The 120055-nt window shown below is 48.2% G+C and overlaps 1 protein-coding gene across 2 annotated transcripts; it reads left to right on the forward strand.

The window, feature by feature from the left end:
* The first annotated feature begins 44218 nt into the window (after positions 1-44218).
* PLEKHG2 (pleckstrin homology and RhoGEF domain containing G2) lies at positions 44219-119356 on the forward strand. Of its 2 annotated transcripts, none has more exons than XM_081921892.1 (18): positions 44219-44688; positions 64359-64432; positions 65134-65561; positions 77761-77861; positions 84093-84159; positions 87201-87247; positions 88695-88845; positions 92284-92415; positions 94733-94915; positions 96511-96603; positions 97654-97740; positions 100202-100235; positions 101166-101267; positions 102492-102593; positions 103910-103926; positions 109724-109987; positions 111498-112929; positions 116989-119356. In XM_081921892.1, the coding sequence occupies exons 2-18, from the start codon at positions 64384-64386 to the stop codon at positions 119028-119030; spliced, it is 5331 nt and encodes a 1776-aa protein (XP_081778018.1). In that variant the 5' UTR covers positions 44219-44688; positions 64359-64383; the 3' UTR covers positions 119031-119356. The 2 variants fall into 2 exon arrangements, with proteins under 2 accessions (XP_081778018.1, XP_081778019.1); XM_081921893.1 differs by having other exon boundaries at positions 65137-65561.
* Positions 119357-120055: the final 699 nt, after the last annotated feature.

Raw genomic sequence — 120055 nt, forward strand, 5'->3', positions numbered from 1 at the left:
TTTGGACCTGCCACTCATTTATCGTAGGTGTTTGGTCACTTTTCCAGTTTCTTAAAATTAAGATCCTGGCTACTACTGCTGTGTACATAAAAAGTGGTCTCATTTCTTTTTTGATTTCTGGTGACATTATTCCCAGGAGGAAGGTTTCAGGTTTTTTCTTAAATGAAAACTGAAATAGTTTCTTAAATTCCTTATAGATGTTATTCCGAAATTCTTTAATGGCTGTGCATTATCAAAACAAATCGAAATCGTGAAAAATAAAGATTAAAAAAAAAACCCCAAAAAAAGACAAAACAGAAAACCGAAAAAGAAAAAAACACAAAACACACATTTTTCCAATACACAGAATCATTTCAGGAGTACAAACCATATTTTAAATAATCTGTACGCAAAATTCCTAGAAAGAATTGACTTCCGTCTTTAAACTTTTCTACTTTCCCCATTCTTTCTGATCCTCTATACCGGTTTGTGTCCCTTATTTATATCCTTTTGACTTCCATCTACCTCTTTCGCGGTATCTATATTTCTCTTGGTTTTTTGTAGTCTGTATTCAATGGTTGAGCGCAAAATATGGTCTGAAGCTCAACATAAAAAAAACGAAGATCATGGCCACTGGTCCCATCACCTCCTGGCAAATAGAAGGAGAAGAAAGGAAGGTAGTGAGAGATTTTACTTTCTTGGGCTCCATGATCACTGCAAATGGTGACAGCAGCCACAAAATTAAAAGACGCCTGCTTCTTGGGAGGAAAGCATTGACAAACCTAGACAGCATCTTGAGAAGTAGAGACATCACCTTGCCAACAAAGGTCTATATAGTTAAAGCCATGGTTTTCCCAGTAGTGATGTATGGAAGTGAGAGCTGGACCATAAAGAAGGCTGATCGCTGAAGAATTGATGCTTTTGAATTCTGCTGCTGGAGGAGACTCTTGAGAGTCCCATGGACTGCAAGAAGATCCAACCTCTCCATTCTGAAGGAAATCAGCCCTGAGTGCTCACTGGAAGGACAGATCCTGAAGTTGAGGCTCCAAGACTTTGGCCACCTCATGAGAAGAGAAGACTCTCTGGAAAAGACCCTGATGTTGGGAAAGATGGAGGGCGCAAGGAGAAGGGGACGACAGAGGATGAGATGGTGGGACACTGTTCTCGAAGCTACGAATATGAGTTTGACCAAACTGCGGGAGGCAGTGGAAGACAGGAGTGCCTGGCGTGCTCTGGTCCAGGGGGTCACGAAGAGGCGGACACGACTAAACAACTAGACAACAACAAATTCAATGGTTATGATAAATGAACTTTCCCTTATGTCTGCGAACTGGGATTTCTTTAAAAATTATCTGATGAAACAGGGTTCCAACAAGAACGCTTGGTTGTGCCTTGATTAAGTTCACCGACGTAAGGGGAAAATTTTCCCTGCTTCTTTGATCTTTCCCTCCAAAATTAAGCAACGAGGACAGGGCGGAATCCTAATCTCTGCAATACAGATTAGTATAATCCCTGCAATATTGTATTTGGAATTGCACAACTCACCTGTGCTAATAAGTTGTTTGATCAGGGCTTCTCAAACCTGGTACGCTTGACTTTTGTTTGCATAGAGATGGGTTTTTAACGTCTTAATTAGCTGTGGCCTATTCACATTTATGTCCTTTTAAATGTGTGGTTTTTTTGAGGAGCGTATTATTTTTGTTTTGTTCTTGTTCCTCTAATCCTGACACATTTTGTGCTCGGCTGCTCCCTAAAATATCCCTGGTTTGCTCCTTTCTATACCGTATGTTTTGCTCTATAAGACTCACTTTTCCCCTCCTAAAAAGTAAGGGGAAATGTGTCTGCGTCTTATGGAGTGAATGCGGGCTGCGCAGCTATCCCAGAAGCCAGAACAGCAAGAGGGATTGCTGCTTTCACTGTGCAGCGATCCCTCTTGCTGTTCTGGCTTCTGAGCTTCAGAATATTTTTTTTCTTGCTTTCCTCCTCCAAAAACTAGGTGCGTCTTGTGGTCTGGTGCGTCTTATAGAGCGAAAAATACGGTATATAGGGTGCCGACATTCTGCATGAACTGGTTGCATGCAAACATATGCAAATGGCTTGAGATACCTGTGCATAGCTGTCAATTTACAGATTTGAAAACAAGGGACCAGCAGCCTCGAAAATAAGGGATCAGCAGCCAAAATAAGGGATTTTCAGAGCACAGGTATGTTCAACTTCTGAGCCCCTCCGAGCCAAAGGCAGAAAGCCCAGCCAGCAGCCAAACGAAGCCTCAAGCGGTGGTTCCCACAGCGCAGCAACCCGGCAAAGGGGACGCAGCAAGGAAAACCACCGTCACCTCTCCGCTGGGAAGCGCTGAGCAAAGGCGAGTCCCCAGGCAACGCGGCCGATTTGATCGGCACAAGGCATGCAAGCTCCACCCCCCGGTCGTTCTTAGACTCCTTATTGGGCGAGCAACGCAGCCAAGCAACACAGTTGGAGCCTCCCTCCTCCCTGGCCGGCAGGGAGGGAGGGAGAGGAGCTGCTTCCTTGGAAACCCGGGAAATTTAAGGGACATCATCAATAAGGGACAGCAGCGGGACACGGCGCTGGGATAAGGGAGTTTCCCGCCAAATAAGGGACGGTTGACAGCTATGTGCCTGTGAGGTCCATAAATAACCATCTAGCATATATTCAACACAAAAAACAGCAACAATTTGTTGTTGACAAAAGACAGCTGGACATAGAAAGGGCTTCATTGCCTTCAGTAGATTAGGGCCTCATCAAACCTAAATCCGGTCCGGCGGGGTGAGGTGGGCTGGATTTCAAATCTGATCTCTCCAAGGTCCTATTCCAGTGGTATCCAAACTTTTTTCAAAGAGGGCCAGATTTGATGAAGTGAAGGGCCGTGAGGGCCGAACAAAGGGCCAAACAAAGTTGTTGACTTTACCAGACCTTCTTTAGGATTGAAAGTTGTTGTTGAGTTTTTTTAGGGTTGAAGCTGTTGAGCTTTTTTTTAGAATTAAGGTTGTCGAGGGTTTTTTTAGGACTATACCCTAGGAAGTAAACTGCCACAGGGGCCAGATTAAATCGACCAGAGGGCCGGATTAGGCCCCCGAAAGGGACTTTGCACATGCCTAGTCGAACACCCTAACCACTATGTCACACTGCCTCTTTGAAGATTCCCTCCCCCTCACTTCTTCCTTTAGGTCTGTTTATGCCTCTTGAGGCTGAGTGAAGAGCGTCCTTGCAGGTAACATTTATTCAAGGTGCTGCCAACAGGGAAATGTTCTGGTCTGAACCTTCAAGGAGCGTCAAGTTCGGACGGAGAGGGGCGAAAGTGTTTGCTTGTGAACAGGCCAGACTGAAGTATGATCCCCACCCTGCTCATGAGATGGAAAAGGGTTGAGTAACCCTTTCAAGAGAACATGGGCTCAGCTTTCTCAAGATCACGGGGTAAAAAACAAGTTATTGCCTAATACCCTTTATTTCATTTTTAAAACTCGGCGACTTTTGCAGTTCCGTCCGATTGTAAAATACAGTGGTACCTTGGTTCACAAACTTAATCCGTTCCAGAATTCTGATCCAGAACCAAAGCGTTCCAAAACCAAGGTGCACTTTCCTCTAGAAAGTAATGCAAAGTGGATTAATCCGTTCCAGGCTTTTAAAAACAACCTCTAAAAGAGCAATTTAACATGGATTTTAGTATCTAACGAGACCATTGATCCATTAAATGAAAGCAATAAACAATGTACTCCAGTCACACAATCAATCAATCAATCAATCAATCGGTAGCTGAACCGGGTTCCACACAGTCACAAAAACAAAAAAAGCTGCAAAACCAAAAACGCAAAATGAAGAGCAAAAACAGACAGACCTCAGCGTTAACAATCAAATCAGAAGTGTAACGCTCAAAACAGAGCACATTCGGCTTCCGAAAAAGGTTTGCAAACCAGAAGACTTACTTCCGGGTTTGCAGTGTTTGAGCACCAAGGCGTTTGAGAACCAAGGGACCACTGTAAACCAGTAAACACCTCAAAGCGGTTTACAAAACAAGAGCTGTGGCTGGCATCCGTCTGTCTCAAGAGAAAATGGAGTGTGCCTCCGGGGGTGACGTTAAAGCGCTGTGTTAGCATAAGGTTACCAATTTTTTTTCCAGTGAATCCTGGGACACAATAAATGAATGAATGAATGTTGTTTAGTTGTGTCCGACTCTTCGTGACCCCCTGGACCAGAGCACGCCAGGCACTCCTGTCTTCCACTGCCTCCTGCAGTTTGGTCAAACTCATGTTCATAGCTTTGAGAACACTGTCCCACCATCTCGCCCTCTGTCGTCCCCTTCTCCTTGTGCCCTCCATCTTTCCCAACATCAGGGTCTTTTCCAGGGACATACATACATACATACTACACGTTTGGGACGTTGATGCTGCAGCGATGGCAGTGGCAGAAGGGCAGCCACCGCCTTGACCTCAACCGCCATGTTTCCCCTTCCTCCGAGGCTTCTATCTCCTTTCTCCATGAGCCTGGGCAGCCCGAATTGTTGGTTCTTCAGTGGTGGTGGTGGGTGTAATAAAAAAAAATTATGGTCTTATATATATAATGAATATTCATAAATGTACCAACCAAGCGCCTACATAGATGTGTGGACCACATGTCTGGAGCAGCACAGGAAGACCGCCCTGAAAACCATTTTGACTCCCAAACTGACCAAATGTTTTCTCTGCAAGGAGGGAGGGGGTGAGGGAACCTTCCCATTGTCTCAGGGATTGGGTAATCACCATCTCAAAGGAATGGCCAGACTACCAGGAAAGGCAAGCAGATATGGCATTATCAGATAACCTGGCAGATAGGAAAAATAACAACATTCAAATTTCTGCTGTAGACCACCTTTTCTGTGATGTAGGCATCTGGGGGGTGGTCTTAGGTTACACCCCCTTCTGTGATGTATGTATGATGCATGGAGGGGTGGTCTTGAACTCCAGGGCAGGGAATTTAAAATGTCTATATAAGGACGGGCACACCTGGGTTCTGGGTCCTCCTCCTTTCCTGTGTGTGAGGGGAGCACCCTGTTGCAAAGGGAATAGGGTGAGCCTGTGACCTGGCTCAGGAACTAAGTATTTGTAATTGTAAAGACTGGCCAGGCTCCCCAGGGTATCCAATCAAGTGAGCATTAAGAGGTAACCTGCCAGACAGGAGGTAAACAAGGCACTCAGATTTCTGTTGTAGAGCGCCTCTTCTGTGATGTAGGTGTGATGTATCTGGGGTGGTGGTCTTGAGCTACACCCCTTCTGTGATGTATGTATGATGTTTCTGGAGGTGGTCTTGGACTCCAGGACGGCCAATTTAAAATGTCTATACAAGGATGGACACACCTTGGTTCTGGCTTCCTCCTCCTTTCCTGCGTGTGAGGGGAGCACCCTGTTGTAACAGATCAATAAAGATCAGGTTTACTAGCCGCTTTGCTTCTCAATATTCTCTGGTTGGCCTCTGTTATTTTCTCCGACCGATAGAGAACCTACAAAGGACTCTATAAGGGCTCTTGCATACCCCATAAGGGAAGAAGGGCAAATTTTGTTTACAACATGGTGATACGGAAGGGCGGGGGCATGTCTTCTTCACCTTCTTCTTCGCTACAATATATCCATTTATTTCCAATTGTCAATGTCAAAAGGGACTAAAATCTATAAAATTCATAGAAAATCAACGTGCCAATTTGCTCAATTTCTCTAGGACTCCATGACATCTCCCCTGTCCTCCATAATCCCTCAAGCAAGGTGTCAAGACCCTAAGCCTGTCAAATCACTCTGCCAAGCCTTTCCTCCAGGCAATGCCAGTACATGGACCACTGTCTTCTCATCACTGGTACTCAGGATGTGCTTATCTGCGCATATCTCCAGCTCTGCATATTCCCCCCTCCATATGTTAATTCTGTGTAACCCAACCTCCTCTTAATGTATTCATGATGTAACTGGGATGTGTATTCTGGGGCATGGAGGGAAGTTTCAAAAGTTCATGTCACCCCTTTCTCGGGGTTCAATCTCGCCTTGAACCTGTTGTGCAATAAACTTGGATCTTCTGCAGCTTGCTCCTGTCTCCGGCTGAGCTCGTTTTCCTCCGCAGGGACCCGCGGACTTAGTCCGACGAGCCGGATGGCAGAGCAGCCTCGCACCCAGATTTTACCGTAACAATGGGGAAGCGGTGCGCCGTGGGTCAGGCATGGAAGGCAGAGAAGGAGGGCTGAGAGCGGTGGTGGCGAGGCTCAGGCAGCGTGATGCCTCCCTTCCCATCGGAGCAGTCCCAATCCCATTCCTACTTGTGTGCAAGCAGGAGTGGGCGGGGATCCCTCAGCTGGGAAGGACGGCTTCCCGTTGCCTAACTGAGAGATCCCTCTCCCCCCTCTCCGCTTGCACGCAAGTAGGAGTTGGGAGGCTGCTCCGATAGGCAGCATGAAGCCTCCCTTCGCAGCTTAGTTGCTGGGGTCAGGGAAGGTGGAGGCAGCCCGGAGGCTGCATCTTTGAGCCCCTGCGCCACCATCATATGGGGACTTCCCAGCAGCTCCTGAAGCCAGCCAGAGCCAACTGCTCCGGGCTGCTGAGACTGGCGCTGCTGCGTTTCCCGGGGACGTTAGATGAAATCCGGGGACATTCCGGGGATGGAATTTGTCCAGGGACTTATTCGCAAATTCGTGGACTGTCCCCGGGAAACAGGGACGCCTGGCAACCCTATGTTAGTGAAAGAAAAAAAAAAAGGTCTTATAACAGTTCGAAAGCACATCAAAGTGCAAGTACAGTGGTACCTCGGGTTAAGCACTTAATTCGTTCCGGAGGTCCGTACGTAACCTGAAACTGTTCTTAAGCTGAAGCACCACTTTAGCTAATGGGGCCTCCTGCTGCTGCACTATGATTAATTATTTGGTCAAAAACAAAACAAAATAAAAGGGGCTCCCATTTAACAATATTGATAAATGTTTTTCAACATGCCATCTTTCCCCCCAGCTATTTCAGCAACCATGCCTCCATATTAAATCAGGGTGAATCTTCCACTCTCTGTGCATATAAACAGCAAACACTGGCCCTTGTGCACAAATTTCCTTCTCTGACAATGAGGTCTAGCTGCTTGGTTTCCTTCTAGTACTCCTACGCCAACGGCTGCCTTGCTGGTCCTGATGTGGCAGTTTGCCTTCATTTCCTAATAAGCGATGAGCAATGCCAGTTTTTCACGCAGATCGGATTACCCATGCAATTTCCCTGCGCATCGTGTAGAAACGTGCAACGCTGTTTGCTGATTGTGAGAAATGCAACATGATAAGGGAGGCTCTGAGTCTTGCCTTGCCTGACTTAATGGGAACCTGAGTTTTTGCAATCTCTGGAAGGAAAGTCCCAAAAGGGCGCTAACAACAACAACAACAATAACAACAACAGTAACAACAACAACAACAACATTTTATTTGTATCCCGCCCGGGCTCAGAGCGGCTAACAACAGGTAAAAATAGCACAGTATACATAAAATCACACAGTCAATTAATTAAAATATATTCTAGAATAAATAAGAAAAGCTTGCTTCATTAGAACATAAGATGAGCAAGCTGGATCATGGCCCAACTAGTTCAGCCTCCTGCTCTCTCTTTTTTCTTTTAATTATTTTTATTAAGATTTCCCAACAAAATTTTAACATAATCAATACTAAATAAAAAAACACACACCACAAATTACGTTTTACATTTTTTATTATCCACACCCCTTTCAACTTCCCCCGACTTCCCTTTCTGGTTTATCACATATTCATTTCTTCTGCCTATAATTTTATATACCTTATATATTGAAATTGAAATTATACCTTATTAATATAGTCTTAACCGTTTACCCTCATGTTTATATTTTCTGCCTACGTTAGTTAATTGTAAGTGTCTTGATCAAATCCTGCGAGTCCATTTCAGTGCAATGTTTCTGTATATACATCATAAAAGGTTCCCAATCTGTCTTGAAATCATTATTGTCCTGGCATGCTCTGGTCCATGGGGTCATGAAGAGTCGGACACGACTCAACAAGAACAAAGCCAGAGAAAACTTTGGTTTGGCTCAGTCCCCCAAAACCATGGCTTTGTGCCCTGGCGTCCGCCAAAAAATCCTGGGATTTGTAGTTTGGCCAGGGGTCAAAGAAATGTCTGAGGGAGATCCTTAGCCTCATCCACAATTTCTTGGAGAGAAGGGCCAAACGCCGTTAAAGCAAATCTGTATTATTGTTTAGTCGTTTAGTCGTGTCCGCCTCTTCGTGACCCCCTGGACCAGAGCACGCCAGGCCCTCCTGTCTTCCACTGCCTCCCGCAGTTGGGTCAAACTCATGCTGGTATCTTTGAGAACACTATCCCACCATCTCGTCCTCTGTTGTCCCCTTCTCCTTGTGCCCTCCATCTTTCCCAACATCAGGGTCTTTTCCAGGGAGTCTTCTCTTCTCATGAGGTGGCCAAAGTCTTGGAGCCTCAGCTTCAGGATCTGTCCCTCCAGTGAGGACGCAGGGCTGATTTCCTTCAGAATGGAGAGGTTGGATCTTCTTGCAGTCCATGGGACTCTCAAGAGTCTCTTCCAGCACCAGAATTCAAAAGCATCAATTCTTCGGCGATCAGCCTTCTTTATGGTCCAGCTTTCACTTCCATACATCACTACTGGAAAAACCAGAGCTTTAACTATACAGTACGAACCTTTGTTGGCAAGGTGATGTCTCTACTTCTCAAGATGCTGTCTAGGCCTGTCATTGCCCTTCTCCCAAGAAGCAGGCGTCTTTTAATTTCGTGGCTGCTGTCACCATCTGCAGTGATCATGGAGCCCAAGAAAGTAAAATCTCTCACTGCCTCCATTTCTTCCCCTTCTATTTGCCAGGAGGTGATGGGACCAGTGGCCACGATCTTCGTTTTTTTGATGTTGAGCTTCAGACCATATTTTGCGCTCTCCTCTTTCACCCTCAATAAAAAGTTCTTTAATTGTGTTATAGATCTGCTCAAAACCCACACCATGTGGGGGTCGGATGTAGTTTTCTTCCCTCTCCGCTAGAGGTCATGCCAGTCCTTCAGATTAAATGTTTGCAGGCACCGTCATCAGTCCAAAGGCAAAGTTTTAGGTCAAGGAGAAAGTTACCTGCCTGGGAGAGCCGGAAGAGAACGAAAAATGAAGAAGCCTTTGAATTCAGCCCAACTTGAAATTCAAACTGTCAGTTCAGTGATGATGAGTCTGCGTAAAATGACAGAATAAAGGAAATCACTTTTTTCCATGGTTAGCGCCACCTGGACTTTCCCTGGAAATGAAGTAGAGATTGATCGCTCGGACCTCTTGCATGCGAAGAAGATTCTCTGTGGCCGGAGTGAGGTTTGATGAGGCCCTAAGCAGTTTGAATCCCCGCGACGGGGTGAGCTCCCATTGCTCAGTCCCTGCTCCTGCCAACCTAGCAGTTCGAAAGAACGTCAAAGTGCAAGTAGATCAATAGGTACCACTCTGGCGGGAAGGTAAATGGCATTTCCGTGCGCTGCTCTGGTTCGCCAGAAGCGGCTCAGTCATGCTGGCCACATGATCCGGAAGCTGTACGCCGGTTCCCTTGGCCAATAAAGCGAGATGAGCGCCGCAACCCCAGAGTCGGCCTAATGGTCCAAGGTCCCTTTACCTTTAAGCTACAGAAGGTAATGGGGCCCTTTATACGTCCAGCTGTCCTTTCTCAACAACAAATTTTCGCTGTTTTTGGTGTTGAATATACAGTGGTAACTCTGGATGCAAACAGGATCCGTTCCAGAGCCCCATGCGCATCCTGAAGTGAATGCAACCGCATCTGCGCATGCGCAGGTCATGATTCGCTGCATCTGCGCATGCATGTGATGTCATTTTGAGCATCTACGCATGCGTGAGTGGCGAAACCTGGAAGTAACACGTTCCATTACGTCCGGGTCACCACGGAGTGTAACCTGAAAATGCTCAACCTGAAGCAACTGAATGCTATATGGTAATTGATGGACCTCATAGGTATCTCAAGCCATTTGCCCATGTTGCCATGCAACCAGTTCATGCAGAATGTAAGGTAAAGGTAAAGGGACCCCTGACCATTAGGTCCAGTCGTGGACGACTCTGGGGTTGCGGCACTCATCTCGCTGGGGTTGCGGCACTCATCTCGGGAGCCAGTGTGGTGTAGTGGTTAAGAGCGGTAGTCTCCTAATCTGGGGAACCGGGTTCGCGTCTCCGCTCCTCCACATGCAGCTGCTGGGTGACCTTGGGCCAGTCACACTTCTCTGAAGTCTCTCAGCCCCACTCATCTCACAGAGTGTTTGTTGTGGGGGAGGAAGGGAAAGGAGACTGTTAGCCGCTTTGAGACTCCTGAAGGGGAGTGAAAGGCGGGATATCAAATCCAAACTCTTCTTCTTCTTCTTCTTTATTGGCCGAGGGAGCCGGCCTACAAGTCATGTGGCCAGCATGACTAAGCCACTTCTGGCGAACCTGAGCAGCGCACGGAAACGCCGTTTACCTTCCCGCTGGAGCAGTACCTATTTATCTACTTGCACTTGGTGTGCTTTCGAACTGCTAGGTTGGCAGGAGCAGGGACCGAGCAACGGGAGCTCACCCCATCATGGGGATTTGAACCGCCGACCTTCTGATCGGTAAGTCCTAGGCTCTGTGGTTTAACCCACAGCACCACCCGCGTCCCTGCAGAATGTAGAATGGAGAATGTAGGAACCCTATATATATAGAAAGGAGCAAACCAGTGATCTAGTAGAGAGCAGGCTAGCAAGTGGGTATGTAGGTTTTATTTTATTTGGGTTTTTTATCTTATATTTTGGAAATTTACATCCAGTCAGGGCCATCTTTACCTCGGGGTGCAAGGGGTGCAGGGCACCTGGGCACCAAATTCTGGGGGGTGCCAGGCGTCCACCACCTAGCTCTTTGTTGTTGTTATTGTTTAGTCGTGACCCCCTGGACCAGAGCACGCCAGGCACTCCTGTCTTCCACTGCCTCCTGCAGTTTGGTCAAACTCATGCTGCTTGCTTCGAAAACACTGTCCAACCATCTCGTCCTCTGTCGTCCCCTTCTTGTTGCGAAAAAATTCGCAAACCGGAACACTTGCTTCTGGGTTTGCAGTGTTTGGGTTCCAAGTTGTTTGAGTCCCAAGGCGTTTGAGAACCAAGGTGCCACTGTATTTCGATGGCAGCAATACAGAAGTCTCTAAATGCACCGGCTGGCTTAAACCGCGGTGCAGATTCCAGCAGCTAAAAAAAGCCCAGACGTTCTAAAACTGTTCTCCAGCTTAAGCTCATGAAATAAAGGCTTGAACTCGGAAAAAAGCAGCTGAAAATAATTATGTTTTCATTTCTTATTTATTGCATTATTATCCCACCCGACCTCCCAAAGGATCCCTGGGCAACGGGTAAACCATGCATCAATAAGAGCGCCTCCAAACATCTGAAACCAATGCAGACTGGGGGAAATCTCTGCTTGGAATCATTAGGTAGAGTCGGTGGCCAGTCGCTGCCTCTCCCTCTTTATCTAACTGCTAAGCAAGAGGCATTTATCCGGGTTCAAGGAGACATCCCAGCCAGGTAAAAACACGCAAGGAGAATGAGGAGAGGGGCTGAAGGGTGTGGCCTGGGGAGAGGGGTGTGGCTCTGGAAGGGGTGTGGCCTATGGAGAGGGGTGTGTCTCTGGAAGGGGTGTGGCCCGGGGAGAGGGGTGTGGGTCTGAAAGGGGTGTGGCCTAGGGAGAGGGGTGTGGCTCTGGAAGGGGTGTGGCCTAGGGAGAGGGTATGGCTCTGGAAGGGGTGTGGCCTGGGGAGAGGGTGTGGCCTCGAAGAGGGGTGTGGCCTAGGGAGAGGGTGTGGCTCTGGAAAGGGTGTGGCCTAGGGAGAGGGGTGTGGGTCTGGAAGGGGTGTGGCCTAGGGAGAGGGTGTGGCTCTGGAAGGGGTGTGGCCTGGAGAGAAGGGTGTGGCTCTGGAAGGGGTGTGGCCTGGAGAGTGTTCCAAGGGCCAGAGAGAGGGGTCGTGGGGCCGCATTTGCCCACTGGGCCTGGGCTCCCCCCCCCCAAACTAGACAAATTCGCTTTGGCGTCACCCGGTGGTGGCACTTCTGAGATGTTCCTCAGCCTGCCATTGCACGGGGTCAGACTAGAGGACCTCTGAGGTGCCCTCTAGGCAGACCCAACCAGCTGAGCAAACTCCAAAGAGCGAACTGACGCCGGATGCACCCACTCTGTTCCCAGGCCTCCTGGTTATTCCAGTCAGTCTCTCCGAGCCAAGTCTGAGACCAAAATAATTCCTTTATTTATCAGTTTCTTGAAGCTCTTTTGGATTCTTGGCTTGTAAACTGCCTTTTTTTTCCATACCCAAATTGGACATGGTGAGGCCGGCTGCAAGCTGGACCTTTGCTCTGTCCCTTTCCCCAGTTTTTCTCAAGCTCAGATTTGACCTAGATTTGGGGGAAAGTCACTGGAACAAACAGGTAAAGGTGTCAATGCCAGGAAGAAATGAAAAGCAGAAAATTGGGGGGGGGGGTTGGAGTTTTCTTGGCCACGTGAGGTTTGGAAACAGCTGGCCTTTCCAGTTCCTGCAACTCTCAGTCGTTGCTCGAAGTTCTTTCATTCTCTTGAAAAGTGTGTCGTGTTGCGTCATCGGCTCCCATTCTACAGCCTTATTACATTACATTGCATTGCAGAACTGATCGTTTTCTTAAGAAAAGCCTGCAGGATCAGGCCAGGAACCATAGAACCATAGAATCATAGAGTTGGAAGAGACCACAAGGGCCATCGAGTCCAACCCCCTGCCAAGCAGGAAACCCCATCAGAGCACTCCTGGCATATGGTTGTCAAGCCTCTGCTTAAAGACCTCCAAAGAAGGAGACTCCACCACACTCCTTGGCAGCAAATTCCACTGTCCAACAGCTCTTACTGTCAGGAAGTTCTTCCTGATGTTTAGGTGGAATCTTCTTTCTTGTAGTTTGGATCCATTGCTCCGTGTCCGCTTCTCTGGAGCAGCAGAAAACCACCTTTCTCCCTCCTCTATGTGACATCCTTTTATATACTTGAACATGGCTATCATATCACCCCTTAACCTCCTCTTCTCCAGGCTAAACATGCCCAGCTCCCTTAGCCGTTCCTCATAAGGCATCGTTTCCAGGCCTTTGACCATTTTGGTTGCCCTCCTCTGGACACGTTCCAGTTTGTCAGTGTCCTTCTTGAACTGTGGTGCCCAGAACTGGACACAGTACTCCAGGTGAGGTCTGACCAGAGCAGAATACAGTGGCACTATTACTTCCCTTGATCTAGATGCTATACTCCTATTGATGCAGCCCAGAATTGCACTGGCTTTTTTAGCTGCCGCGTCACACTGTTGGCTCATGTCAAGTTTGTGGTCAACCAAGACTCCTAGAACCTTTTCACATGTACTGCTCTCAAGCCAGGTGTCCCCCATCTTGTATTTGTGCCTCTCATTTTTTTTGCCCAAGTGCAATACTTTACATTTCTCCCTGTTAAAATTCATCTTGTTTGTTTTGGCCCAGTTCTCTAATCTGTCAAGGTCGTTTTGAAGTGTGATCCTGTCCTCTGGGGTGTTAGCCACCCCTCCCAGTTTGGTGTCATCTGCAAATTTGATCAGGATGCCCTTGAGTCCATCATCCAAGTCGTTGATAAAGATGTTGAATAAGACCGGGCCCAAGACAGAACCCTGTGGCACCCCACTAGTCACTCTTCTCCAGGATGAAGAGGAACCATTGATGAGCACCCTTTGGGTTCGGTCAGTCAGCCAGTTACAAATCCACTGAGTGGTAGCATAGTCATGACCGCATTTTACCAGCTTCTTTACAAGAATATCATGGGGCCAATCAGGTCCAGTGTAATAAACGAAAATCTGCCCTTATTTCCTTATGGCGGACACAAGAACCCTTATAGAGTCCTTTGCAGGTTCTCCATTGGTTGGAGAAAATAACAGAGAATATTGAGAAGCAAAGCAGCTAGTAAGCCTGATCTTTATTGATCTGTTGCAACAGGGTGCTCCCATCACACGCAGGAAAGGAGGAGGACCCAGAACAAAGGTGTGCCTGCCCTTTTATTTTTGTTTTTGTTAATTTTTAAATTTTTAAATATTTTTATTAAGTACAAATTAGAAAACATACATATTCACAACAAAAGAAAATACAGAAGAAAAAGAAACTACATCTAACCAAGAAAAAAAAATAGAGAATATTTTATCTCTTTTCATGTTTACCGTTATTTATACCTCTATAAAATACTATTCACAATAAAGCAGTGAAATAAAAGATAAGACATCAGAAAAAAGAACAAAGAACAAAGAAAGAATAAAGAAGTAAAAGAAAAAGATCATAGGTGAAAATTTTTAAAAGTAGATAAGTACTCAGTGTGCCTGCCCTTATATAGACACTTTAAATTGCCTGCCCTGGAGTCCAAGACCACCCCCAGAGACATCATACCTACATCACAGAAAAGGCGGTCTACAACAGAAATCTGAGTGCGTTGTTTATCTCCTGTCTGGCAGGTGACCTGTTAATGCTCACTTGATTGGATACCCTGGGGAGCCTGGCCAGTCTTTCGTAATGATAAATACTTAGTTCCTGAGCCAGGTCACAGGCTCACCCTATTCAAACACAGACAGACATACCCTTAAGACAGGATTTGTGAAGGAAAAGACAATGGGGAGGCTTTTCCATTTTCCTTTGACCTTGCAGAGAAAACATTCAGTCAGTTTGGGAAGCAAAAATAGTTTCAGGGCATTCCTCTTGTGCTGCTCCAGACATGTGGTCCACACATCTATGTATGCGCTTGGTTGGTACATTTATGAACATTTATGATGCATATATAAAAGACCTTAATTTTTTTTATTTCACCAGCATCCTGTTGTCACAGTGGTCAGTCAGGTGTCCATTATACCAGTAGCCACTGTCAGTCTCAACCTCCATGAATTTGTCTAATCTGCTGTTTGAGCCATTCAGATGGTTGACCGTCGCTGCCTACTGTGGCTGAGAGTTCCGCAGTTTAACCGTGCTACAAAGATGCCTGTGGCAATACCTTTTTTAAAAAAATAATAATTTTTTATTTGCTTTTACAAATATAGAATTATAACAATACAACTGTACACATCAGCAATTAAAAGATTTCTCCGAAATCTCTGGACTTCCCACCTCAAGTCCGTGGGTCCTATTATTAAACCTTTTCTACTGCATCTTTCCCCATAATCTACATTTTATATATAACACCATTGTCTCCTTAGTACTTGTGTTATTGCAATCCTGCCGATGTTTTCTTCTGCTTGTAGTGGTCTCCAAGATAAATTATAAATTTTCCCCATTCATTGTTGAAATTTTTGTCCTCTTGTGTAATGGTTCTAGGGGTTGCTCGTGCGTAAGTCGTCGCCACACCTGGCTGGGTTACCTGGGTGAACCCTTTCTGTCTGGACAGCCTCTCACCCGTGGCTGTCTCAATCGCTGGCAGAATCCGTCAGTGGGCGTTTCTTGAACTTCTTCCAGCAAAGAAGTTCTTTGACGCCAAGTCTCCTCCTACTTTCCCTGCGCAGAAGTTTTCTGTGCAGGGAGGGTGTGGGCAGCGGAGGACCCGTGCTCTCCCCGCTGGTCTCCGGCGAGGAGTCCTGGAGCCCCCTCGCCGCTTCCCCCATCTGCCCCCCTTTATCCCTGGTGTTACGCTGATTTCCTTCCCCAGCCAATGAGCTCCCTCTCTCTCTGCTGGGACCCTCTCCGCCATCCCTCTGGAGCCTTCCCTCCACCTCTAGCTCCGATGGCAGTTCCCTGACATCTTGCTTCTTGAGCTTTCTGGTCAATTTTGCCATTTCAGGATAGTCCAACAGTTTAATTTGCCATTCCTCTCTGGTAGAGATCTTATCTTCCTTCCATTTCTGGACTTATAGCATCCCTGCGGCTGTCGTCGCATACATAAAAAGTCTTTTTTGCCCCCTTGGAATATCAGGACCTACAATTCCTAACAGAAAAGCCTGTGGGTTTTTTTTTCATTTTTATAAAAGTTTATTTAAACATTTTCCCCCCAACATTATATATTTCCTGGAATGCTTGAATTACCTTACAAGACCACCACATATGATAAAAGCTGCCTTCTTTTTCTTAAATTTCCAGCGGATATTTGTACCTGTCTTATACATTTCTGCTAACTTATTGGGAGTCAAATACCATCAGCACATCATTTTAATTTTCTTTCAATGTACAGCATGCTAAGAGTTTCAAATTACAGATAGGTAGCCGTGTTGGTCTGCCATAGTCAAATAAAAAAAATTTCCTTCCAGTAGCACCTTAAAGACCAACTAAGTTAGTTCTTGGTATGAGCTTTCGTGTGCATGCACACGAAAGCTCATACCAAGAACTAGTTTCAAATTAGTTTTCCATAACCTTTCCCGATCTGAAAGTTGGATATTATGCCCGACCCGTGGCAATATCAACCCCTATCCTGTGGGAATCCTTTGCAGACGTCCACCAGGGCCTGGAGACAGGAAGTCAAGGTTTTTTTTAATGCTTTATTGCGATTAAAAAGAGGTAACAAACAAAAGAGCCATCCAGAAGAAAAAGCGAAAATAAGTTACATCACGTCACAATACATTCATCTTGAATTTCTAACAACTTCCCGTGATCCCATCTTGTGTCTACCACTATCTAGCACACCATTTAATTTATTTCTCTTTTGTTAAGTTTCATCAATATTACCATATTTTTCTGTGTATAACACGCGCGCACACACACACACTGATGTATAAGATGCCCCCAATTTTGGGGACTCAAAATTAAGAAAATGCTGTTCTCCAACTGGAGCGCTCGCAGGCCAGTGTTTCCCAGTTGTCAGTGTTTATGCTACTTTTTAAAGTTACAGATAGGTAGCCGTGTTGGTCTGCCATAGTCAAAACAAAAAAAATTCCTTCCAGTGGCACCTTAAAGACCAACTAAGTTAGTTCTTGGTATGAGCTTTCGTGTGCATGCACACGTCTTCAGTGTATCTGAAGAAGTGTGCATGCACACGAAAGCTCATACCAAGAACTAACTTAGTTGGTCTTTAAGGTGCTACTAGAAGGAATTTTTTTACTTTTTAAAGATTTGCCTTGAGACAGTCTTTCAACCTCTTTTGTTGACCACCAGTGTTAAGTTGTGGGTGAACATATCAGACGACACAGCGATTCTTCAAACAGCTCTTGTTTATTCACAGGCCAGAACAGAACAGGGTTCAGCCAGCCTGCTTATATAGAGCTCCACTACAACGTAACTGTAACAACTTTCTGTAACTATCCAATCACTGAACGTCACTTTCGATTCCCTATTTGCATAACTATCTACAGTATCCCCCTGCTGGCCCAGGGTGAGAACTTCAGTACATAACAACCAGCATTACGCTTTCCATTTTTAAGTTGGGAATAGAGTAGTTGCTTTGCAAGACGATCATCAGGCATCTGCACAACATGACCAGTCCAACGAAGTTGATGTTGAAGAATCACCATTTCAAGACTGTGATCTCCTTGATAAAGAGTTTTGTGAAACCCTAAAGTCTGGATTTGCCTACAACACTAGGGATCTTTGCTTTTTCCTGTACACTGATATTATTTCACCTGTCTTCCCAGGTGATGTGTTAAATTTTTCAGAGACACCGTTGATGGAATCTTTTGAGGAGTTGGAGATGGCGTTTATAAGTGGTTCGTGTTTCGCAAGCATACAGTAAGGTTGGTAGTACAATAGCTTTGTAAAGAAGCATTTTGGTTTCCCTGCAAATGTCCCGGTCCTCAAACACTCTGCACTTCAATCGGGAGAAAGCCGCACTCGCAGAGCTCAAGCGATGCCTTACTCTGCACTACAAAGATGTCTGCCAACGTAACAAAAATAAAGAAAGTAAGTGTTGGAAATGTAAATCAGCAAGAGGGACATTTTTTTCATACGTGGTATGATTGCAAAACTGTTAAGAAGTATTGGGAAATGATTTATAATGAAATGGAGAAGATCTTTAAAATAACTTCTGCTTAAAAAAGCCCAGAAGCTTTCCTATTATTACAGAAGTGGATATACCAAGATTGCAAAAAGATTTAAATATTCAACGACAGCTGTATGAATAATAATAATAATAATAATAATAATAATAATAATAATAATAATTTATTTGTATTCTGCCCTTCCCGGCCAAGACCGGGCTCAGAGCGGCTAACATCAAAAAAATAACACAATATGCATAAAAACAGACATCCATTAATTAAAAGACATCTTAAAATTAATTCAGACAAGTTAAAATCTGGGCAGGTGGCAATTGACATTGAAACTAAGAGGAAGAGACGAGAATGAATTCAAAAAAGATTGGAAGGGCTTTATTGCATATATACAGAAACAATGTACAAGTTTACGTTAGCAGGATTTTAGAAATAATGACATTATGACTGGACAATAAGTAATTCCAGTGATTTTTCAGGTCAAAATGGACATGTGGTGTGATGATAAACAATGGAAGCAGGGAAGGGACTGGGGGGAATTCAACTTTTTTATGTTTGATTATGAAGATGTACTGTTGTTGTTTTTTATTTTTGTTACTTTGGGAAAATTAATAAAATATTGTTTTTAAAAAATAGACGGACTGTTTGGACCATTCGGTCTGGATTTCCACATCCCCTGCTGCGGTGTACATCTGCTACAAGCCTGCCTTGTCACACCCCGCAAACGGAGATTTGGAAGAAGACGTTGGCCCCTCTGGCAGGAATGCGAGGAAAGTTGCAGGAGGAGCAGAGACGGAAATGGAGGATTACTTTTATCTCAACGGGTCTGCAGCATTTCATAGAATTATAGAACTGTAGGGATGTATGGAAGTGAGAGCTGGACCCTAAAGAAAGCTGATCGCCAAAGAATGGATGCTTTTGAATTCTGGTGCTGGAGGAGACTCTTGAGAGTCCCATGGACTGCAAGAAGATCCAACCTCTCCATTCTGAAGGAAATCAGCCCTGAGTGCTCACTGGAAGGACAGATCCTGAAGCTGAGGCTCCAAGACTTGGGCCACCTCATGAGAAGAGAAGACTCCCTGGAAAAGACCCTGATGTTGGGAAAGATGGAGGGCACAAGGAGAAGGGGAGACAGAGGACGAGATGGTGGGACAGTGTTCTTGAAGCTATGAACATGAGTTTGAACAAACTGTGGGAGGCAGTGGAAGATAGGAGTGCCTGGCATGCTCTGGTCCAGGGGGTCACGAAGAGGCGGACACGACTAAACGACTAAACAACAACAACACAGGGATACCCAGCGGTCATCTAGCCCAACCCACTGCAATGCGAGGATCACGGTGCGAAAGCAAACCGTACATGGATGTCAAGATATGGATCAGAGCCAGGACCGGCCCTGCCATTAGGTGGCTTGAGGCAGTGGCCGCAGCTCAGTGGTGGAGAATCTGCTTTGCATGCCAAAGGTTCCAGGTTCGAATCCTCCCATCTCCAGGTAGGGCTGGGCCAGAGAACACCTGTCTGGATCGTATAATAACAGAGTTGCAAGGGACCCCAAAGGTCATCCAGACCAACCCCCTTCAAGGCAGGAATCTCGACTAAAACAGCCCTTTGCTGCTTGGCCTTTTCTTCTGTTTCCCATTGAGTTGAAATTACCATCCAAGCTGCCAAGATCATATAAAAGACCTAAATTCTTTCGACGATATATCACATAAACATTCAGATGGAATGGAGGAAGAGACCTGCGTCAGAAACAGAATAGAGTGTTTTTTTCTCAGGGTGTGAGACTGAGGAAGATAGGAGCTATCCCAAGTGGGAGCTGGGAAGATCTCTGTGAATAGACTATAAAATAATAATAATAATAATAATAATAATAATAATAATAATAATAATAATTTATTATTTATACTCCGCCCATCTGGCTGGGCTTCCCCAGCCAATCTGGGCGGCTTCCAAAAAATTATTAAAATACTGTAATACATCAAACATTAAAAGCTTCCCTAAACAGGGCTGCCTTCAGATGTCTTCAAAAAGTCTGGTAGTTGTTGTTCTCTTTGACATCTGGTGGGAGGGCGTTCCACAGGGTGGGTGCCACCACCGAGAAGGCCCTCCGTCTGGTTCCCTGTAACCTCACTTCTCAATGAGGGAATCACCAGAAGGCCCTCAGCACTGGACCTCAGTGTCTGGGTAGAACGATGGGGGTGGAGACGCTCCTTCAGGTATACTGGGCCTTTGAGGCCGTTTAGGGCTTTCAAGGTCAGCACCAACACTTTGAATTGTGCTCGGAAACGTACTGGGAGCCAATGTAGGTCTTTCAGGACGGGTGTTATGTGGTCTCGGCGGCCACTTCAAGTCCCCAGTCTAGCTGCCGCATTCTGGATTAGTTGTAGTTTCCGAGTCACCTTCGAAGGTAGCCCCACGTAGAGCACATTGCAGTAGTCCAAGCAGGAGATAACTAGAGCATGCACCACTCTTGCGAGACACTCTGCGGGCAGGTAGGGTCTCATCCTGCGTACCAGATGGAGCTGGTAAACAGCTGCCCTGGACACAGATTTGACCTGTGCCTCCATGGACAGCTGCGAGTCCAGAATGACTCCCAGGCTGCACACCTGGTCCTTCAGGGGCACAGTTACCCCATTCAAGACCGGGGAGTCCTCCACACCTGCCCGCCTCCTGTCCCCCAGAAACAGTACTTCTGTCTTGTCAGGATTCAACCTCAATCTGTTAGCCGCCATCCATCCTCCAACCGCCCAACCGGTTGTGTTTTGCGTCCGTGTGTTTGTTTTTTTCTTCGTCGTTTCTCCTCTCTCTTTTCTTCTCCTTTCCCTTTTTTTGCTCTCTTAGGATATGACCTGTGTTTGGTTTTCATTGTATTATATGTTGGAAACATCCAACAGAATTGAGTTGAAAGGAAAAAAGAGAGAACACTCAGTCGCGTTAATTTCAGGCAACCAACCGAAGCTTCTTTCGTAATATTTATCATTCCCGTCAAAACTGGATTCCAAAAAACCTCGTGTTAGCTCCGAGTCATGACCCTCCTCAGCTGGAGAGAAAGCGCTCTGCGCGTTCTCAGAAGCACCTTCGTCCTTTATTGCACCACACCTTTTGGAACAATTGGAACAGGTTTCCTGGCCAGGCCTGGGCCTGCTCCGTCGCTGCACTTGTATGAACCCCCAAAGGGACCAGCGGGGCAAGGGGGGCAGGGGGGAGGGAGAGACAGCGGCTGAGATTTTGGTTCCCATGACACCAGGGCAGAGAATGAGTAATCTGACCGTGGTTCGCCTCTCCTGGCCCTGCCTTAAAAAGGCAAAGCATGCTTTGGGGGGGATTTAGCCGAAATCCTGGTGGATGGAATATTGGTTGTGGGGCGGGAGCTGTGGGGTGTGGAGGAAAAACCTTTTCTAACTTTGGTCAAAAGGAAAAAGAGATGGTAAGTCAGGCTCCAATGTTCTCAGAGCTTGCAGGAAGTGCCGAAAAACCTCAACTCTTTCCGTGACATTTCTCCGAGGCTCGTGAAAATATGCGATGTTTGGAAAGAGTCTCGTTTCCCTGCCTTTTCTTTTCTTTTCTAAGCCTGTTAACGGAAAAATCCGAGGGCTCCCTTGGACAAAAACAAAGACACCAACCAGGATTACTTGGAGCAAAACAGCAGCCTGTTGGCCTTTATTGATCTGTTGCAACAGGGTGCTCCCCTCACTTGCAGGAGAGAGGAAAGACACAGAAAAATGGTGTGCAAGACCTTATAAAGACTTTTGAAATTGCCACCCTGTAGATCAAGACCACCCCCAGAAACATCATACATACATCACAGAAGGGGTGTAACCTAAGACCACCCTTTAGATACATCACATCTACATCACAGAAGAGGCGATCTAAAACAGAAATGAATATTGTTTTTCTCCTGTCATTGTTTATTTCCTGTCTGGCAGGTTACCTGCTAATGCTCACTTGATTGGATTTCCTGGGGAGCCTGGCCAGTCTTTTGTAATGATAAATACTTAGTTCCTGGGCCAGGTCACAGGCTCACACCCTATTCAAACACAGACATACCCTTAAGACAGGATTTGTGAAGGAAAAGACATTGGGGAGGCTTTTCCACTTTGACCTTGCAGAGAAAACATTTGCTCAGTTTAGGAATCAAAATGGCTTCAGGTCGGTCTTCCTGTGCTGGTCTATGTACGTGCGGTTATGAACATTGCCATATATCTAAGACCTCAAAATTCCTATCACAAGCCTAAAAATGAACCAGACTCTGGGTGGTGGTCTGAATTTTATTTCTTTTTGAGCCTTCAGATCCCACAATCCTTCCCATTTATTTATTTTCAACAAGCGGGGAGCAGTGGTTGAAAGAGTCTCATATTAGAACTTCCGAAAGAGATTCCGTTTTAAAAGAGGAGATTGTAAGTTTCTTTTTTTTCTTTTTCCCCTCCAAAAAAATTATTGATTTTTGACATCTATAACAAATAAAACAAACAAAACATACACTACAATACTACAAGAAAAATAAAAACAAAAAGACATATTCTTTCTTATATTCATTTTAAATTCCATTATTACTTGACTTCCTCGAATCCCCCCTAACTGAATTTCATTATGTTCCCTTGTAACAGTTCTCCCAAAAGGAGATTGTAAGTTTCGTCAGTGATGCTTCCGTTGTTGTGATGTGGGCCTTCAGCGCGTGAAGCTGAGTGGTTCTAGTGGGGAATAAAATGTTGAAATTTATCAAGTAGAAAAGCTTTTTTTAAAAAAAAATATTAAAAACAGGGAGGAGCAATCTGATGAGAAACAAAACCCTCTGCAAAAAAATTAACATTAGCCATATCTGATTTGGGAGGCAGGAATGAAATCAGAGATGGGACAGAGTTCACAGGCCTTCCACAAATTGGAAAGCTGAGTATCAGCTTGAATTTCCAGAATTAGCTTCTGTTATGGCAGTGTATTAACACAGAATCATAAAATAATAGAGTTGGAAGGGAAGCCTGGGGTCATCTAGACCAACCTGCTGCAATGCAGGAATCTCAGCTAAAGCGTCCATGACAGATGGCCACCCAACCTCTGCTTAGAAACCTCCAAGGAAGGAGAGTCCACCAGAGTTTTCCCGAATTTTTAGTCCGAATCCCCTTTCTTGCAACTTGAAGCCATGGGTTTGAATGCAGCCTCATTGTAAAAGTAGCCCAAAGATCAAAACCGTAAGGGGAGGGAAGACATAAGGGTCAGACTGAGTCCAAACCAAAGGCCAGGCGGAACAGCTCCGTCTTGCAGGCCCTGCGGAAAAATGTCAAGTCCCGCTGGGCCCTGGTCTCTTGTGACAGAGCATTCCACCAAGTCGGGGCCAGTACTGAAAAGGCCCTGGCCCTAGTTGAGACCAGTCTAACCACCTTGTGACCTGGGACCTCCAAAATGTTGTCATTTGTAGACCTTAAAGTCCTCCGCGGGGCATACCAGGAGAGGCGGTCGCTTGGGATTTTGGCACCTAAAATTCCTAAAAGGAAGGCTTCGGGGGGTTTTTTAAGCAAAGGTTATTTTAAACATTTTTTCAACTCATTATATATCATTTCCCAAAATCCTTTTGCTACCTTACAATTCCAGCACATATGATAAAACTGGAGGTGTTCAAAGAGAGGTTGGGCAGATGTCCATCGGGGTCCCTTGAGCTGTGACTGCTGCATGGCAGGGGGTTGGACTAGATGACCCTCGGGGTTCCCTTAAAGGTAAAGGTAAAGGGTGTCAGCATCGCCCTTGAGCCAGTGCCACGAACTGGACTCATCCACTTCAGCCCCGACTGGGCCAGGCGAGCTGGGCAGCACTTCCAGAGACCACCTTCTGCACAGGAACAGGTCAAAGTGCTGTGGACTCACAGCTTAGAGTTGTGAGCACCGGATTCACTCCAACAAGAAGACAGTCGTCACACAGCAGAGTATAGCAGAGTATAAACACGACTTGGAGAGCAGCTCTGTAAAATATCTTCTTTATTTGCTTTCGTAGATTTTCACGGGTACAGGAATGCAGGTTTTGGTGTCCTCGGGTGTCTTCCCGTGTAAAAGTTGGGGTGTCTAGGCGACGTTTCGACGAGGTCTCACTCGTCATCTTCAGGCTGGTGCTTTCGGCTGCACCAGCCTGAAGATGACGAGTGAGACCTCGTCGAAACGTCGCCTAGACACCCCAACTTTTACACGGGAAGACACCCGAGGACACCAAAACCTGTATCTTCTTTATTCTATCTACAGCTATAATACAACTATATACAGAGCTTAATGAGGTCTAAGCATAAAGAATGCTGCACTGCGCTGAGTGTCTGCAGCTGCTCTTAGCAGCAACCTTATCTCTACACACGATCTCTAACACTCAGTCTCTCTCTCTCCGACACACTGACTCACTGACTGACTTGGTGCTGGAGTAGAATAAGTAGAGAGCAGAACACGCCTCCTTCTCTCTGGAGAATCAGCAGAGATCTCAGGAGATTCTTGGATATGGGAGGGGTGAAATCTCCTCAAAGAGGACCCCTGACCATTAGGTCCAGAAGCCTTCTGAGAAGCGTTCGAAAATGGAAGCATTTTCTCCCGGGTTTACGGCATTCAAAAACCGAAATGTTCAACTTCCAAGACGTTTTAAAAACCGAGGTACCGCTGTATCGTTAAATTTGTCCATGGCTTACAAGAATTGTCATCTATCCATTGATTCCAACGTTATCAATACCAATCTTTTTGCAGATGTAAGAGCACAGAGAATCGATTTGCGCTCACTGCCAAACCCCACGTCTTAGGCATCTAGTGCAAGATGATGTTATCTTCTCAAATTTTTAGCTCTTTCCTCAAAATTGTACCCATACATCCTAATAAAGGTAAAGGGACCCCTGACCATTAGGTCCAGTCGTGGCCGACTCTGGGGTTGCGGTGCTCATCTCACTTTACTGGCCGAGGGAGCCGGCGTACAGCTTCCGGGTCATGTGGCCAGCAGGACTAAGCCGCTTCTGGCAAACCAGAGCAGCGCACAGAAACGCCGTTTACCTTCCCGCCGGAGTGGTACCTATTTATCTACTTGCACTTGGATGTGCTTTCGAACTGCTAGGTTGGCAGGAGCAGGGACCGAGCAACGGGAGCTCACCCTGTTGCGGGGATTCGAACCGCCAACCTTCTGATCGGCAAGCCCTAGGCTCTGTGCTTTAACCCACAGCACCACCGTACAACTCTTCAATTCTAGGATCATCAAGGTTGAAGAAAGAGCAAATCGAAAGGAAGCCGTGATTCTTAGGGGAGCCCTGCCTGTTTTTCCCCCCTGCCCTTCCCCAATCTCCTGCTACTTCTTTTCCCCTCCCTTTTGGCTTCTGAGCATTTAGCGAACACGTGTTTTCTTTCAAGAGAATAATTACTTTGGAAAAAAGAGAGAGAAAGAAAGACAGAAAACTGGCCCCAGCACATTCCTGAGGAATGACTTCACAGAGAAGCAGAAAAAAAGATGAGTGTACGAGACAGCAGGGTCTAGTTTTTGAGGTCGCCGACCCACCGGCGGGGATTTTGCTCCCCCTCCTTGTTCTGATCTTAATCCTGAGCAGCTCAAGGGGTCCTGCCTTGGCACAAAAGCCCATGGCGTGAAGCCCCTTGCAAGGTGTGGGGTGATATAGGCGTTCAGGTGACATCCCGGTTCTTGGGTGCAGTCGTTGCGGCAAGCCGGGAGGGCTATGTGTGCAGAATGCAGCCCCTAGTAGCACATTTGGGTCAATCGTTGGGATTTTGCTGCCGTTTCCACTGGGAACCTCTCCTGCGCAAGTCTGGCTGGAGACAATGGGAGGGTCACGTGGCGTAGAGTTATTTCGAGACATTTCCACATCAAACGCCCAGCTGAAGCTCCTGCGATCCGTTCTAGTTTTGATTCTCCGCACCCAGCCGGCTCCCTGTCCTCATGATGTATCCTTTCTCCCGTGACGACCCTTTTGTGCAGGAGACGGGCCTGCGTCAGACATTTACGAGTCCTTAATGCCACAAAATCCACGGCGCGGTTCAGTATCAAAAGGAACATGCTTTTACAACGAAAGCATAATATCTTCCTATATACATAAAAATGTAAGGCTGTCGTCACGCAGCCTCCGCTGCAGGATTAGAGCATAAGAAGGGGCCTGCTGCTTCAGGACAGTGGCCCAACTGGTCCAGCCTCCTGTTCTCCCAGTGGCCAACCAGAGTCCATACTGGGTAGCCCATAAGCAGGATCCGACCACAACAGCCGTCTCCCCTGCTGCAGCTTCCAGAAACTGGGGTTCAGAACTGCTGCTGCCTCTAAGAGTCGCATGCTGTAAGCTAGCCCAGATGTTGGAAGGTTCAGGACACAGAACAGAAAGTCCTTCTTCACACGGCGCTCCACAAGAGGCAGAGATGGCCACCAATTTAGGTGGCTTTGAAAGGGAAGCATGCAAATTCACAGAATGGCAGATTTGTAGAGTTGGAAGGGACCATGGGTGCCATCTAGACCAACTCCCTGCAATGCAATAATCTTTCACCCAACGTGGGATTCGAACCCATGACCTGACATGAAGAATCTCATGCTCTACTGATTGCGCTATCCCTCTGGGCTGTTGATTTGTACTAGCCACAATGGCTATGCAATACTTCTGAGCACCACTCGCTGCAAGCCGCAGGAGGGGAATTGGCTTTCGTACTTGGGTCATGCATGCTGGTTTCCTGCAGGCTCTGGCTGGCCGCTGTGAGACATCCCTATTTCCTGAGGTGGCATGGATAATAATAAATAATGGATTTTATTTATACCCCGCATTCCCCAGCCAAGACCGGGCTCAGGGCAGCTGACACCAGATATAAAACAATTGATTAAGATACAACTTAAAACCAAGATTAAAATACAACATTAAAATGCAGCCTCATTTCAGTAGAAACTCAAATCAAAACTTTTTGGGGATGAAAACGTCAAATCTTCACCGAGGCCAACTATCCAGACTGGTCCTACGTGGGCCAGAAAAACGCCAGGGAAGTCCCCAAATAGGAGAAAGGAAGGAGAAAGGAAAAAGGAAAGAGGAGAAGGGGATCAAGTTGATTCCAAGCCAAAGGCCAGGCAGAACAACTCTGTCTTATAGGCCCTGTGGAAAGAAATCAGATCTAAAGTGCCCTGGTCTCATGAGAAAGAGCGTTCCACCAGCTGGAGCCATCACTGAGAAGGCCCTGGTTCTGGTTGAGGCTAATCTCACTTCCTTAGGGCCCGGGACCTCGAGGGTGTTGCTATTTATGAACCTTAAGTTCCTCCACAGGGCATATTGGGAGAGGTGGACCCGTAGCTACGAGGGTCCTAGGCCGTGAAGGGCTTTAAAGGTCAAAACCAGCACCTTGAACCTGACCCTGTACTCCACCGGGAGCCAGTGCAACTGGTAAAGCACTGGGTGAATATGCTCCCATGGCAGGGACCCCGTGAGGAGCCTCGCCGCAGCATTCTGCACCCGCTGGAGCTTCTGGGACAGCTTCAAGGGCAGCCCCGCGTTGAGCAAGTTACAGTAGTCAAGCCTGGAGGTGACCGTCACATGGATCACTGTGGCCAGATTGGGGTGGGAAAGGTAAGGATAGTGAATGTTGAGCATCTGAGTCTGAAGACTAGGAAATAAAAACCCACCAAATAACACAGGAGCATTCTGGATAGTCCGTCCCCTCTGGAAAAACACAATTTCCAAAGTCCACAAGTTCTTATAGAACTTATAGAACAGATTAGAGAACTGGGCCAAAACAAACAAGATGAATTTTAACAGGGAGAAATGTAAAGTATTGCACTTGGGCAAAAAAAAAATGAGAGGCACAAATACAAGATGGGTGACACCTGGCTTGAGAGCAGTACATGTGAAAAGGATCTAGGAGTCTTGGTTGACCACAAACTTGACATGAGCCAACAGTGTGACGCGGCAGCTAAAAAAGCCAATGCAATTCTGGGCTGCATCAGTAGGAGTATAGCATCTAGATCAAGGGAAGTAATAGTGCCACGGTATTCTGCTCTGGTCAGACCTCACCTGGAGTACTGTGTCCAGTTCTGGGCACCACAGTTCAAGAAGGACACTGACAAACTGGAACGTGTCCAGAGGAGGGCAACCAAAATGGTCAAAGGCCTGGAAATGATGCCTTATGAGGAACGACTAAGGGAGCTGGGCATGTTTAGCCTGGAGAAGAGGAGGTTAAGGGGTGATATGATAGCCATGTTCAAATATATCAAAGGATGTCACATAGAGGAGGGAGAAAGGTTGTTTTCTGCTGCTCCAGAGAAGCGGACACGGAGCAATGGATCCAAACTACAAGAAAGAAGATTCCACCTAAACATTAGGAAGAACTTCCTGACAGTAAGAGCTGTTCGACAGTGGAATTTGCTGCCAAGGAGTGTGGTGGAGTCTCCTTCTTTGGAGGTCTTGAAGCAGAGGCTTGACAGCCATATGTCAGGAGTGCTCTGATGGTGTTTCCTGCTTGGCAGGGGGTTGGACTCGATGGCCCTTGTGGTCTCTTCCAACTCCATGATTCTATGATTCTATGATTATAGATGGTCCCTTGGCCTGATCTAGCAGACTGTTCTTATTTTAGTAGTTGCTCGGGGGAGACGGAAGGGGATGTTTTCGGGGGCTAATGTGGGGGGCGAGGGGACCAAGCAGGAGCACAGCCTGGTATTTCTATATTTATACAGAGATATATCTCCTCCAGCCTCTGCCTGCACATCAAGCGAATAAGCGCTGGCATTATTCAGGCAATCAGAGCATTATTCATGCAATCAGATGCTTCCTGCAGAGGTCTGCTGTCGAGGACTGGGGCTCCTCCCATTGCCTATTGAGCTTTCATAGAATTGTAGAGTTGGAAGGGACCCCTGGGGTCATCTAGACCTACCCCCTGAAATGCAGGAATCTCAGCTAAAGTATCCATGGCAGATGGCCACTCAAGCTCTGCTTAAAAACCTCCGTGGAAAGAGAGGGAGTCCATTCCTCTGTTGAACAGCTCTTAGTGTCAGAACGTTCTGATGTTTAGTCAGAACCTCCTTTCTTGTAACTTGAAGCCATGGGTTCGAGTCCTGCCCTCCAGGGCAGGAGAAAACAAACTTTCTCCCTTGTTCATGTGACAGCCCTTCAGATATTAGAAGATGGCTATCATCTCTCCTCTCAATCTCCTATTTTTCAAGCTTTGTTGTTTAGTCGTTTAGTCGTGTCTGCCTCTTCGTGACCCCCTGGACCAGACCATGCCAGGCCCTCCTGTCTTCCACTGCCTTCCGCAGTTTGGTCAAACTCATGCTGGTAGCTTCGAGAACACTATCCCACCATCTTGTCCTCTGTTGTCCCCTTCTCCTTCTGCCGTCCATCTTTCCCAACATCAGGGTCTTTTCCAGGGAGTCTTCTCTTCTCATGAAGTGGCCAAAGTACTGGAGCCTCAGCTTCAGGATCTGTCCTTCCAGTGAGCACTCAGGGCTGATTTCCTTCAGAATGGAGAGGTTTGATCTTCTTGCAGTCCATGGGACTCTCAAGAGTCTCCTCCAGCACCAGAATTCAAAAGCATCCATTCTTCGGTGATCAGCCTTCTTGATGGTCCAGCTCTCACTTCCATACATCACTACTGGGAAAACCATAGCTTGAACTATACGGACCTTTGTTGGCAAGGTGATGTCTCTGCTTTTTAAGATGCTGTCCAGGTTTGCCATCGCCTTTCTCCCAAGGAGCAGGCGTCTTTTAATTTCGTGGCTGCTGTCACCATCTGCAGTGATCATGGAGCCCAAGAAAGTAAAATCTCTCTCTGCCTCCATTTCTTCCCCTTCTATTTGCTAGGAGGTGATGGGACCAAGCTAAGCATACCCAATTCCCTCAACCATTCCTCATATGGCTTGGATTGCAGACCCTCAATCATCTTTGTTGCTCTCCTCTGCCCACCTTCCAGCTTCTCAACATCCTTCTTAAATTGTGGTGCCTAGAACTGGACACAGGACTCCAGGTGTGGTCTGACCAGGTCAGAATAGAGTGGGACTATGACTCCACTCTTGAATTCCTCTTAACTTTTGTCCTGATTTGCTTGCACAAAGCTTCCCTGGAAAATTAGACTGTGCCCAGTTATCGCTGATTATCTTTTCTGATCTACTTATGGGCTTCATCCTGCTTGTCCCTGCCTAGAGGCCACGGCTTTCACCTTTCCCCCAGACCACCCGCTCTTTAGCACTACAGCAGAACAAACGTCAATCTGGAGAAAACCCAACTGACGTTTGCTCCAATTCGGCAGCGCAGAGTGGGCCTCCCTGGAGGAAAGAAGAGGGGCAACCGGAAGTGTAGATGTAGTCCTCTGATATGTGGGGCTCAGCCTCCCCAAGGCCCTGACGACAATAAAGGAGGGGTTGTTCCTGCTAATTGGATAGTTGTTCCCAAATGGATCATAAATGTCTTGGCAGTGTAGATTTTGCCATGAGCTCAGTCTTTGGTTCTCTGCCTGGGGGGTCTGATGCTTACTAGGGAATAAAGTTATCCTGAATCAGAGCCTGTTCTTGGGGGACAGGGGGTGGGTGGGGGTGGACGACTTCCAGGTCCTGAATGGGGTAACTGTGCCCCTGAAGGACCAGGACCGCAGCCTGGGAGTCATTTTGGACTCACAGCTGTCCATGGAGGCGGTTCGAATCCCCGCGACGGGGTGAGCTCCCGTTGCTTGATCCCAGCTCCTGCCAACCTAGCAGATTGAAAGCACACCAGTGCAAGTAGATAAATAGGTACCACTCCAGCGGGAAGGTAAACGGCATTTCCGTGCGCTGCTCTGGTTTGCCAGAAGCGGCTTAGTCATGCTGGCCACATGACCCGGAAGCTGTACGCCGGCTCCCTCGGCCAATAAAGCGAGATGAGTGCCGCAACCCCAGAGTCGTCCGTGACTGGACCTAATGGTCAGGGGTCCCTTTACCTTTACCTTTACCTTTATATATAGGGTGCCGACATTCTGCATGGACTGCTTGCACAGCAACATGTGCAAATGGCTTGAGATACCTATGAGGTCCATAAATTACCATATAGCATATATTCAACACAAAAAGCAGCGGCCATTTGTTGTTGACAAAGGACCGCTGGACATATAAAGGGCCTCATTACCTTTGGGAGCTGAGGGCCGCATCAAACCTCAATCCGGCCCTGATTGCGCTTTAAATGTATGCTGTGAACATGGCTAGAATTTAACCCACTGGTCCAGCACCTGCTCCTCATTCTGCAGGTAGCATCCTAAGTCCTCTTTCAGCCCCCTTCCAAAAATCAGTAGGGGGGAACGAGAGGCAGGGAATTAGGGGAGGGAGTGGGAACGGACACAGAGAGGGGAACTGCCGTCAGGTGCAACCCAAATATCGTGTGACTCTTTACCCAAGCTGCCAGTCAAGGCTGCCTCGCACGGGCCCCCTAGACCTCCCCCAGGAAAGGTTGCCACCTGCAATTCAGTAGACAAAGCTCATTTTCCTTCCGCATTTTGACATAGCCATAGCGATGTGGCAATTCTCGTTGCGTTTGCGCAGGCAGCCCAAGATGCTGACTCACTGCATCCCAGGGTTGGGTGTGGGGGGTGTGACCAAGGTTGACTGGCGCACCTTGCCATACTGGACTACCCTACAGGGCTGTTGTACTGTGAGTGCATCCCTCAGGGAGTCGCCTAGCAACTCTCAGCACCCTGAACAAACTATATTGAGGTTGAATCCTGACAAGACAGAAGTACTGTTTTGGGGGGACAAGGGATGAGCAGGTGTGGGAGACTCCATAGTCCTGAATGGGGCAACTGTGCCCCTGAAGGACCAGGTGCCCAGCCTGGGAGTCATTCTGGACTCACGGCTGTCCATGGAGGTGCAGGTCCATTCTGTACACAGCTCCATCTGGTACACAGGATGAGAACCTCCCAGCCCGCAGACTGTCTCGCAAGAGTGGTGCATGCTCTGGTTATCTCTTGCTTGGACGTTTGCAATGCGCTGTACGTGGGGGTCCCTTTGAAGGTGACCTGGAAGCTACGACTAACCCAGAATGCAGCAGCTAGACTGGAGACTGGGGGCGGCTGCTGAGACCACATAACACCGGTCCTGAAAGACCTACATTGGCTCCCAGGACATTTCCGAGAACAATTCAAAGTGTTGGTGCTGACCTTGAAAGCCCTAAACGGCCTCAAAGGCCCAGTATAACTGAAGGAGCATCTCCACCCCCATCGTCCATCCCAGACACTGAGGTCCAGCTCCAAGGGCCTTCTGGCGGCTCCCTAACTGTGAGAAACAAAGTTACAGGGAACCAGGCAGAGGGCCTTCTCAGTGGTGGCGCCTGCCCTGTGGAACGCCCTCCCGTCAGATGTCAAAGAGATAAACAACTACCAGACTTTTAGAAGACATCTGAAGGCAGCCCTCTTTAGGGAAGTTTTTAATGTTTGGTGCGTTACGGTATTTTAATATTTTGTTGGAAGCCCCGCAAAGTGGCTGGGCCAGATGGGTGGGCTAATAATAATAATAATAATAATAATAATAATAATAATAATAATAATATTTCCCTGGAGATTTTTTTTTGGCGGGGGGTGGGTGGGGAGAATTGGGCCATTTAAAGTGGCGCAGTGCTGCTTTAAACGCCTTGTGCAGATGGGTCCTAGGAGCCTGGCATCGCAGCCTCTGCGTTCTCAGACGGCTTCCCGGCTGGCACTGCCTCTCTCCAGAGGAGCACAAAGGCCCAATTCATGGCCCGAAACACCTTTTCCAAGACAAGAGGAAAAGGAGAAGGCTCTCTGTCTCTCTCTCTCTGACCCACAAGCCCGATTGTTGACAGTCCCTTTTGCCAGCTTAGGGGAGGAAGGAGGGCATAGTGGTTAGAGCAGAAAACGCTTCCAGCCATGGCTACTAGGCAGGATGGCTGTGCTCTGCCCCCACTGCCATGCTTCTGAGTACTGGTTGCTTTAAAAAATATTTATAATTTATTGAGCTTATTATAGGAAAGGAAAGGAAAGAAGGAAGAAGAAAAAGAAAGAATAGAAAAAAGGGGAACGTTTTGTGAAGCAGAGGAAAACAGCAGTAACAAAATAACCATAAAATATAATTAAGGATACAAAAGTATATAGTTTATATGTAGATGGATAAACTGTTTTCTTTAAGTATATATTAAGCCACGTGTCACTATTGTTTCGACAAATACATTCCAAATACAGAGGCACCTCGCTTTTCAAACATAAAGTCAATGGAGAAAACTGGGGGGGGGGGGGACTCAGCAGAAACCATTTGACTTCCAAAGCGCGTTCAAAAACGGAAGCATTTACTCCCGGGTATTTGGCGTTCAAAAAATGAAACGTTCGTCTTCCGAGATGTTCAAAAACCGAGGTACCGCTGCATCGTTAAATTTGTCCATGGCTTACAAGAATTGTCATCTATCCATCGATTCCAACGTTATCAATACCAATCTTTTTGCAGATGTAAGAGCACAGAGAATCGATTTGCACTGACTGCCAAACCCCACGTCTTAGGCACCTAGTGTAAGATGATGTTATCTTCTCAAATTTTTAGCTCTTTCCTCAAAATTGTACCCATACATCCTAATAAAGGTAAAGGGACCCCTGACCATTAGGTCCGGTCGTGGCCGACTCTGGGGTTGCGGCGCTCATCTCACTTTACTGGCCGAGGGAGCCGGCGTACAGTTTCCGGGTCATGTGGCCAGCAGGACTAAGCCGCTTCTGGCGAACCAGAGCAGCGCACGGAAACACCGTTTACCTTCGCGCCAGAGTGGTACCTATTTATCTACTTGCACTTTGATGTGCTTTTGAACTGCTAGGTTGGCAGGAGCAGGGACCGAGCAACGGGAGCTCTACCCGTCGCGGGGATTCGAACCGCCGACCTTCTGATTGGCAAGTCCTAGGCTCTGTGGTTTAACCCACAGCACCACCCGCATCCCTTTTATACATCCTAATATCCCCCCCCCAAAAAAACTTTGCCCATACCAGTTGAACCGCAGGGGGGAGAATTGCTCTTGTGCTGGAGTTTCCCATAATGGGCATATGGTTCTCCACTGTAAGACTGGGTTTATGCTCTCCAATGTTCTCATGATGGTCTCCAGAGTTCTGTTGAAGGACCCGTAGGTGACCATGAGCCTTGGGGAGGTGGGGGTTGGGTGACTGGACCTATCACCCAGGATTCATAAGGGACGTGGGTGGCACTGTGGCCTAAACCACTGAGCCTTTTGGGCTTGCCGATCGGAAGATTGGCAGTTCGAAACCCCACAACGGAGTAAGCTCCTGTTGCTCTGTCCCAGCTCCTGCCAACCTAGCAGTTCGAAAGCACACCAGTGCAAGTAGATAAATAGGTACCGCTGCAGTGGGAAGGTAAACAGCATTTCTCTGGCTTCCATCACGGTGTCCTGTTGCACCAGAAGCAATTTAGTCTTGCTGGCTGCATGACCCGGAAAACTGGCTGTGGACAAACGCCGGCTCCCTTGGCCTGAAAGCGAGATTAGCGCCGCAACCCCATAGTCGCCTTTGACTGGACTTAACTGTCTGGGGGTCCTTTCCCTTACCAGAATTCAAAGAATCACAGAATTGTGGCGTTGGAAGGGGCATCTGGTACAACACCCCTACACAGAACTGCCTCTACTAGATTATCAAAGGCTCAACATATTGCTCTTTTAACTGCAATCCGTTACTTAATATGAAGGTTTTTTAAAAAATTAAGCGGGAGGCAATGTGGCATAGTGGTTAGAGCTTCGGACTAGGCCAATCCCGACTTGACCATTTATTACCTATAGCCAAAGGCCTTCACAATGAGCAACAGAGGCCAAGAAAACAAGGCATTCATCCAAAATCACACAATACAAGTCTATAAAAGTCTGCAGCATTTAGAGCATAAAAGTTCACAGCTGGTTAACCCAGTTGGCTAGAGCATGGTGCTCATAATGCCAAGGTTGCAGGTTCGATTATGCTAATTTGTTTTAATTTAATTTAATTTGTTTAAAATTAGGGACCGATTTGGGGGGGGGGAATAAAAGATTTGAGAAAGAAAAAAGGTTGCAGTTGCATTTTTCTGCGTTACGGGGGGTTGGACTAGATGACCCTCGGGGTCTTTTTCCAACTCTATGGTTCTATTAAAAATGTAAAATTACAATACATTATCATAACTGGAGCGAAGCTTCTTATCTACCAGAGCAAATTTGGCTACCAGATGCCCAATCTGTAGCTATTTATCAGCGAAGAGTTCCAGCTATCGCTTCCTGTGAGGATCGATCTGAGAAGAAGGAAAGAATAGGAGATAAGAATTCTTTTTCTCTGGGCACCGCACATAAAGGGCAAACCAACAAACAGCGCATGATGTCCTCAACCTGATTACATGCATAAATGCATTTTCATGCCATTTGAGCCCCTGCAAAAAAAATCCCCTCGAAGTCTGTGGAGGGCATCTGTTGAAACCGTAGCAGTATCCTTATTTTCCAGGGACAGTCCCAAATTTGCAGAAGCCGTTCTGGTTTCTGATTTGATCCCGGAATGTCCCACGTCCTTATTTTCATCAGAGAAATGTTGGCGGTTACAGAGCTATGCGACCCCTGAGCCAAGGAGATGTGTAACTATGCAAACTTTAGAAGACATCTGAAGGCAGCCTGGTAGATGGAAGTTTTATTTTTTTAAAAAAGTTTAATGTTTTGTTCAGTTTTTACATATGTTGGAAGCTGCCAAGAGTGGCCGGGGCAACCCAGTCAGATGTGTGGGGTACAAATTAATAATAATAATAATAATAATAATAATAATAATAATAATACTCCACCCATCAGACAGGATTGCCCCAGTCATTCTGGGCAGCTTACAACATTGAATAAAGGTAAAGGTAAAGGTACCCCTGCCCGTACGGGCCAGTCGTGTCCGACTCTAGGGTTGCGTGCTCATCTCGCTCTACAGGCCGTGAGCCGGCGCCGTCCGAAGACACTTCCGGGTCACGTGGCCAGCGTGACGAAGCTGCTCTGGCGCGCCAGCACCAGCGCAGCACACGGAAATGGCGTTTACCTTCCCGCTATAAAGCGGTCCCTATTTATCTACTTGCACTTAGGGGTGCTTTCGAACTGCTAGGTGGGCAGGAGCAGGGACCGAGCAACGGGAGCTCACCCCGTCACGGGGATTCGAACTGCTGACCATACGATCAGCAAGTCCTAGGCACTGAGGTTTTACCCACAGCGCCATCTGCGTCCCACAACATTGAATAGGACGTCCCTATTTTCATCAGAGAAATGTTGGAGGACATAAAACAGAGTAACGGGCAGCAATAAAGGATTCACTTGACAATGGACAACGGCATTTTTCTGCCTTGCGGGAGGGTTGGACTAGATGATCCTCAGGGTCCCCTCCAACTTTGTGACTCTATGATTCTATGTAGCTCACTGAGCAGTGGCGTAGCGTGGGTTGTCAGCACCCGGGGCAAGGAAAGTAATTTGCACCCCCTAACCCGTGGATTTGTGTCCCCTAAACCTAACCCACAGATGTTGCACCTGGTGCGGCTGGCCCCCCCTGCACCCCCCACGCTACGCCACTGTAACTGAGTGACCTTGGCAGGCAGTCACTGCTGCTCAGCCTCGCCTACCTCGCAGGATTGTTGTGGGGGTTAAATGGGAAGTGTGCAAGCCACCTCAAACTCCTTGCAGAAGGAGGTGAGATTGTTGTTTAGTCGTTTAGTCGTGTCCGACTCTTCGTGACCCCCTGGACCAGAGCATGCCAGGCACTCCTGTCTTCCACTGCCTCCTGCAGTTTGGTCAAACTCATGCTGGTAGCTTCGAGAACACTGTCCCACCATCTCATTCTCTGTCATCCCCTTCTCCTTGTGCCCTCCATCTTTCCCAACATCAGCGTCTTTTCCAGGGAGTCTTCTCTTCTCATGAGGTGGCCAAAGTCTTGGAGCCTCAGCTTCAGGATCTGTCCTTCCAGGGAGCACTCAGGGCTGATTTCCTTCAGAATGGATGGGTTTGGTCTTCTTGCAGTCCATGGGACTCTCAAGAGTCTCCTCCAGCACCAGAATTCAAAAGCATCCATTCTTCGGTGATCAGCCTTCTTTGTGGTCCAGCTCTCACTTCCATACATCACTACCTGGAAAAGACCCTGATGTTGGGAAAGATAGATGGCACAAGGAGAAGGGGACGGCAGAGGACGAGATGGTGGGACAGTGTTCTCAAAGCTACCAGCATGAGTTTGACCAAACTGCGGGAGGCAGTGGAAGACAGGAGTGCCTGGGGTGCTCTGGTCCAGGGGGTCACAAAGAGTCGGACATGACTAAACAACTAAACAACAACAAGAGCCTGTATACTGGATCAGGCCAATGGCCCATCTCATCCAGCATCCTGCTCTCGCAGTGGCCAAATACCCCTAAGAATCAAGAGATCCAGATAGACTGCCTGGAGGCTCCGTAAGAACCTAAGAAGAGTCTGATTGCTAGCTCAGGCCAAGGGCGCATGCTGGTAGCTTCAAGAACACTGTCCCACCATCTCGTCCTCTGCCGTCCCCTTCTCCTTGTGCCCTCCATCTTTCCCAACATCAGGGTCTTTTCCAGGGAGTCTTCTCTTCTCATGAGGTGGCCAAAGTCTTGGAGCCTCAGCTTCAGGATCTGTCCTTCCAGTGAGCACTCAGGGCTGATTTCCTTCAGAATGGAGAGGTTGGATCTTCTTGCAGTCCATGGGACTCTCCAGAGCAGGAGTCAGCAACCTTTTCCTCCCATGAGACGGTCCACTGTCCCTCAGACCATGTGGTGGGCCGGACTATATTTTTTGGGGGGAAATGAATTAATTCCTATGCCCCACAAATAACCCAGAGATGCATTTTAAATAAAAGCACACATTCTACTCATGTAAAAACACGCTGGTTCCCGGACCATCCGCAGGCCAGATTGAGAAGGCAATTGGGCCAGATTTGGCCCCTGGGCCTTAGGTTGCTTACCTCTGCTCAAGAGTAATAATAATAATACTAATAATAATAATTTATTATTTATACCCTGCCCATCTGGCTCGGTTTCCCCAGCCACTCTGGGCGGCTTCCAACAAAACACTAAAATACAATAACCTACTAAACATTAAAAGCTTCCCTAAACAGGGCTGCCTTCAGATGTCTTCTAAAAATCTGGTAGTTATTTTTCTCTTTGACATCTGATGGGAGGGCGTTCCACAGGACGGGCGCCACCACCAAGAAGGCCCTCTGCCTCATTCCCTGTAACTTAGCTTCTCACAGGGAAGAAACCACTAGAAGGCCCTCGGCGCTGGACCTCAGTGTCCAGGCTGAACGATGGGGGTGGAGACGCTCCTTCAGGGATACTGGACTGAGGCCGTTTAGTCTTCTCCAGCACCACAATTCAAAAGCATCCATTCTTTGGCGATCAGCCTTCTTTGTGGTCCAGCTCTCACTTCCATACATCTCTACTGGGAAAACCATAGCTTGAACTATATGGATCTTTGTCGGCAAGGTGACGTCTCTGCTTTTTGAGAAGGAGGTGAGATAGGAATGCTAATAATATAGAATAAGAAAGGGCTGTTTTCCTTCTTCCTTCCTGAGTCCTTGTCTCCGTTCTCTGCCTCCCTTCTCTTTCGCTTGCCTTGCCTCCGTTTACGAGCGATCTCGCTTTTCTCCCACGCAATGCTTGCGTGTGCGGGCAAGCGAGCGAGCCGCGCATTCCCTCGTCCATCTGGATCCTATTTACTTCTCCTGCTGCCGCGGAGGCCTGTCTCATCCGTCGCCTTGCAGAGGCCTTGGGGGTACATGCCATAGTCATCGCTGGCCAAACTTTGCTTTGGCTCTCGGGAACGGTGGAGAGACTCTAGCTCACTGTGCATGTGGAGCACAATGAAAGCACAAAAGCAATCCTGGGAACTGTAGTTTGCTAAGGGTGTGGAAGGAATTGTGGGGGTCTGCTACAGTTCCCACGAATCTTGGTTTAAGGCTGGAGGGCTGATTTTTCAGTGTGATTTAAACCAGCTTTAAAGGTGTGTGTGTGTGTGTTTTACACTCAAGTGGTGTACATAAATTTCACAAAATAAAATAAAAAATAACCTTGTGTCCCCCAAATGTTTGTTGGACTACAACTCCCATAATCCCCAAGCAGCTTAGGCAATGGTCATGGACCATGGGAGTTGTAGTCCAACAACATTTGGAGACCCAAGGTGGAAAAACGCTGCTTTAAATGGTGCCTAGGCCCAGATCCAACAATCTGCACCTGTCCTGAAAGAGGCCTGTTATGTACTGAGTTGAATAGGATCCAGAATGCAGCAGTCTGATTGGTCCACAGGAGCCACCCAATCCAGCTCCAGGTGGAAGTGAACCTGCAACCTGATTGGCCTACAGGAAAATCCCGGAATTAGCCAATCACGTGGGGCCCATTGTGTAAATAATGTATATAAAGCAGACGTTATGGGGGAACTTCCATTCCTCCTCACCACTATGAGCTGAATAAAGAGCATGAAATCCACTCTCGACTCCGAGTATATTTCAGGGCCTTAAGGAAGCTGCTGTTTTGCCATCTTTCTCTCGGCACAACTGCTCCCACCACTGGACTCTACTGCCCCCACCCTCTCGTCCTGGGTCCTTTTACTCTGTTTTGCCCATGCACTCCAACATTTAGCTGATGAAAACAGGGATGTTCTATTCCACAATCATAATAATAGTAACCATCTTATTATTGGTACCCCACCATCTTGGCCGGCTTGCCCCAGCCCCTCTGGGCAGCTTCCAACATAGATAAAAACTTAATAAAACATTAGATATTTTTTAAAACTTCCCTTGGAAGTCCTGTCTGTCACAACCTGCTTCCCTCCTGGAACTGGGGAGAGATCCCATCTGGTTTCTCCAGAGAGTTGGCATCAGCCAAGTGTCGATGCAAATGGCAATGAGAGACCCCTTGCCAACAGCTCAGGGTTTGAAACTGAAACAGGGAAAAGAGATGTGTTTTGGGATACCTATGTACCTTGTCTCCTGAGCACAGGCAAGTTCTGGCATGGCCCTGGTTCAGGCATGAAAACACCTTCCTGGGAGGAATCCGTTCCCTGCATTATGAACGCTGTTTTAAATGCGGAATTTATTATTGTGGTTGTCACTATTAATCGCTTGCCCGTCATCCTAAGATCCCAGCGCTTTACAATTAAAACACAATGGGCTGGCGGAGGAAAAGGCTATACAGTGGCCCCTTGGTTCTCGAACGCCTTGGGACTCAAACAACTTGGAACCCAAACACTGCAAACCCGGAAGTAAGTGTTCCAGTTTGCAAACTTTTTTCAGAAGCCGAACGTGCTCCGTTTTGAGTGTCGTGCTTCCGATTTGAGTGTTACACATCCGATTTGAGTGCCACACTTCCGTTTTGAGTGTCTCTATGTTTTTGCTATGGGACGCAGGTGGCGCTGTGGGTTAAAGCCTCAGCGCCTAGGACTTGCTGATCGAAAGGTCGGCGGTTCGAATCCCCGCGGCGGGGTGCGCTCCCGTTCCTCGGTCCCAGCGCCTGCCAACCTAGCAGTTCGAAAGCACCCCCGGGTGCAAGTAGATAAATAGGGACCGCTTACCAGTGGGAAGGTAAACGGCGTTTCCGTGTGCAGCTCTGGCTCGCCAGATGCTGCTTTGTCACACTGGCCACGTGACCCGGAAGTGTCTCCGGACAGCGCTGGCCCCTGGCCTCTTAAGTGAGATGGGCGCACAACCCCAGAGTCTGTCAAGACTGGCCCGTACGGGCAGGGGTACCTTTACCTTTACCTTTATGTTTTTGCTATTTATTTTGCGTTTTTGTTTATGTGGCTCTTTTTGGTTTGTTTTTGTGACTGTGTGGAACCCGGTTCAGCTACTGATTGATTGATTGATTGATTGTGTGACAGCAGTACATTGTTTATTGCTTTCATTTGATGGATTTTATGGATCATTTTATGATTTTACAGATCATTTTATGGACCATCAGCATTAAGTTTGGAATAGTTTGCAAAGATCACCAGTGTCAAAGCAATGATTCTTCAACATCAACTTCATTGGACTGGTCGTGTTGTGCGGATGCCTGATGATCGTCTTCCAAAGCAACTACTCTATTCCCAACTTAAAAATGGAAAGCGTAATGCTGGTGGTCAGCAAAAGAGGTTTAAAGACGCTCTGAAGGCAAATCTAAAAAAATGTAGTATAAACACCAACAATTGGGAAACACTGGCCTGCGAGCGCTCCAGTTGGAGAACAGCCTTGACCAAAGGTGTCCTGGGCTTTGATGACACTCGAACTCAGGACGCAAGGGAGAAACATGCTAAGAGGAAGGCACACTTGGCAAATCCACACCGTGATCAACTCCCACCCAGAAACCAATGTCCCCACTGTGGAAGGACTCATTGTTAAAACTGTGTTTATGGAAGAAAATCTTACTTGCCTACGAGGGATCGCCAAAGAAGAAGAAGCTGGACCGGGGGGGGGGGCACTGGTCTGATCCAGCAGGCATTTATTGTGTTTATTTTATTGAACCATTTTTCTTACATTCTGGGGGTATATAAATGTTGTGACTGCTGTTGATTTCGTTCCTATACTGCTTTATATTTTAAGGAAAAATACCTCGAAGCAGTTCACGGCCTCCATTAATACATCAAAGAAAGCACGCCAAAATAAAAAAATTGCAGAGGAAGATCGAATATGAAATGCACATTCGAAACAACATAATTAGCAGGAAAATGAGATTTAAATTAAATAATAAATAAAACAATATAGTAGAAACTAATGGGAAGGCAGTGTTGAGTCATCTTGGTGGCAAATGTTGCAGAGTTGAATCATTCAGTGCGCTCAAGCATCAGTTGAGAAGTTTGGTTCAGCTTTTGAACAAAATCCTATCTGCACTTTCCCAGAAACAATACACGAACCACATTTTGCAATGTTGAATCTCCAGCGCAAAACATAGGTGCAAAAATGCACTTGCTTGTATGCAGGCTCACGTTCACAAGGAGGAGGGGGCGCTGAGGAAAAAAATGCCTGACTTGGTTCCATTTATTTCAATGGGTCTACTCTGAGTAAGAAGTAGTGAGAAGTGAGAGCTGGACCATAAAGAAGGCTGATCGCCGAAGAATTGATGCTTTTAAATTATGGTGCTGGAGGAGACTCTTGAGAGTCCCATGGACTGCAAGAAGATCAAACCTCTCCATTCTGAAGGAAATCAGCCCTGAGTGCTCACTGGAAGGACAGATCCTGAAGCTGAGGCTCCAATACTTTGGCCACCTCATGAGAAGAGAAGACTCCCTGGAAAAGACCCTGATGTTGGGAAAGATGGAGGGCACAAGGAGACGGGGACGACAGAGGACGAGATGGTAGGACAGTGTTCTCGAAGCTACAAACATGAGTTTGACCAAACTGCGGGAGGCAATGGAAGACAGGAGGGCCTGGCATGCTCTGGTCCAGGGGGTCACAAAGAGTCGGACACAACTAAACGACTAAACAACAACACTCTGAGTAAAAGTGAATTGACTATAATCCACAGGATGGGCTGCAGAAACTGCATACGAAAATGTGTCTGTTCGGGGGGGAAATCCACGCTAAAAAATGCCGGTGGGGTGTTGTTTTTTGCAAGGCTCAAAACAAAATTTCAAGCTGATGTGGAAATGAATTTAAGGCTGGGAAAATTGGAAACGAAATTGACATAATTTAGTCCAACGTCCCCACTGGTGTGTGCGGCCTATCGGAAACCTAAAAATAGACCTTTGGAATGTATTTGCAGATTTATATGCGTAATGCTAAGTTCCTCGCATCTGAGGAATGTTTTCGGTTTGTTTGAACTCGACGTCTCCTCCCCGCTTTCCCATATTGCAGGGAAGTCTTTCTCAGCCTTGAGTCTCCAGATGTTGTTGGACTACAACTCCCATCATCCCTGACCACTGGTCCTGCTAGCTGTGGATGATGGGAGTTGTAGTCCAACAACATCTGGAGACCCGAGGCTGAAAAATAAAGCGTGTTTCGCTCTTCAGCAGCAGCTACCAGTTCTCAGTCATCCATTGGAATGTCTTCGCAGCTTCCAGAGTCTGTAGTCTAGTCACTGTTTATTTTCCAAGCAAAGGGGTGTGGGAAGCCTTTTCTGACTCAGGGACATTGGCCTTGAATGCCAACCATGTGGGGGTGAGCTCTGGCATTTTCTCAACAAGGAAGGTGCACGTTTGTGTTTTGGGGAAGGTGCACTTTGCGGCTGCTCAGAAAAACCTTTGCCATGTTCCTTCACAAGTCGTAAGGCTCAGCTGCGACACCAGAATGATAATTGTGGTGGGAAGCCTCTGTGCCAGTTCTAGCCACCAGGAAACTTTATTATTATTATTATTTTTAAAAACCACTTTGTACATGCTCAGAGAAACTCTCATGTTTCTTCACAAGTTCCAGGTGGCACCGGGAAAACAACCATGGCAACGGTGGTGAAAACCTTCCGAGCCAATTCCAGCCAAGCTTACAGTACCTCCAGCCAATGAAATAAATTTTAAAAATGTCCAGTAGCACCTTAGAGACCAACTAAGTTTGTTTGGGGTATAAGCTTTTGTGTGCGTGCACACTTCTTCAGATACCAGATATTTATTTGCGTCAGACCAACACGGCTACCTACCTAACACCAGCCAACGAGTTTTAAATGCACTTTGTGCATGCTCAGAAAACTCACGTTGCACTTCTTCCAAAACCCTTGGGGCTCAGCTGCAGCACCAGAAAATTAAGTATGGGTGGCGTAGCAGGGGGAAAGCCTCTGTGCCAATTCCAGCCAAGCTGACAGTTCTGCCAGCCAATGAGTTTTAAATGCACTTTGTGCATGCTCAGAAAAACTCTCGTCGCGCTTCTTCCAAAGCTGCAGCACCAGAAAATTACTCATGGGTGAGAAGCCTCTGTGCCAATTCTAGCCAAGCTGTCAGTTCCACCGGCCAACGAGTTTTAAATGTACTTTGTGCATGCTCAGAAAAACTCTCTCCGATTCTAGCCAAACTTACAGCACCACACCACCAGCAAACATTGCTATTATTATTTTGGTAAGGAATTACGCGCCGGGGGGATGCACCGCGCGTTTGGATGTTCAAGGTTCAGCTTCCACGCGTTAGAACAAAAAAACTCGACCAGGGACCTCTTTTTGGGGTCTTTGTCTTTGACCAGGAAAACGTAGCAGCTTTGCCAGTCTGGGGAGCGAGGAGTTAAAAGCCCGCCCTCCCGCATCTGTCTGCGCACAGGAAACTCTCCAGCAGAAGTGAGTGTGAGAGAATTTCTCGCTCGGCTTTTTCTTCCCTCCTCCTCTCCCCTCGCCACCCCCCCTCCGTGCAACATTCCCCCCCCCCTTCTCCCTTCATTTGCTTGTTCTCCTCTCCCCCCACCTCCTTCCCTCCACCCCCTCTCCCCTCCCCCTTCCTTTCTCCCTCCCCCCCACCTTCCTCTCCCATCTCCCAGTTTCTCCAGCTGGGATCTGTTGCGCGCCTGGTCTCCAAAAAAAAAAAAAAAGAGAGGAGAGGTGGCTATATTTGTCTCTCTCCAGAAATCTCCCAAACCCCAAGAAATCTGCAAGAAAAGGAGGGGTGGGGGATCTGGAAGAGGAGGCTTGGGGGGTGGTCTGGTTTAGCCCCCCACCCCCCTCTCCCCACAAGCTCTAGGGGCGGGGGAGAAAGAAAGAGAGGAGAGAAAGCGAGAAAGACCTCTCCGAGTGTGTGCAGTCAAAGGAAGGCGTTTTTTTATTATTATTCTTTCTGCAAGCTGGATCTGAGACCCAGGAGCGTTTCCCTTCCTTCCCACGCCCGGCGGGGCTCGGCCAGTATCCCCAGCATGGCAGAGGCAGCGGTGATGGTTTGGACTGGGAACTGAGAACCGGGAGACGCGAAGACTCCGGCTCCGGCACGATCTGGCAGGGTGAGTCGCGCGTCGGTGCGCTTTGGAAACAGCGGTTCCCCAAAAATGTCCAGGGTGTGTTTGTGTGTGTGTGGGATCTATAATGCATGCATGGATGTCTTACTCGGAAGTAAGCCCCCCTGAGTTTCCTAGGGAGTTTGCTCCCATAGGCTCTGCTGGAAGGTTTGGGTTTTTTGATCCTGGCAGAGAGGCGAATGTTGGAACACAAAGGGGGTTTTCAAGAGCATGTCCAGAGTGCTTTTTGCTCACAGGCGCACTTAGTAATAGCCAGGGGGGCTTAGTGTGGATTAAAAACACTTTCAGGCCAAAGATTGTGTACCTTCCAGGTAGATTTAAGCTGGACCTCTTTATCTCTCCCCCACCCCGTCCCCCAAAATTTCTTTCTGTTAAAAAAAACCCTCAAAAATTTCCAACACAAAAGAGCTGGCTCTTTTGTGCTGGGAGTTTTTGAGGTTTCATATGGTTAAACATAGGCTTGCTTTCAGGTGTGGTTGAGAGAGGCAGGGTGGTGCAGTGGTTAGAGCAGGACCTAGGAGAGCAGGGTTCCAATCCCTCGCTTGGCCCTGGAGCTCCCTGCCTCTCAGCCAACCTCGCAGGATTGTTGTGGGGTTTTGCCGAGGGTGGGGATAACACCGCCGCCTCAAGCTCTTTGGAGGGGTATAAATGCAGCGACTCAAGAAATAAACAAGGGCTCTCTGCACATGCTCTATGAGGCATGCAGCTGGTTAGCCGTCATGTGGTCTTGGGCCTGGTTTCCTCCATCTGCGGCCGTGGGGTGCGGTGGGGCACAGGCGTCTCGGGAAGAATGCAAGGCAGGATTGTAAAACACGCTGGGCGTAAATGTGATGAATAAGTGGCCTGCCTTTGAACTGAGGGACACTGCCTCGCAGGAACGGCGCCTCCTCCCCGGCACACAGGCTTCTGTGGGGCAGGCCTCTTTAATCCCCAGCATGGCCTTTTAAAGTTCTGGTGCCAGGAATCCTCCCCTTCGCTGCACCGCGAAGTCACGCTCCCCTCTCCTCTCATAAACTTTGGTCACGCATTTCTGGGGGCCTGGCTCTCATCAGCCCGCCGCTGGTGTTAAGAGGAGTTGGGCGCTCTGCGCATGTTCAGAGGCACCCTTGCCGTTTCCCCAGAGCGGAGCTTTGGTACCGAAAAGCAGGTTGTGGGGCTAAGGCCCCCAAGGAAGAGGTTTTGGAGGGCAGTCTTGCTTTTATTTTGCTGCTCTGGAAGGGAGGACCTGAGGCTGTGGGTTCAAATTTCGAGATTCCGGTTAAACTTTAGGAACGACTTTCTGAGGGCAGGAGCCGCTGGCACTCGGACGGACGTGCTCGGAAGGTGGTGGGCGCTCTTTCGCTGGCGGTTTTTAAACAGAGGTTGGATGGTCGTCAGGGATTCTTTAGCTGAGATTCCTGCCTTGCAGTGGGTTGGGCTAGATGACCGCTGGAGGGCCCCTCCCAACCTTACAGTTCTGTGTTCCTCACCTGATTCCAGTTGCTGTTCTTTTGCAAGAACCGCTGCTGCCGTCGCCACTCTTTGGGTTGGGTCGCCTTCTGCTTCAATGACTCCTATGCTCCACCCCGATGCTTCAACACTGAGCATCTTTCCCACAAGGAAACTCAGTTGAACTAATTGAAGCTCATTAGTTTCAAGGAAGGGCTGGGCAGTGGAACTGTCCAGCTGATGTCTCCATCAACAGTGGTGGAGAAAGGCTTATTTTGGGGCTCAAAATGCCCAGTTGCAGGGCGGTTCTCTGATGCGTGTTTTATGCTTGTCTCTACGGAACCAAAGGGATGCGGGTGGCGCTGTGGTCTAAACCACAGAGCCTAGGACTTGCCGACCAGAAGGTTCGTGGTTCGAATCCCCACGACGGGGTGAGCTCCTATTGCTCAGTCCCAGCTCCTGCCGACCTAGCAGTTCGAAATCACGAAGTGCAAGTAGATAAATAGGTACCACTCTGGCGGGAAGGTAAACGGCGCTTCCGTGCGCTGCTCTGGTTCGCTGGAGCGGCTTAGTCATGCTGGCCACATGACCCGGAAGCTGTACGCCGGCTCCCTTGGCCAACAAAGCGAGATGAGCGCCGCAACCCCAGAGTCGGCTACGACTGGACCTAATGCTCAGGGGTCCCTTTAGCTTTACTGACGGAACCAAAGCACCCATCTTTCACACTCCACACCCTGGGAGCATTAATCCAGAGTAAAAGAGTGCCATTTTGTCTTGGGTACCAGCTGGGAACAGAAGAACCTGCGTCAGAATGAGTCGGACTGTTCGTTGGTCCATTTTAACTCCATACGGGCAGCACTGACTGGCAGCCACGGCTCTCCAGGCTTTCAGGCAGGTAGTCTCTCCTAGCCTCCCTTTGGAGATGGTGGGATTTTACACTTGGACGGGACCCCCAGGGGTCATCTAGTCCAACTCCCTGCAATGCAGGAGTCGCAGCTCTTGAGAATAGAACCTGGGACCGTCTGCATGCGAAGCAGATGCTCTTCCACGGAGCTCCAACCCTTTCTGGAAGTTGCTTTGTACTGAGTCAGGGCCTTGGCCCATCCAGCTGTGTGTTACCTGCACAGACTGGCAGCAGCTCTCTAGGGTTTCCAGCAGGAGTTTTTCCAGGATTTGAACTCAGGACTTTCTTCATGGAAGGTGCCGGCCCTATCATTGAGCTACCACCCTTCCCCGGCTGTGGATTCTTCTGGGTCACACGGCTCTCCGTTTCCCATAGGGCAGTTATTTTGGAGTAAACCACAGTTAACTTCAAAGGGGGGGGAGGGTTAGTGCAAAGTGATGCCCTCCACACACCCCACCTTCTCTGGTGGACTCTCCTTCCTTGGAGGTCTTCAAACAGAGCCTAGATGGCCGTCCCTGGGGGAGTCTTCAGCTGTGATTCCTGCATTGCCACGGGGTTGGAATGGATGACCTTTGGGGGTCCCTTACAACTCTGCAATCCTGTGAGAATCAGGGTTAAAGAAAGACCAAACCAAAAGGAACAAGTGTGATCTCTCTCTCTCGATCTCTCTCTCACACACACACGTCAACCAGGCTTCGCCAACCGGGCCTCTTCCAGATGTTTGAGACTACAACTCCCATCAGTCCTGATTGTGGCTGATGGGAGTTGTAGTCAAAAATATTTGGAGGGTGCCTGCCAGGTTGCCGAAGCCCGGTGTGCCAAACCACCAAGCGCTGCATCAGTAACCCTTCTCACATTTTGAACTTTGTGCATGGGCAGAGTTTAGGTGCGCATTGCGCAATTTGTTTTTTGGTGTTGTTCTGGGGCTTCCTACAGGAAGTGGGAGGCTTGGCTCGGCTCACCCTCCAGGAATCCTTCCTAGGAAAGTCCCTGTGGATCCGTGAGGCTTGCTGGGCCGTTGTTGTGCATTTAACAGTGTGGGTGAGCGAGTGTTGGGGTTGCGAGATCTAGCACCCTAAAAAGCGTGTCTGGGGTCCGTTCTACGGCCAAATGCAGAGAGCAGGGAGGTCTTCAGCTTGGAGCAGTTGCGGGAGTGGGGACAAGAAAGGGGGGAATATCTGTTCCAGGAGCTGGGCGTGGAATGCAATGCTCGGTTTTTCAATGGAGGGAGAAAGGGAGTCATGTGTCGTTTTTTGTGTAGCGGGTGTGTGGGATATGGAGGAGCAAATTGCGAACAAGGGGCTGGCCAGCGGTCAGGCGCTCTTTCTGGCGGAATGAATATTATAGGATTGGGTTTGGAGGGGCAGATTTGGACGTGAAAGAGGAGAGGAAGACATTTCCGGAACTAAGGAAGGAGGTGTGCAGAGAGCAGAAAGAAAATGGGTTGTAAAAGGTGTGCAAAGCCTCTGGAGGGGTTTTTTTTGGGGGGGGGAGCTTTAGGTGCTGGGAATGGGATGCGGGTGGCGCTGTGGGTTAAACCACAGACTTGCCAATCAGAAGGTCGGTGGTTCGAATCCCCGCGACGGAGTGATCTGCCGTTGCTCGGTCCCTGCTCCTGCCAACCTAGCAGCTCGAAAGCACGTCAAAGTGCAAGTAGATAAATAGGGACCGCTCCGGCGGGAAGGTAAACAGCGTTTCCGTGTGCTGCTCTGGTTCGCCAGAGGCGGCTTTGTCATGCCGGCCACATGAACCGGAAGATGTACGCCGGGTCCCTCGGCCAGTAAAGCGAAATGAGCGCCACAACCCCAGAGTCTTCCGCGACTGGACCTAACGGTCAGGGGTCCCTTTACCTTAAGTGCTGGGAAGGCATAGCAAGGAGCTGAAAGGATCGAGAGCCAGTGTGTTGTAACAGCTAGAGCGCTGGGCTTGGAATTCAAATTCCCCCACTCATCCAGCTGCAGTTACTTTGTGGCGGGAGAAAACGCACTCTGCACGGGCACAAAACGGACTCTGCGATTGTGGCCCAATTTAGCTTCTGCTCTGGACTTTCTTGACAATACAGTGGTACCTCGGGTTAAGTACTTAATTCGTTCTGGAGCTCTGTACTTAACCTGCAACTGTTCTTAACCTGAAGCACCACTTTAGCTAATGGGGCCTCCTGCTGCCACCGTCGCGCAATTTCTGTTCTCATCCTGAAGCGAAGTTCTTAACCTAAAGCACTATTTCTGGGTTAGCAGAGTCTGTAACCTGAAGCGTCTGTAACCCAAGGTACCACTGTATTATCATTTGCATGTGTATCCCACCTTTTCCTCCCAAGGACTGTGGCTCTCCCCCTCCTCATTTTATTCCCAAAACAACCGCGTGAGGTAGGTAGGTTGGTGGGGTTGAGAGGCAGCAACTGGAGATTCGAACCCAGGTCCCAGTCCTCATATCAACGCCACAACAACCCTGCGAAGCGGGTTAGGTTAAGGGGCAGCCTTCAGCAAGGTCATATCAAGCGAACTTCATAGCTGGGCGGGCAGGATTTGAACCCTGACCTATCCCAGGTCCTAATCTGAGACACTAACTGCTACACCACACTGCCTCTCTGTATGGATGTGGTTGGCCTAAGACAAGACTTGGCTCCTTGAAGCCTGCCTTGCCCTGAGGGTTTTTCTGTGTGTTCCAAAAAGGGCCAGGTTCATCTCGGGTCAATCTGCCTCCGCTATGACTGGACTCGGAAGGAAATGGAATTTACTGGGTTTCAAAGCCTTTCCTTTCATTTCAGCAATGATGGCATGAACTATATGCGTTGCTTTCTGCTTCCCGCTTCCCCAGAAAATTCGGGGCAGCTGCGGAGAGGGCTGGCAGAGGAGATGGCAGTGGCGCACAGCCGCCGCTGTGATTTTGGAGATTGGATGGGGGGGAGAAGGTGGTTTGGGAACAGCCGCCGGTGTGTGGCAAACAAGAATTAAAAGTGTCGAGCAAAACTATAAAGGAGGCACGCAGAATGAGTGGGTTAAAACAGCAAAGACCAAGTTAAGACTATCAACGTTGCCAGATTATCAAGGATCTTTCCAGATTTGCCAGCCATGTCTTGAAAATGATGTCATAAAGGAATGCCAAATAGTTCCTTTCAAATTATACGTAGTTTTCTCCATTATAAGTGAGTGGTACCCAAGCGTTCAGTGTAAGATCTGTGGCTGTTTTCCACTGAGTTCCTATCCATGCTGCCAAGATCCGATTCTTTTGACAAGATAACCACATTGGTGTCTTAAAATAAAATTCAACCACATTAATTTTGGGAAACAAGCAATAGCTTCTTTAGTAATGTTTCTGATTTTGGGTGTTGGCAGCACCAAATGGGTCTGGCTCAGGCAGAGTCATATGTTCCTAAGCATAAGGATTCAGCAGCCAGGATAGGACCCAGAGCTGGCATCTGAGCAGGGCTCCAGGTGGGTGCTTATCGTCAGATTGCAAACCCTTAGGCATGGAAATCTTCTGCAGTGTCTTAAAAAAAAGGTAAAGGACCCCTGACAGTTAGGTCCAGTCGCGAACGACTCTGGGGTTGCGGCGCTCATCTTGCTTTACTGGCTGAGGGAGCTGGCGTACAGCTTCCGGGTCATGTGGCCAGCATGACTAAGCCGCCTCTGGCGAACCAGAGCAGTGCACGGAAATGCCATTCACCTTCCCACCGGAGTGGTACCTATTTATCTACTTGCACTTTGACGTGCTTTCAAACTGCTAGGTTGGCAGGAGCAGGGACCGAGCAACGGGAGCTCTTTAGTCAGGGGTCTCTTTACCTTTACCTATATATAGGGTGCCTACATTCTGCATGGAGTGGTTGCACGGCAAATGGTTTTAGATACCTATTAGGTCCATAAATTACCATGTAGCATCTATTCAACACAAAAAACAGTGACCATTTGTTGCTGGCAAAGGATAGCTGGACATATAAAGGGCCCCATTACCTTCAGTAGCTTGTTATTGTTGTTGTTTAGTCGTTTAGTGGTGTCCGCCTCTTCGTGACCCCCTGGACCAGAGCACGCCCGGCACTCCTGTCTTCCACTGCCTCCCGCAGTTTGGTCAAACTCATGTTTGTAGCTTCGAGAACACTATCCAACCATCTCGTCCTCCGTCGTCCCCTTCTCCTTGTGCCCTCCATCTTTCCCAACATCAGGGTCTTTTCCAGGGAGTCTTCTCTTCTCATGAGGTGGCCAGAGTCTTGGAGCCTCAGCTTCAGGATCTGGCCTTCCAGTGAGCACTCAGGGCTGATTTCCTTCCAAATGGAGAGGTTTGATCTTATTGCAGTCCAGGGGACTCTCAAGAGTCTCCTCCAGCACCAGAATTCAAAAACATCAATTCTTCGGCAATCAGCCTTCGGTAGCTTAGGGTCTCATCAAACCTAAATCCAGCCCCGCCGGGTGTATGTGTCTTGGACCTCCAATACAGTGCAATTTCACCCCCCCCCTCCTTGGAGTGCCTCTTTCCAACTCCCTTTATAGTTTGGGACCCTGATGCCGGTGAAGGGAAAGAGCAGGGAAAAGGCAGAATACAGTGGTACCTCGGGTTACAGACGCTTCTGGTTACAGACTCCGCTACCCCAGAAATAGTACCTCGGGTTCAGAACTTTGCTTCAGGATGAGAGCAGAAATCGCGTGGCCCCATTAGCTAAAGTGGTGCTTCAGGTTAAGAACAGTTTCAGGTTAAGAAGGGACCTCCAGAATGAATTAAGTACTTAACCCGAGGTACCACTGTAATGGGAACAGCCAGCCAAGGGCATTGCAGAATCAAAGGCGTCTCCAGATGATGGGAGTCGGCCGCCCCCCCCTCCAGGAATGCCCTATCTGTTTGGTCAGGGGCCCTTGGCACCCTGGGGGGTTGGAAAGGAGACTTGACGTCACCCCTCCTGTCTGCCGGAGGAGCCTTTGCCCTCCCCAGCGCTCCTGTTTAGAGAACCTAAGCCACAGAAATGTTCACCGCTGTGATGCTCCCTTGCCGGGAGGCCAAACAGAGAAATGGAAGAGGGAAGATCTGAAGTGGTGGAAAAGTTTTATGGGGGCCGAGTCAAAGGGGGAACCACTCATCCAAGCCCTGCCCCCTTTGTCCAGCCTCATCCACCAGAATACCTCCTACGGCACAGGAGCTGTCGGTTTCTCCGGTCTGGAAATTAATAATAATAATAATAATAATAATAATAATAATAATAATATATTATTTATACCCCTCCCATCTGGCTGGGCTGCCCCAGCTACTTTGGGCAGCTTCCAACAAATCATTAAAATACCGTAATACATCACACCTTAAAAGCTTCCCTAAACCTTGGGAAATACAAAGGTTGTGATGCCGTCTCCGTAGGTGGTGGTTTGCAAAGTTACAGGGAGATTCTGTCTTTAAAGAATATTTAGAAAACGATGGAATAAAAGGAAACATCTTGGCGGAATTAGACTGATCCCTGTATTGTATAAGTTTGTAGGGAGGCAAAAAGAAATTATATAAGAAACATGTAACTGTGCGGTGTAAAGTAATGGGTAGACAAAGTACAGTGAGATTAACTGGAAGTCAGTTTTAAATTTCTTTTCTATAAATTTTATACTTGTGTTCAATACCAGGAGTATATATGATGATAATTTTATTAATCTCCTTATATCTTATAGTGTGGTGGTTGGTTTGATTTTTCTGTTATTTGTTTGTTTGATTGTATGTTTGTTAACTTGTATGTACGCCTGTTTTTTGTAAATGTATTTATTTTAAATTAATAAAGATATTTTTAAAAAGAAAGAAAGAAAGGAGATTCCGTCTGAACATACGGGGAAACTTTCTGACAGTAAGAATTCTTCGGCAGTGAAATGGACTCCATCGGGAGCAGAGTTCGAAACTCCCATTGTTTCAGGCACATTTTGCGGCAGGGAATTTCATTAGCGCGGGCAGTTTCTGAGCTCTGGGCTCAGAACTGCACCTAATATTTCAGGTTAAAACTACAGAGTGGAGGAAAAGGGGGACTTTTTTCTGTCTCCCCACTTCCAGCTACTTTCTGAAGGCTGGAGAAGAGACCTTCTTAAGAATATTAGGGGGTGGGCAGGGGAAGGAGTAGACCATGTGAAAAAAAGGAATATAATATTTTAGTTGCAGATTAGTTGTGCAAATGGCTTGAGATACCTATTAGGTCCATCAATTACCTTCTAGGTCCATCAATTACCTTCTTAGGTCCAGTCGTGGCCGACTCTGGGGTTGCGGCGCTCATCTCGCTTTATTGGCCAAGGAAGCCGGTGTACAGCTTCCGGGTCCTGTGGCCAGCAGGACTAAGCTGCTTCTGGCGAACCAGAGCAGCGCACAGAAACGCTGTTTACCTTCCCACCAGAGTGGTACCTATTTATCTACTTGCACTTTGATGTGCTTTCGAACTGCTAGGTTGGCAGGAGCAGGGACCAAGCAACGGGAGCTCACCCCATTGTGGGGATTCGAACCGCTGACCTTCTGATCGGCAAGTCCTAGGCTCTGTGGTTTAACCCACAGTGCCGCCTGTGTCCCCCATATAGCATATGTTCAACACAAAAAACAGCGACAATTTGTTGTTGGCAAAGGACAGCTGGACATATAAAGGGCCCTATTGCCTTCAGTAGCTCGCCAGACCTAAATCTGGACCTAGAAGGGCCAACTTGGAGACTTCAGGTCATCCCTGGAGGACCAATAACCCTTGACCTGTGTGTACACCACCGCCTCTTGTTTGGGAGAGAGGCAGTAGGGATGCAAGAATCAGCCGCTTCAGTTTTCCATAAATGCCTTTTTCTGGTGCTTTCCAGTCCCTGGGGGAATTTTAACGCTTTGCTCCTTCGAATCCCAAGACAGCCGCTCCATCAAGCGCCTTCTTTCTGAAATGTTGATTTGGCAAAGCTTATCGGAGGGGACCAGCTGCCTCGCTGCCGCCTTCGTTCCGGAATGCGGCATTTGGCCGGCGTTCGCCAGATTGGGTTTTGAAAAGAAAACCCATCAGCTCTTTAGACATTTCACTCCGTGTCCTTCCCAGTCTTCTTCTTCTTCCTCCTCCTCCTTCTCCCAGCTGCCTGGGAGAAAAGAGGCCTTGCATTTTGTAATTGCATCTCATCAGATTCCATTGTCAGGGGAACGAGCGTCATGCCAAGCCAAGGAGCTGTGTAAACGGACTTATGGGATCCGCCTGTCAGAAAAAGGACCTCATTGGGAACAGTGTCATTGATACGCATAAGAACATATGGAGAACCTCCTGGATACTTAATATTTGTGGAGATGATCAGCAGTATTTGAATGTTGTTGTTTAGTCGTTTAGTCATGTCCACCTCTTTGTGACCCCCTGGACCAGAGCACGCCAGGCACTCCTGTCTTCCACTGCCTCCCGCAGTTTGGTCAAACTCATGCTGGTAGCTTTGAGAACACTGTCCCACCATCTTGTCCTCCGTCGTCCCCTTCTCCTTGTGGCCTCCATCTTTCCCAACATCAGGGTCTTTTCCAGGGAGTCTTCTCTTCTCTTGAGGTGGCCAAAGTCTTGGAGCCTCAGCTTCAGGATCTGTCCTTCCAGTGAGCACTCAGGGCTGATTTCCTTCAGAATGGAGAGGTTGGATCTTCTTGCAGTCCATGGGACTCTCAAGAGTCTTCTCCAGCACCAGAATTCAAAAACATCCATTCTTCGGCGATCAGCCTTCAGTAGCTTAGGGTCTCATCAAACCTAAATCCGGCCCCGCCGGGTGTATGTGTCTTGGACCTCCAATACAGTGCGATTTCACCCCCCTCCTTGGAGTGTCTCTTTCCAACTCCCTTTATAATTTGGCACCCCGATGCCGGTGAAGGGAGAGACCATCTCTTGAGGTGGCTAAAGTCTTGGAGCCTCAGCTTCAGGATCTGTCCTTCCAGTGAGCACTCAGGGCTGATTTCCTTCAGAATGGAGAGGTTGGATCTTCTTGCATCAAGAGTCTCCTCCAGCACCAGAATTCAAAAGCATCCATTCTTGATGGTCCAGCTCTCACTTCCGTACATCACTACCGGGCTCCATTAGGAACTCAAGAAAGAGCCTGGCCACTGGATCAGGCCCATGCCCCTACTAGATGAGCGATGCAACCCCAGAGTCAGCCAGGATTGGACTTAATGATCAGGGTACCTTTACCTTTACATTGATTATTGCTTTCATTTTATGGATCAGTGGTCTCGTTAGATAGTAGAATTCATGTTCAGTGGCTGTTTTAGAGGTTGTTTTTAAAAGTCTGGAATGCATTAATCCGCTTTGCATTACTTCCTATGGGAAAGTGCGCCTTGGCTTTGGAACGCTTTGGTTTTGGAACAGACTTCCGGAACGGATTCAGTTTGAGAACCGAGGTACCACTGTGCTTCCAAGGTGGCCGCACTGCAGATTTGTATAATGGCATTATGATCCCGGCAGTTTTATTTTCAGTTTCTTTCCTAATGATCCTCCTGTTTTTCACCCTTTAGCTTGGGATGAAGTAGCCCATAATAAGGAAGTGGGGGGGGGGTGTAGAGGGAGCCTACAGCTTTGGGTGTTGGATCTGCTCTCCTCCGGTGGAGATGAATGGGGGGAAATGAAAACCCATTAGTGGATCAAAGGACTCCCTTCTTTCTCTCCGGCCTGGCTCCTGGCAGCCTGTCACCAGCTGGCAGCCCTGCCAGACTTCCTTGCCAAGTTCCTCCAGGCCCGTCTCGCCCGGAGCCAGTGGAGAGAGAAGGTGGTTGTCAAACTTATCTTACCACCTTGGCTAACAGCCTCATTGCTACCTCTGCAGCCACAGGCCCAGGGGCTACTGAACATGGCAGCCTGGCCCCCGAGTGTCTCTGTGTGGACCCAGGACTCCTCCTAGGCAGCAGAATTCTCCCAGGGAAAACCCACATGGACCTTCTTCCACCCTCTTCTTGAACGATGGCAATGCCTTCTGGATAGAGAGATGTGTGAGAGTGTTTTTGCAGAAACCTTTGGCTTGTGTGTGGCTGGGATGTAAGGCAAGAGTATTGTTAGCCCAGAAATGGAAGCAAGAAGAAATTCCGACGAAAGAAGAATGGCAGATGAAATTAATGGACTACGCAGAATTAGACAAAATGACAGGGAGGATTCGAAACCTGCGGGACCAGAGCTTCACAGAAGATTGGAAGAAATATATGAACTATTTGAAGAGCAACTGTAATCCAGCAAATTATGCTAGGAGGGCTACAAGAGGTTTTGTAAGGAGAAATATATGAAGCATTGCAAAGTAGAGAAAGAATAGAGATATTAGTTATGAGATTTAAATGTAATAGTGAAAGTAAGAAATGTATATTAAATGAATAGATTGGAAAATTTTCAGATGTGATTGATGGAAGTCAAAAAATTGTACAAGATATAAAAGTATGTTTAATTGTTGTTGGAAATGATAAGTTAAAACACACACACACAGACAAGAGTGTGGCTGAGCTGTAAGGCAAGGTAAAGGTAAAGGACCCCTGGACGGTTAAGTCCAGTCAAAGGTGACTCTGGGGTTGTGGCGCTCATCTTGCTTTCAGGCCGAGGGAGCTGGCGTTTGTCCACAGACAGCTTTCTGGGCCATGTGGTCAGTATTACTAAACTGCTTCTGGTGCACAGAACACCGTGACGGAAGCAGAGCACACGGAAACGCCATTTCCCTTCCCACCGGAGTGGTCCCTATTTATCTACTTGCGCTGGTGTGCTTTCGAACTGCTAGGTTGGCAGGAGCTTGAAACGAGCAACAGGAGCTCACTCCGTCGTGGGGATTCGAACCGCCGACCTTCTGATCAGCAAGCCCAAGAGGCTCAGTGGTTTAGACCACAGCGCCACCCGTGTCCCTGTGGCTTGGATGTAGCTTCTTCTTGTTGGCATCCATGTCTCAGGAGATAATGTAGCAGCGCAACTTTTGGGGTGAGGTCAAGCTGTTGGGACGGTTGCAGCTCCTGCTGTGGCTGAAGAGACCGATATGGGAGAGACATGTTTTGTTGCAGCTGTGGCAGATGAAGGCGTCCAGTTGTGCTGCTGCAAATGCACCATGGCTTTTCTTCTCTCTGGCCTCCTCCCAGCGGTCATTCCTCCTCTGGTCACTGCTACAGATGCACAACCTGCCTGTCCGTCTCTAAACACTGCGTTTGTCTGCAAGGGATTCCCACACTGCGGGATTGATATTGCCAGCCTTCATGTGACGTTTGCAGACATTTCTGTAGCACAGAGTTCTGGTGGGAATGCCCCAAAATCCAAGTATTCTGGACAACAGCCATATGAGAAATATGTAGAATAACTAAGCAAGTATTAGACATCACCCCAGAATTGGCCCTACTAAACATGTTCCAAGACAACAATGCCCATTTACACCACAAAGAACTCATAACCCACCTACTTTCAGCAGCCAGAAACACCATAACCAGACACTGGAGAGACCTGTCAGGAGTAAGCATGGACCAATGGTACCAAATAGTATGGGAAACAGCCTTACTAGAAAAATTAACCAATAAACTGAAACTGACACGGGGACAAATAGAAGAAGACGCCTTTACCCCGGTGTGGCTCCCCTTTATCGCATACACAGCCCAACAAGAGAATGACAATAATCCATCAATGGCATAAAAATCAATATGGCTAACCTGATCCAAAACACCCACCCACCCCACTCACACACGAAAAGGAAGACCACCACAGCCAACCACAAATGAACAACCGCACCCTGGGCCAACCCCAACCTCTCTCACCACCAAAGGAACACAAGCGAACAGCAGAGAACCTGCACAAGCAACGCTGACACCAAACCCTACATATAGTAAGTAAAATAGAAACATCGCCACCAGACCCCATCCCCACTCATCTCTCCCCCTCTCCACCTCTTCCCCCCCAATGTCTCAACAAATGAAACTGATTTGTAAAAATGTTACACAGGGAAAATACGAGAGACGTTACACATATTTCTGTAAAACAAGAAAATCTTTAATTAAAAAAAAAACACTTCAAAAAAAGAGTTCTGCCAGTGGTGTCTGAAGCCAGCTCCCCACAGAGCACGTCCTTGGGGATCCTGACATCTTCTGTTCTTTAGACATGAGCAAGCCAGCGTAGACGACGCTGAGACAGGAGTGCGCACAGGCTGGGAACGTCGTCTTGGGAGAGCACATCTTATTTTGGAACAATGTCCTGCCGTGTGATCCCAAAACAGCCAAGAGGATGGAACAACTCCCCAACGAGGAAAGATTGCAGCGTTAGGTTGGCAGGAGCAGGGACAGAGTAACAGGAGCTCACCCCGTCATGGGGATTCGAACCGCCGACCTTCTGATCGGCAAGCCCTAGGCTCTGTGGTTTAACCCACAGTGCCACCCGCGTCCCGAGGTACCACTGTATATATTTGTCCCGTTCTTTGTTGAAGTTTTGATCCTCCTGGTTTCTGATTTTCCCAGGTAATGATGCCATTTCTGTGTAATCCAGTAATTTCATCTGCCAGTCGTATCTAGTATGTATCATGTTGTCTTTCCAGCTCTGGGTATATAACACCAGTCTTGAAAGACCTACACTGGCTCCCAGTACGTTTCCGAGCACAATTCAAAGTGTTGGTGCTGACCTTGAAAGCCCTAAACGGCCTCAAAGGCCCAAAATACCTGAAGAAGTGTCTCCACCCCCATCGTTCTGCCCGGACACTGAGGTCCAGCGCCGAGGGCCTTCTGGCGGTTCCCTCATTGCGAGAAGTGAGGTTACAGGGAACCAGGCAGAGGGCCTTCTCGGTAGTGGCGCCCGCCCTGTGGAACGCCCTCCCTTCAGATGTGAAGGAAATAAGCAGCTATCTTATCTTTAAAAGACATCTGAAGGCAGCCCTCTTTAGGGAAGTTTTTAATGTTTGGTGTGTTACGGTATTTTAATATTTTGTTGGAAGCCCCCCAAAGTGGCTGGGCCAGATGGCAGCCCTGTTTAGGGAAGTTTTTAATATTTAATGCTGTATTGTTTTTAACACTTGATTGGGAGCCGCCCAGAGTGGCTGGGGAAACTCAGCCAGATGGGCGGGGTATAAATAATAAATTATTATTACAGTATTATTATTATCTGGCTATGGTTGGAGGCAGAGATGCTTTTGAATCCCGGGTTGCTGGAAACAGAGAGTTTCCCACAAGCCTCTATTTGGCCGCCGTGAGACAGAGGATGCTGGACTCAATGAGCCTTTGGCCTCATCCAGGAGGCTGTCCTGAGCTTCCGAAATCTTGGCGGATGCTTGCGATGTGATGTGCGTGGCGTCCTTGTATCCTGCTCCTCCTCCATCCGGTCCTCTCCTTTCCATCTCTGCTCCCAGGCTCTATGTTTTGCCCCCTTGCCCTTCCCCACACAGCGTGGTGAAAAGTTCTCATATGGTCCTGGGGACAGGGAGGGCGAGGAGTGGGGAGGAGGGTGATGTCGGCCTCCGCTTTTTCCTCTCTGACCTGCCGCCTCTCTTGAATGAATTCATTGTTTCCCAGACGGAGCGACCTTTTGCTCTCGCCCTCGCCAGGATGGAGTGACGCATCCCCTTCAGTTTACCCAACCCTCTACGGGTTTTTACAAGACTTCCAGGGGACAAGGTTGGAACAAAGGCTGTTGTGTAGGGAGGGCGAGCAAGACGGTCCAAGGAGAGCTGCTGGTTTAGCCAAGAACCACCAGTCACAGAGAGAGATTTTTCTGCCTCCACCACCCACAGACCTCATAGGAACTTAGGAAAATAGGAAACTGCCAGACCCAAAATTGCGACGCTTCTCGCGCTGGTTTAACCCCTTTCCGTTTTAACAATACAAATTCTGCAAACGCCCTCCATGTCTCTTCAAAATCATTTCTCCTACATATTCCCCATCTGACCTAAATGGTACATTTTAATTTATCATTAAATTAAATTTCTCAGACTAGCCGCCTGAGAAACAGTTTCTACCCAAATGTGATTTTGGTTTTAAATGCATTGTAAGGAGTCTGTAGGGACGCGGGTGGCGCTGTGCGTTAAACCACAGAGCCTAGGGCTTGCCAATCGGAAGGTCGGCGGTTCGAATCCCTGCGACGGGGTGAGCTCCCATTGCTCGGTCCCAGCTCCTGCCAACCTAGCAGTTTGAAAGCACATCAAAGTGCAAGTAGATAAATAGGTACCACTCCGGCGGGAAGGTAAACCGTGTTTCCATGCGCTGCTCTGGTTCGCCAGAAGCGGTTTAGTCCTGCTGGCCACATGACCCGGAAGCTGTACGCCAGCTCCCTCGGCCAGTAAAGCGAGATGAGCACCACAACCCCAGAGTCCGTCACGACTGGACCTAATGGTCAGGGGTCCCTTTACCTTTTTAAGGAGTCTGTATGGGAGTATATTGTATTTAAAAATGGGGTATCAGAGTTTTTAGGGGGCTAACCAGGTTGGGATAGTTGGGATAGCAGACTTGTTGGGTTTTGAATGTCTGGTGTTGATTTTTCAATTTCGTTGTTCTGTATGGGACAATGACAATAAAGATTATCGTATTGTATCGTATTAATAGCTATATCCCAAACCTCTTTGTACCATTCTTCCATTTTATATTCTGCTAGCCCCCTCCCACTTCCTTAGCAAAACAACAACGACAAACCTCTGGTTACGTGAAATGTACTCAATAAACACACAAGACGTAACCGGCTGTACTTTTGAATAAATAAGGTATAATGTCCATTGTATCAAATTGCAGATTTCAACGGAAGGCCCATAAAGTTCAACGAAAAAAGCAGAAGACCCAGTGGATCAGTTCATTCTCTAGCTCAGCCTTTCTCCACCTATGGGTCCCCAGATGTTATTGAACTACAACTCCCATCACCCCTAGCTAGCAAGGCCAGAGCTCAGGGATGATGGGAGTTGTAGTCCAACAACATCTGGGGACCCACAGGTTGAGAACCACTGCTCTAGTCAGTTCATGCATAAGGTCCGTACATATATAAGTGTCTATTCCACCCGTCTGTTCATAGAATCCAACAATCCACACAAAAGGTTGTTACAGTTCCACAGAATTATTTCACAGAGTCTAAGACAAGGATTTCTGGAATATTAGCCTTGTTTCGCCATCCTAGCCTTCATCAGTAGAACAGGCTCATGTGTAATATTACAGGATAGTGGAACTTATAGCATAGTAGTGGTTGCTGTCAATAAATTTGTGAGCAAGTCCTTTATAGCCTGCGAACCTTCCACCCCATCGTAAATTGATAATAGTGCTACCTCTGGACTTTTGGTCAGGTTTAACCCTGTGATTTCTGTTATCTCCTTAAACACCCTTTCCAAAAAAATTGTACATATTTACACCTCCACCACATGTGAACAGAATTCTCCATTTCCTGGCTGTCCCCTCCAACATAACACTGAATATCCCTTGTTTATTTGATTTAATCTGACGTGTTAAATACCATCTCCAGGCAGTGGTCTCTTGCAGCCCACTCTGAAGATGCCCTCAGAGATTTGAACCTTCTGCATGCAAGCCGGATTCTTGGCCCCTGACCTATACAGTCCTTCCCCATTGCAGGTTGAGACTAAAGAAGGTATTCAGTTCTGAAAAGGTTCAGGGTGCAGAGTAGGGCTGGGTGATAATCTGTTTTTTAACTTCGTGATATATCAGCAGCTAAGGTAAAGGTAAAGGACCCCTGGATGGTTAAGTCCAGTCAAAGGCAACTCTGGGGTTGCGGCACTCATCTCGCTTTCAGGCCGAGGGAGCTGGCATTTGTCCGCGGACAGTTTTCCGGGTCATGAGGACAGCAGGACTAAACCGCTTCTGGTGCATGGAGGACTGTGATGAGTTCCAGAGCACATGGAAACACTGTTTACCTTCCTGCCGGAGCGGTACCTAGTTATCTACTTGCACTCTGAGGTGCTTTCGAACTGCTAGGTTGGCAGGAGCAGGGACTGAGCAATGGGAGCTCACCCCATTGTGGGGATTCGAACCGCCGACCTTCTGATCGGCAAGCCCAAGAGGCTCAGTGGTTTAGGCCACAGCGCCACCCATGTCCCTCAGCAGCTAAACATTGTGCTATATGGATAGATCACAATGTTTGAAATAAGGATGGCGTTCTGTAGAGGCATGGGCTGGCTTCACGGTTTTCCCCACATTGTGATTTTTTGCACAGCACACACATCATTTTTTGGTTGCGATATATTGCCAGGTCACAGATAATGAAACCATTATCATGATACGGGCTTCAGATCGATTTTGGACATTATATCACCCAGCCCTGGGATGCGGGTGGCGCTGTGGTCTAAACCACAGAGCCTAGGGCTTGCCAATCAGAAGGTCGGCAGTTTAAATCCCCGCGACGGAGTGAGCTCCCATTGCTCGGTCCCAGCTCCTGCCAACCTAGCAGTTCAAAAGCACGTCCAAGTGCAAGTAGATAAATAGGTACCGCTCCAGCGGGAAGGTGAACGGCGTTTCCGTGCGCTGCTCTGGTTCGCCAGAAGCGGCTTAGTCATGCTGGCCACATGACCCAGAAGCTGTATGCCAGCTCCCTCGGCCAGTAAAGCGAGATGAGCACCACAACCCCAGAGTCAGCCACGACTGGACCTAACGGCCAGGGGTCCCTTTACCTTTACCTTATCGCCCAGCCCTAGCATGTGGCGTCCCTAGAAATATACATTACAGGAAATGTGTTGGCTGAGAATGGCGTTCTAGGGAGAGGAGATGGTAAGCAGCCAGCCCATTTTAAAATTGTGATGAAGGAGAAAGCAAGTTCGAAGGCTAAAAATGTAAGATCAGGCCGACACAAAAAAACTCCCACTCCATGCAGTTCCCTGTGAAAGCTTGCGCACCATTTAAAAGTGCAAAGAGGCAAAGGGGAAGTCTGAAGTCTTCGCAGCTTCATGGCGGCCACAGATTCCGGTTTCCTCGCCTTGCCTCTTCCATCTACCATAATTTACTTTTTACTATCGGACGGAATGTACAGTTTCGTATTCTGGCTTTTTATTGCTCACGGATAACCCTGTCCCCACTGCACCACTATTCTGTACCATTATATGGTTAGTGGGTCTCCCTGGAAAAGACCCTGATGTTGGGAAAGATGGAGGGCGCAAGGAGAAGGGTATGACAGAGGATGAGATGGTTGGGCAGTGTTCTCAAAGCTACAAACATGAGTCTGACCAAACTGCGGGAGGCAGTGGAAGACAGGAGTGCCTGGCGTGCTCTGGTCCAGGGGGTCACAAAGAGTCGGACACCACTAAACGACTAAACAACAACAACAACAACATTCTGGCTCTCAGCACCCTCTTTCCTGGCTTCCGGCACCAATGGGGTCCCTGCCCCTTGGCACAGTGGCTGCCTAAGGCTATTTGCAGATTATTGCCGTCCTGTTGCCGCCCGGGTGCTGCTGTGATCCTTCTGGGTTCCTTCGTTGGCACCCACACCAAAAACGAAGGGCGGCGGCGGTTTTAGCAAACAGAATCCGCTGTCACCTTCAATGTGGATGCTCTCCGCATCCACCAGGACTCCGGTTTCGTTCGGAGTTTCCTGGGAGCCACGCACCATTTCCTGGGTCACATTGTTGGGGCTCAGTTTCGACGTTTGGGTTCCTCTGCGAAACCTCGGTGTGAAATTGGCTCGGAGTTTCAGTCTGGTGCTATCACGGACGACCTTCAATATTTCAATAAGTTGCTGTTATTGTTATCTATAGTCCTAGGTTCTTAGGTGTATTTGGTCACTGCGAAAGCAGAATAATAATAATAATAATAATAATAATAATAATAATAATAATAATAATATATTTATACCCCGCCCATCTGGCTGCGTTTCCTCAGCTACTCTGGGTGGTTTCCAACACAATATTAAAATACAGTAATGCCTCAAACATTAAAAGCTTCCCTAAACAGGGCTGCCTTCAGATGTCGTCTAAAAGTCTGGTATTTGTTGTTCTCTTTGACATCTGATGGGAGGGCGTTCCACAGGGCGGGTGCCACCACCGAGAAGGCCCTCTGTCGCCTGGTTCCCTGTAGCTTTGCTTCTCGCAATGAGGGAACAGCCAGAAGGTCCTCGGAGCTGGACCTCAGTGTCCGGGCAGAACGATGGGGGTGGAGATGCTCCTTCAGGTATTCTGGGCCTTTGAAGCCGTTTATGGCTTTAAAGGTCAGCACCAACACTTTGAATTGTGCTCGGAAATGTACTGGGAGCCGATGTTGGGCTTGGTGGGCCTCTGGCTCGATCCAGCACCCAGGCCCTTCTTACGCCCTAATGGAACTTCCAGTTCCAGAGGCAGTCTATCATTCCCAAGTTCACAGATGTATTTCGCCATTGCGAGAACTGGGTCTGAACGAGATGATCTGTGGGCTCTCGTGGTGCCTAAAAGTGCTGGCACAGGACATTCAGCGAGCTCCTCTGAAGCCTTTCTAAAAGTTTCCTTCCTTCCTCGCAGGACGGGCGCCGGAGACCACATCACCATGCCCGAGGGAGCCCGCAGGGGCAGCACCAAGAGAGGCGGCAAGGCAGGTACGTATGCGAACCCACATGCCAGCAGAGATTGTGCAGCCCCAAAGCAGGCCAGGGGGAGCTGCTTCCGTCCCAAACTTTTCCCGATTGGCAAAAGCTGCCTTATTGGAGATCTGTGTCTCTGAACAAGCCCAGCCCGGCGTGGGTTCCCTTTCCAGAGTCTGAGGCTTTTGAAAAATAAATCCCAACCAAAGTCCGCTCGTTGGTTTTTGAGCCTGTGCATCTCTCTCTCTCTCTCCCTAGCCGCACGCTTTTCGCAAGCGGCGAAAGCTTTAGATGCAAGATTGTGGTACTTTGGGGGGGGGGCGGGCGGGAGGGAGGGAGGAAGCAAGCGGAGGAGAATAAGTGTGCGGCCTTTTGCACAACTGCCTCTCCTCCCGGCATCCTTCGCGAGGCAAACCACAGCTTCAAAAGGTGTGTGAGAGAGAGAAGAGAAAGCCACAAAAGGATGTTGAAGAGAGCGAGGAGGTTTTCTATTTTTTGAAAAGCCGGGGAGGCAGAAGGTGAATGCAGAAGACTTGTGGTGAGGTGGGGGGCTAGGAAAAAAACCAGCCTCCTGTTGAACAGCTCCTTTGCACGTGGGGCAGAGATGGGTCAGGGCAGACATCCTTTATGGTAGGGGGCTGAGTGTGCAACTTTTTATTTATTTCCAACCCCTGCTGCGTTCTCTCTTTTCCGTTTCCTCCTGGCCCCCCGTCTAGCAGCACCTCGGCCCTCGTCCGTCTCCTCGCTGAGTGGTCTCGGCTCCAGCATGGCGTCCGACCCCATGTTGGGCAGCTGCACCTCGGTCAACACGGTGTGCTCGGACAGCGACCGCCCGGTCAGCCTCAGCTCCTCGGCGTCGTCCGCCTCGCTTCCGGACAGCCAGAGTGCCTTTGGCAGCAGCGGGGGGCTGGGGGGCTGCCCCCCGACTTACCCCCAACACCAGAACGGCAGCGACATCAGCCTGGACCTCACGCCGGTGGCCTTGCTGGACAGGCCGGGGGAAGCCCAGGTGGGCCCGGGTTGGTCGCCCAGCCCGGGCAGGGCCAGAGAGCGCAGGATGAAGCTGTCTCACCTGGACCGAGTGGTGATGGAGATCGTGGAGACGGAGCAGTCCTACGTCCGGGACCTCAGGAGCATCGTGGAGGTAAGGAAGGAAGGAAGGGCAGACAGGGCTGAGTGCCTGGCCTCCCCTTGCATTTTGATCCTGCCTTTTCCTCTCAGGGGCTTGTTGGCAACAGCCCTGTAAAGTAGGGCGGCAACGTGAAAACAGGGCCTTTTTGGTGGTGGCTCCCCGTTTGCAGAATGCTCTCCCTAGGGAGGCTCAGTTGACACACCTTCATTATCTATCTTTAGGCGCCAGGCAGAAAATGTTCCTCTTCAACCAGGCCTTTGGCTGTTAAACAATCCATGGTTGTTGTTGTTTTTAAACTAGGGGGGGTATTGTTTTGTTTATTATTATGTTATGTATTTTTGTGTTTCTATGCTGTGTTCATCAGATGAAGGGTGGTGTGTCAATTTAGTAAACGAAATGAAATAAGGTAGCTTAGGCTGAAAGATGGTCAGGCTTGGCTTCACGGCTGAGCACATTTGAACCCAGCCTACGTAGAACGCTCCATAGCATGTGGATGGAATATTCCGTACGGTTCTGGTCGCCTTTCCTCAAAAAGGAGTTGGAAAAGGTTCTGCCAAACCGATTGAGGGGATGGAGCGACTCCCCGGTGAGGAAAGGTTGGGGCTTTTTAGCTTAGAGAAAAGAGGCAGCGTGACAGAAGCATGTGAAATGATGCACAGCGTCAAGAAAATGCAGAGAGATTTGGGTTTCCCCTCCTTTCTCATAACACTAGAAGCTGAATGCTGGAAGATTCAGGACAGGCCATAGAAAGTCCTTTTTCACGCAGCGCAGAGTTAAACTATGGAACTTCCTGCCACAAGAGGCAGTGATGGTTGCCAACCTGGATGGCTTTAAAAGGGGAATGGACGAATTTATGAAGGGGAGGGTGATCAGTGGCTAGATCAGGCAAGATCCTGCTTGCAAGTTTCCCACAACGGGCATCGGGTCGGCCTCTGCGAGAACAGAATACTGGACTTAATAATAATAATAATAATAAAATTTATTTATACCCCGCCCTCCCCAGCCAAGACCGGGCTCAGGGCAGCTAACACCAGGTATAAAAACAATTGATAAAAATACAACTTAAAAAGAAGATTACAACATTAAAATGCAGCCTCATTTCAGTAGGAACTCAAATCAAAAACTTTTTGGGGATGTCAAATCTTCACCAAGGCCAACTATCCAGACTGGTCCTATGTGGGCCAGAAAAAAAGACAGGGAAGTCCCCAAATAGGAGTTCCATCACAGAAGGAGAAAGGAAAGAGGGGATCAAGTTGATTCCAAGTCAAAGGCCAGTCGGAACAACTCTGTCTTATAGGCTGAAAGAAATCAGATCCTGCAGGGCCCTGGTCTCATGAGATAGAGCGTTCCACCAGGCCGGGGCTAGTGCTGAAAAGGCCCTGCCTCTGGTTGAGGCTAATCTGATTTCTTTAGGGCTGGGACCTCTAGGGTGTTGCTATTTATGGACCTTAAGGTCCTCCGTGGGGCATACCCGGAGATGATCCCCCTTTGGCCTGATCCGGCAAACCTCTTCCTATGTTCTTAACCCCAAAGTGTGGGGACAGAGTATTGCGTCCCACCATGCAAAAAGCAAACAAACAATAGTAAATAATAAAATTGTTGTTGCTCTCCCTGCGAGAAGTGAAGTTACAGGCAGCCAGGCAGAGGGCCTTCTCGGTGGTGGCGCCCTCCCTGTGGAATGCCCTCCCTTCAGAAGTCAAAGAGATAAAAAACTATATGAGTTTCAGAAGACCTCTGAAGGCAGCCCTGTGCTGGGAAGTTCCTGTGTTCTTGTTCTGACTTCAGTGTGAGGCGCAGCTGAGGAAATGTAAATTGCACAAAAAACACACAAACCCCAGACCCTCCAAGCCGCCCTATTATCCAGGGACAGTCCCAAATTTACGGAATCCGTCCCGGTTTCTGATTTGATCCAGGAATGTCCCACTTAAGGCGTTCCTATTTTCATGGGAGAAATGTTGGAGGGTATGGAGTTATGCGACTCTGCGAGCCAAGGGAATTAGTAACTACACAACCTTTAGAAGACATCTGAAGGCAGCCCTGTATGGAGAAGTGTTTTTGTTTAATGCTCAATGTTTTACAGTCATACCTTGGGTTACAGACGCTTCGAGTTGCACACTGCGCCGAACCCCGAAGTACCGGAATTGGTTACTTCCGGGTTTCGGCGCTTGCGCATGCACAGAAGTGCTAAATTGCACTTTGCGCATGCGCAGAAACACGGAATCACGACTGTGCTGTGGGTTGTGAACGTGCTTCCCGCACGGATCACGTTCGCAACCCGAGCGTGCACTGGATTATGTTTTTATATGTGTTGCAAACCACCCAGAGTGGTTGGGGAAACCCAGCCGGATGGGCAGGGTATAAATAATAAAATAATATTATTATTATAAACGGTAAGAGAAAGACACGGTGACGCGCCAATGTCAAGCCAAGCCTCCCTTTTTCCTGGTGTGTATCGTGGATTTGGCGCGTCTTAAATCCAAAGAAATGGAGGCAGTGAGAGATTTTACTTTCTTGGGCTCCAGGATCACTGCAGATGGTGACAGCAGTCATGAAATTAAAAGACGCCTGCTTCTTGGGAGAAAAGCAATGACAAACCTAGACAGCATCTTAAAAAGCAGAGACATCACCTTGCCAACAAAGGTCTGTATAGTTAAAGCTCTGGTTTTCCCAGTAGTGATGTATGGAAGTGAGAGCTGGACCATCAAGAAGGCTGATCGCCGAAGAATGGATGCTTTTGAATTCTGGTGCTGGAGGAGACTCTTGAGAGTCCCATGGACTGCAAGAAGATCCAACCTCTCCATTCTGAAGGAAATCAGCCCTGAGTGCTCACTGGAAGGACAGATCCTGAAGCTGAGGCTCCAAGACTTTGGCCACCTCATGAGAAGAGAAGACTCCCTGGAAAAGACCCTGATGTTGGGAAAGATGGAGGGCGCAAGGAGAAGGGGGCGACAGAGGACGAGATGGTGGGACAGTGTTCTCGAAGCTACTAACATGAGTCTGACCCAACTCTGGGAGGCAGTGGAAGACAGGAGTGCCTGTCGTGCTCTGGTCCAAGGGGTCACGAAGAGGCGGACACAACTCAACGACTAAACAACAACAAATCCAAAGCATAGGAAATATAATTCCACCAGATGACATAATAAGCATCTGGATCCTCCCCGGAAACATGTAGTTGATGCGTAATTTCCCCCGCAGTGGCCAAAGACCGTAAACTCTTACACCACACACCCCAGTGCAGACTTTTTCCGGTTTCTCGTTGCTGGGCTGTTGAAATCCTGGCTGCATCTAACACCCACGCTGAAAGCTCTTTGCAGCGAGAAGGTTTCATGTTGCCCGTCCACATTTTCAGTAATCTGGGGAAGCCCAGGCAGGTGATTTATTTAAAGATCCACCCTCTTAGGGAAGCCGTTCGTTCCTCCCTTTCCCTGGCCTGTTTGCATTCTGCTTTTCAGAAGAGCAGGAGTTAACTTGCGCCTTCCTGGCACACCTCCACGGCGGCGTTTAAAATTCAGCGTTTGCTTCTCGGCCAGCCTCAATGACATAAATTAACGGGGCGGTTCTTTGCTGTAATGTGCGAGAGAGTGAACAGCCAGATGTTTCCTGATCCAGTTTTGTAGAGTTTTTGAACCACCGTGTTCTTCTCCTTACCTGTTCCTGTAAAAGTAAGAGAGAGCTGTTGTCTTGACGCCGTGCGAGGTGGGCTTCTCGGAGGCATTTGGCTGTACAGTGGTACCTCAGGTTACAGACGCTTCCTGTTACAGACTCTGCTAACCCAGAAATAGTACCTCGGGTTAAGAACTTTGCTTCAGGATGAGAACAGAAATCGCGCTGCAGCAGGAGGCCCCATTAGCTAAAGTGGTACCTCAGGTTAAGAACAGTTTCAGGTTAAGAACGGACCTCCGGAACGAATTAAGTTCTTAACCCGAGGTGCCACTGTAGTCTGATCACACCAGAGCGACTGCCCTGTGAAGAATGGTTGCAGCATTTGGGACTTTTAGTTTGGGGGGAAAGACAAGCAAGAGAGAGGGGGGGTTTTCTCCCTCTCCCATAAAACGCTAGAAATGGTGGACATCCAACAAAGTTGAATGTTAGAAGATTGAAGGACTACTGCAATGCGCTCTTCGTGGGGCTACCTCTGATGGTGACCCGGAAACTACAACTAATCCAGAATGCGGCAGCTAGACTGGGGACTGGAAGTAGCTGCCGAGACCACATAACACCGGTCTTGAAAGACCTACACTGGCTCCCAGTACCTTTTTGAGCACAATTCAAAGTGTTGGTGCTGACCTTTAAACAGCCTCAAAGGCCCAGTATACCTGAAGGAGCGTCTCCACCCCCATCATTCTACCCGGACACTGAGGTCCAGCTCCGAGGAACTTCTGGTGGTTCCCTCGCTGCGAGAAGCCAATTTACAGGGAACCAGGCAGAGGGCCTTCTCAGCAGTGGCACCCTCCCTGTGGAACGCCCTCCCATCAGATGTCAAAGAAATAAATCTGACTTTTAGAAGACATCTGAAGGCAACCCTGTTTAGGGAAGTTTTTAATGACTGATGTTTTAATGTATTTTTAATATTTCTTTGGAAGCCACCCAGAGTGGCTGGTGAAACCCAGCCAGATGGGGGGGTATAAATAAATTATTATTATTATTATTATTATTATTATTATTATTATTATTGGCAGGCAAAATAAAATACAGTGGTATCTCGGGTTACATATGCTTCAGGTTACAGATGCTTCAGGTTACAGACTCCGCTAACCCAGAAATAGTACCTCGGGTTAAGAACTTTGCTTCAGGATGAGAACAGAAATTGCGCGGCAGCAGCAGGAGGCCCCATTAGCTAAAGTGTTGCTTCAGGTTAAGAACAGTTTCAGGTTAAGAATGGACCTCCGGAACGAATTAAGTACCGTATGTTTCGCTCTATAAGTTTTTGGAGGAGGAAAACAGGAAAAAAAAATCTGAATCTCAGAAGCCAGAACAACAAGAGGGATCGCTGCGCAGTGAAAGCAGCAATCCCTCTTGCTGTTCTGGCTTCTGGGATACCTGCGCAGCCTGCATTCGCTCCATAAGCCACACAGACATTTCCCCTTACTTTTTAGGAGGGGAAAAGTGAGTCTTATAGAGCAAAAAATACGGTATTTAACCCGAGGTACCACTGTATTTCTTCATGCAGCAGATGGTTAAACTTTGGAACTCCCTGCCTCAGGAAGCAAGGACAGCTACCAACCTAGATAGTTTTAAAAAAGGACTGGAGACAAATTCTGGAGGAAGTTAAGGCTATCAACGGCTGCTCCTCTTGACGGCTGTGGTCTGCCTCCTTGGTCAGAGGCATAAATGCTTCTAAATGCTAGAAACTGCTGAAAGGGGGAGGTCTGTTGGCACCAGGTCCTGTTTGCAGGTTTCCCCAGAGACGCATCTGGTTGGCCACACTGAGAATAGGATGCTGGACTGGACAGGCCCCTGGCCTGATCCTGCGGGCTTTTCTCATGTCCTCGTATTCACAGGGATGCTCTTAAATTCTCTCACCGAGGCCTGAGCCACAGGCGGTAAGGTCTGGTTGTTGAAGTAAGCTGTGATTTGCAGTTTGCATGGGGTTGGTTTGGATGACCCTTGGGGCCCTTCTGACTCTTACGATTCTTGTGTGCATCTTTTCAACCTGGGGGCACAGGGTGGGGGGTGGCTGGAGTTCTGAAATGGGGGGCAGGCTACTGGGGGGTGGGGGTGGGCTCGGCGGCCCACTGGGGTCAGGAAACAGATATTTAAATTTTCCTTCCTGCCCGTGCGTCACAGGGAAAGGTGCAACCCTCGTCTTCAGCCTGTGAGAGTTTCCTGTGCACAAAAAGGTTTCTTGTTTGGACAGACATGCCCCCCAGCAAAATCGGGCCAGCGTTTTGAAACTCTGTAGCCCCAAGACAGGGCTGTGTGCCCTACACTTCGCTGCTGCATAGAGATTGGCTTTTAGCTGTTGCTCTGCCCACTGAGCGCAACTGCCCTTCCCTGAGCAACGCTGAATGCTGGAAAAATTAATATAATATAATATAATATAATATAATATAATATAATATAATATAATATAATAATAAAATAATATAATATTACAGTCATACCTCATGTTGCGTTCACTTTAGGTTGCATTTTTTCGGGTTGCGGACTGCCAAAACCCGGAAGTACCGGAACAGGTTACTTTGCATGCGCAGACACAGGTTGCGAACGCTGCGGGTTGTGAACATCCACTGTATAATATAGTGATACCTCGGGTTACATACGCTTCAGGTTACAGACTCTGCTAACCCAGAAATAGTACCTGGGGTTAAGAACTTTGCTTCAGGATGAGAACAGAAATCACGCAGCTGCGGTGAGAGGCCCCATTTGCTAAAGTGGTACCTCAGGTTAAGAACAGTTTCAGGTTAAGAACAGACCTCCGGAACGAATTAAGACATACTCTGGTCCATGGGGTCACGAAGAGGCGGACATGGCTAAACGACTAAACAACAACAATAATATTTAATGCTGTATTGTTTTTAACACTTGAATGGGAGCCGCCCAGCGTGGCTGGGGAAACTCAGCCAGGTGGGCGGAGTATAAATAATAAATTATTATTATTATTATAACAAAATAGATGGCTTTAAAAGAGGATTGAACAAATTCATGGGGGAGCAGCCTATCGACGGCTGCCAGCCGCAGCCGCCAAGCACTGTTTCTGAATGCCAATTCCTGGAGTTCCCAGGGGCTCCCAATCAAGTGTTAAAAACGATACAGCATTAAATACTAAAAACTTCCCTAAACAGGGCTGCCTTCAGATGTCTTTTAAAAAGAAGATAGCTGCTTATTTCCTTCACATCTGAAGGGAGGGCATTCCACAGGGCGGGCGCCACTACCAAGAAGGCCCTCTGCCTGGTTCCCTGTAACCTCACTTCTCGCAATGAGGGAACCGCCAGAAGGCCCTCGGCGCTGGACCTCAGTGTCCGGGCAGAACGATGGGGGTGGAGATGCTCCTTCAGGTATACTGGGCCTTTGAGGCCGTTGAGGGTTTTAAAGATCAGCACCAACACTTTGAATCGTGCTCGGAAACGTACTGGGAGCCAGTGTAGGTCTTTCAAGACTGGTGTTATGTGGTCCCAGCGGCTGCTCCCAGTAACCAGTCTAGCTGCCGCATTCTGGATTAATTGCAGTTTCCGGGTCACCTTCAAAGGTAGCCCCATGTAGAGCGCATTGCAGTAGTCCAAGCGGGAGATAACCAGAGCATGCACCACTCTGGCGAGACAGTCTGCAGGCAGGGAGGGTCTCATCCTGCATTCAGATGGAGCTGGTAGACAGCTGCCCTGGACACAGAATTAACCTGCGCCTCCAAGGACAGCTGTGAGTCCAGAATGACTCCCAGGCTGCGCACCTGGTCCTTCAGGGGCACAGTTGCCCCATTCAGGACCAGGGAGTCCCCCACACCTGCCCACCCCCTGTCCCCCAGAAACAGTCCTTCTGTCTTGTCAGGATTCAACCTCAATCTGTTAGCCGCCATCCATCCTCCAACCACCTCCAGGCACTCACACGGGACCTTCACTGCCCTCACTGGTTCTGATTTAAAAGAGAGGTAGAGCTGGGTGTCATCTGCATACTGATGAACATCCAGCCCAGACCCTGCTTGCTGGTTTCCCTCCGGCATCTGGGATAAGAGGATGCTGAATTAGACAGGTCCTTGTCTTCCTCCAGAAGGTCTTCTTTGAGCCCTGGATTTGCCATCAGGCGTTGACTCTGCAGCCCCGCGAGGGTGGAAGCAACTGCTGGCCATTTGCCATCTCCTGTGGAGCCTCTTCCTCCAGCCTCTGCTTCGCTTTACTGCTGGAATTTCTGCAATTCTCTGGCCTCTCCTGGGACCACTGAAAGAGGAGAGGGAAGCCGACTGGGGTCTGCCTGGCTGCAGAGACGGTTTCTTGCGTGCCTCTAAATTAAGACTCGCCTGGCCGTCCCTCTCTCATTGTACGCGCATCGTCTCCCTGAATTCCCAACGGCTCTTTGGCCCCGTTTGCAAGTGACACAGAGCGACTGCTCTTACGAGGAAAGGTTGCCGCATTAGGGACCTCTTGTTGTTGTTGTTGTTTAGTCGTTTAGTTGTGTCCACCTCTTCATGACCCCCTGGACCAGAGCACACCAGGCACTCCTGTCTTCCACTGCCTCCCGCAGTTTGGTCAAACTCATGCTGGTAGCTTCGAGAACACTGTCCCACCATCTCGTCCTCCGTTGTCCCCTTCTCCTTGTGCCCTCCATCTTTCCCAACATCAGGGTCTTTTCCAGGGAGTCTTCTCTTCTCAGGAGGTGGCCAAAGTCTTGGAGCCTCAGCTGCAGGATCTGTCCTTCCAGTGAGCACTCAGGGCTGATTTCCTTCAGAATGGAGAGGTTTGATCTTCTTGCAGTCCATGGGACTCTCAAGAGTCTCCTCCAGCACCAGAATTCAAAAGCATCCATTCTTCGGCGATCCGCCTTCTTGATGGTCCAGCTCTCACTTCCATACATCACTCCTGGGAAAACCAGAGCTTTAACCGTACGGACCTTTGTTGGCAAGGTGATGTCTCTGCTTTTTAAGATGCTGTCTAGGTTTGTCATTGCTTTTCTCAGGGACCTCTTAGTTTAGACTTTTAAAAACAACCCCTAAAACAGCCATTTAACATGGATTTTACTATCTAATGAGACCATTGATCCATAAAATGAAAGCAATCATCAATGTAAAGGTAAAGGTAAAGGTACCCCTGCCCGTACGGGCCAGTCGTGACCGACTCTAGGGTTGCGCGCTCATCTCGCTCAAGAGGCCGGGAGCCGGCGCCGTCCGAAGACACTTCCGGGTACATGGCCAGTGTGACAAAGCTGCAACTGGCGAGCCAGCACCAGTGCCGCACACGGAAACGCCATTTACCTTCCCACTATAAAGCGGTACCTATTTATCTACTTGCACTTAGGGGTGCTTTCGAACTGCTAGGTGGGCAGGAGCTGGGATGGAGCAACGGGAGCTCACCCCCTCGCGGGGATTCGAACCACTGACCTTACGATCAGCAAGTCCTAGGCACTGAGGTTTTACCCACAGCGCCACCCACGTCCCATCATCAATGTACTGTACTATAAAATAAATAAGACAGTATTGTAGGTGATAAAAATTGTTTGGAAGGGGACCTTTATCTATTTCCACAGTCACACAATCAATCAATCAGTAGCTGAACTAGTTTCTACACAGTCACAAAAACAAATTAACCAAAAAAGCCTCAAAAACAAAAAATCAAAATAAATAGCCAAAACAAAAGCACCAAACTTAATCCATTCCAGAAGTCTCTTCAAAATGTTGGAAAACCAAGGCGCAGCTTCTGATTGGTGCAGCCGACAGCCGCATCAGATGTTCAGCTTCCGAAAAACATTTGAAAACCAGAACACTTACTTCCTGGTTTACGGAAGTTTGAGGACCAGAGCTTTTGAGAACCAAGGTGTTTGAGAACCAAGGTACCATTGTAGTGGAACTATGGAACTCACTGTCACAAGAGGCCATGTTGGCCTCCAACTTGAATAGCTGTAAAAGAGGATTGGGCAAATCCACAGAGGAAGAGAGGGACATCGGTGCTCCTGGGACCTCTCCTGCAGTGTTGCTCACTTCCTCAGAAAGCCGCCTGAACGGCTCGGGGCCGCCTCTGCTTCACGCAACATCATACCTCATGTTACAGACACGGAGCAATGGATCCAAACTACAAGAAAGAAGATTCCACTTAAACATTAGGAAGAACTTCCTGACAGTAAGAGCTGTTTGACAGTGGAATTTGCTGCCAAGGAGTGTGGTGGAGTCTCCTTCTTTGGAGGTCTTTAAGCAGAGGCTTGACAACCATATGTCAGGAGTGCTCTGATGGTGTTTCCTGCTTGGCAGGGGGTTGGACTCGATGGCCCTTGTGCTCTCTTCCAACTCTATGATTCTATGATTCTATGTTACGTTTGCTTCATGTTACGTTTTTTCAGGTTGCGTCCCGCAGCAACCCAGAAATACCGGAACGGGTTACTTCCAGGTTTCGCCACTCACACCTGCGCAGAATAGCAAAATGACGCCACGCACATGTGCCGAAGCGGCGAATCGCAACCCACGCATGCACAGACACGCCACTGTGGGTTGCGCTTTTTTCATGTTGCAAACGGGCCTCCAGAATGGATCCCATTCGCAACCAGAGGTGACACTGTATTATTATCTTCATCATCCTCTTTCTCTTCTGGGCGGCTGGTCCAAAAGCATCTTCTCTCAAGCCTCTTGGCAGCCGGGGACAAACAGAGCGGCTGCGGCGTCTAAACATTGGCTGTTTCCGTCCCTGCAGAGATGGGACGACGTGAGGGTCCCTTATGGGAAAGGACAGAGTCTTTGTGCTGAGGACACATTAATATTTCCTCCTCCTCTTCTTCTTCTTCTTTTAATAATGATATTTATTAAGATTTTACAGACAAAAGGAAATTACAGAATAAAGAAAGAAAAAATAAGAATGGAAAGGAAAAAAAGATACAAAAATACAAAGAAAAAATACAAAATACGTGAAAAATAAAAAACAATCAAAAATAAATCCATCTTTCCATATCTTGCCTTTCATTTACTTGTTTCCTGACCTCCTCACACCTCCCTTTTTTGTATTCCAGTTCACATGGTTAATTAAGCAAATCCTTTCCCTCTTTGTTTTTATCTTAATTCTATATCTTAACATATTAAAACTTCGTATCCTCATCTAATTATCAATCCATTTTTACATATTCTTTTAACCTTGTTGCTAAGGCCACTTCATTTCAATCCAACATCATTTTAACATTCATTAATTTTACAATGTTTCTGCAAATAGTCTTTGAATTTCTTCCAATCTTCTTCCACCAACTCTTCTCCCTGGTCTCGGATTCTGCCAGTCATTTCCGCCAGTTCCATGTAGTCTATCACTTTCATCTGCCATTCTTCCAAGGTGGGTAGATCTTGTGTCTTGCGATAAGTATTCTTGCTGCTGCTGTTGCATCTTCTTCTTCTTCTCCTCCTCCTCCTCCTCCTCCTCCTCCTCCTCCTCCTCCTCCTCCTCCTCCTTCTTCTTCATTGGCGATCTCTCATAGCCAAGTAAGATTATCTTCCATAGACGCAGTTTTAACAGTGAGTCTGTAAGTGACTGTGGAGGCCAATTCTGGATCCACACGTCCTTCCACAGTGGGGACATTGGTTTCTGGGCGGGAGTTGATCATGGTGTGGATTTGCCCAGTGTGCCTTCCTCTTAGCACGTTTCTCCCTTGTGTCCTGAGTTCAAGTGTCTTCAAAGCCCAGGACACCTTTGGTCAAGGCTGTTCTCCAACTGAAGCGCTCGCAAGCCAGTGCTTCCCAGTTGTTGGTGTTTATACTACATTTTTAAAGATTTGCCTTGAGACAGTCTTTAAACCTCTTTTGTTGACCACCAGCATTACGCTTTCCATTTTTAACTTGGGAATGGAGTAGTTGCTTTGGAAGTCGATCATCAGGTATCCGCACAACATGTCCAGTCCAACAAAGTAGATGTTGAAGAACCATTGCGTCAACACTGGTGATCTTTGCTTATTCCAGTACACTGATTTTAGTTTGCCTGTCAAATTTTTCGGAGACGCTGTTGATTTAGCAACAACAACAACAACAATTTATTATTTATACCCCACCCATCTGGCTGGGTTTCCTCAGCTACTCTGAGCGGCTTCCAACAAAATATTTGTTATGTACTGAGTTGAATAGGATCCAGAATGCAGCAGTATGGTTGGTCCTAGAACAATAGGATTCAGAATGCAGTAGTCTGATTGGTTCACAGGAGCCACCCAATCCAGCTCCATGTGGAAGTGAATCTGCAACCTGATTGGCCTACAGGAGAATCCCGGAATTAGCCAATCACGGGGGGCCCATTGTGTAAATAATGTATATAAAGCAGACATTTTGGGGGAACTTCCATTCCTCCTCACCACTATGAGTTGAATAAAGAGCATGAAATCCACTCACGACTCCGAGTATATTTCAATATTAAAATACGGTGGTCTGTTAAACATTAAAAGCTTCCCTAAACATTAAATGCTTTCTTTGGAGATGGCGTTTGGGAGTTGTAGTTCCAAGCACCTGCTTAGCAAAGGTTAAGCCATGCTGCCCTGGTGGTGTGTTTGCGATATTCACGAGGTATCCCTGCCGCTGATTCCTTCTTTTCTCCATCCTCCCTTCCCTCAGGACTACCTGGGCTGCATCATCGACTGTGGACAGCTGCCGCTCAAACCAGAACAAGTCAGCGCCTTGTTTTGCAACATTGAAGACATCTATGAGTTCAACAGGTGAGTCAGCGGTGCTTCCTGGCACCTGGAGAAGGGAAGGGAAGGCTTCAGCGTCAGCAGAACAAGCTTTCCAAATGGCAGGGAATTGCCCCACCACCACCTGCCCCACAACTCGAAGATCAACATCTTCCTTCGTTCCTGTGACCCATTCTTATTACCACAGACCTTCCGATTTATGCAATTATGTGGGGCCATTGTTGAACTTAGGTTTCAGCGGATGCCCTCGGCATGTTTAGAGGGGAAATAGCTCTTGCAAAAGCTCATATGGAATATGGAAATGAATTTATTTATATAATCAGGTTGAAGACATTATGCCTTGTTTGTTGATCTGCCCTTTATAGACAGTGCCCAGAGAATTTTTTATTATTACAGTGGTACCTCGGGTTACATACGCTTCAGGTTACAGACTCCGCTAACCCAGAAATAGTACTTCGGGTTAAGAACTTTGCTTCAGGATGAGAACAGAATTCGTACTCCGGCAGCAACAGGAGGCCCCATTAGCTAAAGTGGTGCTTCAGGTTAAGAACAGTTTCAGGTTAAGAACGGACCTCCAGGACGAATTAAGTACTTAACCCGAGGTACCACTGTATTTCCTGTGCTTTATTGGTTCTCAGATTGATTCCCCCAGTAAGCGATAGCCCTGCAAGGTAGTCCAGATACAGTGGTTCCTTGGTTCTCAAACTCTTGGCCAATAAAGAGCTACAAATTGGACATCTGGTAGCCAGATTTGCTCTGGCAGCTAAGGGGCTTTGCCTCAGTTCTGCTAATGCATTGCAATTTTAAACTTTTATGCTGTAGACTTTTATAGACTTGTTGTTGTTATTTAGTTGTGTCCGCCTCTTTGTGACCCCCTGGACCAGAGCACGCCAGGCCCTCCTGTCTTCCACTGCCTTCCGCAGTTTGGTCAAACTCATGCTGGTAGCTTCCAGAACACTATCCCACCATCTGGTCCTCCGTCGTCCCCTTCTCCTTGCACCCTCCATCTTTCCCAACATCAGGGTCTTTTCCAGGGAGTCTTCTCTTCTCCTGAGGTGGCCAAAGTCTTGGAGCCTCAGCTTCAGGATCTGTCCTTCCAGTGAGCAGTCAGGGCTGATTTCCTTCAGAATGGAGAGGTTTGTTCTTCTTGCAGTCCATGGGACTCTCGAGAGTCTCCTCCAGCACCAGAATTCAAAAGCATCCATTCTCTGGCGATCAGCCTTCTTGATGGTCCAGCTCTCACTTCCATACATCACTACTGGGAAAACCATAGCTTGAACTATTCGGACCTTTGTCGGCAAGGTGATGTCTCTGCTTTTTAAGATGCTGTCTAGGTTTGTAGGTTTATAGACTTAATGTTGTGTGATTTTAGAGGAATGCCTTGCTTTTTGCCCTCTGTTGTTCATTGTGAAGGCCTTTGGCTATATGCAATAAAACAAATTGGGCTTCCTGGGTGGTACCAATAACCAGCTGATGGATTTATAATGGCATTTGTGACACACATTTCTCCCCAGGAGCTGTCGTTTACATGTGACTAATCTTACCAATTAACTGAGCAAACGTTGCAGACCTAAGCAATATCCGTGACCCGCAGAGTATAAGAATGTGATCTTGCGTGTGATGCTGAAAGAGAAATCTGTATTTATTGTTATGTAAAGCGGGTGGCGCTGTGGGTTAAACCACAGAGCCTAGGGCTTGCCGATCAGAAGGTCGGTGGTTTGAATCCCCACGACGGGATGAGCTCCCGTTGCTCGGTCCCTGCTCCTGCCAACCTAGCAGTTCGAAAGCACGTCAAAGTGAAAGTAGATAAATAGGTACCACTCCGGCGGGAAGATAAATGACATTTCCGTGCGCTGCTCTGGTTCGCCAGAATCAGCTTAGTCCTGCTGGCCACATGACCTGGAAGCTGTACACCGGCTCCCTCAGCCTATAAAGTGAGATGAGCGCCGCAACCCCAGAGTCGGCCACGACTGGACCTAATGTTCAGGGGTCCCTTTCCCTTTACTAATCCCCCAACAACAACAGCCCTGCGAAGTAGGATAGGCTGAGAGACAATGACTGGCGCAAGGTCACCCAGTGAGTTTTCACAGCTGAGTTGGGAAATGAGCCCTTGTCTCTCCCAGGTCGTAGTCTTGACTCTCTAAACACTGCATAGCTCCTTATTTTCCTCTCACCAACATTTTTGTGTAACGGTTCTGCTCGCAACTGGAATTGTGCTCCATTAGCTCACACATTTCAGGATTTGGCTTGTGTGTGATGAGCCCTCTAACCTGTTCCGGATTTGAAAGGGCCCAGTAGTAAACATGTACTATTTGGGAGTCATTTTGGACTCACAGCTGTCCTTGGAGGCGCAGGTCCATTCTATGTCCAGGGCAGCTGTTGCCCAGCTCCATCTGGTACGCAGGATGAGACCTTATCTGCCCACAGACTGTCTCTCCAGAGCGGTGCATCCTCTGGTTATCTCCCACTTGGACTACTGCAATGCGCTCTACGTGGGCCTACCTTTGAAGGTGACCCGGAAACCGCAATTAATCCAGAATGCGGCAGCTAGACTGGTGACTGGGAGCGGCCGCCGAGACCACATAACACCGGTCTTGAAAGACCTACATTGGCTCCCAGTACTTTTCCGAGCACAATTCAAAGTGTTGGTGCTGACCTCTAAAGCCATAGATGGCCTCTGCCCAGTAGACCTGAAGGAGCGTCTCCACCCCCATCGTTCTGCCCGGACACCGGGGTCCACTTCCGAGGGCCTTCTGGCGGTTCCCTCCCTGTGAGAAGCGAGGTTACAGGGGACCAGGCACAGGGCCTTCTCAGTGGTGGCGCCCTCCCATCAGATGTCAAGGAGATAAAGAACTATACAGCTTTCAGAAGACAGCCCTGTTTAGGGAAGTTTTTAATGTTTGATAATGATAATAATAATAATAAGAATAATACCCCGCCCATCTGTCTGGGCTTCCCCAGCCACTCTGGGTGGCTTCAAACAAAATATTAAAATACAGTAATGCATCAAACGTTAAGAGCTTCCCTAAACATGATGTTTTATCGTGATTTTAATGTTCTGTTGGGAGCTGCCCAGTGTGGCTGGGAACCTCAGCCAGATTTGGGGGGTTAGAAATAATACATACTTATTATTACTAGCATCTCATAGAACACAAGGCAATAAGGTGACAGCGATGAACTCATGCCAGTGTTATAAGCCGGTAGCATCCCCTCCAGTGGACATTTAGCTATGCAGTTCCCTTTCCCCAAATCTGTGTCTCTGTGTGTGTTTGCAGCAATTAACATGGTCCAGAAGAACGGGAGGGTTTCTCAAGGCGGAAATGCTTTTAGCCCTGGAATTTGCTGAGAAGGTAATTTGAGTCGGGCTTGTGGGTGCCGGAGAGGGGTTTGGAAGGGGGGGGGGAATGTGTGTTTTGGAGGAGATGGGGAAGATGGAGGTCAGAAAAAGACCAGAGCGTGTGAGTTTATGGAGAAGCGTTGTCCGCGAAGGAAGGATACAGGCGCGCAATCTCCCCTTTTCAAAAGAGGCGTCCCAAAGTTCTTTCACTCCGTGGACACCTTTCTGCCAAATCCCAGCCTTTAGTTGCAGCAGGGAAGTTAAATTCTGAGCTTCTGATTTGTGTCTGAGCTTCTGATTTGTTTTCCAGTGAATTAGTGGTGTGCCTTCTCTGGTCTGTCTCCAACTGCCCCAGTTTACTCATTGTTTGGTCTTAGAGAGGGTTTAATTTAGGTCAGTTCCACAACCTGTTGTGAGCGCAAAGGATCTGGGACGTGTGAAGTGTGTCTCTGGGCATGCACAAAGCGTGTTTCCGTTGCAACTGAGCCACCTCTATCCGTTGGATCAGTCCCAGAACCTGTCACATGCACTAACACTTGGAGCAAGTAAAGAGTGCCTCTGGGCATGCACAAAGTGTGTTTTTTTCACAACCAAGTAACTGCTACCAGCTCCCACACATATAGAGGCTTTATCCTTCCAGGGGAGTAAAGATGGAAAAGCTAGAATCTGAGACTTCTCTGTTTAGTCCAGAAGCTTCTGTCAGTTCTGCAAACCCATAACTCCTTTTATGTCTCCCTTTCACCAGTCCTTTGGCTGATTAACATTTGATGTCCTTTTAAACATTTTTGTGGTTGAGAGGATATTGCTTTTGTTCCTGTTCTTCATCTTGTTTTTATTATGTATTTTGTGTTCTCATTTGATGATTTTATGTTGTGAACCGCCCTGTGATCTTGGGACGAAGGGTGGTATTATTATTATTATTATTATTATTATTATTATTATTATTATTAATTATGGCTTGTCTGTCTACAAACCCCTCTGAGGGAATAAAAGGAACAAGATCTTCCAGCTTGCAAAAACTTCCCCCTTGGTCCCCTGTGAGCAGTTTCTGCTCTCCCTAGGAGATTGCCTGCTCGCCACCTTGACTTTGCATCCAGCCCTGACTCAGTTTTCCTGTGCCTAAAAATGGGCACGTCGCCTTCCTTCTGTTCCCGGAGGACATTTGCAATGCCCTGATTCCCCCATATTGGGGAAAAAAACATATTCCCCATCGGGAAAGGAAGGTTTCTGTAAACCACAGCCGACGATGGAAGTTGAAGACATGGAAACATTGTTCCCTAACAGGGGCTGCTGGCCAGCAGCCATTTTCTCCCCCCCTTTTCCCCCTTTCTCACACCATTTCCTTTCCTCTTTCCCCTTCTCTCGCTCCATCTCCTGCTGCTTTTTTGGCTAACCCAAAAACTGGTCGCCTGCCAACCTCTCCGTCAACCAACCTGCTTTCCCATCTGGCTCTGGTTTAAGAGCTTAAGCGGAGCCCAGTGGGGGGTACGGATGGAAGATGTGGGGAAAGTTGGAAGCTCGGATCATGCGGCCCCAGTTAACCCTTTAGAGGAAGGAGCGTCTCCACCCCACCCCAGCCGGTTGTGCCAAGGGCGACCGTGCTGTGACCTTGCCGCAAAAAGGATTGATAATTCCACGTTCACGAAGCCCCCGCCTGTACGCTCGTCTACGAGCATGAAATGCTTCGCCCAGGGGAGGGCAGCGGTGGTCCAAAAGGACAGTCCTGCAAGGTAGTCCACTATAGTGGTCCCTTGGCTCTCAAACGCCTTGGTTCCCAAACACTGCAAACCCGGAAGTGAGTGTTCCGGTTTGCGAACTTTTTTTGGAAGACGAACATGCTCCAATTTGAGTGCCACGCTTCCGATTTGAGTGTTACGCTGAGCTCTGTCTTATTTTTGCTATTTATTTTGCATATATGTGTGTGTGTGTGTGTGTGTAAAGGTAAAGGGACCCCTGACCGTTAGGTCCAGTCGTGGCCGACTCTGGGGTTGCGGCGCTCATCTCGCTTTGTTGGCCAAGGGAGCCGGCGTACAGCTTCTGGGTCATGTGGCCAGCATGACTAAGCTGCTTCTGGCGAACCAGAGCAGCGCACAGAAATGCCGTTTACCTTCCCGCCGGAGTGGTACCTATTTATCTACTTGCACTTTGACGTGCTTTCGAACTGCTAGGTTGGCAGGAGCAGGGACCGAGCAACGGGAGCTCACCTCATCGCGGGGATTCGAACCACCGACCTTCTGATTGGCAAGTCCTAGGCTCTGTGGTTTAAGCCACAGCGCCACCCACGTCCCTTCACATATATATACATCTTTATTAATTTAAAATAAATACATTTATGAAAAACAGACGTACATACAAGTAAACAAACATACAATCAAACAAACAAATAACAGAAAAATCAAACAAACCACCACACTATAAAATATAAGAAGATTAATATAATTATCATCATATATACTGGTATTGTGGGACGCGGGTGGTGCTGTGGGTTAAACCACAGAGCCTAGGGCTTGCCGATCAGAAGGTCGGTGGTTCGAATCCCCGCAACGGGGTGAGCTCCCATTATTATTTGTAAGTGATAAAATGAGAAGTTATTTTAAGTGTGATAAAACAAAAAAGATGGTTAGAAACTATGATATATGTAAACGGCTAAAGATGAAGTAAAATGAAAATCAGATAGGTGGGACTTGGGGAAACCCACTTAACAATGTTTAGAAAAATAAGGATATGACGAGAATTTGTTTGTATTTTTTGTTTTTCTGTTTGTGTTCTTTATTTGTGTTATAAAATGAATAAAAAAATTTGAAAAGAAAAAAAGAGAGTTTGAGATCCAAGGTACCACTGTATTGCCACAGGCGGCTGAGAAAGCGTCGTGAGAAGCCTTATTTATGCTAATTTATGTTTTCTCTGTCTTTGAGCAGCGAACTACTGGAAGACATGGAGCGAAACACCAGCGCTGAGGCTGTCGCAGAGTGCTTTGTTCAAAGGGTAAGGGTCTCACTGCTTTCTGCTCACAGCTTCTTCGCTCTGCGATTCCTTTGGAACGAGCTGACCTCTTAACAGCGTCCAGGCTGCGCTTAGCTGTGTTCGCAAAAGCATCCAAAAAGCTTCAACCTGTCAAGAATGTCATAGCGAGACCAAGGGTTCCAAAAGGACTGGAGCAAATGTATATTTGAAAGACAACTGTAAGCAATTTGACATCATTAGCACGGCTCTTTGAAGATCTGTAAGATGAAATTGCTACCTATTCAGGTTGAGTCATAGAATATTTTAGGTAATGGTATAACAAGGATAGGAAACGAAGCGAAATATGAAGATGTAAAGTTTAATTTTGTAAGCCGTCAGACGGGAGGGAGAGAAGTTGTTAGGCTCAGTTATCAAAGAGATAAAATAAGAGGGTGTGATGTCACATAATGTAAAACCAATAAAAATCATTTATAAAAAACCCCACAGACTGTCATAGAATTGTAGAATTGTGGCGCTACGAAGGACATCCGAAGGTCATCTAGATCAGCCCCCCTTGCAACTCTCCCTAATTGCAAGAAGTGAGGTTACAGGGAACCAGACAGAGGGCCTTCTCAGTGGTGGCACCCGCCCTATGGAACACCCTCCCATCAGATGTCAAGGCAATAAGCAGCTATCCTATCTTTAAAAGACATCTGAAGGCAGCCCTCTTTAGGTTTTTAATATTTAATGCTGTACTGTTTTTAACATTTGATTGGGAGCCGCCCAGAGTGGCTGGGGAAACTCAGCCAGATGGGCGGGGTATAAATAATAAATTATTATTATTATTACTATAGCCGAGGTTGTAAATCCTAGCCAGGTTAATTAGGTCTAACTATGGAGAGTAATTGGGACGCGGGTGGTGCTGTGGGTTAAACAACAGAGCCTAGGACTTGCCAATCAGAAGGTCAGTGGTTCGAATCCCAGCGATGGGGTGAGCTCCCGTTGCTTGGTCCCTGCTCCTGCCAACTTAGCAGTTCGAAAGTACAAAGTGCAAGTAGATAAATAGGTACCGCTCTGGTGGGAAGGTAAACGGCGTTTCCATGCGCTCCTCTGGTTCGCCAGAAGAGGCTTAGTTCTGCTGGCCACATGACCTGGATGCTGTACGCTGGCTCCCTTGGCCAATAAAGCGAGACGAGCGCCGCAACCCCAGAGTCGGCCACGACTGGACCTAATGGTTAGGGGTCCCTTTACCTTTACCTTTTTATGGAGAGTAATGGTTCCCCAATATTTCAAGATCCAGTTAGTTCCTGCAGACTAGTGCTGGTTTTAACCCGTAAGGCCCTTAAATGCAACCCAGCCAGATGGGAAAGGTATAAATGATAAAATTCTAATTATTAATTAATATTATTAAATGTGCCAGAGCCAGGATAACTGAAGGACCAGCTTCTGACGAGGGCTGCTAACTTAAGACTACTCCATATGATTGACTTATTGAGCACGGATCCTGATTTGCTTGCACGGAGCTTATGCTGAGGGGCAATGTCTACTCTTTACTGAGCCTTTTTTCTCATTTTTTCCCCAAGTGGCTGGACGTCTTCCCATCAGCCGATCCTTGTTCTATACCCTTTAGTTCAATTCCCTGTCACTTTCCTAACAGCAAAAAGGCTGCTGTTGTTTTTGAAGTGGATTTAATGCCCGCAAGAACTTTAATCCACTGCGGACTGCCTTGCCAGAGTGGTGCATGCTCTGGTTATCTCCCGCTTGGACTACTGCAATGCGCTCTATGTGGGGCTACCTTTGAAGGTGACCTGGAAACTGCAATTAATCCAGAATGTGGCAGCTACACTGGTGACTGGGAGCGGCCACTGAGACCATATAACACCGGTCTTGAAAGACCAACATTGGCTCCCAGTACGTTTCTGAGCACAATTCAAAGTGTTGGTGCTGACCTTTAAAGCCCTAAATGGCCTCGGTCCAGTATATCTGAAGGAGCGTCTCCTCCCCCATCGTTCAGCCCGGACACTGAAGTTCAGCTCCGAGGGCCTTCTGGCGGTTCCCTCCCTGCGAGAAGCCAAGTTACAGGGAACCAGGCAGAGGGCCTTCTCGGTGGTGGCGCCCGCCCTGTGGAACGCCCTCCTACCAGATGTCAAAGAGAAAAACAACTACCAGACTTTTAGAAGACATCTGAAGGCAGCCCTGTTTAGGGAAGCTTTTAATGTTTAATGTATTACAGTATTTTAATATTTTTTTTTAAGGCCGCCCAGAGTGGCTGGGGAAGCCCAGCCAGATGGGCAGGGTATATTTAATAAATTATTATCATTATCATTATCATTATTATTATTTGCATGGACCTAAATTTCTAGCATGCGATTCAGCCCCTCTCACGAAATAGCGAGAGTCTGGAGGTGATGTTAAATAGCATCAGGGATTAGACAAAATGGAGGAGAAGGGGGGAGTCAAAGTGAGGACTGTCAAGTAAAAAAAACCTTTCTGGGGAGTCAACAAATTCACGGAGGTCAAGACTATAAATGATTACGAGCCATGAAGTAACTTGATTGAGATCAATCTGCTTTCTCTGCTTCTTTATATATAGAAATATATTGATTGCACTGTTCTTCCTATTGATTTTTTAAAATTATTAGTATTGATGGTCCAGCTGGTTTTGACTTCGGCTGGCATTTGACAGTGTCGCAGTTGGATTTGTAAGCTATTTTCTGGGCTTTGTAGTGGGGAAACCTTTTAAAGCAAATAAATAGTAGTGTTTTCCAGCCGAGAGCTGAGCATTCCAGCCCAGGACAGTCAGAAAATTGCATCTCCTATCCTCTGTGGTCTCACACCATTATAAATGGCTTTTTGGTTTGGCCTTTGCTCTTCAATTCAAGAGCATAGGAGCTCGCTTGTTGAAGCTGGCTCTCTCCCGGAGCTCAGATTCTGTTCAGGAAAAGGTTGCAGAGTGCATTGGAAAGAGAGTCCCTAAAGCCCAAGTGTTAAGTAAGGTTATAGCGCCGCCTGCTGGCTGTTAAAAAAGTAACAAGCCTTATGCACCTCAGTGCACACTAACGTGGTTCAATTAACTCTTGCAGAGTGAAGAGTTCGATATCTACACCTTGTACTGCATGAACTACCCCAAGTAAGTCTCTCTTTCTCAGATCACTCTCACTCCGCTGAATTTGCTGCTTCTCATTCATCTTATATTCTCCCGCTAGTTTCAATTCCTTATTGACCAGCTTTTTTCATTAGTATGGACCATATCTATGGGACCGCTTCTCCTGGTCTGCCCCGCAGAGGGCCTTAAGGTCCATGAATAATCATAGTTTAGAGGTCCCGGGCCCTAAGGAAGTCAGATTATCCTCCACCAGGGCCAGGGCCTTCTCAGTGGTGGCTCCGACCTGGTGGAATGCTCTGTCCCATGAAACCAGGGCCCTGCAGGATTTAACCTCCTTCTGCCAGGCCTGTAAGACAGAGCTATTCTGCCTGGCCTTTAATTTGAATTCAGCCTGATCTTTTATTTCCCTTTCTTCCCTCCCCCTCCCCCTCCCCCTTTATGAAGTTCATCCACTCTGAGACCCGACAGCTAATTCTCCCCTGGCCTCCTCAGTGGCCCAAGTAGGACCAATTCAGCCAGCTAGCCCTGGGGATTATCGAATTGATTTTTGAATTTTATTGTTATGCATGTTTTTATACTGCATTTTATGCTGCTTTTATAATTAAGTGTTTTAAATTTGTTGTTAGCTGCCCTGAGCCCGGTTTTTGAACTGGGAAGGGCGGGATATAAATACAAATTTATTTTTATTATTATTACCATATTTTTCGCACCATAGGGCGCACCGGACCATAGGGCGCACCCAGTTTTTAGGGGGGGAAATCAAGAAAAAAAATATCCCCCCCCCCAGCCCCAAAGAGCAGCGTACAGGCTGCACACAACCTCTCCCTGCCAGAGGGGTTGCGCGCAGCTATGGAACAAGCCAAGGCAGCGAGCGGGATGGATCCCGTTCGCTGTTTTGGCTTCCCCTTTAGCCCCGTGCAGCCTCTCCTTGCCGGGAGACGCTGCGCAGGGCTAAAGAAGCCATAGCCCCGTGCAGCCTCTACTTGCCGGAGGGGTTGTGCGCGGCTGTGGCACAAGCCTGCATTCGCTCCATAGGATGCACACACATTTTCCCTCAATTTTTGGAGGGGGAAAACTGCGTCCAATAGAGCAAAAAATACGGTACATTATTATAAGCTGCATAGGCAGGGACAGGTGAATTTCTCCTATCCTCACAAATATCACCTTCCAACCTGCTCATGCTCAATGTACGCCACAACGGGCTGCAGCTCTGCGCCTTTGAAATGTCCAGGAGCAGTTTTTTCTTCCCTGCTGAGGACTAGAAAGTTTGGCGAAAGCTGTTGAAAGTCAAGATGACATCCGCTCAGCAAAATCCTAGGTCGGTCCAAGGAAACAGCCTTCCTTTGACGCCCTCTTCCCTTTCTGCCAACTTGTCCCCTTCCTTCGCACCCCTTCAGAGTTGTTTGTTTTTATTATTATTATTATTATTAAAAGAAAACAATCACACACCCCATCTCTCGCCCTCCCATAGCTCGGTCTCGGTTCTGCGGGAATGCATGGAGAACGACTCCCTGGCCAAGTTCTTCCGCGAGAGGCAAGCCACCCTGTCGCATTCGCTGCCCCTGGAGACGTACCTCTTGAAGCCCGTCCAACGGATCCTGAAATACCATTTGCTGCTGCAGGTCAGGATTGGGCCCTGGCGGGCTTATCGAGGGTCTGGGCAGACTGGGGAAATGCGGGGAGGAGGAGGAAGGCTGCAGAGGTTTGGAAGTGGCTCTTTAGAGCCACGTTCCCACCAGACATTTAAAGCACTAGGGTGTCATGGCTGCCCCACAAAGAATTCTGGGAGTTGCAGTTTGTTGAGGATGCTGGGCGCTGTTAAGAGATTCCCCCCGTTCCCCTCCCAGGCAGGGCTACGTTTCCCAGAGTTTCCTGCGAAGAGGGATCAACTCTGGGAATCAAAGCTCCTGGACTCTTGTTCTGTGATCTCAGCTTTGCATAAGACAATAAGAAGAAACCTGCTATATCGGGCTAATGGTCTGTTTAGTCCAGCACCTCGTTGTCGCAGTGTTAATCAAATACCTTCATTGGCATTGCAGTATAAAACTGGAATAATTAAAAAGACAAGGACGAAGCTGTCAAGGGTTATAAGGTCACACTATGGCTGTGTGTATTTGGATATTCTGTCTATTTCCCGAAAGGATAGTTCGTTGGGAAACCTTTCGAGTAAAATTGTGGTTAAAAAGGAAGCAGTAATATCTTTGTCGGGATCTGGGTGGCGCTGTGGGTTAAACCACAGAGCATAGGACTTGCTGATTCGAAGGTCGGCGGTTTGAATCCCCGCGATAGGGTGAGCTCCCGTCGCTCAGTCCCTGCTCCTGCCAACCTAGCAGTTCGAAAGCACATCAAAGTGCAAGTAGGTAAATAGGCACCGCTCCGGTGGGAAGGTGAATGGCGTTTCCGTGCGCTGCTCTGGTTCGCCAGAAGCGGCTTAGTCCTGCTGGTCACATGACCCGGAAGCTGTACGCCGGCTCCCTTGGCCAGTAAAGCGAGATGAGCGCCGCAACCCCAGAGTTGGCCACAAGTGGACCGAATGGTCAAGAGTCCCCTTAACCTTTAATATCTCTGTCCTGATCTGCCAGGAGAAACCTTATTTGGCTTCTTCTCGGGGGTTGCGGGCCGGAGGTCCAACATTTTGTTCGGCATCAGTTGACGAGGTCTGCTGTGTAAAGGGCAGTCTTGTCACAGTGGCCAACCAAATGCTGCAGGGAAACCTGTAAGCAGGATTCGAATACAAGAGCAACACTGGCCCCTCCTGGGGCTTCCAGCAGCTCGTGTTTGGGCGCATCTGACCGTGGAGGCCGATCACAGCCGTTGTGGCTAGTTTCAGAGCCTTTTGCCCAGTGAGCAAGTCTCTCTGTCGTGGACCGGTTGGACTCTGAGGAATGGTGGCAGAAATCGGCTGGGGAACCCGCAAGGGAAAAAGGCTCAGAGCCCAGGGACAACGCGGAGCGGTCAGAGGGAGAAGGCTGGGAAGAGAAGGTGCCGGATGCTGAAAGGGCAACAGGGCGTAGTGAGCAGGGAGATTCTGTGTCAGAGAGGAGCAGAACTGGAAGCAGGAAAAGAGAAAAGCCAAGTGGCCGAAATGAAATCCCCTGTGTTGCAAAAACAGAAAACTCTGAGACTACACCGGCGCTCCTCCTTTTGTTCTTCCCACTTCACACCTCTCCTGATCCTGGGAGACCAGGATGGAGGGGAGCTTTTTGCAGCAGGCTCTTCACTGGCCTGACTCATTTCCGGCACTTTGAACAACCACAAGCAACATGTGGTTAATCATGATCTAACAAAAAATGTGTAACATCCTATTGCTTCACAGCTTTTTTGTTGTTGATCAGCTTTTTACACTGTTAAGGGATTGCTGATCTATTTCTATTTGAAGTACCTGTAGGGACAACTTATTTGCTGGCGAAGAATTGCCATTGAAACAGTTCGTTATCTGGAAAAACGATTCTACGTTCGGAGCACCTATCGCCAGACTTTCGCAGCATTTTGACTCTTGAAAGACAATTTGCCTTCATTTCAGTTTTCTTTGATGCTGACACGCTTTCTAATTTTGTTCATGGAACATTGATTTGACTCTTATCATTTGTGACTTTATGCAAGGGTTACATACTTTCTGCTTATGAAGTGTGAAACAATATAATGTTATAATTTTTTTGCTAGATCGTTATTAGACACGTGTTGCTTGTGGTTGTTCAAAGTGGCAGAAATGAGTCAGGCCAGTGAAGGAGCCCGCTGCAAAAAGCTCCCCTCCGCCCTGGTCTCCCAGGACCAGGAGAGGTGTGAAGTGAGAAGAACAAAAGGAGGAGCGTTGGCGTAGTCTCAGATTGCTTGGGAAACTCCCTGCAGAGGAAGGGACACAGCCGGCTGTGGTGAGGTGGGGACCTTCAGTCTCCGCAACTGAGACAAGACGTACCGAGAAGAGTCATTAGGCCCAGCACTCGGGTGCAGACCTTGTTTCTTCGAAGAAATGAGGTTCGTGCAATTTATTGGAAGAAGCGGACCATTTGGATCCCTTCCAGTCGGGATTCAGGCCTCATCATGGGACTGAAACTGCCTTGGTCGCGCTGGTTGATGATCTCCGGCAGGCTAGGGACAAAGGTGAGAGTTGCTTCCTAGTTCTGCTGGATCTCTCAGTGGCTTTTGACACCATCGACCATAACATCCTTCTGGACGGTCGTAATGAATGCGGCAGCTAGACTGGGGACTGGGAGCGGCCGCCGAGACCACATAACACCGGTCTTGAAAGACCTACACTGGCTCCCAGTGCGTTTCCGAGTGTTCAAAGTGTTGGTGCTGACCTTGAAAGCCCTAAACGGCCTCAAAGGCCCAGTAGGCCTGAAGGAGCATCTCCAGCCCCATCGTTCAGCCCAGACTCTGAGGTCCAGTGCCAAGGGCCTTCTGGCGATTCCCTGGCTGTGAGAAGCCAAGTTACAGGGAACCAGGCAGAGGGCCTTCTCAGTAGTGGCACCCGCCCTGTGGAACGCCCTCCCACCAAATGTCAAAGAGAAAAATAACTACCAAACTTTTAGAAGACATCTAAAGGCAGCCCTGTTTAGGGAAGCTTTTAATGTTTGGCAGACTATTGTATTTTAATATTTTGTTGGAAGCCGCCCAGAGTGGCTGGGGAAACCCAGCCAGATGGGCGGGGTGTAAATAATAAATTATTATTATAAATTATTATTATTGCCGGCTCACTCCTAACCATCTCCATCAAGCAACGCACATGTCACATAGAGGAGGGAGAAAGGTTGTTTTCTGCTGCTCCAGAGAAGCAGACATGGAGCAATGGATCCAAACGACAAGAAAGAAGATTCCACCTAAACATTAGGAAGAACTTCCTGACAGTAAGAGCTGTTCGGCAGTGGAATTTGCTGCCAAGGAGTGTGGTGGAGTCTCCTTCTTTGGAGGTCTTTAAGCAGAGGCTTGACAACCATATGTCAGGAGTGCTCTAATGGTGTTTCCTGCTTGGCAGGGGGTTGGACTCGATGGCCCTTGGGGTCTCTTCCAACTCTTCTATGATTCTACGATTCAACGCAGACTTTGCCTTCCCTTCCCAGGAACTGGCAAAGCATTACGATAAGAGCAGTCCCGGCTACGACGCCGTGGAAGAGGCAAGCATCACCATGACGGCCGTGGCTTGGTACATCAACGACATGAAGCGCAAGCAGGAACACGCCACCCGGCTGCAGGTATTAAAAAGGGGAAAACTCAAAAGAGCTGATCGTGCCGAGGGCACACCAGAATTACCATATTTTTCGCCCTATAGGACGCACTTTTTCCCCTCCAAAAATGAAGGGGAAATGCGTGTGCGTCCTATGGGGCGAATGCAGGCTTTCGCTGAAGCCTGGAGAGCGAGAGGGGTCGGTGCGCAGTGACCCCTCTCGCTCTCCAGGCTTCAGGAGAGCCGCAGTGCCAGCCCCACAAGGTCGGGGGACAGTGGGGAGGCGGAACGCCGCCATCCCGCTGTCTCCTGATGTTGTTTGGAGGCTGACGTTGGGGAGACATGTGCTTCTCCCTGCCAGCAGCCCCGCAAGCTCTGGGGACAGCTGGGAGGCGCAGCGCGTCTTCCCGCTGTCCCCGGACCTGGTCTGCAAGCGGGCGGCGGGGAGAAGAGCGCTTCTCCCCGCTGCCGGCCCCACAAGCGCCGGGGGGGGGGAATAATTTTTTTTCTTTATTTCCCCCCAAAAAAACTTGGGCCGGTGAAACTTGGGGCGAAAAATATGGTATTTGAGAACTAAAGGCCAGGTGTTTGCTTCTCTGGGTGCTACGGCAGAGAAGATCCTTCAGCAGCTATTTGCCTCCGTTACAGCAACCTGAACATGTCGGAGGAAATAATCCATTATACATTGCTGAAAATGCATATGACACATCGCATTATAGGAAAGTTTTTAATGTTTTTATTATGTTTTGCTATACAGTCGTACCTCTGCTTACGTATCCCTCTGGATACGTAAACTTCGGGTTGCGAACGCGGCAAACCCGGAAGTGTATACTCCCGTTACAAAGTTTTCGGGATCGGCCGGGCCTCTGGAACGGATCCCGTTCATAACTGGAGGTACCAGTGTATGCTGTAAGCCACCCAGAGTGGCTGGGGAAACCCAGCCAGTTGGGTATAAATAATAATAATAATAATAATAATAATAATAATAATAATAATAATAATAATAATTTTATTTGTATGCCGCTCTCCCTGGCCAGAGCCGGGCTCAGAGCGGCTAACATCATATAAATAATACAATATGCATAAAAATAAGCAATCAATCAATTAAAATGTGCCCCAAAATTAATTCAGATAAATTAAAAATAAAGTTGAAACTGAACAAATGATAATCCTCAGGTTAAAAGTGAAAGCAGTTAATACTTGTCAGGACCAACTGTTTCCACTGATATTATAAGGACCTGTGTGCAGGCTAGAAGAAGAAGAGAAGAAGAGTTTGGATTTGATATCCCGCTTTATCACTCTCCTTCAGGAGTCTCAAAGCGGCTCACATTCTCCTTTCCCTTCCTCCCCCACAACAAGTGGGGCTGAGAGACTTCAGAGAAGTGTGACTGGCCCAAGGAGGAGCAGGGAATCGAACCCAGTTCCCCAGATTATGAGTCTACCACTCTTAACCACTACACCACACTGGCCTCTTTAATGCTTGTTCTTATACAGAAATAAAAGAATCAGACTGAACCCCGACCAAAGGCCTGGTGGAACAGCTCCATCTTGCAGGCCCTGTGGAAGGATGTCAAATCCCGCAGGGCCCTGGTCTCTTGTGATAGAGCGTTCCACCAGCCCGGGGCCATGACTGAAAAGGCCCTGGCTCTGGTCGAGGCCAGTCTAATCTTCCTGGGGCCCAGAATCTTCAGGGTGTTGTTATTTGCAGACCGTAAGGCATTGCTTTTTGAATGTGTGCTGGGGCACCAGAGCGTTTTAAACCCGCTTTAATTTTGCAAGCCCAAAGTCCCAGAATTCACCTGAAACCCTCCTGCAAAATAGGGGCATCCAATGTCGCGCAGTACTGCATTCAACCAGTAGGCAAACTCAAAACCGCCTCGATTTCTAAACAGGCCATACTCTTAAGAGGTCCAGTAGATAGTTTTCACTCAGGTCCACATATGCAAATAAGGGATCGAAAGTGACGTTCAGTGATTGGATAGTTACAGAAAGTGGCTGCTGTTGCGTTGTAGTGGAGCTCTATATAAGCAGGCTGGCTGAACCCTTCAGTTCAGTTCTGTTCTGGCCTGTGAATAAACAAGAGCTGCTTGAAGAATCGCTGTGTCGTCTGATATCTTCACCCACAACTTAACAGGAAGCTTTTTAATGTTTAATAGGTCATTGTATTTTAGTGTTCTGTTGGAAGCCGCCCAGAGTGGCTAGGGAAGCCCAGCCAGATGGGTGGGGTATAAATAATAAATTATTGTTATTATTATTAAGTTGCGGCTAGTAAATCTTTCCTCTTCGGGAGCTGAGCGCTGTCTCCTTGTTTTCCCTCCCTCCCCATTCCTCTGTCCTTTTCCTAGGAGATCCAGAGGCAGCTGGTTGGCTGGACAGGCCCAGAGTTGGGGGCTTTTGGGGAGCTGGTACTGGAGGGGCAGTTCCGGGTGCCCCGGGCACGCAAGGAGAGGGTCTTCTTCCTCCTTAGCAAGGTGATCCTGATCGCCAAGCGCCGTGGAGAAGCCTTCGTCTACAAGAGCCACATCTTTGTAAGAGGGGCTAGGGGAGGGTGTGGGGAGGAAGAATGAGGGGCCCAGATTTTGGGGACATGTAGAGTCACAGAAGGGGGACGTGGGTGGCGCTGAGGGTTAAACCACAGAGACTCTTGGGCTTGCCGATCAGAAGGTCGGCGGTTCGAATCCGGCAATGGGGTGAGCTCCCATTGCTCGGTCCCTGCTCCTGCCAACCTAGCAGTTCGAAAGCACGTCAAAGTGCAAGTAGATAAATAGGTACCACTCCGGCGGGAAGGTAAACGGCGTTTCCGTGCGCTGCTCTGGTTCGCCAGAAGTGGCTTAGTCATGCTGGCCACATAACCCGGAAGCTGTACGCCGGCTCCCTCGGCCAGTAAAGCGAGATGAGCGCCGCAACCCCAGAGTCGGCCACGACTGGACCTAATGGTCAGGGGTCCCTTTACCCTTTACCACTTTAAGCTACTGACGTCCAGTTGTCCTATGTCCCTGTTTTTTGTGTTGAATATACAGTTATACCTCAGGTTAAAAATGCTTCGGATTAAATCTTTTCAGGTTGCGTCCTGTGGTGACCCAGAAGTACCGGATAGGGTTGCTTCTGGGTCTCATCGCTCACGCAGACGCTCAAAATGATGTCACATGCATATGCAGAAGCGGCGAATTGTGACCCGCGCAGAAGCGGGTTGCGTTCTGCTCAGGTTGTAAACGGGGCTCCGGAACGGATCCCGTTCGCAACCAGAGGTACCACTGTATGCTATATGGTACAGTGGTGCCTTGCAAGATGAAAATAATCCGTTACGCGAGTCTCTTTGTCTAGCGGTTTTTTCGTCTTGCAAAGCAACCCTATTAGCGGATTAGCGCTATTAGCGGTTTAGCGGCTTAGTGGCTATTAAAGGCTTAGCGGCTAAAAGGCTATTAGCGGCTTAGAAAAAGGGGGGGAGCGAAAAAAATCGCAAGACTCGCAAGACGTTTTCGTCTTGCGAAGCAAGCCCATAGGGAAATTCGTCTTGCGAAGCGCATCGAAAAACGGAAAACCCTTTCGTCTAGCGGGTTTTCCATCTTGCGAGGCATTCGTCTTGCGGGGCACCACTGTAATTGATGGACCTAATCAGTATCTCAAGACATTTGCGTATGTTGCCCTGCAACCAGTCCATGCAGAATGTGGGCACCCTATATATAGAAAGGAGCAAATTGGTGATATTTGAGGGAGCAGACTAGCAGGCGGGGCCCATGACTTACATCACAGGAGCCTACACAACACAAAACACTGTTGCTGTAGGTAGGTTTTATTTTATTTGTTTTTTATCTTATATTTTGGAAATGTACATCCAGGGTTTTTTTCCTTTAATTTGTTGGGGGCCCCCAAGGGAGTGGGGCTTGTTTAGCTTATATGTAAATCAGGCAGTTCATTCCCTGCTTCAGGCGGAGTCTCTGCTTGTTGATTCATTTTTAATCTCAGAGCTCAGTCCTGGAAGAACATTTGGTTTGAAGGGTCGAGGGCACTTCCAAGAGAGCGTCCTTGCTGCTCTAAAAATGTCACTGCTGTCTTCACGCCAAACGGTTGGACGAGATGGCGCCGTTTCCATTCCGTTTTTCTTCTTTTCCCGCCTCTACAGTGCTGCAACCTGGCCCTGCAGGAGAACACAAAGGACCCCATGAGCTTCAAAATCTCCGACCTCTCCATCCCCAAACAGCAGCACGTGGTACAGGTGAGCTCCAGGGGGGGTTCAAAGTCGAGCTGAGCTGGAAGGCAAAATGAAAGCACAAAAAACGCCCCCAAACATTGCGCAGGGCTTTGCGGATTTCAAAGTGTGTGAGTGCCGCACACCAGGTGCATTATGGAGAGTTCTCGGCATCCTTTTATACACCTGAGATACCCGGCTGTGGAAGATGCACCCAAATGCACCCAAAATATCAATAACAAAGAAACCAGAGACATATCTTCTTGGATTGATAGATGAAGAGATACCACGGGGGAGGAAAAGAATTTTTCTATATGCAAGTACAGCTGCTAGACTAGTGATTGCCGCAAGGTGGAAGTCACAAACTATACGCACAAAGGAAGAAGGGATTTGTAAACTAAATGAATATTTAATTCTGGCAAAGTTAACTGCTATAAATAAGAAATCAGCCGAATCAAAAAATTTAAAAAGGAGCGGAAATGTTTTGATGAGTATATGGGAAAATATTGCTCAGAAAAAGATAACACTAATATGCCTAGATTAAAATGTGAAGTACTGGGTGGAAGGAAAATTAGTAAGGAAAGAGAATAAGGATATCTAGATGACTCGAGAAGACTGTAGAATGCAAAGATTAGTGTAAATTGTATAATGTGGAGGAAATCGAGTGGGGGCAGAGGGAGAAAATAATAATATGATGGATTGAGGAACTATAAATGTAAATGTATCGGGAGGAAATGGTGTTGGCTTTGGTACATTTGTATTGTAATGTAATATGTGAAAACCGATAGATAGATAGATATAGATAGGTAGATGATAGATAGAGATAGATAGATAGATGATAGATAGATAGATAGATAGATAGATAGATAGATAGATGATAGATAGATAGATAGATAGATAGATGATAGATAGATAGATAGATAGATAGATAGAGAGAGAGAGAGAGATAGATAGATAGATAGATAGATGATAGATAGATAGATGAAGATAGATGATAGATAGATGATAGATAGATAGATAAGAAAAGAATGGAAAGGAAAGGAAAATGCACCCAAATGCTGGCCTTTGCTACCGCAGGTGAGGAACCAGGAAGAAAAACGTCTGTGGATCCATTATCTGAAGCGGTTAATCGTGGAGAATCACCCAGCATCCATCCCTCAGAAGGTAACTGGGGTCCAGGAGTAGTGTTACCTGCTGGTGGGAGTTAATCTGGAATCCTGTTAGACCTTGTGGAGGTACCTGTATGGCTCAGGGAGAGAGAAAGAGAAGTCAGAGGTCCCTCCAGCCATCTGTTTCATTGTGCATTCACAATATTTTTTTGTTTATAAAAATATTTACATGCTGCTGTATCATCAAAATATATCACTCCCAGTCACCAGTCTAGCTGCCGCATTCTGGATTAATTGTAGTTTCCGGGTCACCTTCAAAGGTAGCCCCACGTAGAGCGCATGGCAGTAGTCCAAGCGAGAGATAACCAGAGCATGCACCACTCTGGCCAGACAGTCTGCGGACAGGGAGGGTCTCATCCTGTGTTCCAGATGGAGCTGGTAGACAGCTGCCCTGGACACAGAACTGACCTGCGCCTCCATGGACAGCTGTGAGTCCAAAATGACTCCCAGGCTGCGCACCTGGTCCTTCAGGGGCACAGTTACCCCATTTAGGACCAGGGAGTCCCCCACACCAGCCCATATTCCTGCCCATATTAAAAGCTTCCCTAAACAGGGCTCCCTTCAGATGTCTTCTAAAAGTCAGATAGTTCTTTATTTCCTTGACAACTGATGGGAGGGTGTTCCACAGTGTGGGTGCCACCACCGAGAAGGCCCTCTGCCTGGTTCCCTGTAACTTGGCTTCTCGCAGGGAGGGAACCGCCAGAAGGCCCTCGGAGCTGGACCTCAGTGTCCAGCAGAACAATGGGGGTGGAGATGCTCCTTCAGGTATACTGGGCCGAGGTCGTTTAGGGCTTTCAAGGTCAGCACCAATGCAGATCTCTCAGAACTGGTATTATGTGGTCTCAGCGGCTGCTCCCAGTCTAGCTGCCACATTCTGGATTAGTTGTAGTTTCCAGGTCACCTTCAAAGGTAGCCCCACGTGGAGCACATTGCAGTACTCCAAGCAGGAGATAACCAGAGCATGCACCACTCTGGAGAGACAGTCTGCGGGCAGGGAGGGTCTCATCCTGTGTACCAGATGGTAGACGGCTGGACAAACTGCATGGCTCAGAATAAGGCAATGTTCTCTGTTTTGTGTCGCCCCAGGAATGGGTTGTTTGTGGGTGGATTGCATTCCCATCCCACCTTTTTCTCCCTGGAGCCTCAGGTGGAGTGCACAGCTCTCCCCCTCCTCATTTTATTCCCACAACAACCCAGCGAGGTAGGTGAGGCTGAGAGGCAGCGACTGGCCCAAGGTGTCATGGTCTGGTCTACGGGCAATGGAAGTACTGGCTGAGGACGTTGGGACTGGGGGCAAGATGGCGGGGTGGGAGCAGGAACGAGAGTCTAGAATCCAGGGGTCAGGAAGCCAGGGGTTCGAGGGTCAGGAAGCAGGGAGTCACAAAGTCAAGGGTCCGAGGGTCAGGAAGCAGGGAGTCACGAAGTCAAGGGTCCGAGGGTCGAGAAACAGGGAGTCACGAAGTCAAGTGTCCGAGGGTCGAGAAGCAGGGAGTCACGAAGTCAAGGGTCTGAGGGTCAAGAAGCAGGGAGTCACAAAGTCAAGGGTCCGAGGGTTGAGAAGCAAGGAGTCACAAAGTCAGGGGTCCAAGGGTTGAGAAGCAAGGAGTCACGAAGTCGAGGGTCTGAGGGTCGAGAAGCAGGGAGTCACGAAGTCGAGGTTCAGGAAGCAGGGAGTCACGAAGTCAAGGGTCCGAGGGTCGAGAAGCAAGGAGTCACGAAGTCGAGGGTCCGAGGGTCGAGAAGCAGGGAGTCACGAAGTCAAGGGTCCGAGGGTCGAGAAGCAAGGAGTCACGAAGTCGAGGGTCCGAGGGTCGAGAAGCAAGGAGTCACGAAGTCGAGGGTCCGAGGGTCGAGAAGCAGGGAGTCACGAAGTCAAGGATCCGAGGGTCAGGAAGCAGGGAGTCACGAAGTCAAGGGTCTGGGGACAAGAAGCAAGGAGTCACAAAGTCAAGGGTCTGAGGTTCAGGAAGCAGGGAGTCACAAAGTCAAGGGTCCGAGGGTCGAGAACCAAGGAGTCATGAAGTCGAGGGTCTGAGGGGCGAGAAGCAAGGAGTCAAGGAGCCGAGGTCCGAGGATCAGGAAGCAAGAAGCCAAACACAGCAAGGCAGGAAACATGTTGCTGTGGCAAAGAGCCGAAGGGAAATGCTGACCTTATATCCCTTCCGGCTCTTGCCACCAGGTGCTGTGAGTTCCCAATCGGCCTCACCTGTGCGGCCGCTCCTTGCCTCTCCAGAACCAACTTAGGAAGGCCCCAGTCCTGAGAAGCCCTTCTGGTCCCAGGGCCTGGCTCCTGCGTGCACTCCTGACACCAGGTCACCCAGTGAGCTTCATGGCCGAGTACGGGGATTTGAACCCTGGTCTCCTGGGTCCTCGTCGGACTTTCTGACCTCTATGCCATGCTGTCTCTTGCACTTGACCGCATCTGATTCTTCCTTCCCTTTTGCTCTTTGTTGCAGGCTAAGCAAGTCCTGTTAGAAAACAGCTTCCAGGGTAAGTGTCTCAGTCTCTTTTCCCCCTCCTTCCCAAACTCTTGAGCAGGCACCCCCAAACTCCAGCTGTTTGGGGACTACAATTCCCATCATCCCGACCATGGGTCCTATTAGCTAGGGATGATGGGAGTTGTAGTCCCAAAACATCTGGAGGGCTGAGTTTGGGGATGCTTTCTCTTGAGGTTTCTCATTTCCATAGGATTTTAGCTCTGGACTCTTCTGCATAAACCAAAGACACCTGTCTCCTTGTTGTGTAACAATATTTACAGAGTGGTACCTTGGTTTTCAAACTTAATCCGCTCCGGAAGTCCGTTCCAAAACCAAAGCGTTCCAAAACCAAGGCATGCTTTCCCAAAGAAAGTAATGCAAAACGGATTAATCCGTTCCAGACTTTTAAAAACAACCCCTAAAACAGCCATGAATTTTACTATCTAATGAGACCAGTGACCCATAAAATGAAAGCAATAATCAATGTACTGTACTATAAAATAAAGAAAACAGTACTGTAGATAATAAAAATAATTATTTTTTTCTTACCTGCACTGATGATAGTCATTGTTTAGATGGATATTTTTCTTAATCATTTCCGCAGTCACACAATCAATCAATCAATCAATCAATCAGTAGCTGAACTGGGTTCCACACAGCCACAAAAACAAACAAAGCGAAAAAGCCTCAAAGACAAAACCTCAAAATAAATAGCAAAAACAAAAGTGCCAACCTGAATCCATTCCAGAAGTCCGTTTGACTTCTGAAATGTTTGGAAACCAAGGCGCTGCTTCTGATTGTTGCAGGCGCCCCGGAAACAATAGCTGACAACCGCAATGGATGTTTGGCTTCTGAAAAACATTCAAAAACCGGAACACTGACTTCTGGGTTTTCGGCATTTGAGAACCAAGGTGTTTGCATTCTTCATGTTCATTTGCTGCAGGCTCCCCAGAGGTCTTCTCCAGCCCAGGAGCTCCCAAGAAGACGTTACCTTCGACGCGGGTTGATGAGTCCGTGGCGTGCAGCCGAAATCGGCGGCAATCGGGTGAGGAAGTCATGAGATCACAGAATTGTCGAGTCGGAAGATACCCAGGAGTCATCTAGTCCAGCCCCCTTCGATGCAGATGAAGGAGGGATGAGAAGGGATTTGGTGCAGTTCACATTTAAGGGGAGAACTTAAATGATGATCTCTCCCAGCAGCTTCATATAGATATTGAAAAGCATGGGGGCGAGGACAGAAATCCAGAAGGATGTTATTGCATCATAATGTCTCTTGCTGTGTCGTGCAAACCTGCTCGTCTGAAAAAGGCTTTTTATAGGGCGCTGGGGATGAGTTTATGTGGCCTAACGGGTAATGGCCTCCCCTCCAAAAAATTAGGGAATCACTGATTTAGTTGTAGTTGTTTAGTCATGTCCGCCTCTTTGTGACCCCCTGGACCAGAGCACGCCAGGCACTCCTGTCTTCCACTGCCTCCCGCAGTTTGGTCAAACTCATGCTGGTAGCTTCGAGAACACTGTCCCACCATCTGGTCCAGTATCCCTGCCAAGAAAACTCCATGGACAAATACTCATAGAATCATAGAGTTGGAAGAGACCACAAGGGCCATCGAGTCCAACCCCCTGCCAAGCAGGAAACACCATCAGAGCACTCCTGACATATGGTTGTCAAGCCTCTGCTTAAAGACCTCCAAAGAAGGAGACTCCACCACACTCCTTGGCAGCAAATTCCACTGTCAAACAGCTCTTACTGTCAGGAAGTTCTTCCTAATGTTGAGGTGGAATCTTCTTTCTTGTAGTTTGGAACCATTGCTCCGTGTCCGCTTCTCTGGAGCAGCAGGAAACAACCTTTCTCCCTCCTCTATGTGACATCCTTTGATATATTTGAACATGGCTATCATATCACCCCTTAACCTCCTCTTCTCCAGGCTAAACATGCCCAGCTCCCTTAGCCGTTCCAGTTTGTCAGTGTCCTTCTTGAACTGTGGTGCCCAGAACTGGACACAGTACTCCAGGTGAGGTCTGACCAGAGCAGAATACAGTGGCACTATTACTTCCCTTGATCTAGATGCTATACTCCTACTGATGCAGCCCAGAATTGCATTGGCTTTTTTAGCTGCCGAGTCACACTGTTGGCTCATGATTTACTGATTTAGTAGACAGAGTTAAAGAACAGCATCTGAGCCATGTGCCTTTGCTATGGAGACCAGGCAAGCTTCAGTAGGCGGGTGAATTCTGGACATGACGAAACTTTCATTTCCTTTTTCCCCAGACCCACCGGAGTTCATGTATAGCCCCGAACGAGCGCGACGGAGCTGCCCCATCCTGCACCTGGAGAAGAGCGGTTCTTACCGCCGCGGCCGCAGGCAGTCTGGTGAGGAAAAGTACTCAGGTCTCTCTCTTTCTGGAGAATTTCCCATTTCTGTGCAAGCTGGGATGGAGGTTTTGCAAAAGGTGCCCTGCATTCTCCAGAGTGGCACTAGGGGGCAGTGCGCTGCAAGAAAAGCTGTGTTCTTAACAAGCAGCACCAAACAATAAATAAAGCTAAGCAGGGTCCAGTCTGGTTTCAGATTGGATGGGGAACCGTGTGTTTTGATCCCTGAATGCCAGGGGGTTGGACTAGATGACCCTCAGGCAGGGTGGATAAAAATCAACGATTTTAAAAAAACAACAACAGATTTTTTAAAATTTAAATTGGATTTTTATATTTAAATCGGTTTTTTATTATTTAAATTGGATTTTTTTATTATTTAAATCGGAATTGTTTTATTTAAATCGGAATTTTTTAAATTTAAATCAGATTTTTAAAAATTTAAATCAGATTTTTAAAATAAAATGCTTTCGAGGAAAAATCGTTGTAAAGATAGCTTTCTATTTAAGTTACGTTATAGTCCAAAGGCTGTTCATCAGGAAATCAGGATTTGTTTTAAGTTTTTCATATGTGCTAAAATTCCGTCTAAGTTTTTTTAAAAAACAAACAAACATTTAACCACATCAGTTAACAAATAGGCTATAATGTTATTGCTTTAGTTAAATAAATTGTTATTAAGGAAATGATTATTTTTCGCCTTCCAATAAAGCACAGCAGAAAAGTTAACTAATTAAACCTCACCATAATTTCATAATTATCTGTCTATGAATTTCTAATGGTATAACCAAATCGGTAATTTTTGATATAACTGTAAAAACTACTCTGAAAATTTATGATTCCAAAAATGGAACCTTCCTCTGGTTGGAAATGCTAAGATTATACCAGCAAGAATGAGTCTTTCCGTAAAAAATAAAAATAAAAAATTGATTTAAATCAAGTCTTACTGATTAGTGATTTAAATCGTGGTTTAAATTGTGGTTTAAATCGATTTGATTTAAATCAGATCCCCTTCCAGCCCTATGATTCTGTGATTTCCGTTTCTATAAGAAAGTTTCTTTTACTGATCTTTAGCTGGTGGGTCTGGGCTCTAGCTATTGGGAACACCACCACCAGGCAGGTTAACTAGGAAACTTTGGGTTTTTCCCCCTCTTTTTTTGGTTGGAACAGACTAGCATGGCTGATCCTCTGGAATTGATCCTGCCCATTTTTCATTTTAAACAAAATTCAGCTGTTGTGCCACTGACCCTGATGGTTCCTTTTTTCCTTCCTCCTCCCTCCTCCTCTTCCTTTCCTCTGTTCCCTGCTGCGGACATTCTCAGACGTGGCCAAGATCAAGGTAGGTGGTTCGCTGCCTTGCATGCCTCCTTGCTCTGCATCTTTGTCGCGCCCAAATCCCACTTGCGGGTTTCCTGAAAGAGGCGCCCGGTTGGCCGCTGCGAGAACCGGACGCTGGACTAGATGGGCCCTTGGCCGGACCCAGGACGCTCTCCTTACGTTCCCAAAATGTGACTTAACTGCGTGTGCTTGCATTCTTCATCCCGCCCGTCTTGTCAAAATGGGCAACCTCTTTGGGGCAGGGACCACTCTGTTTTTGCTGCCGTTATGCCTCACATTGCAGTACAGCGACTCTGCAGCTTTATTACTATTATTATTATTATTATTATTATTATTATTATTATTATTATTTATATCCCGCCCTCCCCGGCCAGAGCCGGGCTCAGGGCGGCTAACATCAATAAAATGTCAGTAAAAACATAATAAGGAAAGAAAAAACCCAATTTAAAATACAGGTTAAAATGCCATTTAAAATGCAGCCTCATTTTAAAAGTAGCCCATGGATCAAAACCATAAGGGGAGGGAAACATAAGGGTCTGACTGAGTCCAAGCCAAAGGCCAGGCAGAACAGCTCTGTCTTGCAGGCCCTGCGGACAGATGTCAAGTCCCACTGGTCTCTTGGGACAGAGCGTTCCACCAAGTTGGGGCCAGTGCTGAAAAGGCCCTGGCCCTACTTGAGACCAATCTAACCTGCTTGAGGCCCGGGACCTCCAAGATGTTTTTGTTTGAAGACTGTAAGGTCCTCCGTGGGGCATACCAGGAGAGGTGGTCCCGTAGGTACGAGGGTCCTAGGCCGTATAGTGCTTTAAAGGTTCAAACCAGCACCTTGAACCTGATCCTGTACTCCACCGGGAGCCAGTGCAGCTGATATAGCACTGGGTGAATGTGATCCCGTGGCAAGGAACCCGTGAGGAGTCTCGTCGCAGCCTGGGAGTCATTGGACCTAATGGTCAGGGATCCCTTTATCTTTACCTTTTATTTGCATTAGCCAACGGCCATAGCAACATAGAACAAACAATATATTCAAATAAAATATATACACAAATCAATATATATACAAATCTGAAGAAGTGTGCATGCACACGAAAGCTCATACCAAGAACTAACTTAGTTGGTCTTTAAGGTGCTACTGGAAGTAATTTTTTTTGTTTTTACAAATAAAAAGACATCAGTGGTTAAAAAGGGCAATCAAATGGCCAAGATTATCGTTCAGATAGTGGCCCTTGATCTCATAGCACCCTCGATCAACCTAGCAACCTTTGCTGTTGTCTGATCATTTTGTTCTGATAAAAGAAAGAATAATGTGGCTTCAGATGGGCGGCCTGGGGTGGTAAGTAAGTGTGGGGTGATGATCTCATTCCTTAGGCCGTAAAGGTAAAGGGACCCCTGACCCTTAGGTCCAGTTGTGGCCGACTCTAGGGTTGTGGCGCTCATCTCGCTTTACTTGCCGAGGAAGCCGGCGTACAGCTTCCGGGTCATGTGGCCAGCAGGACTAAGCCACTTCTGGCGAACCAGAGCAGCGCACGGAAATGCCGTTTCCCTTCCCGTCGGAGTGGTACCTATTTATCTACTTGCACTTTGATGTGCTTTCGAACTGCTAGGTTGGCAGGAGCAGGGACCGAGCAACGGGAGCTCACCCCGTTGCGGGGATTCGAACCTCCGACCTTCTGATCGGCAAGCCCAAGAGGCTCTGTGGTTTAACCCACAGCGCCATGGCGTCCCTTAAAGGTAAAGGTAAAGGTACCCCTGCCCATAAGGGCCAGTCTTGACAGACTCTGGGGTTGTGCGCCCATCTCACTTAAGAGGCCAGGGGCCAGCGCTGTCCGGAGACACTTCCGGGTCACATGGCCAGTGTGACATCGCTGCTCTGGCGAGCCAGAGCTGCACACGGAAACGCCGTTTACCTTCCCGCTGGTAAGCGGTCCCTATTTATCTACTTGCACCCGGAGGTGCTTCCGAACTGCTAGGTTGGCAGGCGCTGGGACCGAGCAGCGGGAGTGCACCCCGCAGCAGGGATTCGAACCGCCGACCTTTCGATCGGCAAGTCCTAGGCGCTGAGGCTTTAACCCACAGCGCCACCTGCGTCCCTTCATGGCGTCCCTTACATGTTCCCTAAATGCTCACCACGGACCAACTGCATGTTCCCCTCTGCTTTCCCCTGCTTTCCTCCCGCTGCCCCTCTGCCAAAGTGTGTAGCCTCCTTGGGGCAGACACCTCTCTTTTTTTTTGTTTTTTTTTTTTATAAAAATTTTTATTAAGATTTTTTACAGATACATATTTAACAAACAGAATAGGTTTCATAACATCCTTTCATTCTATTGCGGACTCCCTCACGTCTCCCGCTTCCACTTTCATCATTAAAAACGAATTTTTCCAAGCAAATTATCATCTTGTTTATGCTCTTAAGTGCAATATTTAGGTTAAACTCAAATAAAAAATTATAATTTAATGGTAGACAGTTATTTCTGCTCTGGCTTCCTTGTTAGGATTCAACCAAATTACAGTACTTTTGTAAATAAATCTTAAATTTCTTCCAGTCTTCTTCAACCCTCTCCTCTCCCAGGTCGCGGATTCTGCCAGTCATCTCAGCCAGTTGCATATAGTCCATCAGCTGCATCTGCCATTCTTCCAGTGTTGGTAGATCTTGGGTTTTCCAGCTCTTAGCAATAAGTATCCTTGCCGCCGTTGTAGCGTACATAAAAAATGTTCTGTCCTTCTTTAACACGTTCTGGCCGACCATGCCCAGAAGGAAGGCCTCTGGTTTCTTGGTGAAGGTATACTTAAATACCTTTTTTAACTCATTGTATATCATTTCCCAAAAGGCCTTCACTTTAGGGCAGGTCCACCAGAGGTGAAAGAATGTTCCTTCATTTTCCTTACATTTCCAACATTTGTTATCAGACGAATGGTATATTTTAGCCAATTTCACTGGGGTCATGTACCATCTATATATCATTTTCATTACATTTTCCTTCAGAGCATTACATGCTGTGAAGTTCAGCCCGGTGGTCCATAACCTTTCCCAGTCCTCAAACATAATGTTGTGCCCAATATCCTGGGCCCACTTTATCATAGCCGATTTAACCAATTCGTCTTGTGTGTTCCATTTCAGCAGCAAGTTATACATTTTTGAAAGTACCTTGGTCTTAGGTTCTAGCAGTTCTGTCTCCAGTTTCGATTTCTCCACCTGGAATCCTAACTTTTTATCAATCTTAAACACTTCCTTAATCTGAGCATAGTGTAACCAGTCTCGCACTTTATCTTTCATTTTCTCTAAACTCTGCAGTTTCCAATTGTCTCCATCCCTTTCTAGTATTTCCCAATATTTTGGCCAATTGGCCTCCATATTAGGTCTTTTTCGGGCCTTAGCCTCCAAAGGTGACAGCCACCTCGGTGTTTTGTTTTCTAATAAGTCTTTGTATCTTGTCCAGACATTAAATATTGCTTTTCTGACAATATGGTTCTTAAAGACCTTGTTGATCTTAACCTTGTCGTACCATAAATATGCATGCCATCCAAATGCATTGTTAAAACCTTCCAAATCCAGCACATCCGTGTCCTCCAGAAGTAGCCAGTCTTTTAGCCAGCAGAAAGCTGCGGCTTCATAGTACAACTTTAAGTCTGGCAGGGCAAAGCCCCCTCTTTCTTTTGCGTCCGTTAATATCTTAAACTTAATTCTGGGCTTTTTGCCCTGCCAGACAAATTTGGAGATATCTTTCTGCCACTTCCGGAAGCACTCCGTTTTATCTACAATCTGCAATGTCTGAAACAAAAATAACATTTTTGGCAATACATTCATCTTAATGGCAGCTATTCGACCTAACAATGAAAGTTTCAATTTTGACCAGCTATCCAAGTCTCTCTTAATTTCAGACCAACATTTTTCATAATTATCTTTAAACAGACTCAAATTCTTTGCTGTTATGTTTACCCCTAGGTATTTAACTTTCTTAACCACAGTTAACTCTGTCTCTCTCTGAAACCGTTCCGACTCAATATCTGTCAAGTTTTTTCCCAACACCTTGGTTTTTTGCTTATTTAGTTTAAATCCCGCCACCCGACCAAAATCTTGGATTAGTTGTAGTACTCTTTTCGTACTAGATTCTGGCTCCTGTAATGTCAGAACTAAGTCATCTGCAAACGCTTTAAGTTTGTATTGTTTCGCTCCGACCTGTATCCCTTCCACCAACCTGTCCCCTCTAATCGTGTTCAAGAGCACCTCCAGGACCGAGATAAATAATAACGGGGAAATCGGACAGCCTTGTCGTGTTCCTTTTTCAATTTTAAACTCTTCTGTAACCACATTGTTAACTATCAGTTTAACCTTTTGTTCTGAATATATTGCATCAATCCCATTCTCAAACCCCCGGCCCACTCCCATTTCTTTTAAATTCCCTTTCATAAACTTCCAGGATATGTTATCAAAGGCCTTCTCCGCGTCTATAAAAATTAAAACAGCTTTAGTATTTATGTCTGTTTGTAAAAGCTCCAATATATCTATAATGTTCCTTGTATTGGCAGACATATGTCTACCTGGGAGAAAGCCTGCCTGGTCTTTATGGATTACTTTGTTTAAAACCCTCTTGAATCTACTTGCCAAAACGTCTGCAAATATTTTGTAATCCACATTTAAAAGGGAGATGGGACGGTAGTTCTTAAGCTGTGTCTTTTCAGTTTCCGATTTTGGTATCAATGTGATGAAAGCTTCTTTCCACGATTCTGGCGCCCTCTTCCCCTCTAAAATTTCATTGCTGACCTCCATCAGTGGTTGTATCAAATAGTCTTTCAATGTCTTATAGTACTTGGAGGTCAGCCCATCTGGTCCTGGTGATTTGCCCTGTTTCATATTTTGGATGGCCTGCTCAATCTCTTGTCGTGTTATTTTGCCATTCAGAATTGATCTATTTTCTTCTGACAACTTTGCCAGTCCATTTGTCTTTAAAAATTGTTTAATCGCTGCTTCATCTTGTGGCCCTTGAGTGTATAATTTTTTGAAATATCTCTGGAAACACTTTCTAATCTCTCCGGGGTTCTGGATACATCTTCCTTCAATCTCTAAGTTTGTCACTGTGTTTAACTTTTGTCTCCTCTTCAACTGCCAAGCTAGCAGTTTTCCACATTTATTAGCCGACTCAAAAGTTTTTTGTTTCATTAGTTTGATTTTCCATTCTATTTCCTGATTTATCAGTTTACAATATTGTGCTTGGTAAAGTTTGATTTCTCTCAGAATCGGCTGGGACTTCGGATTAAGTCTTAACTTCTTCTCCAACTCCTTGATTTTTTCCAAAATTTTATCTTTCCTTTCGTTTTGTTTCCTTTTCTTTATTGTGTTCTGTTGTATCAGGAACCCCCTCATCACGGCCTTACTTGCGTCCCAGATAGTTCTTTTTTCCACTGTGGTGTTCATATTGATCTCAAAATAATCCTTTAGGGCTTTTTGGGCCTTCTTAGTAATCTCCTGATCTCTAAACAGGCCATCATTCATCTTCCATCTGAAGGAACCGGTTGGAATCAATGTCATGTCCATTCTCAGTGCGTTATGGTCGGAGCATGTCTTTGGGCAGATTTCCACCTTTCTGATCTTAGGTGCCAGACCTCTAGTTATCCATATCTGGTCGATTCTTGTCCAGGTCAGTTGGGCTTCAGAGAAAAATGTTCCTTCCCTTCCCAAGGGGTTTCTCACTCTCCAAATGTCAATCCAGTCCATATTGTCTGTCATTTTTTTGGCTGCCTTGCATTTCATTGACGCCGCTGCTCTCAGCGTAGCTCAGCCGTAATGCCGCATTCCTGTTTTGCAGCACGCTGACAGCGACGGAGAGCTCTTTCCGGCCTCCGAGCCCCTCAGGCCGCCCGGCCCCCCCTGCCCGGTGACGTCCGTCGGGACAGAGATGGACGCTGAGGAGTCGGACCAGGACGAAGGGGAGGCGGAGTTCTCTCTGGCCGGAGAGCCGGTCCCTGCAAATTTGTCCATCACGGAGGAAATCCTGGAACTGCTCAGCCAACGAGGCTTGGATGGCGAGTCGGGAAAAGACGGGCCAATTTTGGGGGAAGAGAGGGCGGAGGTGAGTGGCATGGGGTTCAGGGGGGAAAGCGGGTTGAGCTAGATGACCTTGGGGTACCTTCTGACTCTACAGCTCTGTGGTTCCAATAGGAGTTGGAGATTCTGTGCAAAGCTGGGGGGGGGGGAGAGATGCATAATTATTGATTATTAAGGCATCTGGAGGCAGCTCTATTTAGGGAAGTTTTTTAAAATATATATATATATATTCAATGCAAAATTACAACAAAAATTACAAATACTGAATCCAAAATAAAACAGTACAAACAAGAAACAAGAAACACGAGAAAAAAGAATACAAAAAGACAAAAACCACACATCTACAAATAAAACCATATCATCGTTCTAGTCTAATCATTACCAATACATATACACATATTGACTTAGTTCTTTTGTTCTAAGACCTCAAAATTTTTACTCTTTCTAAACTGCTGTGTCTAATCTAGATTACCTCTATCTTTATAATTTTTACATTTTTTCTCTCTCTTTAACCCTTCAAAGCTTCATTCATTACATACCGTTATGCTTACTTAGGGAAGTTTTAAATGTTTAATGCTGTGTTGTGTTTTTAATATTTGACTGGGAGCCGCCAGAAGGCCCTCGGCGCTGGAACTCAGTGTCCGGGAAGAACAGACACCCAGTCTTGCAAGTGTAAACATCTGTATTTTGGGATAAGAAGTTTGTGCAGAAACGGGGCCAGAGAATCAAAACAGAGAGGTGGAAAATGAACATACCAAGGGCAGAATTTCCTTATAGTGGCCAGGTTGATCTGACGCTCGATATCTTTTAGACATTGACCAATTAGACTGTTTGCTTTAGTGGGGCCCATAGTGAGTAGGTGTTGTGGGGATCGGCCACAAGAGTGAAGTGTTTGATAGACAGTTTTCAGTCAAGCACTTTTATGGGAGTCTTGAAGTACAGTGGTGCCTGGCAAGACGAAATTAATCCATTCCGTGAGGCTCTTCGTATAGCGGTTTTTTTCGTCTTGCGAAGCAAGCCCATTGACAGCTTAGCGGATTAGCGCTATTAGCGGTTTAGCGGCTTTTAGCGGCTTTTAGAGGCTTTTAGCGGCTTATCAGCTTAGTGGATCAGCTGATAAGCGGCTTAGCTGCTTAGAAAAAAGGGGGGAGGGAAAAAACCCCGCAGGAACTCGCAAGACATTTTCGTCTTGCGAAGCAAGCCCATAGGGAAATTCATTTTGCAAAGCACCTCCAAAAAGGAAAACCCTTTCGTCTAGCGGGTTTTCCGTCTTGCGAGGCGTTCGTCTTTTGGGGCACCACTGTACTAGGGATAGTAAACCAGGGGGATTTGAGTTTAGGCAGAGCCAGAAGTTAAGAGTGCTTTGCTAAGTCCGTACTTCTACTGAAGGGAGACTTGCCTCCAGTCTCAAGGATGTGTTTGGGATGATAACAGCTGGTGGGGATCATGGTCTCACCCTCGTTTGCCTCGGGTGTTTGGAGTGGCAGGGAGTTCCCCAGGCCGTAATCACCATCCACCTTGTTGTTCTCTTGCAGGATCCGCTTCTGAAAAGTGAAACGTTGGAGGAGCTGGAGGAGAAGGCAGAAGAGGAGGCGGTGGAAGAGCGCAGATCGGAAGAGGAAGAGGCCTCCCAGAGAGACCCGGTACAGGAACAGCCACCTCCGATGCCTCGTCATCCCTTCACCTGCGACTCCTCCGAGGAAGAGGAGCAGCGGGAGGAGTCCGCCGGTCCGTCTCCTCTCCACGTTCTGGAGAACTTGGAGGACGCCTGCAGGAAGCCAGGAGAGGGGGGCGGTGCTGCCTCCGTGGGGCAGGCAGCGGTGGGTGCGAGAAGCCCGCCCCCTGAGGATCCCGGCCAATCGAATCAGCCGGCGCCATGCGCCCAAATCTCATTGCAGGCAGAGGGTGGAGCCAAGCGTGACTCCACCTTGACGAAGGACGACTGGCTGCTGATTGAGAAAATCAAGAGCTACTACGAAGGGACGGAGGCTGTGAACAAGGTGCCGGGTTTGAGCAAGGCGGAGGGCGCCCCTCCGGTGCCCGCCGGCGTGGTGCGTGAGTCTGTCCTTCGCTTCAACAGCATCCTGCGGAAGAACGATGCCCGGGACACGGAAGTGGGCGGAGGCAAGCTGGGGAAGCTCCGCCCACAAACGGGCGCCGGCGGCCACGGGAGTCCCGCCAGGAGCAGGAGCCAATCGTGTAACGCCCAGCCGCCCTTCTGCCAATGGGATTCCGGCGAGGGGCGGAGCCACCTGCCCGCAAGCCCCGGACGTTCCAAGAGGGGGAGGAGCCGCTCCGACGGCGGCCAATCGCCAGGCGGCTCTGAAGATTCCGCCGCCGGCGAGGCCCAATCGCCTCGAGCCTGCTGTGAGGATTCTGAGAAGGGGCGGAGTCCATCTGGGAGAACCCATAACGTTTCTGGAAGTGGGTGTGGCTTGGAGGAGGAGGAGGAGCCTAGAGGACCCGAGTTCAAATCCTGTGCAGAGATCCGGAGGGCTTGGCAGGAGAAGGAGCGGAGCGCTCTGGACATTTTGAAGAAAGGCAGCAAGGAAGCAGGTAGAGGGTTGCCCTCCGCCCTGGAGACACCGGTTTACGCCGAACCCTTGTGCATTGTGGAGGATTCGGACTTGGAGGAACCGCACTCGGGACCGAGCAGAGACCCGGAGGAGGAAGCCCACGGTCCGGGGGTGAAGGAGAGGCAGGCGGCTTTTGCGGGCGATGGATCTCGGGGGTACCTGCCCGCCCTGGAGCTCTACGAAAGCAACGGGGACCCGTGTCTTCTGGAGAACTCTGAGCGCATCATCAGCAAGGTTCAAGCCTTGGCCAAAATGTACAGCGAGAAAATCAGCCGCCTGAAAGCCCAGGGCAGGGGGCTGGAGAGGCCCCGGGCCCCCCACCACCGGAGGACCCTCGGCAGGAGCCTGGCCGGAGTGCAGGAGGGGAAGCAAGGAGCCGCCATCCCCCACTGTGAGTAAACCCTGCGTGCCATGCGCTTCCGAAACTAGCCTGCCCCCTTCAGAGTATTCTGGGGAAAGGGGGCCATTTTCTCCCAGCATTCCTCAAGACCAGGGTTATATCTGTGTGTCTGCAGGGTGCGGGGTGTTGGAACAAGTCCACGGGCTGCTCTATGTGGGGTTTTGAGTGAAGCGAGGGGCCAGCACCAATAAGACCCTGCTGTCCACCTGCCTGCCTTGTTTTCATCCGCAAGGTGTAGGGAGGGGGGCATGGGAAAGGGACCTTGCTAGAGGTGAGGCAGCAGTGTTTCTGGGTCCATGGTGAGTTTGGGGGGATTTTGGGGGGTCATCTGGGTCATATTTATCTGCAGTTAATGTGAGATGGCTTTTATGAACTTTGGTGTGTGTGTGTGTGTGTGTGTGTGTGTGTGTGTGATGGGTGGGGTAACCAAACACGCATCTGATTCTGATTGCAATCTCTTGGAAAACTGGAGGTCACTGAAGAGGAAGTGATATTTATTTATCGCATTTAAATCCCACCTTTTTCTCCCCAGGGGATCAAAGTAACGTACGTGCTTCTCCCCCTCATTTATTTATTTTTTATAATATTTATTGAAATTTCACAAAAACATAAATTTACAAAATACAGAAAAAAGAAAAAAGAAAAGACAAAGCATATAAAAAGAAATAAAGGAAAAAAACATACAAAAATGCATGGCGAAGAAAAAAAAAGAAAAATAGGAAGAAAAAATACATCCATCATTCTCAATTTTTTTAACTTTCATTACCCTCTTTCTTTGACCTCCTCCTCCTCCCCTTTCTTGTATCCTGGTTAATAATTATCACAGCAAATCCTTTCCATAGTTCACAATATTTTGTCCTTACATTTTCTTACATTATCTTAATCGATTTTCATCTTGTCTTATAGCAAGCCTTAGAACTTAAAACTTAAATCTTATTTTTATCAACTTCTCATAACCATATCATTAACCTAATTCTTTAAAACATTTTTACTAGAACCAAGTAGTTCCATTTCAACATTTTTCTAACATTCATCAATTATTATAAAACAGTCCTAATGACAAAAGGAAAAAAAGAATGTAAAACAGTCCAATCTTCATCCAGCGTCCCTTCCTCCTGGTCTCGGATTTTGTCAGTCCTTTTTGTCCCATTAATCTAGCGCATTAACCCCTCATTTAACCCCCACAGCAACCCTGTGAGGCAGTGACTGTCCCCAAGGTCACACCGAGCGGGCTCCATGGCTGCGTGGCGATTTCCACCTTGCTCTCCAAGGTCCAAGTCTGACGCTCTAACCACTAGGCCACGCTGTCTCCCAGATTTCGGGCGATTTGGAACCCCATGCAGATGAACTGAAGAGTCTGGATGGGAAATCAGTTGGAAGGGCTTCTGTGGCATATAAATTCTGGATTAGCGTCTGCATTTTGTGCAAATCTGCCTTGATGGGTCCACAATTTTTTAAAAAATGCAAATTGTGGACCCATCAAGGCAAATGTGCACCCGTTGGAAAATTCAGGACGGAGTTGAAACGGCGGAACTCTCTGCCACATGGGGCAGCGGTGGCCACCAGTTTAAAAGGGTATTCGTGAAGTTCACGTAAGAGAGGGCTGTTGATGGCTATTCACCAGGATGGTCCTGAATGGGGCGACTGTGTCCCTGAAGGACCAGGTGCGCAGCTTGGGAGTCATTTTAGACTCACAGCTGTCCATGGAGGCACAGGTCAAATCTGTGTCCAGGGCAGCTGTTTACCAGCTCCATCTGGTACGTAGACTGAGACCCTCCCTGCCTGTGGATTGTCTGGCCAGAGTGGTGCATGCTCTGGTTATCTCCCGCTTGGACTACTGCCATGCGCTCTATGTGGGGCTACCTTTGAAGGTGACTCGGAAACTACAACTAATCCAGAAGGCGGCAGCTAGACTGGTGACTGGGAGCGGCCGCCGAGACCATATAACACCGGTCTTGAAAGACCTACATTGGCTCCCAGTATGTTTCCGAGCACAATTCAAAGTGCTGGTGTTGACCTTTAAAGCCCTAAACGGCCTCAAAGGCCCAGTATCCCTCAAGGAGCGTCTCCCCCCCCCATCATTCTGCCCGGACGCTGAAGTCCAGCGCCGAGGGCCTTCTGGCGGTTCCCTCATTACGAGAAGCAAAGCTACAGGGAACCAGGCAGAGGGCCTTCTCGGTAGTGGCGCCCACCCTGTGGAACGCCCTTCCAGCAGATGTCAAAGCGATAAACAACTACCTGACATTCAGAAGACATCTGAAGGCAGCCCTGTTCAGGGAAGTTTTTAACGTGTGATATTTTACTGTATTTTTGGTTTCTATGGAAGCCGTCCAGAGTGGCTGGGGAGGCCCAGCCAGATGGGCAGGGTATAAATAATAAATTATTATTATTATTATTATTATTATTATTATTATTATTATTATTACCAGTTGCCGAAAACCGCAGGAGGCAAGAGGGCCGCTCTTGGGTTCGAATCCTGCCTGCATGCACCTGGTTGGCTGCTGCGAGAACAGCAGGCGGGAGTTGATGGGCTCTTGGCAGGATCCAGCTGGCTGGCCTTAATGTCCGCATGTTTCAGTCCCTTTCCTGACGATTCCTAGCATGGAATTTGTCTTTTCGTGGGCTGCCACACACTGGGTCAACATGCCCCAGGATCAGACGGCAAGCTGTGCCAAAAACAGCTGACCCAGAAATTGGGATCCAAGGGGAAGTTTGGGATCTCTATCTGTGTGTGTTGTGTGTTGTGGTTTCCATCTGAAAAGCAAACGGTGCCCTTGGTTTTCCCCCTGCTATAATACCGCCCTAAAGCCTCCCTCTCCGACCTTTTTTGTTCGCAGGAGGCCATTCTGAGTTGTGTTGTGGAATCGGGAGGCTGGGGGGGGGGGAATTGCTGGCCAGTGGGGAGCTTGGCTCCCCCCCCTTTTCTGACCTCTCCGCTCCCACTGGGCAAGAAACGTCTGCAAAACAAGGCCAGCTGGAGTCTCTTCTCTCCCTTGGACTTTTGTGTCCCGTCTTCCAAGATTTTGCAGTCTACAACCAGGGGGGGACGGGGGACGGATTTTTTTCCTTAAATCACAAGCTTTTCCTGTTGCATCTCAGGGCAAAGGGAAGCTCAGCGAAGCTTCCAGAGGGTGTGATGGCTGTTGCCTTAGGAAATAGCATCATCGCAGAGCAGCAGCAACTAAGCAGGGGTTTCGGACGCCTCTAAAATTTGAAGGGATGCGGGACCTAAAATCGCTTTTTAAAAAGGCGGCCGTGTGCAGACCCTCCAGGTATTTTCCAGGGACAGTCCCGGATTTACAGAAGCCATCCTGGTTTCTGATTTGATCCCAGAATCTCACGCTTTTCCTTAAGACGTCCCTATTTTCACTGGAGAAATGTTGGAGGGTATGGAGTTATACAGCCCCCAAGCCAAGGAGATAAATAATTGTACAGCCTTTAGAAGACAGCTAAAGGCAGCCCTGTATAGGGATTAAAAAAAAAACATTTAATGTTTAATTATGCTTTTATATATGTTCTCCATCAGAGAAATGTTGGAGGGTATGCATGTTTTAGGAGGAAAGACCCATTTCCAAAAGATGACCACAGTTGCCTCAGCAAACAGGCCAGGGTGACCTTAGCCCTCACCATCTCCAAACAGAAACCTACCCCCCCCCAAAAAAAGATTAATCAACCCTCGCTTGGGTTGATTGATCTATGGATTAAGCCATGGATAGGCAAACTAAGGCCCGGGGGCCAGATCCGGCCCAATCACCTTCTAAATCCGGCCTGCGGATGGTCTGGGAATCAGTGTGTTTTTCTGAGTAGAATGTGTGCTTTTATTTAAAATGCATCTCTGGGTTATTTGTGGGGCACAGGAATTCGTTCTTTTTTTTCCTTCAAAATATAGTCCGGCCCCCCACAAGGTCTAAGGGACAATGGACCGGCCCTCTGCTGACCCCTGGATTAAGGCAAAGCAAGCTTTTGACCCTGGTTGATTTCCTCGCCCCCTGAATGAGGAGTCGGGCTTTTCACGCTGCCTTCTGCCTCTCCCTCTCTCCCCTTCTGCAGGCGAGCCCCGAATCTACGGCCACGTCCTCATCCACGAGCCCCTGCAGCACGTGGTCCGAGTCCAGGAGAACACGTTGCTCGCTGCCGCCACCCGGGGGACGGCCCTGGAGCTGGGTGCTGAGAAGCCCTGCCCACTCCTTTCCCCAGAACTCCTGGGTCCACTACGGCAGGGACTTCTGTGCCCCGCACCGCAACCTTTGTGTGTCGGGTCTGACGCCTCGGCACCCGCCGGTAGGGAGGCGCTCCCAGAAGCCAAGCAAAGCAGAGGGGGGCCAGGAAGCCCCAGACACTCCCCGTCGCCCGGACCTCCTGTGGATCCCCTTGCCAAAGAGGCATGCAAATTGGGGGAGCCTCCTCTGCACCCCAGATTCGTAACCGAGGGAACCACGCTTCGAGCCACGAACGCAGAGGAAACCACGTCTGCGTCAGAGCTGGCTGGGGAGATGGAAGAGGCAAAGCGGTCATCTTCTGATCCTGGGGTGCAGCCGGCGGGTGACGTAGGAAAAGGGGTGCCCAGCCGTTCCCACGACTCCCAGAGATGCACTGACTTGGAAACCGGAAACTCTTCTGTCTTCCCAGGCTCTGTAGAGGAACCAAAGCCCAGTCTGCCCAGTTCTCCAGCTGCCCCCCCAGCAGGGCAGATCTCCCCCCAGAACCAGGAAGGACCCCCCTCCCATACAAGCTCTGTTCTGCAGCTGTCGGCAGCCGGCAGTTTAACAGGAAAAGGTTCAGCACCTTTCCAGGAGAACGATAAAGTCCGTACGGAGCTGGCAGCATCGAGCAACGAATCCTTCAAAACACTGCCCAGCGTCCACGGAACTGTGGCCCTGGATTCTACCCCAAAGGCCACAGCTCTCCTCCCGCTGGCTTCCTCCGGCCCCACAGAGGCCCCACCGATGCCCCCCAGCGAGGAGAATTGCCCCGTCCAAGAATCCCCGACCCGGCCCGATTTCCAGGCGGCAACAGAGCTTCCGGTCTCCGCGCAACAGCAGCGTGCGCCGGCGCCGCTCCCTAAGCTTCTCCCCGCATCTCCAGTGCGCAGGTGCCTCTCCTCTAGTGCGGCAGCCATTTCCAGGTACATCGCCGCTTCCTGCATCAGCCAGAGCCTGGCACGGAAAAACGGTGGGCCTCCTCACGAAGAGATGCAGGTGCCGTTCCTGCCTCCCGCCTCTGGACCGACGCTCCCGAGACCCCTGGCAAACCCTTTGGCTCTGCTCCCCAAGGGGGCACCCAAGGCCCACGCCAACCTGGGGAAGCCAGAGGCCTTGTTTCCGAGAGATGCCCCTCCGGCCCGCTGTTTCGGGCCCCTCTCTCCTCCCCGCCGCCGAGCCTTGTCCGCAGCAGCCCAGGCCTTCGAGAACGGCATCCCCTTCTCTTCCGCCTCTGAGCCCAACTCCAGGGTGCAGTCGCCCTGCCCCGTGAAGCCCAGAGTCTGCTCCCCGCCTCCAAGTGGGCCCCGGGCCTGCGGCTTTGCCCCCTTGTGTGCCCACCCTCCCGGGCAGCCGCCCACTCACATCGCCTCCCCGGTGCCGTTGGTGCCGGACTGTGCCACGGGGCCTCCTTTGAGGCCGCGGGGAAACAGCCTCCCCAGTGGCGGGCTGGCCGAGAGCCCGGCCGTAAACGGGGACCAGGCGCCGCTAAGGTGTGCCAAGGGGGCTCCCCACCACTTGCCCACTCCGCCGCCCAGAGGCTCCCCCGGATCCCACGAAATTGGCAGCATCAAGTGGCCCAATGTGCCCGGTCTGTGTCTAAAGTACGTGGGCAGGGAGTGCCGGCCGAGCTCCCAGAGGAGGCCGCTCGAAGGGGAGGGCTGCCCTGAATCGGACTCCCCCCTAAGCACGGACCTGGCGCAGCTGTCCGAGAAGAGCCAGCAGAGGGCCAGTTACTCGACGACGGTGAATATCCAGATTGGTGGCAGCGGTAGGATCGCCTCCTTCAGCAACGCCCAGGTCAGCCTGACCCACCCGCTGCTGCCCACCCCGGACCAGCCGAGCGTCAGGAAGGTCAACGGCAGTGCCTTAGAGGGGGGGCCCAAAACGTGAACTTTCCAGGTCCTGCTGGGGGCTAGGACCAAGCCCTACCACTGCGCCAGGGAGGGGGTGAGAAGGGGCAGGTGGTGGGAGAGTTTAAGGGAGACGAATTGTGGGTGTGCAGTCCAAAAGATTGGCAAAGCAGCTGAAAATGCCACAGGGAAAGGTGATTTCTCCTCTTTCCCTTCTTTGAACCTCACTCTGTTGGGAATGAATAATTCGCCTGGGTTCAGTTCATTGGTAGCAGCAGGAAAAGTGACTTGGGTGCCGAAACAATTGGGGTCACTGTTTCAGGTGCATGTGTTTGTTTGAGGTGGGTCATTTTCTCATGTTTCTCCCCCCCAGATTTAGGACAGGTTCTGGTGGGTTTTTGTTTCGGAAGAGATCCAGAGCTCCCAGTAAAGACGTATTATTTGTTAAACCACTGTACAGCTGCATTTGCCTTGTACATTTAAAGCCCTGTGCTGCTCCCTTTAAACTGTCATGGCTTCCCCGTCCCGCACAGAATTCTGGGAGCCCTAGTCTGCGACGGGTGCCCAGCGTTGACAGGAGACCCTCGTATTTCCCTCCCGGGGCCACGATTCTCCCTGGGAACTGTAATCTACCATTCTGTTGTCGTGAGACAACAATCTTCCTCTGTCCCTCTGCAACCTTGCATAATTTCATAATTGATATCTCGGTTGGCCCCTTCTGACCATTTGCCAGCTCTGGTTTATTTATTTTTATTTTCTGAGGCGAGCGGAACAGCGTTCTGAATGTGGCTGCGCCGTGGACTTCCGTAAACTGGCAGTATATAGCATCGCCAGTTTCGTTTGCAGTTCGACTCCTGATAAAACGTGATTTTCCTTTCTTTCTTTGCAATAATGGAGGAATTCCTGACAGATGGCCACCCAACCCCTGTTTGAAAACCTCCGACGAAGGAGAATAGCTCTCACCGTCAGAATGGTCTTCCTAACATTTAGTCGGGATCATGACCCTGAACTTTTGTTTACCCAGGGCTTTGGGGAAGCTCAAATATACGGTGTGTTCCTACCACA

The sequence above is a fragment of the Podarcis melisellensis genome, assembly GCF_964234715.1.
Source record: "Podarcis melisellensis genome assembly, chromosome: 8".
Taxonomy (NCBI): domain Eukaryota; kingdom Metazoa; phylum Chordata; class Lepidosauria; order Squamata; family Lacertidae; genus Podarcis; species Podarcis melisellensis.

Excerpts from the sequence above, each read along its gene's own strand:
- PLEKHG2 (XM_081921892.1), top strand. The coding sequence starts at position 64,384 with ATGCCCGAGGGAGCCCGCAGGGGCAGCACCAAGAGAGGCGGCAAGGCA. Across the intron at positions 101,268-102,491 it reads CCGAAATCGGCGGCAATCGG|ACCCACCGGAGTTCATGTAT; the intron begins GTGAGGAAGTCA and ends CTTTTTCCCCAG. Across the intron at positions 109,988-111,497 it reads TGGGGGAAGAGAGGGCGGAG|GATCCGCTTCTGAAAAGTGA; the intron begins GTGAGTGGCATG and ends GTTCTCTTGCAG.